Below are 143786 nucleotides of genomic sequence, written 5' to 3' on the forward strand. Positions count from 1 at the left end.
ATTATCTCTTGAAGAGAAAAATAATTTTAAAATCTACATATGTACCATTTAGTGACCATTTCTGATGCTCTTCATTCGTTTTGTAGATCCACGTTTCCATCTGTTACTATTTTTCTTCTGGAGAGGATGTCTTTTAACATTTTTTGCAGTGTGGTTCTGCTGCTGCTAAATTCTTTTGGCTTTTCAGTGTCTGAAATGTCTTTATTTAACCTTTGTTTTCAAAAGGTATTTTCCTTAGGTTGTCAGGGATTTTTTCAGTCTTACTTTTAAAGATGTTGTTCCACTGTCTTCTTGCACACAATGTTTTTACTAAGAAATTTGCTGTCATCCTTAACTTTGTTCTTTTGTAGGAATATCTTTTTTTTCCCCTTCTGGTGATTAAGTTTTCCTCTATCATTGGTTTTGAGCAATTGTTTGTGATGTTCCTTGATTGCACATTTTTAAAAATGTACAATGTACATTTAAAAAATGTAGTTCCCTCCCCCCACCCCCGTGTTTGTTGTGCTTGGGGTTCCCTGACTTTGGATCTGTGGGTTTATAGACTTCATCAACTTTGGAAATTTTTTCAGCCATTATTTCTTCAAAGATTTCCTCTGCCTTTCGTCCCTCTCCTTTGGGGATCATGTCTGTGGCAAGATAAGGATAAGCTTCCTATTGTGAGATGATTTGAGATCAGCCTTGAGAATTGGACAGGATTTGAACTGGTGGAGTTGTGGGTAGAAGACTCGGTAACTTATTGAACATGAGGGGATCAAGAGAGCAAAGGACATCAAGATTTCCTGCCTGTGTGGCTAGGAGAATACTGGTGCCATTGGCAGAAATGAGGGATGAAAGAGAGGAAGTTTATTAAAGAGGAAGGTGTTGAGTCCATTCTTGGATGTGGCTGAGCCTCAGGTGCCTTTGGGACTTTTGAGGAGAGAGTCCCACAGGCAGAATGATTAATGTGGATGTAGTGCCCAGGAGCAGGATTGGGACAGGAGACACAGATTTGGGAATTACCACTAGAGAGGTGGTAGCTGAAACCACACTAGAGACAGAGATGCTATACAAAGGTCCAAAGAAGGCCTAGTCAGACATTCCACTTCTAGCAATTTATTCTAGGGAAAGAATAATAATTTGCAACAATTCATAAATGGAGATTCATTGAAGCACTGTTTATAATTTAAAACAAGTAGAAACTAAATGTCCCACAATAGACAATTAGTTAAATAAATGGAATGTACAATGGAATACAGTATAGCCATTAAAAATGATGTATTAGAAGAATAGTTATAAGAGAAAAATGTTCTCTATACATTGAGTATAGAAAGCAAGTTACAAGACTGCAATGTACAGTGTGATCTCATTTTTAATAAAATGTATATGAATAATCAAGCACAGAAAAAGAGAACACCACATGGCTTATCTTTGGGGTAGTGTTATAGATGGTCTTTGTTTTCCTATTTTTGCTTATCTACATTTTCTAAATCCTCTACAGTAATATTACTTTTACAGTAAGGAAAAATCTATTCTAATTTTTTGAAAGCTGGCCTAGAAAAAAGCCTATGCATTTCCAGACTGTGTGGAGCATGGAAAGTGGAAAAGGAAGTGGCAAAGGAAAACAGCAATTCATGTATAATCAAGATTACACACCAGCCCAGCAGGAAGGGCTGAACCTGGGGCACCTGCCAATAGTGGAGCCGTCTCAACTCTGAGAGAGGCCTTTGGATTTGGTGACCTGAGTTATTAGTGACCCCTCTTGAGAAGTGTGGTGGAGAGAAGGAGCAGAGAGGGCAGTCACTCCTTGGACCAAAAGGTCTCATGACCATGTCCCTCAGCAAGGCCCGTTTTGGACAGGGTCGCGGCCCCATCACGACCTTCCCTGCTGGGCGGCCATTTTCTTGCACCTGCCCTTGCGGTGGGCCCCAGTCTAGGCCTGATGCAGGACATTGCGAGCTCCCTCAGCGTGGCAGTTGCCTCTAGAGATTGTTAAACGCAGATTCCTGGGCCCAGTCCCAAACCATCTGAATTATCTGGGGTGGGGGCCCAGGAACGTGTTGTTTAAAAAGCCCCCCAGGTGATTCTTACCTACCAGTAGGCAGACAACCTCCGCATTAGGGCGCGTGTGCAACGGGCCTCCCTCCCTTAGGTTTCCTTTGCACACAGAGCCAGAGAGGACTGAACCTGCGAGTTTCTGTAAAAGCACTGCTGGTGTTTTGGTCACGAGTCTGTCAGTCCATGATGTGGAGAGAGTATCTCCTGGAATCCAGCTCACCACACGGCCTTGCATGTGTCCTGGGAGCCTTAGGGAGCGGGGCAGCGGTACCCAACCAGTGGCAAGAAAGCGTTCGGCTCCCTAGAGACAGCTTTCAGTCACCGTCCCACCCGGCCTGAGCTGAGAGCTAGTGCACTCCCCGCCTCACGGCGCCACGGCAAGAACAGAGAAATCAGCCTCCGAGGCTCTCCACCTCCGGAGCTGGAAAGCTGTTAGAAAGCGGTTAGGATTAGATCAGCCAGAGCGAGGGGCCTCTTCACGAGAGGCTGATCAGGATTCAGACACCAAAGGTTCTTATTGAATCAAGAGAGGAGACCTCAAGTACCTATCTGTCGCATTATAAAAGATGTATAAATAAATTGCACTCGATCGTATTATGGTTTCCAATGATTTGCTAGTCCTCGCATAGAAGCCTTCTATTCCCCACCCACTGATAATCAGGCTGGGCCATGTGACATGCTTTGGCCAATCACACACAAGTGACTTGGACATAAGCCGCTTCCTTGCAGAAATGTTTAGATCCTTCGTCTGGTTCCGCCATCTCTCTCTTCTTTCCTTTGCTACGAGACCAGCATGTCCCAGATTGGGGCTGCCCGGTAAGTCTGGGTACCAGAATGAAGGACACGTGAGAAGAGTTAACAGCTAACCTATGAAGGACACATGACAGAGGAAGAAATAAATCTTCGTTGTTAAAAGATCCTAAGATTTTGGAGTCATTAGTTATCATAGTGTAATCTAGCCAGAGCTGACTGATAAAGAAATAGTCTTTAGAATTGTAAAAAAAAAAAAAAAGTATTGAAGTTAATTTTAAAAGAAAGCTACCCATAATTTATTCCCTAGCCTAACCAAATAGTTTTAATTTTTACATGTGCCTACATGCCATTGTGCTGAAACAGACCATTGAACGTTATGTGGCTTCTCCTGAACTTCTTCAGAGAAGGAGCCTGGTGAGGGAGGAGGACCAGCTTCCCCACTAGAGGAGGCCAGAGGAAAGGCCTGTCTGCGGAGCCAATGCCCAGCACAGAGCTGTCTGTTGTCAGGCAGTGAAGTGAAACTGAGCAAACCCAGTTCCTCAGCATCATTCAACTCTTGGAAAAAGTAACCCGAAGTTCTTTTCCTACCAACACTCTATCATGCCTGTATGCTATCCTGCCAAGGCAGGACTAAATATCAGTCCTGTTCTATGATCTTCCATTTCCTACGTCTCAGTCCCACCATAGACTGTGAACCTGCACGTGGTAAGGAATTCAGCAGAGAACAATGCAGGCATCAGCTCTGCCCTCCTGAAGCCTGCAGTCTAGTGGGGGTATAGAAATAAATACATTTAAGATACAAAATAATTACAAATTAAATCCCACAAAAGAAACAAACAGGATGCTGAAATAGATCGGAAAGGCAGAGACAGTAGGAAAGAATCTATTTGAAACACGAGTTTTTCAAACTGCTGACTGAGAAACATTAGTGAATCATGAACTCTATTTAGATGTTCATGATCAGATCTTTTTTTTTAAAAATGAAATAGAACTGAATGGAGGTGAATGAACTAGAAGACATTAGCTGCATCACATGTGATAAGTATAAATACTGTTTCATGAAACTATAATTTCTGTTGTCTATATGAATTACATATTTATGTAGCTCCTGGCTCATAATATAAAAAGCAGTTGTTACAGTGGAGAGTGGTAAAAATAAGTTTGAAAAAACTAATTAAGATATGGCCTCAGGAAGGCTGCTCTGAAGAAGACATTACATAGGTGACCAATGAATTGGTTGATTTGATATTTTATCTAGTGAAAAATTTTAACTAGTGAAACTTAATACTCATGCTTAAACCTGTACAACGAAACAATACAAATTAATACCAATCTTTTATTAAAAGAAGTCAAGTTGCTATGAATTGCTCTTTTCAAATATTAATTCTATTATTTTGCATAGAAATACATCTTGAGTTCTAAATGTTAATTAATAGTAGTAGGTCATTAACAGACCTCTTCAGAACTTATTGGCAATAATAAAAATATGCTACCTGTGTTTCAAAAATAGTCCTTTTCTTTTCCAGAGCAGCCAATGTTGCTTTCAACCTCGTCTCATTCTCAAGCAACTTGCATGTAGCTAAGAAGCTGGTTTTAAAAAGTGGCACAGACATTCGAACATACAGTTTAGATTTAGTTCCCACGTTTTCTGCTGATTCTTGAAGATTTAATAGAATCATGACCACTCCACAATCATTACCATGTTAACCCCTACAGCAATTAAAAAATGCAGGCAGCAACACAACTAGCAAGCCATTGAACACATTCATTTTTGTATATTTACTTGAGTTTTACTCAGGTGAATTAGCAAAAAGCCATACAGTAAGTAAGCATCCTATACTTTCCAGAAAAGACTTCCACCTTGGACTTGAGATGTTTTTGGGGGAAAAAAATTGTATTTGTTCTTCAAGTACTTGGTTGCATATTTTCTTTACCAGACTTAAGATGCCTTGGGACATTTTTTGGACAATATTTTCTCCAATCCATCCACAGAATCCAAGACATTTTCATCTTGTTCAGGGGTAGCTCTTTTGAACCCTTGGCCTCTTTGTCTAAAGTTAGAAACATATGTCTCTTTCAATAGAACGCTCAGAGAATATGCATATGTCAACATTTTTAAATATTTAAATGTGCAAGTGCATATATATTCCGGATACTGGGAACAGTGGTACTACTACAGCGGGGACAAGTAGAGTAGGGGTAGTTCTTTTCACTGTATATCTGTGGCAGATACCACAGGTTAGCTCTGAACATCCATTCCAATCCAGTTTTCCTTTGCCTTCCTCATTGTAGACCTAAAAGCTCAAAACTTCCAAGTCTCCCTTGCAGCCAGGGGTGGCCATGTGATGTATTTCTGGCCAATGAGATATTGGCAGAAAATTACATTTTGCCCTTTGCTCTCGGGCTTCCCTCTTCCTTCAGCCCTAAATGGCAACACAATACTCAGAGGTCTAGCAGCCTTTGGGACAAAATCCACACACTAAGGGTGGCAAGGCGGGAGAAAACTGGTACCCTGAACAGCTCACAAGACTTACACTACAGCTGGAATCCTAATTAGATGAGAAAGATAACCCTGCCAACACATTGAATCCTTTGCATATCAGAAGTGATGCAAAGCTCAAAGTATCCTAGCATTTGGTAGATTTTTTTGCCTTTCAGTGTTTGGACCAAGTGCATGCATGACCTAGTCAAAAAATAAGAAAAAATTTAAAAACAATGCAAAGTATATGTAAGTCTTCATTATTTTTATTTCTTTCATTTTCTAATAGCTAAAAAAAATTGTTTGGCTTTTTCACTACCTAAATCTTTAGATTATCAAAAAAATTATTCTAGTTTTTTCCTTGAGCATGGCTAAAACCTGGGCCATACTCAAGACCAGCAGCCAATGAGTTAATGACACACCAGAAGCCCCTGGGGCCACTTGGACCCTTCTGCCAGAAAAGCTACCTTTGTTTTATTTTACAATCATTGGATCTCAGTGGTAAGAGTGTGAACTCTGTTGGGAAGAATTCCAGAGACACCAACTTATCAGACAATTTCCACCTCATTCAACATGGTGTAACACATATATGGGCATCTGGAATCATCTGAATTATTGGCAACTGTGACCAGCAACATTTGCCATGGGCTGAGATTTTTGATTTATTTTGAGCTCTTTGATACAATTCCCCCTAGTGGTACTCAGAGGAAAAAATTATAAAATTAAGGCAGCATTCTTAGTTGCAAACAGAACTCACTCCAGCTAGAATAAGCAGAGAAAGGATATATTAAGGGTATTATCAGCCCCACCACTAGCCCAAAGCACAAATGAAAAAGCCATCCATTCCTCATGATAACTCACTGCCATTTATTGAAATGGATTTCCAATTGTTATAATAAACATATAGTGACTGTGAATGTGAATAATGCACTCCCCAAGTGCAGCTCTGGATATTATGTGGCTCATATAACTTCTGGAATGGGGTGAGAGTCAAGCTTGGAAGCCACACCAGTCATGAAACACTCCCAAACTATATTTCAGGCTCTAGGGACACCCACAGCTACTCCTGCTGGGCACAGACACCACAGCTCACTCTGCTTTCCTGGGCACTGGCGCTCCAGCTGGATCCTCTCTGTGGCTGCTTTGGAAGCTAGATGTCTTCCCGCCCCTGTCAGAATGAAGTCTGCAAAGTGCTTGCTTCTTCTAACCACTAGCTGCTGAAGCAGAATTGCTGAGGCTCCTCTGATTGATGAAGTCTGGGTCACTTGCACATATCCTAGATGCAGGAGATGCTGGGGAAGCAAGTTGCTGGATTCTACTTGGAGAGGTGCTGACTCATGAGGTTGGAAATCCCCAGATTTAGTAAGGGTATTCAAAGACCCTGAGGATCATCCATAAAGCACGACAAGTGTCCCTGAGTGCTGGCAAATATTGTGGTTAGCATTCCCTTCTCTCCTTGGTGTATCTTCTTTCAAACTTCTTAGTGTCCCCTTCCTATTATCATAAAATTGTAGCTTCTTCTAAGATCCTTCTGACTTGGTGAATTCTCTCTGGGAGTTTCGAGGGACATTTTCTTTCACTATGACTATCTCTGCCCTAATAAATCACTCCCACTGATGCTGATGGAGTGTGTTGGTTCTGTGAGATGTGATGGGGTGAGAAAGTGAGAACCACTGCTCTAAGGGGATGAGAGCGGAGTGGGGTGTGGTAGGGTGGGGGAGAAGATGGAGGATGGGAGGTGGGTAGGCTAGGTGCCAGGCCACAAGGCGGGAACAAGCTTGTCCTCCAGGTTAGGGGGAAGGCTAGTGCGGTGGATGCATGGAGAACAGAACACAGTTCCAGGTTTGGTCAGTGTGGTAGACAAAGTGGCCATGAAAAGGAGTTTGAATTTTGCTGGAAGCGAAGTTGCAAGGTTTAAGAAGAGAAGTGATTTTAAGGTGTGGAGCATGGATTTTAAGGGCAATAGTCTGGAAGCAGGAAGACCAGAAAGGATCTGTTGCAAGTGATGTTCATTACCGTGTTTTAAGATCCAGCTCAAATGTCACCTGCTTTTCGAAGCCGGCCTGATTTCCTCCGGCAGAGCCAGTCTCGCTTTCCTAAAGTCACCATGTTCCCTTGGACAGTCCACCATTTATGCTTCTTTCTCTCCCAGTAGGCAGTGAGTTCCTGGAGGGTCCCCTGAGCGCCTCCAGCCCTATGCTGCCATGATGGCTCTTCCGGAGAGGAAATGGGATGTAGGGAGAGCCTTTGAAGCTTCTGCGGGTACATGCTGTCCTTCCCGCTAACAGGGTTCTCTGGGGAATGTATGCTTGGCTTTCTATTCTCAGTAATATAAGTACAAATGTTTGTGGATGTTTGAAGCTCGGCTGACAGCATTTCTATTCATGCTGCTAGAATCTGTGAGGCTTTTCTTTTTTTAACGGAGAGCCCATAGCAAAACTTGGGTTACTTGGCTGGGGAAAGGAATGCAGTGTGACGACCAAGATGAAAGCTCGCGGCAAGCACACCTGGACGAAACGGGATCACAGAGGCCGGGGCCTCCTCAACGGGGATCCCGGGGGTCAGGCCCTGCGGGGGGAGGAGGGAGAATGGAGGAAGAGTAGCGGGTCGGACAGGCTGCGGCCATGGACAGGCCCAGGCCCTGGGTTCGAGAGAAGCAGAGCCGGGCTGGGAGGCGCCAGTGAAGCCCACCCAGACGAGGCCGGACGGGCGCCGCAGACATTCGGTTTCCGCCGCTGGAATGCGCGGACAGCGCTCCTTGTCCGCCCGGGGCGCTAGGGCGGGCTGGGTTTCCGAGTGGGCGTGGCCCAGGGTGGGCGGGGTTCCTGGGTGGGCGGGGCCCGAGGCCGCGGGACCTTTAAATCGGCCGCCGGGGCGCAGCGCACAGGCCCGCGAGCGAGCGACGCCCAGACGACCCCCACGGGAGCCGCCCCGAGCCCGCCATGCTGCGCCCCTTCCCGGGACTGCTCCTGCTGCTCTGGCCGCTGCTGCTGCTGCCGCCGCCCGCTGCTCCCGGCCTCCCGGCGCGCCCCGGCTTCTGGAGGCTGGTGCCCCGCGGCCCATTGGGCAGCCCCGGGCGCCGCTCCGCTCCGGCCGCCCCCTCCGGCGCGCCGACTCTGGGGCCCGGTCAGCCCGGCGGGGCGCGCGGCGCAGGTACGGCCCAGGCGGCGCGGGAGAGGGACTCTAGGACGAGAGGCCGCGAAGGGCACCCAGGAGGGACACCTGGCAGGAGGGAGGGGGAGATCCAGGGCTGGGGCCGGGAGGGAGCTGTAGGTGGGCAGGAGAATCTGGCATCGAATGAGGAGGGGAAACCTCGCTCACCTGCCCAGGGATGTGTTCCCTCCATCCCAGCCTGAGCTAGACCGTGGTGAAGAGAAAGAATCCCTCCTGTTGAATCCCATGGGGAAACTGAGGTCCAGAGAAGGAAGGGAGATGCTCGAGGTCACTCATACTCAGGGCTAGAATTTGGGTCTCCCGAAGCTCCAAACCAGCCACGTCGCTCTGCAATTTGGGCGGGGAGGATAGGGCAGCTGTGGGAGCGCCTGGGCGCCTCCCAGCTCCCTGTCCCAGTCCCTTCCTTTAGGTTAGGAAGAATAAACCCTTCCTGAGATTCTGCTTTTAGTTCTGGAAGTCACTCCATCTCTATCACCCCAGATCGCCGTGTGACCTTCTCTGCCTGACCCCAGCCCTCAGGTTGCCTCAGTCCCATCTAGGATCTAAGCCAGAACTGGAACTGGAAGGTCCAGGGTGGGGGTGTGAGGTCAGGAAAGAAACCTGAGGAGCCTCCCGGATGCCCCAGACCTGTCTTGTAACCATCCGGGTCTCACCCTCTGTTCTCCTGCCCCTGACCAGATGTTCTGCTTGAACTGATGGGCTTCAACTCCAGCCTGTGCTCTCTTCCATCCTCCAACACCCAAGACACTTTGGTCTTTGGTGAACAATTCCATTTCCCTTTTGGGTTAGTAGTTGGTTCCTGCGGTAGAACAAAGCTCCTGGAGCAGCAGAGCTGGAAGATCATCTGACACAATCCCTAACGGCATGCGCAGGGAAACTGAGGCTTATAAAAGTGAAGGAACCCAGCAAATCAGTTTCAGAGCCTGGAGTAAAACTCAGGGTCCTGATAGCCCAAGCAAAGGTCTTTCCGCTGCTCCAAGCTACCAAGCTCTTAATATGGTTTACATAAGATTTTTATCTTAATTACCAAAAAGTCCAGCTTCAGTCTTGCTAAAGAGAGGCTGCACCAAACCATTTTCTTGGTGTCCTGTCTCATCTGGCCAGTGATACTTCATGCCTAAGATTGATTTGTGTTGTCTATCCCTTCCTGCGCCTTTCTGAATAGTGCTGAGAAAGGGTACAAGGGATTCTTTCTTGCCCTAGCCCCTGCAGGCTGGATTTGAAATGATGGCAGCATTGTCATTGAGCTGGGAAGTGCCAGGATTCACGCGGGTTAAATTCTGCTTGTACCCAGCTGGTTGCTCCAGGCCAGGAAAAGGGGTAGGGGAAAGCTTTTCTTCTAAAAGTTAATCTTACCTCTGGTCCTGATGCTCCTCCCTCAGGGAAGGGACTGGGAGAGGGAGGAGAGATTCTGTATGGGGTGGCCATGTTCCCCTGAGCAGCACTGGTCCTTTATTACCTGGCATCGAAACCAATATTGAATGATAATCCTTTAATAAACACCACATTCCACCATTTTCCAAATTCCCTCCTTTTTGCAACCAGACATCACCAAGCTTTGCTGTGGGCTTTTATTTCTAGCAGGACTACCAGAAATTGGCGATATTGTGAGTATGGAAACATTTTAGGAAATTTGGATTCTCACTTTCTTGGTTTCTGAGACTCAGAGTGCTGCCATCTAATAAAGGAGAGTGAGATTCAGAAACAGATGTTGCAAAGGGGTCCGAATCAGGAAGTAACCAGATGCTCACAGAATTTCCTGCCATCCGGGTCAAGCCTCCTGTATTAGTTTTCCGTTCCTGCTGTAATAAATTACCATGAACTTAGTGGCTTAAAACAACGCACATGGACTTGAGAGATCTGTAGATGAGAAGTCTGACATTAGTCTCATTGGGCTACAATTAAGGTGTCAGCAGGGCTGCATGCCTTTTGGAAGGATCTGGGGGAGAATCGGTTTCTTTGCCTTTTTCAGCTTCTAGAGGCTGCCCTCATTCCTTGGCTCATGGCATTTTCCCTCCGTTTGTCAAAGCCACCAAAGGCGGGTTGAGTCCTTCTCACATGTCATCACTCAGATCTCCTTTTCTGCCTCCCTCTTCCACTTTTAGGGGCCTTTGTAATTACATTGGACCCACCTGAATAATCCCGGATAACCTCCCCGTCTCAAGGTCTTTAACTTAATCACATCTGCAAAGTCTCCTTTGTCATGTAAAGTAGCATACTTACAGGTTCCGGGAGTTAGGACATGGACAGCTTTGGTGGGGTGGGGGTGGGGGTGCCCACCACACCCCCGTAGCCCCCCACGGAGGATTCCGTGTGAAAAGCCAACCAGACAAGGAAGGAATCATGCACATTTACTTATAAGACCATAACCTTGATATTGGTAAGGACACCATTTGGGTGTTAGTGAAAGCACTGTCAAATATGGGGTTCCTATTCACCATGCATTTTTTCTTTTACTCCAAATATGCAAAAATACTAGATCCATCTCCAGGAAGGATTTTCAGGATGGTTCTTCCTTGCTCCCGATGCATGGTAATCAGGGATGAAATGAAATTCTAGAGTCGTTGTTTTAAAAAAAAGACAATTCCTTTTTTTTTTTAGATTGGCACCTGAGCTAAAACTGTTGCCAATCTTCTTTTTCTTCTTCTTCTTCTTCTTCCCAAAGCCCCACGTTACCTAGTTGTAGATTCTAGTTGTGAATGTCTCTGGTTGTGCTATGTGGGACGCCACCTCAGCATGGCTTGACGAGTGGTGCCATGTCTGCGCCCAGGATCCGAACCGGCGAAACCCTGGACCACCAAAGCAGAGCACGCAAACCTAACCACTCGGCCCTGGGAGTGGCCCCTAATTCTTTTGACTTAATTAAATACATGACATACAGCATATTTGAGGTTGATGGCTCAAAGTCAACAAGCAAGGTGTTTACCAGGTACATGAGATAATGTTGATTTTGTGGTGTAAAATGTTGCCTCAGAGAGAGGCAACCATGCACTGAAAAGCCCCTTTGGGCTGAGAGTCAGGAAACTCGGAGTCCCATCCATGTTCTACCACTTTCTAGATCTCACGCCTCCCTGAGACTCAGGTTTCTCACTTGTAGAATGGGCGTAAAAACAACCTCTGCACTTCTGACTTCACAGGGCTGTTGTGTTGGTACCCTGTGATCTCTAAAGTGTTATTGAAAGTAAGATTATTTATTTTATGAATTGAATACCTCCAGGAAGCGGGATAAAACCAAGAGGATAATTTCCAGGGTTTTTTTCTTTTCAAAAATTTTTTTCTATTTTATTTTTTATTGAGGTTATGATAGTTTACAACCTTGCGAAATTTCAGTTGTACATTATTATTTGTCAGTCATCTTATAGGTGCACCACTTCTCCCTTTGTGACCACCTCCCCCCTTCCCCTGGCGACCACTGATAATTTTCAGTTTTTTTAAGATTTTATTTTTCCTTTTTCTCCCCAAAGCCCCCTGGTACATAGTTGTATATTTTTAGTTGTGAGTCCTTCCAGCTGTGGCATGTGGGACGCCACCTCAACACAGCCTGATGAGCGGCACCGTGTCCGCGCCCAGGATCCGAACTGGCGAAACCCCCGGCTGCCGAAGCGGAGTGTGCAAACTCAACCACTTGGCCACGGGGCCGGCCCCAGTTTTCAGTTTTTAAAAGAAAACTACAGAGGCATAATTCTTGTTCCACATAGGACTTTTTCTGTTATCAACTACTTAGCCTAGGAATTTATTTTCCATCCATCTTTCTTCACTACTCACTGAGCACATTGCCTTTTTAGAGTAGCATCAACTTCCAGCCCCCTATTAGGAAAGGAAAGAACCCCGATTCACACTTTGTGCTCAGGAATGATCTCATTTCCATTGTACAACGTGTGTGTGCGGCCCCTGCGTGTGCAAGGAGAGAAGGGGGAATGATTTGAAAAAGACGTAATAACTGGCTTCTCTCTTAGCCAGTCCTGACTTTGGGATTTGATTTTGCTGGCGAGGAGAGGGAGGAGTGTAGAATGAGACTGGGGGGAAAAGGATAAGAAGAAGAGATGAAAACAAAAGTTTACTGTGTTACTACAATGTGCCAGGTCCTTTTGTGGAGGAAAGATATGAGTTCCTTGAGGAAGCAGGAAATCTGGCTTATTGGCTTTTGTAGCCCCAGAGCTTAATACATGGTAGACCCTCAAAAACATATTTGGTGAATGACAAAATGAAAGAGAGCTGCCTGAGAGAGTTTGGGGCTGGGGGGGTGGAGGTGGGGTGGGGGGGTGGGGGTGGGGCGGGGCGGGGCAGTAGGATAGATCCAGGTGGAAATCGCTGCTTTTTAAAACAAGGCACACTCACAGAGTTGGAAGTAATCATGGATCTGATTAAGTTGTCGATCCTCTTTCTACTTTACACTAGCTCAGGCTATTTGGGCCCCAAAGTTCACGAAACATGAGTGAGTGACACATGGAGGGAGAATTTAGGGCTGCTCTGGAGCAGTTTTCTTCCCTTTGGAAGTGGAGTAAAAGAAAGAAGCCACCAGAAGAGCACAATTGTGCCTCGCCTCAGACTCAGCCGCTGTCCGAGGGGTCTGGAAGGCCTTGTAGGGGAGTGTGAGTGAGGCTGCCCCAAGTTCACCTTTTACACTGTTCAGGACACTTTGTCCCATTGCCTCAGATGGTCGAGGTGCCCAGGAAAGGTCTGGAGTCCATTCATTCCTGGAAGTCAAGAGGAACCTTGGGGACAAACCCTTAAGCAGAAGGGTGAGGTTCTAAGTGAAATTCCAGGGCTCAGCAGCCTGTAGGTGAGATATTTGAGGAAACTGGGTGCCTCGATGTGAATCCTCACTAGGGAATTCTGAAGGCCTTGGTGTTTTCAACATCCAAGGGCAGGATGGTCTTCAGGAAGATAGCAGACAGTGGGGTATTTGGGGATGCTCCCCTGCCTGGCCTCTAATCCCTGAGCTCTCCAGTGTGAGGATTGCCCCATTTCTGATTGCTGTCTGATCATTGCTTAGTCTTTTCTGTTCCCCACACCCTTCTTTGCAGGTGTTTGCAAGAGCAGGCCGTTGGACTTGGTTTTTATCATCGACAGTTCTCGAAGCGTCAGGCCCCTGGAGTTCACCAAGGTGAAAACATTTGTCTCCCAGATAATCGACACTCTGGACATTGGGCCGGCGGACACGCGAGTGGCAGTGGTGAACTATGCTAGCACCGTGAAGATCGAGTTCCATCTCAACACCCACTCGGATAAGCAGTCCTTGAAACAGGCTGTGGCTCGAATCACACCCTTGTCTACAGGCACCATGTCGGGCCTGGCCATCCAGACAGCGATGGATGAAGCCTTCACAGTGGAGGCGGGAGCTCGGGTGCCCAGCTACAACATCCCGAAGGTGGCCATCATCGTGACAGACGGGAGGCCCCAGGACCAGGTGAATGAGGTGGCGGCTCGGGCCCGGGCGTCCGGTATTGAGCTCTACGCCGTGGGCGTGGACCGGGCAGACATGGAGTCCCTCAAGGTCATTGCCAGTGAACCCCTGGACGAGCACGTCTTCTACGTGGAGACCTATGGGGTCATTGAGAAACTTTCCTCTAGATTCCAGGAAACCTTTTGCGGTAAGTCTTTGCTTCCAGCTGAAAAGGAATGTTATATTCAGACGTTGTGTAGCCCTTAAAAAAAAGAGATTTATTTTTTATTTTTGGTAGAAATTTTATGGAAAATTTAAATATAAGCGATGCTTTTTTGTGTTTTTTACCAACTTAAACACATGTTGTTGGTTTAGAAATATTGAGCTGCCTTATGTATAACTTGGTTTGCTCATAAAATCTTCATGTTTGCATTAGAAATGCGAAGGTCTGGAAATATCCAGGATAAATGATCCTGCTGTTCCTTCATGGGGTCAGAAAAAAATAAAAATAAAAAACGCAAGACACCTCTCTTCTCCCCTCTGCCCACCACTACATTTTTTCCAGATATTTTCTTTAGCTTTACCATCTCTAGATTTAACAGAACTAGGCTTGTTTTCCTGCAGAAGACAGGGAGCTGTGTCTGTCCGTGGAAGGATCAGCTGGCCTGGATGCCAGCGTAACTGTCAGGCCGAGTGTCCATTTAGTGAATACTCTAGTTTTCAGATTTGGCTCTTTCTCTGATTATTCTTTGTGGGGGCACAGCATTAGGAATCAGGGACGTGGGGATTTCAGTTCACTTGAGAACAGGAAGCATGTTTTTTTTTTTTAATCATTCTTTCATCCTTCTGCTTCTTTCTTCCTTTAGGATGGAGTTGGAATATGAACATGCTAATTTAATTAGAATTTTTTTAGCATAAATTAGCCAAATCCATGAATATGAATTCATTCAAGGCTGACGTTTAGTTTTAGTCACTGATCAGAATTATGAATTTGTGGACTCATACTTTATTTTTATTTTTAAATTTTCTTATTTGTAATTTGTATCTGGTTACCTATGTTTATTCATGTTTTAATCTTTTATCATTTGGAGGTAATCTTTCAAAGCCCTCTATGGAATCATCCAAGTCAGTGTGGACAAATTTCTAGTCCTAGAGAGTTTTAAAACATAGGTCCCTTTTGCTGTAGTATATCTATTCCACATTTATTTATTCAACACACATTTATTGATCCCTGATGATACAAAGACAAAGGTAGTCTCTCCCTCCCTTCAAGCAACAGTCTATGGAATGAGACAAACAAGTGAACCGATAATTATAACTGTAAATTTCAAGGAGACTTTATATCTAAATTAATGTGAAACTCAGCAGTCGCGGGTTTGTCAGGAAATGGGAGATGAAGTCTTGGTCTGGAGCAAAGTTTGACCTCATCTCAGCCAGACTTGGCAGGTCCCCTTGTCTTTCCTGTCCCAGAACACTGGGCCTTGACACGCCGTCATTGGCTTTGGTGGTATCTACGTAACATTCATTAGTTTCCCAAAAGAAAATGGCTTTCTTTCTCCCAGGAAACCCCCCTGTGCTTGTGGGTGAGAGCTTTTCCGTAGAGATGGTGGTCTGTGGCAAAGTTGGGTCTCAAAGCTAGCACCTGGGTTGGGCTTGAAGGCCATAAAAGTAACAAGTGGTGAGTGGCAATCTTTTCCTTCTGGTACAAAAGACCTGCTTGTTCTGGGGGGAAAATGTCCTCTCTATGGAAAAAAGACTGAGGGGCAGCTTGTTGTAGTCAACGGGCTGGAAAGATCATTCCATGAAAGGGCCCTTCTTGGGAAAATATTAGCCTTGTCCTGTTGCCAAAGCAGTGGAGGCTGGGTTACCTGACACGGGGGTGCCAGCCTCCTCCAACAGGCCTCCTTGGTTTCTCAGAAATGACTAAATTCATTGATTCTCCTTTCAAAACATGTCATAGGAAAAAAATCCAATGAGATGTAAACAGCTCCAGGAGTAAAAAGATGGGGATGCAGTTTAGCGAACGTAATCTCATCTATTTTGTTCTTCTTTTTCTTTTTATCTGTTTGTATATAGCATATAAGTTTACTCTCCTTGCAGACGTTAAATGCTCTGAAGTTGCATACTATCCATTTGGGCTCCAGAACCCCTGCTGCATATTTAGAAGGCAGCTACCCACGTAGCCCTCCACCATCTGCATGTTCAAATATGTATTGCCGCCCGAGAGTGAGTGAGTTCCAGGCCTAGAGGAACACCTGAGGGTGAATTTTGTTTAGAATTCAAACTACAGAACCCTTGGAAACTGGATTCTGACTGCAGTGGGACAACTAGCTCATAGACCTTCAGGAAGCGCGTTATTCTTCTCCTCATTTCTTAGAGTTGGGAAGCAAAAGTCTTTTTCTTGGGCAGATTGATAAGTTGAATAAAGTGTCAAGTTGCCTGACCCTTGTGAGTGTTTGGCTTCAGGTCCAAATTCAAAATTCCCTTTCTCCTTTGAGAAAGTCAACAACAAGGTCTGTGATTTTAAATTAGTAACATTACTAGTTTAAGAGTGGTGTTTATTATTAATAAGCCAGGGGCAGAAATCAAATAGCCGATTTTTACAGTGAACTAAAGATCGAATCGGAGGGGAACCCGGAGAGCGATGCCTTTTCGACTTGGGAAAAAACTACCTGCAATGCTTCTTTCGTGTCGACACTGACTGTTGTAAACTTCTTGCACAGCTCCGGACCCGTGCATGCTTGGCACACACCAGTGCCAGCATGTATGTGTGAGTGACGGGGAAGGCAAGCACCATTGCGAGTGCAGCCAGGGCTATTCCCTGAATGCCGATGGGAAGACGTGTTCAGGTGAGGCCTCCTCAAGGGATGGTGCTGACTAGAACTTATCTGGGGACTCACTCTCTACGTTTTGGACTCGCCTTATGTTTTTCTCCTAACTGCCTTTTGGCTGGTTTACTGTTGTCTAGCAACAATTTTTCTTGAAAAGAACACGAGGAGAAAAGTGAAATAATACACAAATCAGCTTATTACAAACTTACTACTAGTTTTAGAGAAAAAGGTTAGTAGGAAAAAGTGCTTACTGGCCCTTACTAGCCTTCCTTACTAGGAAGGGGGCCAAAACTCTTGGTCCTTTGGAGGATTTGGAATTTTTCCTGGATTTTATTTAATTAAATTCAAGCTACCCCTTTGTCTGTATGACCATAGATGCTCATGGAATCTGGGAGTGGAAGAAAATTTAGAGAGGTCCTCACTCTTCTGGTATATGAATGCTCACATAAAGTCAATGAAGAATGGAAATTAGATCCACTTTTTTAAATCCTAGAGAAACGTTTTGAGAGGAAGAAATCTTAGAGATCATTTAATTCAACCTACTGATTTTAGAGATAATGAAATTGAGACCCAAAGAAGGAAAAAGACTTACGTATGTCATGAGGTCTGTTAATGAAAGAGTCAAGACCAGGAAGTTGGTTCGCAACCTCTGGTTCAGTAGCCTTCCTCTTGTGCCAAGCTGCCCCATTTCATTAGAAGTGTGTGTGTGGGTGGGTGTGTGGCCTGTATTTATTCACCACATGTTTTCTATGTGTTCACACTGATAGCTATCGATAAGTGTGCTCTGAACACTCATGGATGTGAACACATCTGTGTGAACGAGAGAACTGGCTCCTATCATTGTGAGTGCTACGAGGGTTATACCTTAAATGAAGACAGGAAAACTTGTTCAGGTGAGTTTAACCTGTGGCGGAGGATTTTCTCTTTCTCCCTCCTTCCCTAGCCAGCGTTGGAGGGGGAGGTCACGTTGATGGGGAACTTGGTCTGTTTTCCTCTCTTGCCACCCTTGGACTTTTCCCATTTCTAAGTCTTATTAGAAAAGTTAGAAATGGCAGCATGTGTGTATCATGGCCCACATGTGTAGTGTGTTATTCATTTCCTTCTCTGTACCCAGCTAACAGGCCTTTCCAAATGCTAAAGTCAATTTAGTAAGTTAAGATCAAAGAACATTCCAGAAGATACTTACTACTTACAAAGGGAAAAACAGTAACTTCACAGTGGAGAAATCTGGCAGACACCACTTTAACCAAGTGATCAAAGTTAACATCACCAGTAATGACACATAGTGACATTGTGCGTCTCCTGACATGACACAGTGAAGGCACAACAGCTCCTCTGTGGTATTCTTGCTAAAATTTCAGAATCCTGAGGAAACATTAGACAAACCCAGATTGAAAGACATACTACAAAATAATTTTCCAGTACTTTTCAAAAGTGTCAAAGTCATGAAAGACAAAGACAGACTGAGGAAATGTCCTAGATTGGAGGAGACTAAGGAAATGGGACAAGTTAATGCACTGTGTGATTCTGGATTGGACCCTGGACCAGAACAAGGACGTTAGTAATGGAACAACTGGCAAACTCTGAATGATTAGAGTAGTAGATTTGTAATGAATGAATCTGTGGATTCGTTAATAATATTGTATCAGTGTTAATTTCATTTCCTGGTTTTGATAATTATATGGTTATATAAGATGTTAACATTTGGGAAACTGGGTGAAGTATAGTACTTTGTACTATTTTTGCCTCTTTTATAAGCCTGAAATTATTTCAAAATGAAAAGTTTAAAAATAAAAAATACTTAAAAAATATCATGTCAATGCAGAGAAAAGCTCACTGAATAAAAATTTGAGTCTTGAGTTCTGATGTTGGTCTGAATCAGTTGGTCTCCTTTGGACTCAGTTTCCTGATTTATAACAGGAGAGGGTACAACTATAATTTCTCAAAGCTGTATGTTTTTCTGAATCTTGTGTAATTAGCCTCAGCTCTTAGAATCCCTCTGATTCGGTACAAATACAATAAACCTAAAAGGAATACTTTAGAAAGTATTTACGAGATACTTAGATGATAAAAACTCAATGTAGATGATTTTGAAAAGGAGTTGGAGAAAGTAGAAGAATAATTATTGTGTGCGTAAGATTTTGTTTAACTCAGCTACTTCTAGTAAGAGTAAATATTACTGATGGCTTTGAATGGTTTCTAATAAGCTTTCCTCTTATATATTTCTGTCCGCAAATAAGAAAATATCTATCTATAGGTAATAAAAGACTTCACACTTAATTTCTTTTCTCCTTGACTTTGGTTTGGCAGCTCAAGATCAATGTGCTTTTGGTACACACGGCTGTCAACACATTTGTGTGAATGACAGACCTGGGTCCCATCACTGTGAATGCTATCAGGGCTACACTCTGAATGAAGATAATAAAACGTGTTCAGGTAAGTCTTCACTCAACACATTCTTTCATACTTGGCTCTTTCTATTGCAGTGAAACCAACTTGCAATTCACAAGGCGAGAGATTCTTTTTTTTCTCCTTTTTTTAAAATTGAGGTTATGATAGTTTACAACATTGTGAAATTACTGTTGTATATTATTATTTGTCAGTCATCTTATGGGTGTGCCCCTTCACCCTTTGTTTCCACCCCCCACACCCTTTCCCCCTAGTAACCACTAATCTGTTCTCTTTGTTTATCGTCCACATATGAGTGGAATCTTAGGGAGTTTGTCTTTCTCTATCTGGCTTATTTCACTTAACATAATACCCTCAAGGACCATCCATGTTGTTGTGAATGGGACGATTTTATCATTTTTTATGGCTGAATAGTATTCCATTGTATAAATATACCATGTCTTCTTTATCCAGTCATCAGTTGATGGGCGCTTAGGTTGCTTGCATGTCCTGGCTATTGTGAATAATGCTGCAATGAACATAGGGGTACATGAGTCTCTTTGAATTGCTGATTTTAAGTTCTTTGGATATACCCAGTAGTGGGATGGCTGGGTCATATGGTATTTCTATTTTTAATTTTTTGAGAAATCTCCATACTGTTTTCCATAGTCGCTGCACCAGTTTGCATTCCCACCAGTAGTGGATGAGGGTTCCTTTTTCTCTACAACCTCTCCAACATTTGTTATTTTTTTGTCTTGGTTATTATTGCCATTCTAACGGGCATAAGGTGAAATCTTAGTGTAGTTTTGATTTGTGTTTCCCTGATGATCGGTGATGATGAGCATCTTTTCATGTAAGGCGAGAGATTCTTAAAGGTAATTTAAAGAAATGGGCTTTAGACATTCTATGGTGCTGTCAGACCAAGGCTCACATTTCTCAGAGGGCAATGAGCTCATTAGATTTTGCGAACATCACTCACTTCAGAAAATTGCTGGAAATGGGTAGGGAGTAGGGGATATGAGAAAAGTGAATTGAATGTAGGATCCCTATTCAGGAAAATTTTATAGCTCTGTACACTGGGGACTTGTAAAACAAATAGGAAACTTTGGAGGAAGCAGTTGGAGAGTAACTGGTGTGATAGGCTGAACTGATCTTTTTCCAATTAAAACTTGGCCTGGAACTTCTCTGTAGCGTTAATCTTAAAGCTGGATCGTTTTAGTAAAGGGGACTTTGTAAATGACTGAATTAGATCTTCTAGTGAGTTTGAAGCAAGTCCTTCCTGACAGTTTCTAGATGACCAATCTTCAGTGAATCTGAGCCTACGCCTTGGGTAATAAGCGCATGCCAGTACTGCTAATCCTCATTAATTTGATTTAAACACACTGGCAGAGCAGGGTGATATTTATAATGTAAAAAGACTCCTAAGAGAAATTCCTAGCTTTCCAGGTGGTGTTTAGTTTGGCCTATTGAATATTTTCTAAGATTGTATGTGTATTTTCCTGTCTCTTGAGGAGATATATTATGCGACCTTTTCAAGAGAGATTAAGGGAAATGGCATATCACCAATTCTATTTTTTTAAAAAATGAAATTAATGAAAGAGTACTGAACACCTATTTTGTCCCCAGGACTGTGCTAAGCGCTGTGGAGCATATTTTCTGCCTCTCAGCCACTTATGGCCTGGGTGCAAAGAGAACCAACGCCTTAGGAAAGCAGAGACTAAGTAGCCAGGGGGAAGGACTGCCAGTAACTAAGGGCTGTGGAGGCAGGGCGGGTGGGACTGGAGATGGGCCTCAGGGGATGGGAAGGTTTAGGTGGAGGAGTTTAGATGGGGAAGGTTTAGATGGAGCACAGGCAAGGGGGTGGCTTCTGTTGTTTTGTTCAGGGGGTAAGACTAAATCAACTAGGGTGGGAGGACTCAGGGCTGTGCTACTTAAACTGCTTACAAGGATCCCACTTAGTACTGTAAGCTGCCAAGAATGTTGAAGAGCTTGGGAAAGGAAACGAAAACAAATTTACGTTTAAACTAACAGATACTATGGAACAAATGGAACATTTTATTTAAAAAAAAACATGAAACATCAAAGAAGAATTTCAATTAAGGTGGACTACTCCAGGCAATACCAGATACCAGGCAGGTACCCAACATTCTTCAATGCCTGCTGTATGCCATACACGAGTTTAGAGACAGTCAGACAGCTAATGATCACAGAACCTTATGAAGAAACTGAGGCACAGACAGATTAAGTAACTTGCCCATGGTCACTTGGCTAGTGAGTAGCAGAGCCAGGATTTGAACACAGGCCCTTGCTCTGGTGGTTACGTATGCTGTTAAACGGTAAGCCATACTAAGCTATACTATCTCATGGTGCAAAGCACCACAGAGCTAAGGGAGATAGAAGAGAAATACAAGACAACCCACAGTGTTTATAGACTTTAAAGTAATAATGATTACTGTTCCCAAACTGAAGTATATAACATGGGTCAGAGCCATCTAATGATCTGCTTTCCCCTTGCTGGGTAGTAGGAAGTCTTGTAAATTAAGTGTGGAGCCCCAGATCAGAGGCCAGGGGGTGGACGCATGCCCAGCTGGTAATTCTAGAGTTGCTGCTAAGCTGGGATGAGGGAAAAATGAAACGTTCTGCTCTTAGACGTTTTACTGAGACAATCTGAATTGTAGTGATGAAGGGGGATGTCAGAGTTTAAGTTGGAAAGACACTTCATGGGTAGATTACAGAGGGCTTTGCATTTCACACAAAGCTAGTTTATAGGCAATGGTGAGCCATGGAAGGCTTTTGAGCATGGATGACACTTGAGAGTTAGAGGGGAACAAATAAGCTGGTTTGGGCCCTGCAAAGGCAGAAGAACCTGTGTCTGCCAGGAAGCCTTTCTGGGTTTACTGAAGGAGCGTTGCTGTTTTCAGTTGTCCTGGGCCAGTTGGGTCATGGGACTAGAATGCCACTTTTCTCTGCTCCCCACTCAAATTTGGGCAAACTGTCTTCCTCTGTGAAATGTATTTACTTGTGACAGGTGATAAATACTTCACCATCCAATTGTCCGCATCATCATCATCATCACCATTATTGGTTATTGTTTTTCTCTCTGTCTGCATGCGTGCACATGTGTGCATATGTGTGCGGGTGTGTGTGTGCCCAGGTCACTGTTTTCTGCCCTACTTTGTAAGCTTGCAAAGGCATGCCCTTGGGCCATGTAGTCCTTTTTGTGCAGCATCACACTTGGCTCTGTGTGCAAATAGGTCCCTGATAAGTTATTTATGGTGATGGCAACGCTGATCCACATATAGCTGGAAACGTTGGAGGCACGGATGGTCAAGACTCAGTGCAGCCCCAGTGCTGCAGGTAGGAAAAAAAAGGCACCCCCAGATATCTACAAAAAACAAAAAAGGAAGGAGTGTACACAATACAAGGTGAGGCTAAAGGGATGTGAGATGTGGAGTGGAAAATAGACTTTTTCCTTCTGGAACATGAGAGACTTGTTACTGACAACTGAGAGATTTCTTCTCTGCACTTTTTGGGACCAAAGTGAAGCTTTTTCTCCCAAAAGTCTGCGTTTAGCTTCCTGTTGTGATCTGTGAATATTTTTTCCTTGCGCCCCTCCTGGTTAGTTCGTAACAGGTGCGCTCTGGGCACTCACGGCTGCCAGCACCTGTGTGTGAGTGACGGGGCAGCGTCCTACCACTGCGAATGTTACCCAGGCTTCACCTTGAATGAGGACAAGAAGACGTGTTCAGGTAAAGACTGTCTCTTTAAGCCTATTTTGTTTGGTGGGGAAATCTTCTAGGAGTAGCTTTCCCCTCTCCAAGTCTGAAGCTCAGTTCTGAGGCTTTCTCCGGGTCAGAATCCTTGAGTCATTCCCAGCTGCCTTCAGAAGGAAGCCATTCTACTCCTCCACCAGGCATTCTTCCCTCTGTGATCTGATTCCATCCTCTCTCTGTGTGTTTTTCTTGCTAATTTCGGTCTCTTCTTATCTGAGTCGGGGTTTTTTTGTTGTGGTAATAAAATACACATAACATACAATTTGGCATTGTAACCATTTTAAGTGTACAGTTTGGTGGCATTAAGTACATTCACGTTGTTGTGCAATCATCACCACTATCCATCTCCAGAACTTTTTTATTATCCTAAAGTAAAGCTCTGTGCCCATTAAACAGTAACACTCCATTACCCTCTGTCCCTGTGCCTGGGAGCCACTCTTCTTCAATCTGTCCCTACATTTGCCCCCAGGTTCCCTCCTTCTCCCCAAGTCCTGTGGTCCAGCCACCTGGACTATTTGAATTCCGGGAGCATGCCCTGCAAGCTCCTGTTTCCATCCTTTGCTGTGATCCACTTCCCTCACCACTTTTATTTGTCAAAATCAAGAACCATATCCTTGCCAACGTTTGGTTTTGTTGGATTAAATTTTTGTCAATCTAGTGGATGTAAAGAAGTATCTCCCCATTGTCTTTATTTTTCCATTTCCTGGTTACCAGTGAGGTTAAGCATCTCTTCTTATGTTTATTGGTCATTTGAGTTTCTTATTTGGAAATGCTATTTATTCTGTTTTTGTATTTTCCTATTGGGTTATTTGTATTTTTCTTATGGATTCATAGGAACTCTTCACATTTATGGATATAAATTCTGTGTTGTTCTTATGTGTTACAGATATCTTCTCGTAGATTGTGTTTATCTTTACTTCTTAAATGATGTCTCTGTAACAAAATTCATGATATTTTAATTCTTAAGTAGTGCAGGTTTTTTAAATTTATTTTTATTTTTAGTAGTGTTTATTTTTATTATGCTTTATAACTTACATAAGTGTTCTATAAACTACTTTGCATGAATCAAATATTACCAAATAATGTTTGTTTGTTTGTTTCTTTTCTAATTTCCAGGGCTAGTTCAGCTTTCACCCCCTCTACCAGAGTTCCCCTTATCCTTCTATTGAAACTTATCCTCTCTTTCAGCACCAGACACCTTGTGTGGTGGTGGTTACTTGTGTGTGTTCCTTCAATCATTCCTTCATCCATTCAATATATATAGCACCTACTGTGCTCTAGGCACTAGGTATTCAGTTGTGAACAAAACATGTATGGTCTTTGCTAACGGTATAGGGGAGAAGGACAAGTCAAAAGCAAAGTTATAAGTTAATAAGAGCAATGATAGAAACGAACAGGGTCCTGAGAGAATGGGAGTTGAAGGAACCTACTTCAGGTCGGGAGTGGAAGAAGTGACATTTGAGACTCGTGGATCAGCCGTAGTTAGGTTGAGACTGGAGTGCTGGGAAAAGAGGGAGGGAGAGCCATGCCACGTCCTGTGTGGTGGCTTTAATGGGGAGAGGAAGTGAAAGGCAGCTGGTGTGATGGAAGCACGATCAGCCGGGGGAAGTGTGGTGTAAGATAGTTTGGAGAGTTAGGCAGGGGCCAAACCATGCTGATCTTCTGGCTTAAGGGAAAGGAGTTTATTTTTTATACTTCGGGAAATGGGAAGTCATTGGAGGGTTTTAAGCAGTGGAGTAACATAATTCTGTTTACATTTTTAAAAGTCACTCTAGCTGCTGTATGAAGAGCAGACTGGAGAGGATGAAGAGCAGAATGGGGAGAAGAGTTTGGAGGCTATTGCAGTGGTCCAGGCTTGGGTTAGGATGGTGACAACGGTGATAGAAGTAAACAGATTCAATGAAGGAGGTAGAATGAACAGGGCTTGGTGATATATTGGATGTGGGGGATAAGGCAGGGGAGGAATAAGCATGGCTTTCATATTTCAGACTTGAGCAACGAGGAGGATGGGGTGTCTTTATTGAGGTGAGGAAGACTGAGGGTGGAGCAGATTTGAGGGAGAAAAGTCAGGAGTTGAGTTTTGGACTCATGTTATGCTCCTGCAGATTGCAAACCCCAACCCCCAAGGGCAGTAGGTTTTGTCTGTATTCCCAGCATCTACCATAACACCCCACGGTTACTCAGTGGATATTTCTTCACTCAAAGTAAAGTATGGATCAGTTTCTTGGGGTCTAAGAAGGAGCAGCTTCCTTTTAGAATTTGAATTCGTCTGGCTACCGTCACTCTACCTAAGTGTTCAATCTTCAGAAATATCAGTCTTGGGCATTTTTTCTTCTCCTGGAAGCTGGGGAATCCAGCATGATTATAATGGTTTAGGCTCTGACCTCATTTGTTTAGCCATTCACTTACTGATTTGCTCAGCAAGTATTCATGGAGCTACTGTTCTATGTCGAGTATCCTATTAGGTCCTGAGGAAGGAACGGGAGACAATCAAGGTTTTGTCATTTGCAGGGCACAAGTCTTGCACTTCTTTTGTTAAAATTACTCCTACATATTTTATTCTTTTTGATGCTATTGTGAGTGGATCCATCTCTCAACTTTCAATTGTGCTACATTCCAGTTTTCCAATTTTCTATGTTTTAATTAGAATATCCCACTGAGGCCCCTGCCCTCACAGGGCTTATAGTCTATCAGGCAAGACAGACACTAGAAAAGTCTCTAATGTATCCATTTTATCCTCTGTACAGGGATGCTGGGCATGTCCTTGATATTCAGTAGATACTTTCTGGCATACTGACTGATTGAGATGGGATTTGAGCTGGTTGTCCCCAAAGGTTTGACAGGATTTGGATAGATAGATTATATTCAATCAAGTGAATTTACAGTCTAAGTGCTGTATCATATCTTTATAGAGTATGGGAGAAAATGTAGGTGCAAAGGACCACTTCCTGTCCTCAGGCAACAGTGCCGGAAGATTGTACAGACATTAGTACTACTCAGTTGGAAGATTGTTCCTCAGTCTGCAGACCTGGGAAGTTACTCTTACTTCTGTCGGGCAACTTTCGGGGCTCTGGTATTGAGTAGGAATAACTGCACTGAATTAGAGAAAGCAATGGGAGTCAGCATTATCATTCTCCCAGCTTCTTTGCTTAAATGTCAAGAACACCTAAATTTTTGGTTTCAAAGTATTTATGAGTGAGAACTAGAAATCTCAATTCAAACCATTCAATAGACTAGTAGTCTGTATAGGAAATCAGGGATTATCTAGTTTTAATCCTTGAAATATTTGGCTGCACAAATAGAGGACTGTTTTCCTCATTTTCATTTCTTAGTGAGGACACAGTATCACAAGGTTAATTGATCTAGCTCCACATTCTTGGCTTCCCCCTACACCATCTTTTAAAAATTTACTTCGTATCATGGAACATTTCAATGACAAGAGTAAAGGAAATAATATAATGAACTCTCATATAACCATCACCCAGGTTTGACAACTGTAATCTTTTCCCAACATCTCCTAATACAATTTCTTCTGTGACATTAACATGCCAAAGTATTTTCTCCTCTTTCTGTGTATTCTTATATGCTTTTACCTCTCAGAAAAATGCACTTAGGTAAGTGTCAAAAATGGAAATATTGGGACTGGCCCCGTGGCCGAGTGGTTAAGTTCTCGTGCTCCACTGCTGGCGACCCAGTGTTTCGTTGGTTCGGATCCTGGGCGCAGACATGGCACTGCTCATCAAACCACGCTGAGGCAGCATCCCACATGCCACAACTGGAAGGACCCACAATGAAGAATATACAACTGTGTACTGGGGGGCTTTGGGGAGAAAAAGGAAAAAAATAAAATCTTTAAAAAAAAATTAAAAAAAAAAAAGTGGAAATATTAAGGGCCAGCCCCAGTGACCCAGTGGTTAAGTTCGGTGTGCTCCGCTTTGGTGGCCTGGGTTCAGTTTCTGGGTGCAGACCTACACCACTCTTCCGTCAGTGGCCATGCTGTGGTGGCAGCTTACATACAAAAAGAGGAAGGTTGCAGCAGATGTTAGCTTAGGGCAAATCTTCCTCAGGGGGGGAAAAAAAGGAAAGATCGAATCATAGATTTCCTGATTTGCTATGATGTCTAATTAGCTATCACATTTTGTGTACTGTCATTGTCATCAGCCATTGAAGAAGCGCGAAGACTCATCTCCACAGAAACAGCTTGTGGGTGTGAAGCCACACTGGCATTCCAGGATAAGGTCAGCTCCTATCTGCAGAGGCTGAACACCAAACATATCCTTTCTGGAAGGTTTTCTGCTTCTCCTTGAAGCCAACTAGGTACTATAATTGAGCCAAACATTTTAGGATATTCCACAGGATAAGACCCATGTTAAGTTTTAAGATGAGCAATAGTATTACACAGCTTTTATTTTTCAAATTGAGTTCTTTTAAAATGTTTTAATAGACCATTGCACCCATTTAATACTTACATGTAAAAGCTGCCCAGCTATTTCTTTCTCGTGCTTTTCCATGGCAGTACATGCTCCTAACTGAGCTCTCAGTAACACATGGAGCTATTATGCTGATTCCTCCATGTGGCCTTCTTAGTTCAGAATCTGTACTGTACAGAAGGAGTCAGCTGATTGGTGGGGTGTGACAGCTCAGATGACACATAATTATACACTTTGGCTACCCACGTGGTCAAAAAGCAGATTTCAAAATATAACATGGTACCATCTCAGAAACTTTCAAAATCAGTTCTTTAGTCAAAGGAGTAATTTAGGAAAAGTACTTTTTCTTAGCACAGCTCAAGTTAACAATACTGTTCCTAGGGACTTTAGAAGAGTGCCAAATTGTGATGGGGACACCCTAGGAGTAGCAGAGACTTTCGGGGGGTACACAGAATATTTTAAAGAAATCTGTTTTCAAATCCTTCACTTCCTTAAATTGATCTGCCTAAAATGCTACTTGGGGTCAGCTGGCATTCTTTTCGCATCTCTCACTTCAGGACCACCATTCTCCTAACTTTAAACATGAAAGGCATACCTGCCACATAGCCTGAGTCTTACCAAGGTGAATTTCTTGGAAAAGTACAATCTCCAGAGAGCCAAACAAAGGGACAATTCAACAGTTTTTTTATTCAAGCCTTCATAAACACTGCTCCCCTATTCCGTCCCATTAAGATATACCTTTCCAATTAAATTTTACCTTTTATTTTTAATGATTTTATGTCAAAATTTGTAATTTGTTTGTTGTTTGGATCAATTATGTGTTCATCATAGTTGTAATGGTAACTCAATCCAGACGATTTAAAAAAAAATTTAGGGCCTTCATGGTCAAGAAAAATTAATTTAAAGGTAATTTCAATATAAATGTGTATGTGCTTGTTAATGTATAGTTTACTTCAGAGAAGTACAATGGCGTGCTCAAGAAAAGATTTCCAAGATTCAAATCACAATAAAATTCTGAGGAGAAAGTAGAAAGGAAATACAAATTCATGGAAATACAAATTCCTTTATTTTAAATATTTTATTTTAGAAGAATGATAGTAGGTATCAATTCAGTATGTTATTAATATTACACAGGACATATTTGAAAGACATTTAAATTTTACTTTAAAGATTCAATATTTATAATGTAGCAGAAATTGCACATTTTGTAACTAAAGCTTATGAAAACTAAATATAATTTAAATATGCATGACATCACTTATTTGTCAAAATTATTTTAGAGGATTTATGAGCAAAAATGTTTGAAGACCACTGCTTTATATCGTGCTCTCTAAAGAATAGAATTTCTGGAGTTTTAGATTAAATGAGACTTTTGGGACAAAACAATTTCACTCTTTTTCTTTATTTACAATAGAAAGTAATTATTTTCTTTTATCTTGTTTTGAGGTGTTTGAAAGTATGTTTACGTTTTCTAATGTCTGAAAATAAATGGTGTTGGCCTTAACAACTAGCCACTTGATGACATTTTGGAGAAGCTGCAAGCAAATGAATACGGACAAATACATCGTTAAATTGCTCAATTTTTTCACCTGGAAATATGGAGAGCTTGGTGTATTTAATACTTTTGCATACTCCAATGTTCCTGCTAATAATTTGCCAATACAAATGCTTGAATATTACTGGATAAGTAGTATGAGGATCTTCTGGAGAATCAGCACCATTTTTCTAAGGAAATAAATGTCCAGATCCTTATTAAGAACAAACTTTAGTGTCTCTAAGCTCTGACTGTGAAATGGTTGGTAGAAATAGAATGAGAAGTATAATGTTTCTTTCCTTCTTTACTAATTGAGCCATTTAATTTTTAAATGTTCATATTAGTAAGATAACCCTACTTACAATGGGAACTTTTGATCTATTTTCTTTTGATAGTATTTATAGAATAAACCAGTCTTATTACTGAGAGTGTAAATTATACAAAGTATTTACACATACAAAAATTCATATAATTAAACTGAGATGAATATCATTTAGAAATGTTTGCTTAACATTTTTGTTTTTTTACTAGAGTATTATTGAAGCTGTGATCAGGGGTTGTAATACACATATCTAAAAATAGTGAATACAGATCAAGTGAACATTACATTGCCATTTTTAATTCATTTTGATGTTACAAAGAAAAACACAACTAAAGACTTTAGTTGTGAATTAAGAGTGTTATAACCTTTTACAAAGGACAAAAAAGCCTAAATTGACTTTATTGTTTTACTTTAAGATCCTATCAATAAAATTATATTTATAAATATTGCTGTAACAAGTGACAAAACCTAATGTTGTCTTTTGAAATGTTAGTGATAAGCCTAACCTTTTTTCACTTATATATATGATACACATAATTTTTTTGAGCTTTAAAGCCTATAACTTTTAGAAGAAAATAGTCCTTTAAATTGTGTACTAGTCAATTCTTTTGGTTTGTATGGTCTTTAGTATAATAAAAAAGTTAATATCTTTACATATTATTGTCATGCCTTTTTTTGGTGACATATCAATTTTGTCTATTAACATATTTCCTTAAACTGAATTAACAATTATTCTGAATATATAACAGCTTCTTGTCAAAGGACAAAATGTTGTGACTCTTCCTATAATTTAACCTCATGCTGTTAAGGTTAAAAATGTAAGTTTAGGTTAAATAGAAAGGCTTTAATCAAGAATGTTGTTGGAGAGGGAATAAAACAAAATTATCTAAATTTAGATGAAATAATGATGAGGGTACATTAATATATGCACCTGAGAAGCAAATATAACCTACAGAAGTAAACCCAGAAAACGGTAAAAAGTCTAAAATATAAACTTTAAAAGGAAGAAATGAAAAATACATCAAGGCAGTATATATTATATGAAACATATATTGTTATTTCTTAACATTTTTGAAAAGACATGACATAGAGTAGTATTATTTTCCAAACTTAATTCGAGCACAGAATCAGTCATACACATTAATATATCACAGAGAAATGGTGCTACAGAAGGAATACATGAGAGCTCACGGGCAAGAACTAGGGAGAGGTATTTAAAGAGATGACTTTTTAACAGTGTGACCATCAGTAACTAGCTTCAGCTAATCAGGTCTTAAACCTGACCAGTTGATTGCAATCCCCTGGCTTAGATAATACTGATTTGTTTTATGAATCCAGTATAGGGAGCCCATGAGCAGGTGCCAACATATTTTAGGAATTTACAGTTTGGTGCTGAAAAAACAGATACACATACATTTGAAAAGAAATAAATATATTATCTGAACGGGACGGGGGTTAAGTTTGGAAAGAATTTCTCAGGGAGACCTGATTTGTGTGTTTGGCTAGGCACATTGGCCAAGAGGATATGTAATCATAGGATATGTAGAATAGTCTTGGAATGGTAGGATGCAGAAAGCATATTGTTTTGCCTAGAGTAGGGACACCATAGTAAAGACATTTTAGGGTCGAAGGAACATCTGCTTTTAGCTGGGGTTTAGGTTTCAGAGGAAAGGCACTAGGATCATTTCAATTCTTGAGTGTGTTGGGTGAGGCACATAGACTCAGGTCAAAAGATCTGAACATCTGCCCGGGTTGGAGAAAGAAGCTACCACTGCATAAAGTCTATGCCAGATTATACAAATCAACAGTGGTAGCCACAGAATATGGTAAAAGGAAAAACCAGAGAGAAATAAAAAATCGGTGAGACTAAACAATTTCATGGGAGTTCCTGCCCTGTGCCTAAAATTGTGGTGATTTGTAACTCTCCAAGCTTTCAAAAAGAACAAAGGAAAAATGAAGAAAGAAATATGGTAGTAAAAGAAGAGAATATTCAACAGGCGAGAAAATAACCAACACCCTCAATTAGTATTTAAAAATGGAAGGCTATGCCCCAATGGCAGTTACATGCTGTAATAGCCCAAAGCTCATACATGTTCTTTTTATAAGGACCCTTAGGCTGCAGTAACAGCTTAAACTGTTAAAAAGTTATGAAACAAACATCATAAACACAATCTCCTGTCCCCAAACTGCTCTGAGGGTTCTCCAACTCCCAAAGGCGCATGGGAAGGTTTGTAAGCACTGAAAACGCACGTTTGCTCTTTCATTAGGCCGACGGCGCCAGCTTACCAAATACAGTAAATGACTTTTCCCTTTCAACAATGTTGGGACTTCGGGGCTTCCAAAATACCCAGTATTTGTGACCTCATTTGAATGGGCGCCTGTCCTGAGTTCATACTGACACCGCAGGCAAGTTCCATCTGCATCATTCCAGGTGTGGCGTGTACGCCGAGCCCGCTAGCACTGAGGCGACCCGGCCCCAGGCGAAGGGCAAAAGAGCCCAGAAGCGAAGAGACCACCTCCAGCCACACTTTCGGCCCTGCAACCACCGCTCCTTTAACGTCCCCGACGTCCGCGCAGGCGCACGAAACCCGGAGCCCGTGCGAGGGCGACACCGGAAGTGCCCACGGCGCCCCGGATGCGACCGCGCGGCGGCGGTTGCCTGGGCGACGGGAGCATCTAAGAGCCGCTGATACTCACGGTTGCTGACTGAAAAGAAGTTTCCTGTTGCGGGGCCTTGACGGCTGGGGTCGTCCTCTCGGGGTTCCCAGGATGTTCTTTTACCTGAGCAAGAAAGTGAGTTTCTCTGGGGTCGCCCCCGCTTCTCCTCCGTTCTCGCGTCCTGCGGGCGATGCCCGCATCCTGCCGGGGAAGCCCGGCGCCTGATCGCGGCTTTGCCATCCTGCCTCCAACCAGCCTCGGACCTCTTCCAGCCGATCTCCCAGTCTCACATAGTTCTTGGCGAGAGTGGGGTACCCCTCTCGCACGACTGTCTCCCATTCCTGCCCCAGGCTACGTCGCTTTGGGGGGGCCACCAGGACAGATCACTGCGTCCTTCCGTCTCTTTCCTCCTCCACCTGTTGCTGATCCAAGTGACTTAAATTTTTTGGATCATCACGGGCCGCTGGGCAAGAGAAAAGTAATAACGAAAGGGTAGCCGAAATGTTGTGTGTGGAAAGGCGTGTGGACTGATGGTATGCATTTATTCCTCCCTCCCTCCTTCTCCCCTTGAGAAATTCATCAGGTGACTCCCGCGTTGGGTTCCTCTGCAGTCACTGCCCGTCTCTCCTGTCCGCTTCTTTCTCTCTCCTGTCCGCTTTCTTCCTCCCCAAATGGTAGGGCCCGGCACTTCAGGAAACTGTTGCCATATCATAACAGCTCACACTTCGGTAAGGGTGACCGTTTTTCTTCTTGGGGGATTTTCTTCAGCCTTCATCTCCTGTAGACTCACTTCTGAACTCCTTCGTGAAAAGTTGTGAGAGTGGCTGTGGTTGCTTTGCAGATTGCCATTCCCAATAACGTGAAGCTGAAATGCATATCTTGGAACAAGGACCAAGGATTCATAGCGTGTGGTGGTGAAGATGGATTGCTGAAAGTTTTGAAATTAGAGACACAGACAGGTAAATGAGTGCAAACCCAGATGTTTGAACTTGATGGGAAATTGGCTTGTGTCATTTGTTCAAAGGTGTTTGCTTATGGTATTTGTCATTATGCAATTCTAATTCTTTTAAAAGGAAAAAAGCAAAATCGCCAACATCTTGTGATATTTTTCTAGATTGTTTTTGCAATAAAGTTCAAAGAGTATTGAATGTAAACATCAGATGGCTTTTGCTGAAGTTATGGAAAGGGAAAAAGAATGAAGAATGAAAATTAAGTCACTGTGTTGTGCTCTGTCTCTTTGTTGTGCTGTATTGTTAGGAGTCTAATCCTAATCCTGCCAATCAGTGTGTTAGTAAGGTCACAAAATCTCATATTTTGGCTGATTATTTACAGGCCTAACTCATCCTTTCCACTTAATAGATGTTTTAATGATTATACACCTGATGCCCAGGAACAGAAAACCGGATTAAAAAAAAAATTTTTTTATGAATAAGTCTCCTGTCTTTATAGTTTAATTTCTATTCTTCTAGTTCTCTGGAATCGTAGCAAATAGTTTCACATTTCTTTAGCATCCCTGGTGTTGCTCTGGATTGGAGATCTACATAATCCTCCATCTAAACTGTAGATCTAGATAAGGAGATGGGGGTTGGAATCTCAGCTCTGCCCTAAGACCGCTGAATGGCTTTCAGCAAGTTGCTGAATATCTTTGGGCTTTGGTTCACTCTTGTTAGGTGAGAGGTTCAGCTAAATTACAGTTTGAATTCCTTACAGTATTGCTTCTCAAACTTTATCAGGCATGAAATCATCTGAAGAGATTGTTAAAGTGGACTTCGGGGCTCCAGCCCCAGCGTAGATCTGGGACGGGGTCTGAGAGGTTGCATTTCTAGTGATGCTAGTGTTGCTTGGTTCTCGGGTTCGTAGCACTACTTTACAGTTTTGAATGCGGTACGGATCATAAATATTTACTGAGCATTTTTTTGTAGGGGGTGTTTAACCTTCACTGTCTCATTTGACTTTACAGTAATCTTGAGTGGTCAGTACTCCAGATGAGAAAGCTGAGGCTCTGCTCAGTTAACTTGCCCAAGGTCACACAGCCAGTAAGTGGCAGAGCTGGCGTTTGAAACTAAGTCTGTCTCATTTTTAAGTCTTCGTTTGTAACCATTACACAGAGGGCTCGGTGGACAGCCTAAGCAAAGAGAAAATAATTGTTTTCATGTGCTAGATTAATTATATGAATAAAAGGCAGGTTTGGAAGGTAGATACTTATGTGCCAATTAGAGTTTGGCTTCTGATGTTTATAATTTAATCTTTCACTGCTTTAATTTTCTTAACTGTGTTAAAAGAAAATAATTTTCCTCTCCATTATGTTTCTCAAATATATGTGTATATATTCATGTTTTTTATTTTGCTTAAAATATGTAGCAAGTTTTAGTTACATTAAGACATGCATTCATTATGTAAAACATTGAAGGCTTTTCCAAAAAAATTTGCTTTTTTTCCTGCTTTGCGCTTTTGATGAAGTGTAGGGTATTCTTTGAAATTAGTGAGCAAGATGGAAAATAAATTCTTGAGAGGTTTGGAAAATGGAGTAAATGATTTGTTTGGAACTTATTGAATGTAAGTCATTTGAAAGAGATAAATACGAGAAATATGGCTGGAAGATTCTACAAAAGTGAGTGTATTGTATCTAATAATAATAATGATGTGGCAGATCCCTCCAGTAGCACATTTTTACTATTAAAACAATATCTTGTATCTAAATCTTTGCATGAACCTTTAACTACATTCTAGGATAAATTTCTAGAAATGGGATTCCCTGGCTCAGAGGGAATGTACATTTATAAAGGTTCTTAACATCTCTAGCCAAAGTCCTCCTCTGGAAGTTTGCGCTAATTTGCATTCCCAGGGGCAGCATTCCCAGTTTTCACTCCCTTGCCTTAGAAGGAACGGAACTAGAGCCAGCCTTTGCCCCCATCTTTTTACATCCAGTTAAATGGGGAGGTGGGTAACTCTTCTTCTCCACAGGCCAACTGCCACGTGTTTTGCTGGAGCCCCCTGCTCTCACCTTCTCAGGGACCTGGCTACTAACTTATCCTCTCTCTCTTCTTTCAGCATCTGTCTTCTTCCTCCCTCGTCTCTCTCCCTCACCAGTGACTTTTGTGTTCCACATCTAATGGAAAGCCTCTTTTGGTTCTTATCAGCTTTTGACCTTTGCTTCTGTCTTGAAACATTATTTTTCAAGACAAAAGGAGAATTCTGATGCTTTAAATTCTTGCTGTAAAGCATATTACTCCCGCGCCCCCTTCCTCTCTAGTAAATTCTCAGTCTCTTGACTAGGCTCTCTTTCTCTTCTTTGGAATTTCTAGGAACTTGGTTCTGGGCTCCCTCTCCATTTTACATGCTCTCTAGACATATTCTTTCATTACCATGGCTTTAAATGCCATCTGTGGGGTGATGACTCCTAAACTTATATCTCCAGGCCAGTCCTGATTTTTCAGACTTGGATGTCTCCGCTGGAGTCTTTCACAGGCGTCTCCTACTTGCTGTGTCTAAAGCTAACTCTTAATCTTCTCCCAACTATCTTCTTTCAGTTATCTCCATTTCAGTAAATACCTTAATTTCACCCATTTGCTCAAGCTAGATAACCCCTCTTTCCCTCCCTTAATATCACTGTCATCAATGACCCCATTCTTATCACTCCTGCCTCATCATATGCCATTCTCCCCTAGTTCAACCACATAGGCCTTTTGGTTTGTGAAAGACTTTAAACTTCTACCCCAGGGCTTTTGCACTTGCTGTTTCCTAGCTTGCAATTCTTCCCCCCCTTTCCCTACTTCACTTGGCTATCTCCAGTTTATCCCTCAGTCAGCTTGAATATTATTTCTTCAGAAAGCCTTCCCTGGTTCTCCTTTCTTCCAATTTAAATTAATCCTCCTCTGTTATTATCTCTCATAATGCCTTTACTTCCCCAGTTTATAATTATATATATAAGCATAATATATATTTTTGTGTGTATATATTTAATATATGTCCCTTTCTTAGACTATAAGCTCTCTGAGGGGAGAGGCCTTAACTATTTTGTTCATCATTTTATATCCAGAACCTTCCACAGCGCATAGCACAATGTAGGCATTCAATAAATATTTATTGAATGAATGAATATAAGATTTTGCAAAATCTAGTAAAAACTAGTTTCCAGAGTTTTTGCTTTTTGATCCCTCTTATGCTTCCGAGTTTTTAATCTATGTATCATAAATATTTTTGTGATCTTTTGGGAAGGAATAAGTAGCAGTAATAATTACTAACATATTTAATGTAATGAATGGTGTTCTTTTATACATTTTACTTTATTTTACCAGCATAATATCTTTGCAAGGAGGTATGTATTAATGTCCATGTTTCCATTGTGAGAAAAATGGATGAGATTAAGGCATCTTTGAAAGAAATTGTCTTCCAAGAATAGGAACTTTTTTCAAAAAAGTTCGAAATGTCAAAATCTTATAATCTGTCAGTTTTATATATTTGCCATAGTATTTTTTGTTTTTCTAGATGATGCAAAATTGAGAGGTCTTGCAGCCCCTAGTAACCTTTCTATGAATCAGACTCTTGAAGGTCATAGTGGTGAGTCATGTAATTTTTAAAATCATATTTGAATAGTATTATCTTTAAATATTTAGAAACCATCTACTTAATGCAGAAATGCCAACATTTTAAATAATGGTAATATTTCAAATAATCATTTCTATTGAACCATAATTAATACAGTCTAGAGTCATTCAACAACTTTTACATGATTTAGCAACATTTTCAATATAAAGGACATTTTTTTGACAATTGATGAATATGGACTGTGAGTTAGATGATAACATTGTGTCAGTGTTAAATTTCCTAATTTGTAATATGGTTATCAAAGACAATGCCTTATTCTCAGGAGATAGATACTGAAGTATTTAGGGATTAAAAAAACAAAAAATAAATCAGTTCATATAACCCAGAGGTTTAAGAGAGGCTCAAGAGTGTGTTACTAACAGAATGAAGATCAAGGGGGTGGGGAAGAGAGATTAGGGGACATATCAACCCAAATCAAACAACTCCCTTCTGCCCCCCAAAAATCCTAAGTACTTAGTATGTTGCAGTCCTTTGGGCATTATAATCCTTGGGAGTCAGGCCTGTTGGGTAAATCCTACTTACATTTGTTTCTGTCATCAGCTACATGGCACCTCTTGCAGCTGACCAATAGGTGCCTTTGCTGGCATGAAATGGGAGCAAACTGAAAGATAGTATTATGCATTGTTGTAGAAAACGAATGATAATAGTAACTGGATCCTATGAGTATTTTTGAGTAAGTTAAAGACTGGTTAGTTGCACAGGAACTGTACTGATTTTAACATGCTCTTGGTATTTATTGTAAAAATCTAAATTTGAAGTTAATTGTACCCTTTTTTTAGTTTCTAAATTGTTTTTTTATTTTTTAGGTTCTGTTCAAGTGGTAACATGGAATGAACAATATCAGAAGTTGACTACCAGTGATCAAAATGGGCTTATCATTGTGTGGATGTTATATAAAGGTGCGTTAGGAGAGCTTATTTACTCTTTCACAGATTAGGGTCTGGATTACAGTGTTTGAATAGGGAAATAACATCTTCAAAATAGACCTCTCTTAACCAGCAACAGGAGTTCATCCTAACTGCACAGGGATGATACTTCTGGATTTCTTGCTGCCTCCTTTTCACTTTAACTTCATTTCCTTTGAACTGTGAGCCGTGTTGAGAAAGTGAATTAGGCGACTGCTGCTTATTTCCAAAGGGAACTTAGACTCTTACTAGAGCAGTTTCTGCTTGAGATAGCTCTTTTTATCCGGGTTTCCAAAAAGAAGTGGTTTCCATGTTGTCAGTGGCTGGAGTTAGCTCAGTAGATAACAGCATTTATTAAGAAGTCAAGGCCATGGTTAATTTCCTTTATTGAGTCAGTTCACTTCCTTTTCTTTCATGGATGCAGATTTATCTCAGCTGTGACTCCTGGCTCACAGTTATGCCTTTTGCTCACAAGAGAGAGAAAGTGAGAGAAGCATTAATTTAGATGCATCACTATTACCAGAAAAATAACTCATAGTACATGTTCCCCTGAGGCCTATAGCCATTATCTTCAAATGAAAGGGTACCTTAGTTCATGTGTGTTGTTTTGAAAATATTCAGGGTATACCATTTACAATTCTTCTTCTTTTTCTTTCTTTTTTTTTTTTTTTGTGATGAAGATTGGCCCTGAGCTAACATCTGTTGCCAATCTTCCTCTTTTTGCTTGAGGAAGATTGTCATTGAGCTAACATCTGTGCCAATCTTCCTCTATTTTTTTATGTGGGATGCTGCCACAGCATGGCCCAATGAGTGATGTGTAGGTCTGCGCCCAGGATCTGAACCTGTGGACCCTGGGCTGCCAAAGTGGAGTGCATGAACACAAGTACTACACCACTGGGCCAGCCCCCATTTACAAATTCTTAATTACAAAATATACTGAGCACATGAATTAATTTTTTTAATGTTGATGCGTGTGTGTGTGTGTGTGTGTGTGTGTAGGGAGCAGAATGTGAAGTACAGGAGATGACAGTAAACTTTGTCTTCTTTTTATTTCTTTTTTTAAGGTAGATCTTCTCTGGGCCTCAGTCCTGACTCTGATGATACCCTGCTCTGACTAGTTATTCCAGATATGGTTATTGGTTTAGCTGCAGGCCAGAGATCCCTATATCAGAACGGAGTAAAGCTTTTAAAAACAACCACAAAACAAAATAGCCTTGTGATTTGCTTCACGTCTGTTACACAGTGAGACAGGCCACATCTCACTCCAGCCCTGTGCACAGCAAGAATGGTTTTGTCACTCAGCACTAATGATATGCTGTCATTAATCTGTTATGAAAAGTTTTAAATTTTTTTCAAGTTTTTACTGAATGTGCTTTTATTTAATATGCTTATAATTAATCATTAGTTTATGCATAAATATAAAGTTATTGTGGTGGTTCTGAATTTTCCTTGGTTATTATCTGAAGTGTGTTCAAGTGGGAAAAGTTAAGCTTTAAGAAAAGTTCATTTTAGCCCTCTAAAAGCAAATGAAGTTTTATTTTTTAATTGACAGAAAGAAAGGAAAAAACAGAGAGAGGAGGAGAAAGAGAGAAAAAGAGAGAGAAAAAAAGATGGGCATTTATTGTGTTTTCTGTGATAATCTTTGAAGCAATCATTAGTCGGCCTAAGTTAATTTTTCATTTTGTTTAAGTTGGATTTGAAAGTTATAGAGCTTAATGTCTCAGGTTGTAGAAAACAGCAATTTTTCTCCCACAGTGGAGTTTATGGAATATTTTCAGCTCTTACGTACCATTTAACAGATGTGAAAGTTTTGACTTGTACTTTTTTTTTATTTGTGAAAATAGGCTCTTGGTACGAAGAGATGATCAACAATAGAAATAAATCAGTGGTTCGAAGTATGAGCTGGAATGCTGACGGGCAGAAGATCTGCATTGTGTATGAAGACGGGGCTGTGATAGTCGGTTCGGTGGACGGTAATGCGCTGACTGCACCGCGCTGAGTGCGCAGAACGAAGATCGAGACAGCTGACGTTTTTATCATTAGGAATTTAAATTAATTATATGTTGGCATCCTGACAGAAAAATAAACATAAAAAAAGAAAACTTCTGATATACAATTGGATGACATTCCAGAGCCATTTAAGTCTATTCAAGGAGAAATAACTATTTTTTAAAAATTTCCTACATTGGCACTGAAAAAAAGTGAATTAACTTTTCGGTATTATTTTAAATATGTCCACCTAATTATATAATTTATCTTTATACTTGTTAGCCTGAATAAATATGTAGATTTTAGTTTCAAAAAGTATATAGAGTTATAACAACCTCTGGTCCTTTTTTAATAGAGTTAAGTATGTCATTGTTATTTGTGTTTTGTAGCCTTAAAACCTGTTTTTAAAATTCTAGAACATAGATAAATCTGGGTCTTCTGAGAGCCTGGACCTTTGTTTTAATGAAGACTCTGTATATAGAGAAATAATTTATTTTAAGATCCTTTTCTTTTCTGTTTTTTGATATAACTTTGTGTAATCCATGAATGTTTCTGAGAGCCACAAAGTCACAAGCTGTAGTCCTCGGCAGTGGGTACAGCAATGAAAAGTGTTCCAGACCTAAGTCAGGAGAGATGGATCAGTAACCGAGCAATTACGGTGCCTGGAGCTCAGTGCGTCAATACACGGAGATGTTTGCGAAGCTGGGAGGGGTCAGATCAGAGGGGAGGTGGAGGGCTTGGCCTTCCACGGTGTCTGCTTTTGAATTAGGGGGCAAAGCAGAAAGGAGAAGTGTGCATTCAGTTATGTTCTGCATGTTTGAAAATGGGAATGAGGGACTTCTTTTTTGAAAGCTTTTGTTTTCTTTTCAAAGTGGAAGATGAGTTCATCGGCTAATCGGCAGTGAGGTCCTGGGTCAGAATTTAGAAGAGAAGGGGGAAGGTTTGAAACAGCTGCTGTTTCAAATGTTTAGGAGGGCGTTTGGCACAGAGTAGATGCCTTGCAAATATTTATTGACTGAATGAGGTGAACAAATGCCTGAATGCTGTGAAGAATGTGAGAGCTCTTTAGGGAAACAAAGACTTTTAGAGCAGTTGCTGGAGGATCATGACCTTGAACTTTTAATGGAATAATTATGTTTTATGTTTTGTTTTAGGGAATCGTATTTGGGGAAAAGACCTGAAGGGTATTCAGTTATGCCATGTAGCCTGGTCTGCGGATAGTAAAGTCTTACTCTTCGGAATGGCAAATGGAGAAATACACATTTATGATAATCAAGGAAACTTTATAGTAAGTAGTTATATATATCCATTAGTTTTATTTATATAATTTATATGATAATTTTAAATATCACTCATATCTATACACATTTATTATGATGGTTTGTGTAATCAAGAAAGTCTTCAATTTAGGTTTTTTCCCAATTATCTAAGTTTTTTTCTTAGTTAAAAAAAACTTCTGGGTTGCTTCAAGGTAAATGAATGTAGCATTTAGAGTATAGCTTTTTGTCTGATTTTCTGGAGGCTGGCCTGGACAAGAGTTCAGTGTATGGAAGCTGAGGGATGATGAGTAGGTTGAAGTGCGGTTCAGTCTTTGTGTCTTCTAATCCCAAAGCTGAAGTTTACCTGAGGTAGCAAAGATGTTTGTGTAGCAAGCGACTACAGGTTGTTTGTAAAAAGAAGGGAAGACAAACAGTGAGGGAGAAAAATCAGGTCCTGGAAAGAAGGCCGGCAGAGAAGGCTCAGGTGGCATAATCGCAAGGAAAATGCTGGCTTTGCAAGATTCCCCTATGGGAGATCTCTGATCTTCCTTAGGGGGCAGTTTTGGTTTTAGTGAGAGTTAGGACATTACACAAATCCACCCATTGGCGGAAGTGATAAAAGCCAACTTTTATCTGACATTTGCTATTTTCAAAGTACTTTCATGTATCTCTTGTTATTTGAGTCTCATAAAAACTCTGAGTGTTTCTTTTTATCCTCATTTTGCAAATGGGGAAAACGGAAACTCAGGTGAAGTGGTTTGTTCGGGGTTGGTAAACTAGTGAGTGATGGAGCTTGCGTTGGAAATGAGATTTTTAAAATTCCATTTCAGTGTTCTTTCTACAAAACTCCATTCATACTGATCTATTTATAAATATAAAATATTAACCTAACTAATTTTATTTAGATGAAAATGAAACTGAATTGTTTGGTGAACGTCACCGGAGCCATCAGTATTGCGGGAATTCATTGGTACCATGGCACCGAAGGCTACGTGGAGCCAGATTGTCCTTGCCTTGCTATTTGTTTTGACAATGGGAGATGCCAAATAATGAGACATGAGAATGACCAAAGTATGTAATTTTTCTTTAATGTGGAGAATTTTAAAAAATATTTAAAAATTGTTCTTAAGGTTAGAAAGCTCTCTAGGCTAAGTATTTCACCACAGTTACCTCCTTTTTTCTTCTTGACCAGATCCTGTTCTGATTGATACTGGCATGTATGTGGTGAGTATCCAGTGGAACCACACTGGCAGCGTGCTAGCTGTGGCAGGCTCCCAGAAGGCTGTCACTCAGGATAAAGATGTAAACACTGTGCAATTTTACACTCCATTTGGTGAGGTAAACATATTAAAGATTTTATCTTTCTTTCCATTTAAATATGCAGTGAGTAAGGTAGGGGAAAAAAGTGGAGGAAAAGGTAGAAACTTGTAACTTTTTTTTAAGGGACATTTTGAGTAAAAATGAGGCATCAGGTGCATGTCTTTGAATAACATCTTCATATTATAAGTCTTCGTAGTTGTTTTTTATCATGGAATTTATCTTATAATCTGTACTTTTAGAAAACCAGATGTTTCACATAAGAAATCGCTATGGAGTAGTATTTAGAATATTTTCTCCGTGATCTGAATGTGCATCTCTTTTCACAGCTGGCTTTTGAGTTGTTTTTAAGTGTCATTTGTTGTTTCAGATTAATTTTTATGATTTTTAATGTGATATAGTAAACACATAGATACTAAGTATACATATCTGTCTATCCTTCCCCCAAACTTCCAATGGTTTCAGTTTGTTGTGGAGTAATCAATTATTTTAAGAAAATCTGTCTTAATAATTAATCTAGGTAATGCTACCTTAAAATATAAGCATTGTTTTCATAAATTCATGTATCTTTCTTGATAGTATTAATTTAATTTTTAAGGAATTTTTTTGAGGTGGCATTGGAAAATATCAAGTAGGAGAATTGATATATTGTGATTTCTAAAGATTTTAGAAAATGAGAACTTATTAATAACTAAGCTTAATAAATGTGTGCCTGTTTTATCTTCTTACCCTAGACTATATTCAGTCCCTTTTGGATAATACCCTGTTGGTTTTTATGAACTCACCATAGACTTCAAGAATCTATATTTTTGGCTACACAAAAGCCTTCACCAGTTATTTGAATATTAACATTTTTAATATATTTTACTAATTTCTGTAAGGATAAGAAATGGTGTCAGCTGATGCTTTTGAGTCGATCTCTCAGTTCCCCACTAGAATGTGCTGTAAGGAACAGGTGTTCTGTACATTGTCAGCTAACAATAGTCGGGTAGTTGTAAAAGCTAAGGAAAAGCAAAAGCAGAGTTCTAAAGGTTCCTAAATAGTTAAAAATTTGAATTGTAGTTATTTCGATGTTTATAGCCTCCTCCTTAATTCATGTTCTTCATTGGTTATTTTTGTTTGTTGCCATCGGCTTATTTATCATTATATTGTTTAATCTGTTTATTTTTGTTAGTTCAGCCTTTTCCAAGTAGAAGAACATGGATTCTAAGGCCTATTTGCGTTAGCTTGCAAAGCAATGTGTTATGTGTTAAATTGAAAACTGTAAGTAGTTTTGGTGTGGCTGTAATTTAAAGTATCGAGCTTAGTTTCTCTGAGTATATTCGTCACTTAATATTTTTTGAATGAATATCTGGGGGATTTGTTTTTGGATGTAGGTTATTGTTAAGATAGGGGCGATAACTTGGAAGGAAGTTATCTGAAGATTTAAACCTAGGGATTTGCTTTTGCTCCTGAGGGCTGACATCTTCTGCTTTTACACCGTGCTCTTCGCCGTGGCAGGGGGTTGTGGTCAGGTTGAGCTGTCTTTGGCTTTGAATTCCGTTTCCATAGTGTAGTTGGACTTAGAGAAGCTATTTAATTTCTGAGACTCAGTTACTTATTTTCTGAAATAAAGGTAATACCTCACAGTGCTGTTGTAAAAATTAAAGAAGATAACAATGAGAAAATGCCCGCCACAGTGCTCAGTGCGTGCTTCCTACAAGGCGGTTTTCTCTCCTCGTTGCTGCCACCACCTGGCTGGTTTGCGGCGTTGGGAGGTGGCCTTGTTCTCCCCACAGTGTGGGTTGTCAGTACCAGGAGCGCTGTTGTGAGCTCCAGCTTGTTCCCGCTGGTTGCATACAGGCAGCAAGACAGATAGAACGACCCTCCCAGGTTTGTTTTTTCCCTGTTGATTTCCTTGGAACAATGGAGTTTAATACATTAAATTTGATTTTAGAGCATAGCTGCTTAAGAACAAGGGATACCAGTACAACTTATTAAAATTCTTGGAATTATAGTGTTGTGTCAAATAAGTACAGATTAAAAATGCTTTCCTTTTATGGCCACGTTAAAAAAGTCTTTGCGTTCATTTATTCACTCATGAATTTAGCCATAAAATGTACTACGTTTGTATATAAAGAAATTAATTTGAATGCATGATACGTTTATTTAGTTAATACCTGTTTACCAAGCAATCTATTAAGGGATAGGGAAATAACTGTGAATATAATATACTTAGTGCTCTCAAGTAGCTCACTGTCTAAATTCTCCGGAACCATAGAGGGAGGGAAGATGGCAGGAAGTACTTTCTGAATTGTATCTTGGAGGATGAATAGAAGTACTCCAGGAGAACAAGAAACATAGGCCAGGGGAGGCCAGGGGAAGGGAAAGGAGGATTGCAGGCAGAAAGGATGTTCTGTGGGCCAAAGGTGTGGGGGCCTGGTAGTTCCCTCGTGAATGAGAACACAGTAATTATGGCTAAATAGTTGGGTATTGAGCCAAAGAGTTTAGTTTTGGGTCAGATGGGAAAAGGCATTGATTACTCTGCTAAAGAATGTATTGGTGGGGAGCTCTTGATTTTTTAAAATTATTAAACATTTTTTAAAGTAGGGTAGCATATATGATCGGATTTGTGTTCCAGAAAGCTAATCATGACAGTAGAATGGAGCTGAGTTTGCAGGGTAGAGAGTGGGAATGAGGAAAGAGATGAAGGTAAAGCTTGCAGTTAGGAGGCTATTGCCATAGTTGAGTCAGGGAAGGAGGCAGCCATCGTGGAGGATAGACAGGAGTGGAAGCAGTCGGACTCGGTGGCTGGTTGCTGTGGGGCGAGAAAGGGAGAGGCAAGGCCTGAAGATTCAGGTTACTGCTGCAGTCATTCATTTATTCCAAGAGGCGCAATTTTTACAACTCTAAAATTGGGATGCATTTCCTTATCAAAGTGGTCCTGTTTTAATTAGCAATGTTTTTTTTTTCTTAGTAGTACGTAAAAATAAAGATGCATATTTACGTCTCTGACATCTTAGATTTAATGAAATTCTATACTGAATTTTTTGGCTATAGTTTGTAAATTTCTCCTATCGTGTGTATGTTTTTCATTATAAAAATTCAAGGAAAATGATTTTGAAGTGAGTAGCAACCTTTCACAAAATAATTTTCATACCACTTTTGATCTCTGTGAAGTGGTTGGTGGGAATTTGTATTTTATTTAATTGTGATACTTTAGGTTCAATATAATTGTTTTTTCAGCATCTAGGTACTTTGAAGGTTCCTGGAAAGCATATGTCTGCACTATCTTGGGAAGGAGGTGGACTGAAAATTGCACTAGCTGTTGATTCTTTCATCTATTTTGCAAATATTCGACCTGATTATAAGGTGAGTGATATGAGCAGGTGTGAAGAAGAAAAAAAAGGAAGCTATTTTTTGTGGAATAATTTTGTTATATCTCACAGTATACTATCTGTTCCTCGCATATATTCATGGCTGCTTTGTTTTAGAAACTAGCTGAAAGGAAGCTTTCTTAATGTGAAGACCTTAGGACTAGTAAACTTTTCTAGGATACTATATAAAATTAGTAAAATTACTCCAACAGTCAGGGTCTCAGGAAACAGATGGCCCACTCAAAGGAATAATTGAAGAGGATTGATGACGGGTTTATTACAGAGGTATGGGCAGGATTAAGTGGACCAGCAAGGGATGACAAAGCAAGCACCCAGGGACTAGCAGCAGTGGGCAAGGTAAGGAAATGCTGTTCCTGGACCCCACGAGAGCTGTGGCTGCGCAGGGGGGGCTACCCTGCAGCAGCGCAGCCACTGCCAGCTGGCCGGGCAGAGACAGATGGGGGAATAAATACTTCAGTCCGTCTCTCTACCTGCTGGTGCCTTCCAGTTGGCCAAACCTAACTGGAAACCAGAAGGCAAGGTAGCCCAGGTAATGGAGTTCATAGAGGTCAGCCTGCAGGGCACAGAGCAGGTTAGAGAAGGGCAGAGAATGGATCAGAAGGGGAAAATGAGAATAAGCAGCACAATAACTAATAATATTTTGTCTTAGACTTAATGTTTGATCCAAAACAAGCTCTGAAGTATGAGATTGGTAAACTACTAAGGATATTTGTTATGAAAAACTTCTATATCTAATTTGTAAAGGGCAAAGCACCTTGGAGACATGAGGGGTTCTAGGACCAGGGTGGGGAAAATACGAGATAAGCCTGGAGCATCTTACAGTGCCAGAAAGTAAGGAAGTGCTCAGAAAACAAAAGCATGGGGCCGTGTCAAAGACACAAGGGAGCCCACTTGAAAGAGCTCCCAATGGCCAAAGCTGGAACGGTTTGAGCAACAAAATAAATGATGTTACATTGGATTGTAACCCACATTATAAAATAATTGTCCATGAGTACAAACTGATAGAAATTACTTAAATAAATGAGGAGAAGAAACCAATCTTCCTTAGAGAATTAGGCTAATTTACTTAGACACCACCCTCCCCAGGAGGTGGAGTGTGGTTCCCCTGTTCCCCTAACTGGGTTGTGGGCTGCATTTAGTGACTTGTTTCTAAAGAGTAGCATATGGAATGGGGAAAAAAAGAGAAGAGCACTTCACTTCTTTGGTGGTCTTCCTAAAAACTAATAATCCCAATCTAAGCATGAGAAAAGCAGCAGATAAACCCAAATTGAGGGACAGTCTACGAAATACCTGAGCAATACTCTTCAAAACTGTCAAGGCCATCAAAAACAAGGAAAGACTGAGAAACTGTTACAGCCCGAAAGAGCATAAGGAGACATGACGACTAAATATAACGTAACCAAGTGGGATTCTGGGGTGGAAAAATGACGTTAGGGAAGAACTAATGAAATCCAAGTAAAGGATGGTGCTTAGTTTGTAGTAAGGTAGCAGTGTTGGTTCCTTAATTGTGACAAATGTATGGTGGTAACGAAAGATATTAACAGTGGGGGAAAATGACTAAGAAGTATAGGGAACTCTGTACTCTTTACAGCTTTTATGTAAATCTAAAGTTATTTTAAAGGGAAAAGTTTATTTTAAAAGGTAATCACTGGATAGAAAGTAAACAGGTAATCACGGGATAAAAAGTAAACAAGGCTTACTTTGAATACTAAACACAGTTATAATAATATTGACACAATATTGGTTTATTCAAAATTACTTATAAATATGTTGGGAGAGGGAAAGCTGTAAGTGTTTAACTTCCTAGTCAATACACGTGCGATATGGAGATAAATACCAAAACAGTCAAAACAGTGCAGCTAAAAGAGTTGTCAGTGGCTGCCCCAGGGAAGAAATTAGGCAGCGGGGTCTGCATTTTGTTTTTGATTTAAATAAGCCATGTAGAATTATTTGACCATAAACTATGTGGGTCTGTTACTCTGATAAAAACAAATATAAAAAATGTGGGTGGGGGAGAAAAGGCAAAGCATCTGCTTTTGAATTTTGGCTTGGGGACCCAGAACTCAACTTTGACAGGGGACACTCTTCCTGTGTCCCCCGTGCAGCTATTATTGACTATTGAAAAATCTGAAATTTTCACTGCTGAAGCTTAAATCTTACAAACTGAAATAAGGAAAGTTAAACAAACTAAACTTATTTTTGCAGTGCATTCTTTGTTTTATAACTGTCTGTATTACTCTTAGATTTTTTGTTATTTTAGTGAGAAAAGGTATTAAGCTGAGTGTTTGGTCCTTCTGTCTTCCATTTCTGAAGAATATATTTTCTCAGCACCAATAAACCACACATCTGAAATATTTCTGGAGTAAAAATATAATAATGTGAGTTTTCTTTCCCAATGTAAATGTCCCTTTTCCCTTTCCTTTTCTCTCCCTTCTTCCCTCTTTCTGTTCTCTCCCTTTCCCCCTTCCTTTCTTCCTAGTGGGGTTATTGCTCAAATACTGTAGTTTATGCTTATACCAGACCCGATCGTCCCGAGTACTGTGTTGTCTTTTGGGATACGAAAAACAATGAGAAATATGTTAAGTATGTGAAGAGTCTCATTTCTATTACTACGTGTGGAGATTTCTGCATTTTGGCTACGAAAGCCGATGAAAATCACCCTCAGGTAGGTGTTTGTTGCTATCTTGAAACTTAGATGGATTAGCTACTTGGCAGAATTGGGCTTTTGTTATTATCTTCCAAGCATCGCCCCCATACTGGCAGGTACAGCAAAGTATTGGGTCTTTTGGCCACAGCTGTCTGGGCCTCTGTTTTGGAAAACTATGCGACTCCAGTGGTTCTGTGTCCCCTGGATTTTTTCTCCCATCAGCTAATCGATTGGCAGTTCATATTGACCAGTTCCGTACTAAAGCTTTTTGTCTTCTAAATATACTTAAAATACCAGATTCCTTTTCCAAGTTAAAATTCCAAGCAAAAATGAATATCCAGATGTCTAGTATAAATGCTCAAGAAATTATGTAACAATAACCATTATAACACTGGGTAGCTTTGACATTGAGAAATATACTTTTATTTGGAGTTACATTGCTTTAAAAATCAGTCTTATAGCATAAAATAAATAATATACATAATGCCTTTTTAAAAAAAGTATGCTAATGATTTAAATATTTGCAGAAGCATATAAATTTTTCAAAAAAGGACTACCATTGTCTTTGGCTGTGTTGTAAATTATTTTATTTCATTGAGAAGTATAGAGTTTTGGTTTAAGGCGGCCATTTGAACAGCCACATTTGGCTCTGTTCTCTCCTGAAACTCCCTAAAACAACAGTAAAGGTATTTTTCAAAAAGTCATCAGCCCATAGGGACCAGAGAGGGAGAGGAAATGGCAGCATAGTTTTGAAAGTTAGAGAGGAGGTGGATTATGGTAATTACCATAGCAGACCTCAGAAAGCTGAATCCTAAGTCATCAGTGGAGAAAGCAAAGAAGCAACCAATTTATATCACAGAATCCCAAAGAGACACGAGACTTGATGGTACTTGGGAGAGAAAGAAACAAACAGGAAAGCAATTTGGAAGTACCAGAGATTATGCAGGAAGGAGAAAACATTAAAAGAAAAAAAAAAAAAAAAAAAGTGGGGCTGGCCTGGTGGCATAGTAGTTAAGTTCACGTGCTCCACTTTGGTGGCCCGGGGTTTGCAGGTTCGGAATCCGGGTGCAGACCTACAACACTGCTCATCAAGCCATGCTGTGGTGACGTCCCATGTACCAAATACAGGAAGATTGGTGCAGATGTTAGCTTAGGGCCAGTCTTCCTCACCAAAAAAAAGCATATAAAGAAGCAGGTTCCTAGATCCTCTTCCTTCTACTGAGCCTCTAGGCAACTGCCCTTCTACCACTAGGGGAGACTGGGGTTCACTCTCCAGAGAGGACAAAAAGAGTCTCTGCACTGGTGGGCACCGAGCATATGTAAGGGTAGAGGAAATCTGTGGAAAACAAGGCAGTTCAGTGAAAAGTTGACAACTCAGTGTCCCCCTGTCATCTTTCCCACTTGGTTCCCAGAACACTGGCAGCTGAGCATATAGCTCTCAGGTAGAAGACTGGAAGAGTCCTTTCTGGAGAATCTGACCAGTTCAAGAGAAGAGACCTCTAAAAGCACTCATGTTGGGAGTCCCCAAGGAAGCATCCCCCCGGCCCATTCCTGTGAAAACCAGAGTCAGCGAGGCCCACCCGCAAACACAGAGATTCCAGACAGCTTTGTAGTGGCACACTCAATACGCATGTAGACAAGGGTTTTCAGACAATTGAACAGACACCGAAAATAAACACCAGGAGAAAAGAGCTGGGAGGAAGCAGAGACTATGCAGAAGAACACTGCAGAAGAATCATCATTTCAAATGATCTTCAGAGAGTTAAGAGATATTACATCCATAAAACAAGAACAGGATACTATAGAAAAGGAAGTTTTTGGAAATTACAAATACGATACCGATAAAAGATTTGGCAGAGGGGTCAGCCCCGTGGCCTAGTGGTTAAGTTTGTGTGCTCTGCTTTGGCGGCCCAGGATTTCACCGGTTTTGGATCCTGGGCACGGACTTGGCACCTCTCGTCAGGCCACGTTGAGGTAGCGTCCCACATGCCACAACTAGCAGGACCCACAACTAAAATATACAGCTATGTACTGGGGGGATTTGGGGAGAAAAAGGAAAAATAAAATGTTAAAAGAAAAAAAATTTGGCTGAAGAGTTGGAAGATAAAATGAAGGAAAACTATAAAGTGTAGTAAAAAGACAAGGAAATGGAAAATAGGAATGAAAAGATAAGAAAATTAGAGGAGCAATCCTGGAGGTTGAGCTTTTGAATAATAGTTCTAAAAAGAATAAACAGGCAAAATGGAGGAGAGCAATTCTGAAAGAAAAAAAAATTCAAGAAAATTTCCCTTGAGTTTCTAGATTGAAAGTGACTAGCTCAGTGAATAAAAATATTTCCACATCAAGGCACATCATTGTGAAATTTCAAAACACTGGGGCTGAAAGAAGATCCTGCAAGCTTTCACAGAGGAATACATTCATAGGGTCAGGTCTGTAATGGCATTTGGCTTGTCAACAGCAGCACTTTGAAGAATTGCTTTCAGAATTTTGAAGGAAAATGATTTCCCATCTTGAATTCCATATCTTAAGCAATCTACTAATTAAACTGAAGACAGAATAAAGACATTTTTAGATGTACAAGGTCACCGAAAATTTACCTTCCAAGCTTTCTTATCTTAGAAAGTTACTTCAGGATATGGTCTACCAAAAGGAGGAAGAAACCAAGAAAGAGGAAGAAACAGGATAACCCAACAGCGGTTGTGCACATGCCTAGGGAGTTACCAGATGAGAGCAGGTCACGTGGTTCCAAAAGAAATTCAAGATGAAATTAATAGAATACTTAATATGATTAACATTTGAGGGGAAACATACATAACTGGGGAGTAACTGGGGACTTGAGTTAGTAATAAATACAGAGAAAACTAAGCAAAGAGAAAAAGACAATTGCCAACTACAGGGAAAGCAAAGTGAGCTTGAAAGGAGAATAAATCATGTTATACTTGACTCAGCTGTGAGTAGCATTTACAAAGTCCAAATGATGTACTCATGGGATTTTTTCTTGCTGAGGAAAATTGGCCCTGAGCTAACATCTGTGCCAGTCTCCCTCTATTTTGTATATGGAATGCTGCCACAGCATGGCTTGATGAGCGGTGTGTAGGTCCATGCCCGGGATCCAAACTTGCAAACCCTGGGCTGCTAAAGCAGAACATGCGATCTTAACCACTACGCCACTGGGCCAGCCCTGGATTTTGTTTTTAATTAAAAAAACTTTTAATTGAAGTATAATAAAGTTATTAAACCCTAAATTCTGATCTAAGAAAATTACAAGTGGAAGGATGGAGAGACAGAGGTATATTCCTGTGTGATGGGGGTTGGGGAAAGGGGGATGAAAGAAAGCCACATACTTACCTTTGTTAGTGGGAAGTCGAAAGATAGTGCCCCAAATTGAAACAAAACAAAACAAGAAGTAGCATTATAAACATGTTACTTAGCTTGGTAGAGGTAAGTATCAAAAGGATGAATTAAAGGACCTGAAAGCAATTACTCCAGGAGGCAGGAAATGGGAAGTTAGAGGGGACTTGTGTTCTTAGTAAGAAGTCTTCTGGAACTGTTTGATTCTTTAAACTATGAGCCTGTAAATGATAAGTAGATTTTAAAAATACAAGTCATTTGTGGTGGTCTGTGGCAGTAAATAAGCTTATTTTAAGTAGAAGAGTAAATTATGATATTTTAGTATAATTTTTGTCATTTAGTTTATGAAATTAAGCAAGTTTTACTTGAGATGCTGAAAAGAGAAAAAGTCTATATGTAAGCAGTGCGTAGAGAATTGGTTTATTTGAAATCATTATGCTAATCAGTAAAATGTCTAAGTAAAATAGTTATTTTTAGTACAAGATATAAAAAAGGTGGCAGTAAGAAAAACAAAATTATCACTTTAGGGTAATGTGATGTTAAATGTGCATTATGCTTGATTATTTTTCCTAATGTTAATCATTGATAATTATTTGTGTGTGTGTTAACCAATGGGCATTTTAAGTCATTTTCACTAGGTTGGATTATGTTTTTTCTGAATTAACTGAATTTTTCTGAATTTCTCGTGTCATTTATGTATTGCTTCAAAGGAGGAGAACGAGATGGAATCATTTGGTGCAACGGTAACAAATTGTTAGCTCTTATTTAGCTGGTTATAGGATAAAACTGAGTTTTGAGGTCATCAGGAATTTTAGAAGTATAAATAATGACAAGTAGCCAGTGTGCTTATGTTTCTTAAGTGGCCTCTTGAAAACCACAGTGTTCCATTATGTTGAGAAATCAGCCTTGGTTTAATTTGAATTCATATTTCTTTGTTTTTAATGCTGTAGATTATATTTGCCTACTGTTCTTTGCACTGAACAATTTTATCACTTCTTTCCCAATTAGTGACACTTGAAAAAGCGATAAGCATGATGTGTTAGCATTGTTTCCCTTGTTGTACATAAGCAGGAGTTCTCATGCTTTTTGTCTTATTTGTTCACAGTTTGTGCTAGTTCTTTGTAATTCTATTGGCACACCCTTGGATCCCAAATACATTGATATTGGTAAGGAAATGTTAATATTTATTCCCTCTTTAATCAAGTTTTATTTATAAAACTAATTTAAAAACCTAGCAATGGTATTATTAATTAGAGGTATTCTCTAAAACAACAATGAGCTTACTTCTTGTTTTGCCAGGTTCAGTACCAGTTTATGCCTATTGTCATGATAAAATTATTAATAACTCTCAATTTTTTCAGAAGTATCCTGTTTAATACAATAAATTATAGGGTTACTCTATCTAAAATCCACAATAGTCTCACAACTGCCATACTGCCATCATTCGCTTTAAATGGGAAATATAATTGTACAGGAATTGGTATGCAAAGTAATGATCAGTGTGTAATAAACTGAGGATTATAGAAAGAATTTTGCTCTTAAACCACTTTTATTATTAATAAACTGCTTGTAAATACCTCTCTTCCATAAAAAACACTTTAGCTGCTTGTAAAAGTGAGTTTGCCCTTTCCAGATTTTTCTAATGAAATCAGTCTATTAATAGGGGCAACTTTAAAAAATTCCTGACTTTTTGTTTTCAGAAGACATTTGTTACTTTAGATTTACCATTTCCTCTGTCCAATAGCTATGAAAGTAACATTACAAAATTCCAAACCTTATTCTGTTTTGTTAAAACTCATTATCAAATATTTTGTTGCCATTTCACCATAACTCCCAAAAGTAATAATGGTTTTCTTATAAACCATATGAGTAGTTTATTGAATATGGTATTTGAAAAATTGTTATATTTCAAAAATTGAAAACCCATTGAATTATTTTCTGAATCTGAGAATTAGTCTTTTTTGCCTCAGATTTCACATTCAGCCTTAACAATCAAATGTTAGTGTCTGCCTTCTCGGTATTTGTATTTTGCTAAGCTCTTTGGGTGATACAAGCAAATGTGAGAAAGACTTACTGGCCTCAAAGATTTTATGCTCCAGGGTCTTGGTAACTCACTTCTATTTATTGAAACTTTTCAGCTTCATGTTCATTGTTACATAGGTATGTTTATATGTTACTTTATATTTACATACGTACATACATGTTAGTGTTCCTTTTTAAAAGGCTTTGCTTAAAATTATTACAGATGCTTGTCACATGAATACCTATTTATTAGAAACAGCAGTCTTTAAGGGAGTAATTCTGTCAGTCTTCAGATTATATGCTTTTTCTTTTAATATCAGAAGTTTTAACATAGCATCATAATGATGATAGGGTTAACCTCAGAGTAATTTTGGTCACAGGTAGTCTATGTTTTAGTAAAGCCAGAGGTAAATCCTTCGCCTTTGTAAAATGGCAAATGCTTGAGGGCATGATTATTTGTATTTTGAGTCTTGAAACTTATTTTTGCAGTCTCGCTGACTGAAATTTTAACAAACCGTTCTTTCATTGGTCTGCAGTAAACTCAGCCAAAGACTCAACATTTTTGTTTCATACATATCCTGTAAAATTCCTTTTTTATTTTTCTATGTCAAATTTTCACGAGGACTGGAGGCTAAAGTAAAAAAAGCGCGTAACTGATATTGTTCTGGAAAGTGTAGTTTTTGTTTTGTCATCTACTCTTCCTCCAGACAATCTCTATGGAAACTTTTAAAAAGAACTTTATGCATTATTAGAGAAGTTTAGCTGTGGGACTCTGTCGTATGGGACGTGTAGGAGTTCGGTACCCTTTTTGTGCTCTTCCTTTGAGCCCTCGGAATACCTTTGGTATGCTCCTGTCCAAAGCACTTATCTGCACCGTGGTTATTGATTTTCTTGTCCATCTTCCCCACAAGATTTTGAGCTGCTTAAAGATTGGTGCCTTATTCATTTCTGTATCCCCACTGCCTAACGTTGTCCTTGCCACATAATGAATGTTGATTGAACGTATGAAAATGCTTAATCCATTACTTATGCAAACCATCAGTGAGTATATACTTTTTCAAGTGCTATACTGGGAGTGCCAAGAAATTAATTATGACATTTTTTGTAGGATGTTTAAACAAATAGTTAAAATATAGTTCATCCGTGGAACAATGACTGTGGCTCCCTGGCTGTGTGCTCGGCTTGTGCTGGGTGCTGGATAAGTAGATATTGGTGCAGGGGATTGTTAGGGGCATCTTTTCTGCTTAGAGAAGATTTCATTGGCACTGAGTTTTGAAGGCTAAGTATTTCTTCAGGTGACATCTTAGGGAGATAAAACAGCATTTACAGAGGAGTGAAGGCATGGAAAGTGCCTGAAAAGTGCCGGGGTGGCCGTGCTGCATCCGTCCTGGTGGGCGTGCAGCTTTCTGGTGCCGGCCTGCAACACGTGCACCGAGTCTTCCATACACTCCAGAGAGAGGCGAGGTGATGAAAACATTTCAGAGCAATTTGAGTTTACCAGCTCTTTAAAGGGCTGAGAAATGAATAAGTAGGAAAGTGGGGGAACATTCCAGATGTAGATGTGTATTTCAGGCCTCAACATTAAAATATTACAAGCAGCCTTTACTTATATGTGAATTCCTAGATTGTTTTAAATTATTTGACATCCTTGCTTGGCTAGTAACTACTATGTATTGGCGTTACAAAGTTCAATTAATGAAAGCATAATTACTTTCTTAAAAAATTTTCTAGATATTTTGAATTTTTTCTTTCCAGATATTGATTGAATTGTTGAGAAGGATGTGGAGGGCTTTTGTCCTGGTTGTGTTTTTTCCCTAAAATAGTCTATCTGTTAAAAATTTGGTCTTGTAACTTTTTCCTAGAGGCTTGGTTCTAGGAAACTAAGCACTAATCCACCTGGATGGGATGGATCTTTTAATAAAGATGTAGCATAATTTATGTAGATAGGATTATCTACCCCTGTTTGTATTTGCTTTTTGTATTGACTAGTGGATTTATTTCTGCTTTTATTGTAAAAACCTATGTAGGTAAGAAAAGTAAAAGCAGTAACAGCAACCACACCTAACGCTTATTAACCCTTAATGAGAGGCAGTATGCCTTGGTGGTTAAGAGCACAGATTCTGGAACCAGATTACTGGGTTTGTGTTCCAAGCTTCTACCACTTTCTAGCCGTCAGCTTCAGCAACTTCTTTAACCATTCCATCTTTCAGTGTCTGTATCTGCTGAATGGGGATAATAGTGCCTACCTCACAGGGTGGTTGTGGGTTAATATATGGATTATACAATAATATAATTATATAATTATAATGAATATAACTATTAAAATATATGCCTGACATATTTTTAAAAAATTAAATAAATATTGGCTTTTAAAAGTATTATTATTAAGCATTGATTCTATGCCAGGCACTGTAAGTGCTTTATATTTATTATTTATTTATTTATTATATATTTATTATTTTTTTATCCTTAAAGCGGCTCCATGAGCTTGGTATTATTATTATATTCAATTTGCAGTAAGTGAACTGAGGTTCCGAGAGAATAAGCACGGAGTTTATCTAAGGCCGCAGAGTTAGCAAGTGCCTGTGATTAGCATCCAAGGAGTCTGACTCTTACTGTGAACCATTAGCATTTTAATTTTGAATTAATCAGGCTGACAATAAACTCTTGTGATTGTTTAGTATCTATCAAAAAGGAAGGAACATGAGTATATTTTATAATTGTAGGTAAACAATGGTTATAAAAATGCTTTTATGTAAAAAGGAAAATGATATTTTATTAGAAAGCAGTTAAAGTTGTGAACTTACTTTAATTCACGCTAAGGCCATGGTAGTTACCAGCATCGGAGTATCCATGGTAGAATTAGCTGAATATTTAGCAAGTGTCTTATGATTTAGTAGAGACAGAGTCAGAGAAAGCTGATCGAAGCCTGGGCCTGGCGCTGATTCCTCGGCTCGGGGCTCCCCGGGCTTGGCCGCCCTCCAGGATTGGCTTTCAACCAGTCGTTCCTCACGGGAAAGCCTTCTAGCTCCCTCTAGAGTTCGGTCATAGTACACATTTTGAATAGAAAAATCTTGAAAATTGTAATGAAAAAAAGTTTTTTAGTATGAGTCAACTACTATACTGAGCTATTTAGAATATAAAAATTCTTGAATTTGAATCCCTGAGTTGTTAATCTACTCAATTAACAGCATACCGTCAGTCTAGTTTCTAATTCTTTGTTCAGTCTCTGTCTCTTATTGCCTTAAATGTCCTTTATTTGGACTATGGCAAGAACTCCATAAATGGTAGCTGCTATTAACACCAGTACTTTATTCTGGCCATATTAATGATCCTTTTGCACAATATTTATAAATAGAACAATGACTTTTGCACCGTTTTAATTGTTCATGAATTTAGAAAACAAGTACCAAAATGATCTTTTATGAAGGAGTTCCTTTGTTTTTATGTGCCTCGTGTGGAAGTGTTTATTTTTGTTGTTTATTTTGTGTTCTGTGACCTTGGCAAGTTATTTTACTTCTTTAATCCTCCATTTCTTTGTCTGTAAGATGGATTTGATGAGACTACTTCGTAAAAGAGTACACAGTAGGAGCTTAATTAAGTGTTCCCTAAAAAATGGAACAGATGAAAAAAAGTTATATGTTTAGGAGAATATACTCCTAAATTAGGAAGGAACTTTGGAGAATTTTCTTTTCTACATTAATGAGGAATTATAAGCCATATGGTATCAGAGGAAAGGATAAAGGCCTGAACTGAGCAGTAATAGGAGGAAGGGATGGAATTTTATTTATCCATTCATTAGTTAAAGGATGTTTGTGCTGTTTCTGCTTTTTGGCTATTGTGCATAATGCTGTTATCAACATTTGGTTTGAGTTTTTCAGTGAACATGTGTTATTTTCTCTTGAGTATGTACCTAGGAGTGGAATTGCTGTGGCATATGGCAACTCCATATTTAGCATTTTGAGTAACTGACAAGCTGTTTTTCCAAGTGGATGCACCACTTTACATTCCTACCGTTTCTCCACGTCCTTTCCAGTACTCGCGTGTCTGACTTCTTGAGTCTGGCCATCCTAGTGGGTGTGAAGTGGTATCTCATTGTGGTTTTGATTTGCATTCCCCTGATGGCTAATGATGTTGAACATCTTTTCATTTGCTTCTTGGCCATTTGTATATCTTCACCGGAGAAATGTCTATTTAGATCCTTTGCCCATTTACTATTTGGGTTATTTGTCTTTTTATTATTGAGTTATAAGAGTTCTTTACATATTCTAGTTAGAATTCCTTATCACCTGTATGATTTACAAATATTTTCTCCCATTCTTGGATTGTCTTTTCATTTTTTTTTAAAGATTTTATTTTTTTTCCTTTTTCTCCCCAAAGTCCCCCGGTGCATAGTTGCATATTTTTAATTGTGAGTCCTTCCAGTTGTGGCATGTGGGATGCCGCCTCAGCATGGCTTGATGAGTGGTGCCATGTCCATGCCCAGGATCCAAACCGGTGAAACCTTAGGCTGCCGAAGTGGAGCTCGAGAACTTAACCAGCCACGGGGCTGTCCCCTTTTTCATTTTTTTTGATGATGTCCTTTGAAGCACAAATGTTTTTGATTTTGGTGAAGTCCAACTTATCTACTTTTTCTTTTGTTGCTTATGCTTTTGGTGTCATATCTAAGAAATTATTGCCTAACTCAACGTCGCAAAGATTTACTCCTATCTTCTAAGAGTTCTATAGTTTTAGCTTTTACATTTAGGTTTTTGATCCATTTTGATTTAATATTTTTGTATGATCCTACAAGTTTTTGATTCTTTTCTGATTTCAGAGACTCTGTGTAGTGTGTATTTTCTGTAAAATGAGGGGTTGGACTCAGTGATCATTGAAGTCCTTTGCAGCACAAACATTCTGTGATTCTGTGTAACTGCAACCTAATTGTTTTAATATTCTTTTTAATAGTACCATTATTTGTTGCGATGACCAAAACCCATGTGATAGCAGCTTCAAAAGAAGCGTTTTATACCTGGCAATATCGTGTGGCAAAGAAGCTCACAGCACTGGAAATTAATCAGATCACACGGTCTCGAAAAGAAGGGAGAGAAAGGTATATCTTTTGATGCATATTTTTTAGTAGCACAACCATATCACATTTAAATCAGACATGGTTAATTATAAGTTGCAATGCTTGGGAACCACCAATTGTTTTGATTACTAGAAATATTTTCCCATTTATTTGAGTACCTTTCAAATTTATCTGTTTAAATTTATCAAAACAAAAATGAGGTAGCGTGGTGCAATAAAATAAAGTCCTTAGAGATAAAGACTGGAGAGCTCTGTTTTTATGAGGAAATGGCTATTCTTACTCATCCACCCCCACCATATTAGGGTTATTATGCTGTACTGATATATGATTATTCACCTGAGTTCTGAATGTCTATCCAAAGCTTCCTTCCCCTGGGTTAGTGGTGGAGGTCTTTTCAGGAGGGTGGGATGATTCTAGTATCGATCGCCATAGGAGAAGCAGGTCCTTAGACACAGGTATGGAGGAGGGCTTTAGGTGGGGTGAACTGGCCACTTGGCTTCTTTCTCTTGTCGTAGATTCCAGGGAGTCTGGGGTTGGAATTCTTTCCAGTGAGTGGGGGTAAAGAGGGTTCTACCATCTAGAGAGCTGAGTTGCCAGGATGGAGGGATTCCCTACAGTAAGTCTCAGTGTACATTTGCATTTACTGTGTTGTCTAAGTTATATTGTCTCTGCTAGTGATGTCTATGTTTGTTGTCCTTTTGTTGTTATCCTGAGCCTTTAAGGATTTTGCTCAGTGTTTTAATCTAATGATTCTTAATGAGGGCATAGGCCTGTGTTGGTGGAGGTGGGCAGCGGGAATCGTGTCAGAAATCCCAGGTTCCTTTTCAAATCATCTTCCCTCGTGCATGCTTGAGATCCTAGTGCAATCCACCCTTCCCTTTCAGACTCACTCATCTACTAAGATAAGAGATATGTCTCCAGTAAAAGTATTTTGGATATGTGAATTCCTGTGCAAGCAGAAAAAATAAAACCATTGAAAAGTACTCCATCTTGTCCTCTCAATAGCTCTGTAGGACGAAATGGAAAGAGTCTTTGGCCTCTGTGAGAACAGCATGTGGCACTGGTAGTGCCAATAAGCAAGAGGCCTGCGGTCTGCAGGGGGAAGGTGGCTCTTAGGGCAAAGTTGGGACAGGAAAGTCTAGCCTTTCCATAGAGTGAGTGTCCTCCATGAGCCAGCTAAAGACATTCTGGCTTTTGTTTAAATAAAGAAGTCAGCATTTCCTTATATTTCTACCCGGGATATACTTACTAGTTTTAATGACTTAAGGCAGGGTCTCTCTGGACTTGGGTTTCCTCATCTGTAAAATATGGTGGATAATGGTGGTCACAGCCAACATTGATTGAATGCTTCTTATGTTTCACAGAGAGGAAACTGAGGCACACAAGCTTAAATTATTTGTCAGAGGTCAGCTGCTGATAAGTAGAGATGGGACATAAGGCCAGGTTCATCTGACTCTGAAGCACTTTACTCGCCTTTCTTGTAGTATCCTACTTGTTTTAAGAGAAGGAGGTGGGTCAGATAATCACTTGAGAGGCCTCCTATTCTAACCTTTGACTTGTATTTTGTGGTAACTAAGTAGAACTAGTAATTGGATACACTTAATAGAAATGTATTAAAATACAGAAATGCCGTACCTCTAAATTGGTACACCTTTCTTCATTTAGTACATTCCTAGTGAATTTATTTAATGTTCAATCTCCTTATTACATTGATGAAAGCACATTTATCATTTCAACTTAATGACAAAATTTCATGGTATTATAAGGATAGAAAATGGCGTGATTTTTCTGTGACCATATTGCAGCTACAATTTCTTCAACTTTTATCTATCAGTGTCTGTGCTTACGTGTTTTACAAACATCATTTTGTTTATGCTTCTCAAAAACCCTGCGAAAGGGTATTGTTGTTCTTATTTCACAGATAGACAAATTGTGGCTCAGAGAAGTTCAGTATCTAGCCAAGGGCCTCATTGCTGATCTGTGGTGTATCTTCCCTATTTGCCTCCGTTCATTTTATATTTTTTTCAGCAAACATTATAGATGCCTGTCAATGTGTGGCACTGTGCTAGGCACTGGAGATACAGTCTTTGCCTCCAGGAAACTCATGACCTAGTGGGAGAAAAGAGTAAACTAGCAGTGATACTGTGATGTGAATAAGCATCATGGTAAGGGTATCAGAGACGGCAGAAGTCCAAAAGTGGTACATCATCATAGCACAGTACTCGTAGGGAGGGATCCTTTACTTCAGAAGAAAAATTCTATTAATTAGAGCTTCCCAAATACATTTAGGTTTTACCTTTATGTTTTACATTGATAAAAGGGAAATTATGGAGAAACAGCAAAGAACCTTACTGTATTAGAAGTTACTCCCGGGGCCGGCCCTGTGGCTGAGTGGTTAAGTTTGCGCACTACGCTTCAGTCGCCTGGGGTTTTGCTGGTTTGGATCCTGGGCGCGGACCTAGGACCACCTATCAAGCTGTGCTGAGGTGGCGTCCCACATAGCACAACCAGAAGGACCTACAACTAGAATATGCACTGGGGGGCTTTGGGGAGAAAAAAAAGAAGAAGAAGAAAAAGAAGATTGGCAACAGATGTTAGCTAAGGTACCAATCTTTAAAAAAGAAAAAAGAGGAAGTTATTCCTGACTGATGACTTTGGAGAGTAAGGTAAAATATCTCTTGGGACTTAATGAAATTCATTGGAAATATATGATTGAGTGTTCAAATATATTTTTGGCACAGCCTTCAGGAGCATATTACTTGCATAACTGGTAAACACCTGGTAGTTTCTACCTTTATAAGACTGAACCGTGTCAAGAACTCTTTAAAATAATCAGGATATTTATATTAAGTAAATTAGTTATTCATTGGTCTCATCCAATCCTTTAATTGTTCTAGAGATTATGAAATAGTGTAAACCTTACTTATTCTTTCTTTGAAATTCTGATCTTTTTTTTCAGAATTTTTCATGTTGATGATACTCCTTCTGGATCAGTGGATGGGGTGCTTGATTATAGTAAAGCCATTCAAGTAGGTGACTTTATTTTTGCTAGCATATGTTAATATCTATAGATTTGGAAATACTGTAATTTTATTTTGTGACCTAGAAAAGAATTTGTTTCCAGTGAATAACATGTTATTCTATTAATTAAAATTTTTTTTTCTATTCTGAAAATCTTCTTCTAGATCTGCTGGGTTTTTTTCTTTTGATTTTTAAAAACATTTTATTTTGAAATAATTATAGGCTCAAAGGAAGTTGCAAAAATAGCACATAGAATCTCTACTCAACTTCCCTCAATGGTGACATCTTATGTAACTGTAGTATAATATCAAAATCAGGAAATTGACATTGGTATGATACTGTTAACTAGACTTTGACCTTATTCCTCATTCAGTTTTCACTAGTTTTTACACGTGTGTGTGCATGAGTGGGTGTGTGTAGTTTTATGTAATTTTGTCACCATAAAGGAACTTGCCTCTTGCTACTTCTTCATTTTTGCACCCACTCTCCAACCTCATCCCTGTCTGCTGGCAACCACTAGTTTGTTTCCATTTCTATAGTTTTGTCACTTTGAGAATGTTTTATGAATGGAATTATATAGTATGTAACCTTTTGCGATGGGCTTTTTTTCACTAAGCATAATGCTCTTGAGATCCATCTGGATTGTTGCAGTGCCATCTCCCTTTCCTCCTTTTGGCATGTGCTGCCATCTGTCCATCTTCTGCCATCTGTTCATCTTTTATGACTAAGCTCGGGTTTATGCCTCCTTGCCCATTTTGGTATAAGTTAGATGCTCCTTCCTCTGTGCTCTCGTAACTCCTGTGTGTACCTCTACTGTTATCCTACTGTACTGTATTTAGGGGTTCAGTTTGCTGTCTAACCCCAGTAGACTTCTGAGTAATCCTTGAAAGTAATTTCATCCAAGTATCTCTGGCGCTTAGCTCAGTGTCTGGCATATAGTAGATGCTCAGTAAGGAAATGTTTGTTATGCTAATAACGATATTGAAGTGTTCTTAGTGAATTGCAGACTACCTTATACCAGATTAGTCATTCAATAAGTATTTGTTAAAGAATAACAACTGATTTATTTTAGGGCACAAGGGATCCAATTTGTGCCATAACTGCATCTGATAAGACATTGATTGTGGTAAGTTGTAAAGGAAAAGCTTATTTATGAATAATAATTGTATAAATTATAAAAATAGAGTAAAGCAATATGTTTTGGATTTTAATATCATCTGTGGGCACCTCAGGTTTTCCTAAGCCCAACATAAAAAATAAGAAAGTTTAAAGATTGCCTCACAAATTGTTAAGCATTTGCGAAAACAGCTGTTTATGAAAGCAGTAGATTGGGGACCAACTGAGGAGTTTGACACGGGATTGAATGAGCCCTTTCAAGGGTTGGCAGATGTGGAGCAGATCGGATGGTGGGAGTAGATCTTAGAAAGTTTCCCCCTCTGTTTTCGTATTGGCCTGCTATTTTGTATTGGAGAAAGTGCTTTGGCTCAGCTGCTTTCGTAAGACTTAGAATGAAGAGGTGGTGTGTTTGCTGGCCAGTAAAATAAAGAAGCCCTTGGCAAATTTTTGCTGATCTTTTAAAATGAAATCAATGTTATAGTGTCTTTTCTTGAGCTCTGACATTTGAAAATATTAATATTAGAGATAAATGTTTACTTTAATATAGTAATGCTAGTGGAGTTGTTGGATTTGAATTATGTAAACAGAGCCTTAATAGCATATATTTCCAGTCCTAGTTACATTCTTTAGCCATTAGTTAATTTTATGGGGGAAAGAAACCTTAAGAACATAGTATTCATTTCTCCTCACTGAGTGAATTTGGTATATGTTTTAAGCAGTTTTTCTTAGGTCTATGGAGGTTCTTGTTTTCTTTTTAGAGTCTTTGCTAGGATTTTTTGTTGTGTTAGTTGTGTTTCTGTTATTTGCAGGAAAAAAACACATGAAACTCAGATCAATCACAAAAATTGAGATAATTTCTAGATGACAGAGTCTACCTATAAGAAATACACTCAAATTGTTTTAGTATCAGCCAAAAGTTTTAATGGAGAAGATATCTTCTGCATTTAAAACTGCTTTCCACTGTTGAAATGTAAACAGTTTTTAGAACCATTACTTTTCAATTTTTTTAAGCCACAAGACCCCCTTTTTTTGAAAACAAAATCGTATTTCACACCCGAATATTAAATCTTTTAAAGCCCATACCTCCCTTTTATACATTAAAAAATATCTCCCCCCCCCCATCCTTTCTGGTAGGCCCATCTTGAGACTCATGCTGCAAAAGCAGGGCTGCTCTGATTGAAGGTTAGAGAGGGGAAGCGTGGCTGAGTGAAGCCTTCCACTTCCTCACGTTGCCCGTGTCTGTGGCCTAAGGCACAGAAGACTTTGCACCACAGCTCTCTCCTATCTGTTGTACTAACTGTTGATCTGTCAGCCTTGAGGCTGGCGCAGCGTTGCATAGAAACTTAGATTCTGTTTTATTTTTAAACACATTAATATTTATTGTGTCACTGCTTTCTGGTCATCTCCCTTTGCCACAACTGGTATCAGATAGACGGCTATAGGATAAAAACATAGACATAGACTTTCAGTAACAACTGTTTTGTGTGGTGATCTTATATTGGTTTTTCATATATATGAAATTTAATTCAATAAGTGCTTCATATTATATTTTAGCTTTTAATGTATTCTGAGTATTAACCTAGACAACAGGCGTAAATAACCCTAGATATTTCTTCCTTGTGATGTAAGAATTTGTGTATTATTAAAGAGCTAGGTTTCTGACTTCTCTCTTGAATGTTACATGAAAAAAATTAGATCACCTCCAGCTGCTTTAAAAAGGCTTTAGTTAAATTAGGAGATAAATATGTACTCAGTAACATGATTCAATATCAGAATTGGGAATTTGCCATGACACCATCACTTTGGTTTTGAAACAAATGTATGAACATATAGAGAGACCTGTAGTTATAATTTAGTATTATTATGGTAAATATGTTTTAGTAATCAGAAGTAATTTCCATAGGGTCGTGAATCTGGCGCCATTCAGAGATATAGTCTTCCTAATGTTGGTTTGATTCAAAAATATTCCCTTAACTGTCGAGCCTACCAGTTATCCTTGAATTGCAACTCTAGGTAAGTCTAGAAACTCTCCTTATGTAGATGTTAGATTTTGAAGTTATCAATTGGGGTTTTTGGATTTGTGTAATAAATACAAAAACGTGTGTTTGTTCTACGTTTGTCTTACAGTTCAGTGTGGTTTTACTGTACTATATTTGTATTTAAATATTTGTATTTACCATACTGAATTTAGTGTAAATGTCTTTCTCTAATTGGGCCAAATAGAGTAATTCTAGTATAATGTTTTAAGTTATTTGCATACCAGTTGCTTTAATTCTTTTGGATACTTTTTCCTCACGAGGTCGCAAAATGAAGAGTAGTCCGTGTTATCCATCAAGTTTATGAAAAGTTTTTAAAGCCATTTATTTATTTAAAGCCATTTCTACCTTATTCCCTGGTTCTGATGAACTGATTTTGAAGAAAATGGTTATAGGTACTTATATTCATGATCACTGGTAGTAATTTTACAATTTCTCCCCTCTCCAATGTCATTCTTGGTAGTCGTCTTGCTATCATAGACATCTCGGGGGTCCTCACTTTTTTTGACTTGGATGCCCGAGTAACAGACAGCACAGGACAGCAAGTCATTGGCGAGTTGTTAAAATTGGAGCGAAAAGATGTTTGGGATATGAAGTGGGCCAAAGATAATCCTGATTTGTTTGCAATGATGGAGAAGACAAGAATGTATGTTTTCAGAAACTTGGATCCTGAGGTAAAACCAAGATCATTAACAGTACATAACTAATGAGCCAAATATCAAAACCTGGGTATTTCGCCTTTGTTTCTTCAAGAGGTTTGTTGATGTTGGCTGCATGAATTTCTGAAAATAAACAGAAACATTTCTGTGGAAGTTAAAAATATTTAGTTTTAAGTGGGAAAAATACTCATCCTTTAAATATTCTCTGCTTTCTCTGAAAGGCAATTCCTAAGTGTTTATCTGTTCTTTTTAAAAAATGGAACCGTGGTCACTAACTGTATGGCCTTTTATTTTTTCCCATTGTCAAAGTTAAAAAGAAATGAAAATGAGTGGTCTTATTTACCAGAATTGTGTAAAACAATGTAACCAAAAAAATGTGGTTTTGAAATTGCCTTGTCCTTTCCTTCTCTTCTGCCTGTCTGTTCACCTGATTCTGTGCCTACCTTGTCTTATATTTACATGCACTTGTCAACCTACAAAAACAGGGACGAGTTTAAGAGCAACGCGTTTATTTGGGATCAAAGAATTGCAATTTGGGGAGCACAGATTTAGGCAGAAACCCGAATAGTGTCCTGATTACGGGAGAGGCGCTCACTTCGATATTCTTATGAGTGTGCAGGTCTGGACTGTGATTAATCTACTTTCTCTGGAGTATCAGGAAGTCCCTTTCTCATGAATTTTAAAGTTATATTTTGATTTTCTACTTGTGGCTCACATCAGCTAATTTTAAGAACCTAAATTTTCCTGTCACTTAGTCTGCTCTGGATCAACTGTTAATTGCTGTGTTTAGGAAATTCAAAATAATTTGAGTGGTAGCCTAATCAAAACCTTATTAAGAAGATAAATCTTTTAAACCATTTTTGAATTATTAATGGATTTTGACTTTGGAATTTTCTGAACTCCTGCTATACTCCACTAGTGTATATAATAAGAGAGAAGTTGATAAATGCTTTATGTCATTAATTGATTTTTGTTTGAACCTATAGTTTCCTTCTTGGGAAGAAATTGCATGCTTGGGCCCTTGAGATGCCAAAGATTTTCTGTAGTAATTTATTTAGTGGTAAACTATTTGCCCCTTTAATATGCTAAATTATTTTCACATTTCCCCATTTGAGCCCTACTCAACATCTTTGGGTTGGTCAATGACCTGATGTAAACTGCTCTCAAAGGCTTTGTTAAAGCCTTTAGGCGTCTTAAGGGTCTTTGTAATTCTTAGACCCCGAGTAATGTTCAAAGGAAAGGCATTCATTGAGGGCTGCTGCGTATGACCTGTACGCACAGGCTTCTCTCAAGGGTCCAAGGGAAGTTCGACCCTTGCCACAAAACCAGGGTGGAAATTTGACGGGTAACCGCAGGGTAACCTTGAGGACGGCAGTAGAATACCTTTGGAATGTTAGGGTCCTTTTTCCATCCTTTGGCTGCACGTGCACAAAGTCAGAAATCATGTGGTTGGAGAAGTGAGGGTGCTTGTTATGCCTCCTGCTCACATGTGGGTTGTACACATGGCCCGTCTAGTACCAAGGGAAATCTTTCCTGTGGGAAGGGTTCCTTAAGTAGTTTTAACAGAACAGCCTTCTTTTTTTTATTTGAGTTTGTTTTCTGGCTTGGCAAGTACTTCAATTTCTATTAGATTTAGAGCTAGATGAATTTCTTACAGCCTTACCACTGATTGGGTTTCTTTATAAACCCCGCTGTGCTGACCTTTTTATTCATGAGGTCACTGCTGGCTGTGGTCCCTGCTTGGTTAGTTACTCTGCTATCCATTCCTCTAACTGCTTATTGACTGATCCTCTAAGGACATCCTCTGCAAAACAGAACTTACTGGAGCTCCTTCAAGACATAGTGTTCTGTATTATTATTCAGGAGATAAGCTGTTGTTTGACAGTTAATACTGAATGTATTTTTATCCACTTGAGTGTTATTGTGAATTCTAAATTCATACCTTTAAGTTGTAAACTTTTCTGCAGATCATATGTGAGAAAAGGGTGCCATTTGTGTGCAAAGTTCTAATTCACTGATAAAGCACGTTTTCTGTGAGAATTTGGAAATGATTGTTTAATGTTGATATCCCTTGCTTGATCATTTTCATCTCTAGTGACCCTCTCAAGGTACTGATTTAGCTCTTCTATTCCTTTTCTTGCATCTTCCCTCTCATTGGTACTACTATTTCATATTCCTTTCATAGCTAATATTTTCATCAATCAGCCTCTCATTTTTGTATATTTGCTTCTTTTCCAAACAGAGGATTTCCAAACTTTTGAATATATACCTTCATACATGCATACTTACTTATTTAGATATTATATACATGACCTATCATATTAATCTAAGTCCATTATGAATTATGTCCCTAAAATAGAAATTTTAAAGAAATGAGAAAAAGATGAATTTTAACAGGAATAAATAAATTTTCTTTTAAAATGTCATGCTCATTGTTATGGTTCATGCTGCCATTATCTGGTGTCTCAAGCAGAGCGCGCACTTTAGAGAGAGGAATTGTTAACAGTGAATACAAGTCCCATGGTTCAAATAGTCTACTTGAAATTTTAATTTTTTAACTGGCTTTTTGTCACACTGGTTAGAATGGCACTGTTTTCACTTTGTTCTGTGGCTGACCCAATAATTTGTGCTAGGGGCAGGAGAGGTGATGATTCTGCCTTTTCTTATTTGCTTGGGCTTGCGTTACCAATATTTCCTTTAATTTGCAGATTCTTTGCAGGACGCTTTTTAAACCTCTCATCCAATTTGTGAAGGTTAGGTAAAATTAGATAAGATAATCTCTAAATCCACTTAATTTTGTAGTACCAACTTCAGTATGTCACAATATGCTAAGATTGATTGGCTAAGTTAGGGGCACTTCAGGATACCTGATATGTTGTGTGGGTACTGAGACCTTCTGACTTGTGTACTAGAGGACCAGTGTTTCGTAGGGTAGTATGATTAGTAAAGATTTAAGAACTTTTTTAATAACAGTACATATCTTGCATACTGCTTAGGTGAGTGCACCCTGCTTGTAGACCACTAGTCTAAAACTTCAGATTCAATTGAAATGTGGATTGATATCTAGTGAATTTTGGAAAATAAAGAAATTTAGTTGAGATCATTGAAGAAGAGTTGAATTTTGAAAATCTGAATTACATAAATATTTGTATATTTATTTATATGCCAATAATCATAGATTATTTTGGAAACTCTCAGTTTTGGTCTCTCTCTCCACCTTTCTTTTTCTTCTTTTCTCTTTGTTTTTGGTATTATGTTTTATCTACAGATCATCTTTTATGATTTTTATTTTTTGACTATCTTGCTTTGTTGCGTTATCTAGCCAAAAAAAAAAAAATTTTCTGATAAACATTTTTATACAGGTATACTTTGTTCATGTGTAGTATCAAAGTAATCAAAGTATATGAAAGGCCCCTGTAATTTATAAGAAATATTTTATTATCTATGCTTTCTTTTTGAATTAAATTTTGTTCTGATTCTTTCTGTGTGTTCGTTGCTCATAAAAACATATTATTTATCTTTATGTAATATAACCTTTTTTTGTTGAGGAAAAAAGGGATTTTATAACATTTCCTCATATAATTTCACTATTTTAATCAACAATTTCTACTTTTTAAAAGAAAGTGTATATTTTTAAATGCAAATAAACACATATAATGTGCATACATGAGCCTCCTTCTTAAACTTAGACATAATAAACTCTAAATATGATTCAATTTTTACCTACTATTTTCATCTTTTTGGTATCTTCCAATTTGATATGTTATTTCATTTGGATTTTGGTGATGTCTATTTCATTATGATACACATATACAGACATTTTTAAAAATTGCATCCTAGTATTAGTTCCATTACCACAACACTATCCTATTCTTTTTACAGTATTCTTGGAGGTAATAAGTTTACTGGGAGTTTCTTTCTTTTTGTTTATATAATATGTATACCTGTCTTTTCTACTAAGGATTTAGGGTAGCTACTTTACATTATAATATGCATCTACTATACTTTATTTCTACAAGCCTGTATAACACTAGGATAAGAGACAGACATATAACAGACTCATGTATGTACATATTGGCAAGTTAAATCTTCTTATGTAGGAAATCTGTCAGGCACACCCTTTGGCTAATGTTACAGAGGACGGAGTTCTCGGTGTGGTACAGGACTTCTTTGACATATGTACTTAGATACAAATACAGTGTTTGCCACTTTTATTAAGAATTAAATTTAATGTCGAATGACATGAATAAGAATTATCCAGCTGTATAAGACATTTTGGGATTAATTGGGAAAATTTGGACTGATATTAGATGCTATTAGGGAATTATTTTTGATTAGGTAAAGTATGGTAATAGTAATGTGGCCATGAAAGAGAACTCCTTATCTTTTAGAGATATGTACTGAGATATTTAGGGGCGAAATATCATGATGTCCATAAATTCACTTTATTTACTTTAAAATACTTCAGCCAAAAAAGTTGACTGAAGGATATATAGCAAAATGTTAATAATTATTTAGATGATGGATATATGAGTGTTAATGACATTCTCTATATTATTTGGTTGGTTTGAAAATTTTTATAATAAAATTTAAAATCATGATATATTAAAGGAAGGAAAATTTTGTACAATTAAATATAATATTTGTTTTTGTCCTTAAAGGAACCCATTCAGACGTCTGGATATATTTGTAACTTTGAGGATTTAGAAATTAAATCTGTTCTTTTGGATGAGATATTAAAGGTAATTCTTAAAAAACAATTCTATTTCTCTTCTGGCTTGACGGGGATTCAGTTTTGCACCGACAGGATAGCGTCCCAGCCAGGAGTCAGGTGAACCTGGGTCCAGCCCTGCTCTGTCACTTACTTGTGCAGCCTTTAGACAGGTTCCTTCACCTTTGTGACCTTCATTTTCCTTTCCTGTTTACGAGCCTCAGTTTTTACCTCTATAAAACGTGGGTAATAATAGTACCTGTCAGATAGGGTTGTTATTTTATAAGATAATGTGTGAAAGGCACTTAGCACAGGGCTACGGCCAAGAGCTCGAAGTACGGTAGCTGGTTGTTGTTGTCATTGTTTTTAGATTAATAACAAAGACATAGTGAAGAAATAGTTGATAATTTAGTCTTTTTCTGTTTCTAGGATATTTGAGTAACTTTTTGTTTCGAGGTCCACTTTCCTTTCATTGTTTTTGTTTTAGATTTTATAAAGTAATACATTTCTGGGGCCGGCCCTGTGGCATAGTGGTTAAGTTGGAAGCATTTCACTTTGGTGGCCTGGGTTCACGGGTTTGGATCCTGGGTGTGGATCCCCATAGAAAGTAGAGGAAGACTGGCACAGATGTTAGCTCAGGGCTAGTCTTCCTCAGGAAAAAAAAAGAAAGAAAGAAAAAAAATAATCCATTTCTGATTTCAGATATCTTTTTGAACCCCTACATTGGCCTTCATTGATCATTCTTTGGGAATTTTTTTCTCTAAGAATACATTGAGAGCAATTTTACTTTCATTTTATCTAAAACATTTGCTTTTCCATGTACTATGTTTTTTAGGGGAGGAATTGGGATTTTAAATTTCTAGACATTAGTTGCAGTTTGTAGCACGGTCTGATATGTAAATTGCAGCCTTTTTATTATGAACCAGTTCTTTCCTATGTCATGACCACCCTGCAGTAGCAGGATGGGCCCACACCCAAAATTTGGTTTGGATGTCAAGAGTGATGACCCTACAGACACATCGAAAGGGTGTACAAAAGTTTGTTTCTTACACAATGAGGCTTTTGGGGGAGAAAGGGCAGGCATCTCAAGCTGATCCAGAAATGGTTTGAGAGATAAGGGAAAGGAGGCTGCTTTGGGTTTTTTTGGTAGTTAGAGGGTGGGCTGGGGTGAGGGTTTCCACAGGTAGGGGCTGGTGTAGTTTGAAACTCCTGCTGATGCCAAAGGATGCAGCACCTGGGCTTTCTTGTCAGCTTGCCCAGAGGTGAGGCAGAGGGGAGGGGCAGGCTTAACAGCTGTCAGCAGTCGACCATCCCCAGTGAAGTCTGAGGCTTTACTGCAATCTAGGGTTATATAATCCCCAAATTTGACCACTTGGCTCCTCTCTGTGTGGCTAGCACTTCTGCAAAGAGTAAAGGAGAAGATCTTGTCCTTGTTTAAGGTATAAGAATTAAACTTGTAAAAGAATTAAACTTGTTTCATCGGCAGTTATTGTCCTTTTTGATTTGAATATAGTAACATCAGAGAATACGTCTCTTCCCCTTTTCCTCTCGTATGAATCAAGATAAATCCTTTTGCCCTCCTCTTTCCTAAAAGATTTATGGTTTGGGAATACCTTTAGAAGATGTGCTTTTGTCAATATCTTTTTAAAAAAACAAAGCCATAGGTGGGTAGAGTCAAAATAAAGTAGCTGAAATACCTTGTCTATTTTTATGTATTATTGATTGATAGAGAGTGAGTGTCTTGAAGCCCCAGCATCTACAAGGGTCTGATACACGTAACTGGTTCTCAGAAGGTGTTTGTCAAGTTGATTTTTAAAAAATGAATAGTGACTTTATTGCTTTTAAAAAAGTGATACATTGTTATTATATAGAATTCAAGCAGTACAGAAAAGTGCTGAAAATAAAGTAAAAAAACCCATACCACCCCAAATCCCACAACTCAGATATTTTAATCATTAACATTGGATAAACATGAGAACATCGTTTCATACAGCTGTAAGCTGTATGTGGAAAGATAGATTTGATAGATTAGATAAGTGAACAGAAGTAATTTTATAAAAATGGCATCATTGGACAGTCTGCTTTGTTTTTCCTCCTCCTTTTTTTTTCGGTGAGGAAGATTGACCCTGAGCTAACATCTGTTGTCAGTCTTCCTCGCCTTGCCTGAGGAAGATTGTCCCTGGGCCAACATCAGTGCCAATCTTCCTCTACTTTGTATATGGGATACCACCACAGCACAGCCCAATGAGTGGTGTGTAGGTCCGTGCCCAGGACCTGAACCTGCGAACCCTGGGCTACAGAAGCAGATGACGTGAACTTAAGTACTGTGCCACCAGGCTGGCCCGTACAACCTATGTTTTTAGTATTAAATTTAATTTTAATTTAATAACCTGAAAGTGAATTTAAAGGAATTATAGGACTTTAGATAGCTTTTTTTTTTTCACTGCAAACAATATCATTTTTCTGGGTTAAGAAAAAACTTATGAAAAACTAAGAGGTTATCACTTTAAAACTACATTTTAATTTTTAACAGTATTGATTCTCCACTCTAAAAGGTGACATTCTTACATTTTCTCCCTCTTTCTCTCCTTCTTTTGGCCATATTATTATTTCTACATTGTCAAGATTTAGAATATTTATATTTTGTTTTGTAACCCCAGTTTCTAGTTGAATATCTTATGTTTAAATGAAAACTGTTGCCAGTCTTTCCACTTTTCTCTGTATATGAGGTCTTAATTTTGATTAATCTTTTAGTTGGCTGGATTTCATCATCATAGTTTCTTTCGAAAAAGGCTCATAGATGCTGATTGCCTTAAGTTTTGGAATGCTTGAGAATGCCTGTGGTGTTGTTGCTTTGATGATTGTATTGACTTTTATAAAGTGTTTTAAAATATATATATTTAAATTGGTTAGGTGTACTTTGATATTCTTGGTACCCCGGGCACGTCTTATGGATATGTAATACTGGGATAAAGAGTATCTACAGTACTGTAGCCCAATTTACTGGCAGGGGTTGTTAAACTGTAAGGGAAACCAAGTTCTCCTTGACAGTTTTGTTATCTGACTTACTACGTGCAAAACTGTTAAGAAAAGAATATTGTTGTACCTTGCTTCCCTCTGGGACCTTATTGACCCAGGAAGTATTTAGCTGAACTGTAGATTCCCTTCAGCATACAGTTTTAGGAAATAACGAGTGTCGTACGCTAAAACTAATACAATGTTATATGCCAACTATATTTCAATAAAAAGGGGAAAAAAAGAAAGAACTTGAGACATTTCCTGGAGGACTAGAGAAGAAGGAATGCAAAAGGAAAAGGAAGGGAATTAACATTTACTAAGTCACCTTCATGAGAGGCATCAATGTGTCATTTGTCGTTACGTATTATTGTTCGTTTGTTCTTACAACTGTGCCTGGTAGATAGTACACGGACCTCACTTAGATAAGAAGCCTCTTAGTGGGTGAAATGATTTATCCAAAGTTCATGTGTTCATTGACTCAGCAAATGTTTATTGAGAACCCATAAAACACAGTTCCTGGCCTGAAGTGGAGTTGTTGGGGAGATAGACGAGAAATTCAGCAACCAGAAAAGGGCTGGGGGTGCTGTGGTTCTGGGTGTATTTCTTCCAAGGTCGGAAGCGAGAGAGCATTGGGTCGCTTCTGAGACTGAATAACTGAATCGCACAGCTACGCCTTGTGCTAAATGTTTGATATGTGTTATCATGTTTAGTCCTCACAACTCTAGGAAGTAAGCTGGATTATTACCTCCATTTTTTCAGATGGAGAATCTGAAGCCCGGAGAGATAAGCTAAATTGCCAGGGACACCCAGTTAGCAGTAGGCAAAGGCGTGATTTGACTGGCTGGCTTCGAAGCTGGTGTGTGTAATTGGTAGCACTGGCAGAAATGAGGGAGGGGCTCAGGTTACAAGGGGCCTTGTATGTCTGGCTGTGGAGTTTGGACTGCATCCTAGAATTAGTGCAGAGTGAAGCAGGAAAGTGACATGATTGAGTTTACATTTTGGGAAGATGTCCCTGGCTGCTTGGGTGGGCAGGTTCTAGAAAGAGTTGTCACATAGGCAGCAAGCCATGGAATTAGGATTTGAGTTTAGATCTGTTTGAATCCAGACCTCACGCTCTTTCCATATTACTGCCTCCTTTGTACCCGGGAGTAGCCTAAGAACTTTTCAGTTTGTAGAAACAGTGGTTTAGTTGCAAGGTGAGGAGAAGATGCATGCAGCTCAGTTCACCCTTTTGGAGAACTTTGTTCTCTGGGAGCCATTTCCCTCTTACACACTGGGGCTCTAGATTTCTTGTATGCTTCATTTTTCCAATATGTAGGATATCTGTGAGTTCATTATAACTGCTTCTTTCCTTTCTTTGGTCATTGGCTAGCTCTTTCCTGCAAGACTGGCCTCCAATTTTTGGGGGTTTTTTTTGCCAGCCTGCTAAATTACAAAAGGGAAGCAGTGATGACAACTAGCCCTTTTTCTTTTCTTTTACCTGTTTGTCTGCTGCCCAACAGCATATGGAGCAACAGTTTCATTGGCCCTGGCAGGGAAAGAGGAGATTAAGGAGTGAGTGGATAGAGGCCCTGCCCATGAGTTTTCTGCTCCAGTGGAGGCCGGAAGGGAGTAGCGCCTGGGGAACAGGCCATTTGAGCTGAGGGAAACAAGGCCACATTCCTGTAAGGGACCTCTGCCACCACTGTCCCCTTTCCCATAGGCAGCCCGAGAGCCTCAGGAGGGACTTCACTTGTGGGTGTTTGCTGGTAACTCAAGAGACCCGCACATGGAAATTTCTCTTCTTCCCACTTTTGCTTACGATATGATGCAGTAGTTTTTGTCTTGTTTCACTGTAAAAAAAATAAACACATACTCTAAAGGCAACTATTAGAATTTCTTTCTTTCCATCTTTACTTTTAGAATCCAGAACATCCAAATAAGGATTATATAATTAACTTTGAGATTCGGTCCCTGCGAGATAGTCGAGCATTGATTGAGAAGGTTGGAATTGAAGATGCATCTCAATTCATAGAGGACAATCCACATCCCCGACTCTGGTATTTAAAAAAAATCCTCTCAAAACGTCTGGTGTATGCTTGTAACATCTCGGCTCTGTCGCTCCCGCTCTCGTACTGGCCTCCTGATGGGATTAGACCTCTGGTCATGCACTTCTTTTTAAAATATAGAAATTCATTTTAGATTTGGAAGTACTCAACGTAAGCATACTATTATATGAAAAATGCTTAAATGTGTGAAAATAATCACTTCCCACCATGTTTCACTAGAAACAATGGGTATAATAATTGAATTCTGATTCAAGCCTTGTTCAAGCCATTTGCAATAGGCTTTTCCATTTCTGTATTTAATAAAGGCGCCTACTGGCTGAAGCAGCTCTTCAGAAGCTAGATTTGCACACTGCGGAGCAAGCATTTGTGCGCTGCAAAGATTACCAAGGCATTAAGTTTGTGAAGCGCCTGGGCAATCTACAGAGTGAGTCCATGAAGCAGGCTGAAGTGGCTGCTTACTTTGGCAGATTCGAAGAGGCTGAGAGAATGTATCTTGATATGGACAGAAGGTGAGAAAAGAGGGTGCAGTCATCTGGAGCACCTCCAGAGCTTGTGATTTGGTTACAAGTGAGGAATGTAAAATAGACGAAATACATTTCTTTTAGAAAATAATTTCAGTTTGGATTACAACCTAGATATTCTACATGATTCTCGTTAATTTATGTTTTGTCAATTGGGGGCAGCTTTCTTCTCCATGGCTGGCCATGAGAGATTTTTTTTCATTTGGTAGGAAAAAATCATACGACTACAGAGAATGGGGGCTCTTATTTATTACACAGATCATTATTTGGGTTCTCTTTTTTGGTTTAGGCTGTTATTTAATGTTGAGTTCTCAAGGAGCATGAAAAAAATCAAAGGTATTTAGGGGTTGAGTTTTATTCTTTACATTTCATTTTTATTTGCATAAAATAATGCATGAACTTCATTTCAGCTCTAAACATTATGTCTCATTTTCATTAATATTATTTGTAATTCCAGGAGATCCCTGGTACAACTTAAACCCCGAAAAGAAAAATAAAATCAAACCTGTGTTTATAGGTTTGGTTTTGAAATAAACCTGATCATGTCTAACAAATTGATGAAATAGTTATTGTTTAAATCATTATTTTACTAAGTGAATTGCAAGTCCAGGAAAATAAAAGGCAGGAAACTGTTCCTTTTCCCTATTCCAGGTTCTCCCCATCGCCTCTTCCCTGCTCAGGCTAAGTTTCTAAAATGTTTGGAGAGTTACCGTGTCTGTCTTTTCACTGCTGAGTATTCTCGGTACCCTAGAATTGAACCTAGCACATAGTAGGTGCTTGATAAATATTTGTTAGATGAATGAATGGATGAACAAATGAATGAATGAATGCTGTTATTTGTAGAGATCTTGCTATTGGCCTCCGGCTGAAATTGGGAGATTGGTTTAGAGTACTCCAACTCCTGAAAACTGGATCTGGTGATGCGGATGACAGTCTCCTTGAACAAGCTCACAATGCCATTGGAGACTACTTCGCTGATCGACAAAAGTGGTAGGTTACCTATCTGGACCACCTCTTCCATTCCTCGAGCACGTGCTTAAAATGTTGCTGCCTGAGTACTTCCCTGTGAAATAATGCTAGAGAAATGAGGACCGTCCTCCTCGATCCTAAAATTCAAATAGCTCTAGATTCACACTGGAGAGCAAGAGATCCTTCAAGTGGTTAGATGAGCATTGTAAAACCGTGGAGTTTCCAAATGCACGAAACTTGCACTTCACTCTGGGCAGCTTTCTACCGTTTGAGACTACACTGTGCAATTCTAAGACATTAGATGATTTATTTCTGAAGAATGTAAAAAAAGTATTTTATATTTGCTTGTTTTGTTGTTATAGATTATTTTCAGAAATCATTGGTTTTATTCTTAAGTTTTCATTTTGATCAATATACTTATGTCAGTGTTTGGAAGAACGACTGCAGGTCAGATTAAAGCTATTTCTTAAGAATAGTCAAAGAATGTTGCAACTAAAATATGCTACACATTCTTTAGATCTTTTTTTCAATTTAAATGCTTCAAAGAGATTCTGTAACTGAAGATGATGACTAGAGTATACTAGTACTGGTAATTCTGATGAAGGAACATTTTTGGTGAAAGCGCTCATTTATCAGGAGATTCACATTAGTGTTTGAAAGTTTTCATTCTTTCTCTCCATAGGTTGAATGCTGTACAATATTATGTACAAGGCCGGAACCAGGAGCGCTTAGCGGAATGTTACTACATGTTAGAAGATTATGAGGGGTTGGAGAATCTTGCCAATTCACTTCCAGAACACCACAAGTTGCTTCCAGTAGGTATTGCACATTTTAGTTTTTGGAGTTGTTAGGTTACTTTATAAGGTATTTTAATGTTATGATCAGGAAATGTCCTCTGCAACAAAGAAAGTTAAAAATTACTCTACAATCTTACAGTTCCTTAGACATGGAATGATGCTTTTAATTATTAAAACAATCTGTCAGTATTACAGAGCGCTTGAAAGTGGAAGGGAGACTCAGTCCCGTTCCGACTGCTTTAACATGATCACAGTCTTGTGCAGTCTCATCAGTTTTATAAAATCGCTTTTAAAGGTTAGCTGAGGGCCAGGCCGGTGACGTAGTGGTGAAGTTTGCACGCTCTGCGTGGGCGGGCCGGGGTTCGTGGGGCCAGGGTTCCCAGGAGTGGACTATCCACCACTCATCAAGCCATGCTGTGGTGGCATCCCATATATAAAATAGAGGAAGATTGGCACAGATTTTAGCTCAGGGACAATCTTCCTCAGGAAAAAAAAAGTTAACTGAACACATGAGATATTTACAGATGAAATGATATGTTGTCAGAGATTTGCTTCAGAATAATCCAGGGTGGGTCTGGGGAGTGGTGTGTGTATGTGTACATTTGAAATTTACTATAAAAAAAGTTTTAAGAGATAGCTTGACTTTTATTAGGTTATATTACCAGTAAAGTATTTAATGTTAAGAAAGAAATGAAAAGCAGAGTTCTCTGTAGTTCCTTTTGAATGTTCTTTTAAAGCCTTTTTAAATTAATTGTCGAATAATGTATGAGTTTGTATTTTATTTATCTGAAGTGTAAATCACTGAGCTGTCCAATACCTATAGAGTCAGCAGCTGTCAACTGCAGGGTCTGGACATATATCAGTGGTGAGTTCTGCCACAAAAATTTTGTCTATTAAGTATAGAATTCTGATAATTCCGTTTTCTCTGTCATGAATTACAGCAGTTATCCCCGTAACAATGGCATGTTCATGCACCGTGTTCTCAGTCCTGTGTGTTTTCTTGAGTAGGAAGGAAATTAAAATTACTTATATACTAGTAATTATGAAATTACTTATAACCCTGGGTGTGGGGACAGTGTATCACACGTACATATATATTCATAGGACAAAGATGTTAGGAAATTACACCAGAATATTGAGAGAGGTTTCTTATGGGCAGTAAGATTATGAGTAGCTTTACTTTTTCATATTTTCCAATTTTTTTCCCATAATAATGTATTACTTTATAATCAGAAAAATAAAAGCATTGCTTTCTAAAAGGATAACAATATACAAAATGTACTTTTATGCTAGTTTCCCAAAATCTTTTAGAAGTCGGGGTGGGGAGAAAAACTCTGGCCAATTCGATATCCAGAAAGAAAAAAAATTGATTTTCTGAAAATGGAGAATACCACCAAACGAGTATGATTGGGTTTTGTTGGCTCCCTCTCCCTGCCGCCACCCTCCAAGGCGGCTCTGTTTTGTGTCTAGCTTCCTGAACTAATGAATGGCCAGCTTGTCTGGGGCATTTCTTTATAGAAGTATTTGAGCTCTGTGAATGCGAGGTTTCCTTAAGCCTCTAATTGATGACTGAATATTCTGTCAATTGCCTTAAAGGTTTTTCCACCCGCTAGTGGGGGCTTTGTTTTGGAGCTTGCTATTTCTATAAACTAGCAACTGAACTGAAAGAAGAAAAGAGGGCAGTATCTTCAGGATCAGGTTAAAAATCAGATGAGTGGTGTGAGCCAGTGAAGCCCTAGTTTTATAGATGGTGATACCTCAGCATCCTTTCTGGTTTGTAGCCTCTGCCCCTATGTCCATTGAAAAGGACAATCACAGTAACCACCAGTAAATTTAATATCCATATGTCCCTATGGAGTTTTGTAAATTAAAATATAAGTGATTTCCTTGGTCTGTGAAATCTGATAGTATTGTTTTGTACTTACAGGAAATAGCACAAATGTTTGTGAGAGTTGGAATGTGTGAACAAGCAGTGACTGCATTTTTGAAATGTAATCAGCCAAAGGCAGCAGTAGATACCTGTGTGCATCTCAACCAAGTAAGGAACTGGAAATTAGAGTCACCATGGTCATCCTTTAAAGATTGTTGCCAATATAAGGGTTGGACGGCTTGAGACGAAGTTTGTGAAAGGAGCCAGATATTCTTTTACTTAGTTGAGGACAAGAAAATGGAGTTTGCACTTACCTCTTGAAGTGCTACCATTAAGCGTGACCCACTAACTCAATATGGGAACATGAAGAAACCTGTGCCTTTAGTCTGGCAAGTTTTTGTGTGGAAGTAATTTCATAATTTTCTGCATTTTATTAGGGTTGGGTTTTATTTCCAAAGAAGGACCAGTTAATGGTCATTGCAAGAGGAAGGAATTGAGTTACTTTTATCACTATTTATTTTGGCAAATCTATTTTCCTTTCCCTTTATAGAAAATGAATATTTGATATTTTTAAGAGCTGAGATTTAACTAAAAGTATAGAATTGTTGACAATCATTGTATTCTTTTAAGTGTTTTCTTAAAGTATTTTGTAAAGCTCCATTTGCTTTATAAAAATAACTTTTAAATGTTAAATCTGATAGGACATTTTATTAACTGAAATTATGTATTTTGTATTACTATAAACAAATGTATCTTTTTCTCATTCATAGTTTGTACAAAATTAGAATTATAAGATGAATGTGATTATAAACTTTGAAGCTTTCCTTTTCAGATGTACTTCTTAAGCAAATCAAAGTCTTAGATCATTTAATCATTTAGACACATATTTAACTTAGAAAACTTATAATTGCTCTGATTTTAATTTAAGTGATTTTTAAAAACATATCGGTTTTTAATTTTGGCACAGTGTTATCTATTATTGTAAAGTGTTATCTATTATTGTAAGTTTTATTTTGTGAATTTTATGACATGTGACTGTAAATGCCTGGGTAACTGAATGGTATTATTTTTTCCCCAGTGGAACAAAGCTGTTGAATTGGCTAAAAATCATAGTATGAAAGAAATTGGATCCCTTTTAGCGAGGTATGCATCTCATTTATTGGAAAAGAATAAAACTCTTGATGCCATAGAACTCTACCGGAAAGCCAATTACTTTTATGATGCTGCTAAACTGATGTTTAAGGTAACGTAATAATCTTGGTGAGTATTTAGTTTGTTCTAGTTACTAGTGTTTTCTTATATACTAAAGAATACATTTTCCATTTTCTTTGGAAACAAATATTTATTATAGCAAAATCCCTCTGGTTTTATTACTACTATAACTATGCATTGTCTTAGTATTATTACCTTTTACAAACAGGGCTATTTATTAATAGTAGCACCTTATTGATAGCTAAACAGTTGTATATTTGCTTAACACTGAAATTAACAAAGAATTATAGAATTTTCAGGGACCATAAAATACAAATTCTCTTACCTGGGAATTAAATCTTGTTGATAATAGAATTTTGAGTTCTTTAAATGTATGTTTTAAAGACATTACACTTCTCATAATATGCATTTGGAGGGAAAATGACCAGTATAGTATTAATGTATTCCAATTTTACATTCTATTCTATTCTTTTCCCATTTGATTTAATGAAAAAGGAAAAATTTCCCTCAGAATCATCTAAATACATTAAAATTTCTGAAGGATGTACCATGTTAAAGCAGTCTTATTGTTGTGTACTTGGAACATTAGTTTTAAAATCTCTGTTACGGAAAATACTGCCCATTCTGTGAAAGTTTTCTTTATTCTGACTTGGTTATTTAACTGTATCTGTTATTTTCTATGATTGTTAAGAGTTCTAACTCCAAGAGCTAAATACTAAGGAAAAAACTACGTACCTATCAATACTAAGGAAAAGAAATGGGTTTTAAAATTTTTATCATAAGTAGGTGGTTTTTGTATTCCATCCTGACTTTACTCCTTTTTTTAGAGACTCAAATTTCAGAAATGATTATATTTATACAAATGTAGATTAATAAATATCTTCCCCCAAATCTTCAAATGTTTACAGATTGCAGATGAAGAGGCAAAGAAAAGAACTAAACCTTTACGTGTGAAGAAGCTGTATGTCCTGTCAGCGTTACTAATAGAGCAATACCACGAACAGATGAAGAATGCCCAGCGAGGGAAAGTTAAAGGGAAGGGTTCAGAGGTAAACGACATTAAATCATCTGAAGTATTTAAGAAAAAAGCCTATCAAGCTTATCTTTATGGATAGGTCATTTAATTTGCTTGTTTGCATTTATTTTCTTAAATGATATGAGGAAAAGGAATGACTGTTTTGGAATTAGTGCTCAAATTTAGAAATCTCTACTTGGAAATACTGAAAATTATGCTTTCTGCAAGACTAATCTGTAGTCTTTGTTTTAATTATTTCCTTCTTAGTAAATCCTTTCTAATCAGTGAGTTTTAAAAACTTTCCTAGAATATGTATATTATTTGGTGTATAAATGAATTATTCTCTTACTAACTTAAAGTTTAATCAATTCATTTTAAAATTTGATCATACCACGGGGAGAATCCTTTCACAATGCGTATGTATATCAAATCGCCACGATGTATGCTTTAAATATCTTATAATTTTATTTGTCAGTTATACCTCAATAAAGCTGAAGAAAAAAATGTCATCATAGCAGTTTAACAAAATATGAATTATATTGGAGTAATTAAGTCTGTAGTGACAGACTTGTGACGATAAAATCTATTAATCTGGATATTTCAATGTATAACAGTTTCAGGAGCTCTCTTCACTGGAAGGACCATTGTTAGAGTCGTGCTGACAGAAAGTGTGGGTCTGCTTTCCTTGTAGGCCACTTCCGCTTTGGCTGGTTTGCTGGAAGAGGAAGTTCTGTCCACAGCGAGTCGCTTCACAGACAATGCTTGGAGAGGGGCTGAGGCTTACCACTTCTTCATCCTGGCCCAGAGGCAGCTCTACGAGGGCTACGTGGACACTGCGCTGAAGACAGGTGGGCTGTTCCCTGACGCGGAGAATTGACTCAAAATTACAGGCGGAAATGAAGGGCCAGCTCCCTCTATATGCTCTTACGTTAATTTCAAGAACACTTTTTTCTATGGATTTATTTTTATATGTTTGAGATTTGCTATCTATAATTTGTTTTGTGCATTCCCCTTTTTGAAGTTCTTATTTTTTAATACATAGAAAGCAATACATATGGTTCACAGAAAAACCAGGAATTTGAAATAAGCAAAAAGAACATTTATAGCGTTCACTATTCTATCCATTCAAAGTCAAAAAACTTAATAGCCAAGTCCATATCCTTTTGAGTGTGGGTATATAAATAATTTGTTTTTTTTTACAGTATTGGGAATATAGCAGGTCATACTTTTGGGTACTTTTTAAAAAACATAATATGTTGCAAAATATTTCCGTATCAGTAGATAGATTTCTATAGCATGTAACTTGTTTTTTTATAAAAATGATACTTATATAACCATTTTAACCGAAACAGAAAAAAAATACAAAGAAAAAAGTAAAATAATCTAATAATTTGGAAAATAATCTTAAAAATTTGGAGGTAGTCATTGCTAACATTTGGGTGAACTTCTTTTTAGACTTTATCCACGTGTATAAAATTGTATACAGTTTGACTTAATGTAGCATCATACGATATACGTTGTTCAGGAGCTTGCTTTTTACCCTCAACAGTTATCTTTGCAGTTATCTTTCCAAGTTGGTAAACATAGATCTGTGTCATCATTTTTATTGCTACATAATATGCCATTGTATTTATATACTATAATTTATAGAAGCTTATTTACATGCAGTATCAGGATCTTCATTTCTGGATTAATGATATTCTAGAGTTTAGATATATTAACTCCAAAAGAGCATAATTATGAGAATTATGTTTTAAACCAAAGCATATGAAGGACAAAACCATTATAGTGCTTTCAGATGGGCATAACAGCAGTGCAGGTGCTGTCACCCTCCATCCCAGCCTTCCCGTGTCACAGTGGTTGGGCCACTGTGAAATCACCAATCAGTTGCTTGTGTCATCACCAACATACATCACACCCTAATATATCCTCAATCTATATCATAATGGCATGATCTTTAAGAGAAATCTTTTAGAGAAATTCTTTTATTTGAGTGTTTCTGGCATTCTATAGCGATGGTTTTTCTTTTTTCATTATTTTTGTAAGAGTTCTTTAGAGATTATAACCTCAGCCAATGTATTGATTTTCCTTAGAATTTATAAGTTATAATTATTTATCCTCTCTAAGCTTCAGTTTCTTTTTGTGAAAAGTGGGGATGATAGTATCGCCTTCACAGGGTTGTTTTAAGGATTAAGTGAGAAATTCATGAAAAGAAAATTCACTTATTACAGTGCCTGACATTGTGAGCCCTCAAGAAGTGGTAGCCACGATGATAATAGTAATAGTGGTTTTCTACAGTCCTATAAATCCGTCTTTTGCTTTATATATTTCACATAGGGGTCCTGCTCAGGAAGTTCTTCACTGGAAGGTTATTAGATGTTATGTTTTATTATAACTTCTTAGTTAGCCTAAAAACATTTATTAAAACCTTAGTCTTTCCCCACAGATTTGAAATTCTACCTCCATGAAACTAAATTTACGCATATTCTTAATCTCTTCTTAGACTGTTATTTTCTAGTCACGAGTTTCTGTGTCAGTACTGCCGTCTTACTTACCTTACTTTTACATTTTAATATTTTGACTTTCACCTCCTTCATTACTCTTCTTTTTGAAAAAAATTTGGGGTATTCTCTTGCATTTCTTCATCCAGATTAACTTTAGAATCTTTTTTTAGTCCGGAAGGTGTTTCAATGAAGTCCCATTGGGTTTTGAATTGGGATTGCATTAATTTAATGTGTTATTAATGGGATCATTGATATGTTTACAATATTGAGTTTTCTCATCCAGAAACATCAATTTTTTAAAACTATATATTTGTCTTCTCTCTAGAGTTCTGTAGTTTTCTTCTTGTATACTCTGAATATTTCTTTTGCAGTTTCTTTCTATTTTTGTTGTCATTAGCAATGGGACTATAAATTTGTTTTTCGAATTGTTTATTAGTTATACATAGGAATCATTTTTATTTTTATGTGTTTACTTTATAACTGACCATTTAATTTTAACTGATTTATATACAAATTATTCACTGTTTAAAATTGTTGTATTTTATATAATTTATGCACAATTTCTAGACTTATAAGATAAAATTAGACCTTTAACTTGAGATTCTTCACCTACTGGGTGAAGATATCCACATACTTCAATATTCTTGTCAGTGATAAAATGATCTGAAACAATGTATGCCCTGTAAATTATTGCCTATGAACCTATAAAATTAGAGGGTATTATTTATTGTAAGTGAATGAATGAATTTTTGGTAAATTTCTTCCATTGAACTTTGTTGTAAATACTTGACCCGGTTTACAGGAATCTAATTGTAAAATACATGAATATATTGTCTTAAATTACTTTATGAAATGCCCAATATACTGTAACAAGATATTTTTAAGATTGTAAGGTCTAGAGAAGGAAAAAGATACAATTTGGTTACCGATCTGATATTAATTCTACAGTGCATTTTTAGGAAAGAGATTATATCTCCAGTATAGAAAAATTAAAAATAAGATGTGGTTAGCTGTCAAAATAAATTGTCTGAACTGACAACTTAGAGGCTCATTTTCACTTCTTTTTTCTCAACATTCTATTGTTTCAATAAGACAAACAGAAAAGCAATAATCTGTTCAAAGAAACACAAATAGAAAACATATGATTTTATACTTTTTTTTTTTTACAAAAGGGAGCATGATATTGTCTTGAGAATTATGACTAACACAGTATAATATTAATTTACTTTTTCTGGAATGCCACAGAAATTTCTAACATGTTTATATGGAACAAAAGAGGCATGTTTTGACATCAGATTTCTTTGTCTGTGTGTATGTGCATGATGCGGTGGTGGTGATTTTTGTAGGACCTGAGCTGTTGGCTGGCATTACAGAACCCTGGAAATCACGTAGCCTGCTTCCTCCCACTAGTGCTGCCATCTCCCGTGGTGGTTTGCTTTCAGTGTGCTAAGGTTCACGTGGGTTAAACTACCGCAGCTGGCATGGATTCTCTTCCATGCATGTTCATGGTATCATGATTACTTTTCAAAATCCACTTTGTCTTCTCTTTCCCAGCTCTTCACCTGAGAGACTATGAAGACATCATCCCTGCCGTTGAGATCTACTCTCTGTTAGCACTCTGTGCGTGTGCCAGCAGAGCTTTTGGTACTTGTTCAAAAGCTTTTATTAAACTCGAATCTTTAGAGACCCTCAGTTCAGAACAGAAACAGCAATATGAAGATCTTGCTCTAGAAATCTTCACCAAACATACTCCAAAAGATAACAGAAAATCGGAGCTGGACAACCTTCTTGAAGGGTATGCTAATTTTAATTAGTAGATGTCACTCTACCTTATTAGAAGCTTGGATTTCTATATGTATAATAGTGCATAGTAATTATTAAAGCGCTAAATTTTGAAGTAATTTACCTTAACATTTTACCCTATTTTATTTAGTCTTACAAGCGTATTAATGCTTTATTTTCTCATTGTAAGAAAAGTTTTAATTTGGAGTTTACCTTGAAATCTTTTTCATTCTTCAGTTTTTAAAGTGTAATAAATAAAGTTTTAAGTCATTAGAAGTTTCAAAGTATAATTAAATTGTTTTTCCTCTTATTTTTACAGAGGGGAAGGGAAACTGCCAACATGTGTTGCCACAGGAAGCCCAATCACCGAATATCAGTTCTGGATGTGCAGTGTATGCAAGCACTGTGTGCTGGCTCAGGAGATCAGTAACTACAGCTTCTGTCCCTTATGCCATAGTTCAGTGGGATAAAGAAGTGACAAACTGCGTAAAATTGTGAAATATATGTAGCAAATATATATAGGTGTAACTGTATATATAATAAGGTTGACTTCCATATGTTTTTATAAATATGTATTGACTTCCACATGTTTTTATATATATATAATTTTGTGTAAAAATACAACTGTGAAATAATGATGCTGGTTTTCAATAAAACGTGGAAATCAACCTTATTTTCTGTCTGTCTGTCTATCTATCTGTCTATCTTGTGGTTGGTTACATGATACTATGGAAATATTCCGAATGGGAAATTTTTTCTCATACTGTCAAGGTTACTAATTCCTTAAAATATCTTGGCGGGGGTGGGGGGACGGGGAAGTCTAAGAGTGGGGCAAAGTTGAGTTTAGGGAATTGATATAACCTGTATTAGAAGGAGGTTAAACAACTATAAGACTGAAATGAGCTCTAACTCTTGCTGTATTTAATTAAATAAGTTGTGGAATGTCTTCTCTATTTCATTTTCAGAAGTGAAGAGAAGGCATTTTGAGACATTTTCTACATTGTTTCTAATAGCCTTATTTTTTATAGCTTTTCCTTTTTTATCTACCCTTTTAGACTCATCTAAGAGATGGCATTTGGCATTTACTCTTCGTCTTATTGTGCAGAAAACTTGGCTCTATATCAATTTATACAAAACATCCATTTTCTAGTTACAGTTTCAGTTGAAACATTGTCCCCAAGCTGGACCCTTGAATAAGCAGCTCTCGGGCTGTACGGAGTGATTCTTTCTTGATATGCATCTGTTTTGACTTATTATCATTATTTAAAAAAGAACAAATTGTAATCAGTAATTGGTAATTTCTTACCTGTTTTATGTAGCTAATAATGTTCTCCATTTATTTCTAATGAACTTACATCTTCTCATTTTGTGGCTGCAGACCAGACTCTAGCACAATTTCATCAAGATTATTTGCTGAAGTTTGGCTCATGTTTAGTGGAGGCAATAAATAAAGAGAAATATGCAACATTGTTATTGCAGCTGCAATACTTAGGTCAGTTAACTCTCTCAATGTGATATGTTTTTGGTCTTTTAGAAACAAATTAAGCCTGTTGCAGACTGAGAATAGTGAGCTATGAGAAGAGGTTTAGAGCCTACATGAGTTTATGACAGCGGGCTCATGTGCGTAAATAAAATGAGATCAGAAGTCTTAGAAGTCTCTGTCCGTGTTTGTGTGCCTTGTTGGAAGTTACCTTCATATAATAGCAGCCTCACTACCAAGCAAGCCATTCTAGAGGTCGTGGAACAGAAAGGGTTATAAACCAAATGAGGATGCTCAAACTGCATTGTTTATTGAATCAATTTGAAACATGCAGTGAGGAACAAGGAGAAAGTGAACACTATTAGGATAAGGTGCCAGTGGGGTAGAAAGATTACAGTATCTGAATCCTCAGTTATATATTTTTCTTATCTCCTGGTTGTCTACCTCATCAGCTTCCCCCTGATAGTGTGATTATGAGGAGGACCAGAGTTGAGGTTGGAGCCAGGGGACCCAATCAGATGGAATGTATCACAGGCCAGTGATGCACACTTGCTCTGTAGTAGAAGCTCTGGGGCAAGTACACCTGGCCACAGCTTTAGGTTGCTGAATTAGCCTGCTCAGCAGTCATGGATTCGATTGTGTTTCCTGGGCAGAGGACGGGTCAGAGTAAGTGTCACAATGGGTAACTGAATCAAGACCTCATACATATTGAGTGCTTTATCAGTTGCATTATATTTAGTGTGTCATGAATATTTACTTCCTTGGTTGCCTTCTGTATTTTCAGTGCCTCATCAATATTAGGTATGGTCACACATATATGCTCTATTTACTTTGTCTAACATGTCTCATAAGTTTCGTATCTAAGTTTAACACAGTGAATTTCATCTATCTCATTTGTCTTTTTCTATGCCAGAATAGAATATTTCCCTGAATCAGAAATAATATCCTAGCAAAGAGATCAGTCCTAGGGAATATATCTCCTGTTTCAGGTCTTAATTTCAAGTCTTTGGTCCATTTTGAGTCTATTTTTGTGTATGGAGAAAGATAAAGGTCAATTTTCATTCTTTTGCATGTGGCTGCCCAGTTTTCCCAACACCACTTATTGAAAAGGCTTTCCTTTCTCCATTGTATGTTCTTGGCTCCTTTGTTGAAGATTAGCTCTCCGTAGATGTGTGGTTTTATTTCTGGGCTTTCAATTCTGTTCCATTGATCTGTGTGCCTGTTTTTGTACCAGTACCCTGTTGTTTTGATTACTATAGCTTTGGAGCATATTTTGAAGTCTGGGATTGTGATACTACCAGCTTTGTTCTTGTTTCTCAGGATTGCTCTGGCTATTTGGGGTCTTTTGTTGCCCCATATAAATTTTAAGATTTTTTGTTCTATTTCTGTGAAGAATGTCATTGGGATTCTGATTGGGATTGCATTGAATCTGTAGATAGCTTTAGGTAGTATGGACATTTCAACTATGTTTATTCTTCTGATCCATCTGCATGGAATATCTTTCCATTTCTTTATGTCATTATCTATTTCTTTCACTAATGTCATATAGTTTTCCTTGTATAGGTCTTTTGCCTCCTTGGATAAGTTTATTCTTAGATATTTTATTCTTTTTGTTGCAATTGTAAATGGGATTGTATTCTTGAGTTCTCATTCTGTTAGTTCGTTATTGGAGTATATAAATTCCACTGATTTTTGCAGTTGACTTTATATCCTGTGACTTTGCTGTAGTTGTTGATTATTCTAATAGTTTTCTGATGGATTCTTTAGGGTTTTCCATATGTAAAATCATGTCATCTGCAAACAGTGGGAGTTTCACTTCTTCATTGCCTATTTGGATTCCTTTTATTTCTTTTTCTTGCCTAATTGCTCTGGCCAATACCTCTAGTACTATGTTGGATATGACAAATAAAAATGGCAAGTAATAGGATATATTGGAGTATACGAGGAAGCCATTTTGTGTAAACCTAATTCAGCCTGACCTTGTCTTTCCAAAAGGGCCTGACCGTGGCTGTTGAGCATGCTTTAGAGATTCCCCATGGCAAGAACAAAGGCCCTTGAGATTAAGGTGCAACTTCTCTTCCCCTCCCAACATTGGCATTTCTTTAAGGATTAAGCATCTTTCTTTGGGCTAGGAACTGATTGCTTGCGGCACCCGCCTGTGACCACCCAGCTCAAGACAATAGACTTGCCTCATGGTATGCCCACCGCCTGTAACCACCCAGCTCAAGACAATAGATTTGCCTCCTGCTACGCCCTCCGAGATAGCAGACCACTACCTGCTGTGCCCATCAAGTGCGGTGCCCACAGGGCAGTCTTGTGACTATTGTGGGAGGGACATTTCAATCATATGTGAAACACCCTCTTTGAGGGTGTATAACCACCATGTGTACCCCCACTTCTTTGGAGTGCTCTGTTCCTTTGTGGAAAGACTCTCCTGGGTTATAATCCTCAGATTTCAGCTCAGAATAAACTCACTCAAATTTTCATTTATAGATTGGTTATGGATTATTTTCATTGACAGATACGAGTGGTAAGAGTGGGCACCCTTGTCTTGTTCCTGTTCTCATAGGTATGGCTTTCAGTTTATCTCCATTGTGCATGATGTTGGCTGTGGGTTTGTCATATACAGCCTTTATTATGTTGAGGTACTTTCCTTCTTTACTCATTTTATTGAGAGTTTTTATCATGAATGGACGTTGGATCTTGTCAAATGCTTTCTCTGCATCTATTGAGATTATCATGTGGTTTTTGTTCCTCATTTTGTTAATGTGGTGTATCACACTGATTGATTCGCCAATGTTGAACCATCCCTGTGTCCCTGGTATGAATCCCACTTGATCATGGTGTATGATCTTTTTAATGTATCGCTGTATTTGATTTGCCAATATTTTGTTGAGGATTTTTGCATCTATGTTCATCTGCAATATTAGCCTGGAATTTTCCTTCTTTGTGTTGTCCTTTTCTGGCTTTGGTATCAGGGTGATGTTGGCCTTGTAGAATGTATTAGGAATTTTTCCATCTTCCTCAATTTTTTGGAATAGTTTGAGAAGGCTAGGTAATAAATCTTCTTTGAATGTTTGGTAGAATTTTCCAGAGAAGCCATCTTGTCCTAGACTTTTATCTTTTGGGATGTTTTTGATTACTATTTCAATCTCTTTACTTGTGATTGGTCTATTCAGGTTCTCTATTTCTTCTTGATTCAGTTTTGGGAGGTTGTAAGAGTCTAAGAATTTATCCATTTCTTCAAGATTGTCCAGTTTGTTGACATATAGTTTTTCATATATTCTCTTATAATCTTTTGTATTTCTGTGGTACCTGTTGTAAGTTCTCCTCTTTCATTTCTAATTTTATTTATTTGAGCCTTCTCTGTTTTTTTCTTAGTGAGTCTGGCTAAGAGTTTGTCAATTTTGTTTATCTTCTCAAAGAACCAGCTCCTTGTTTCATTGATCCTTTCTACAGTCTTTTTTGTTTCAATTTCATTTATTTCTGCTCTAATTTTTATTATTTCCCTCCTTCTGCTGAGTTTGGGCTTTGTGTTTTCTTCTTTTTCTAATTCTGTTAGGTGTGGTTTAAGATTGATTATTTGAGCTTTTTCTTGTTTGTTAATGTGGGCCTGTATTGCTATAAATTTCCCCCTTAGGACTGCTTTTGCTGCATCCCATATGAGTTGGTATGGAGTGTTCTTATTCTCATTTGTGTCCAGATATTTTTTGATTTCTCCCTTTATTTCTTTGATGATCCATTGGTTGTTCAGTAGCATGTTGTTTAGTCTCCACATTTTTATTCCTTTCCCAGCTTTTTTCTTGTTATTGATTTCTAGTTTCATAGCAGTATGGTCATAAAAGATACTTTATATGATTTCAATCTTCTTAAATTTATTGAGGTTTGCCTTGTTTCCCAATTTATGGTCTATCCTTGAGAATGTCCCATGTGCACTTGGGAAGAATTTATATTCTGCTGGTTTTGGATGGAGAGTTCTGTATCTATCTATTAAGTCCATCTGGTCTAATTTTTCATTTAATTCCATTATTTCCTTGTTGACTTTTTGTTTGGATGATCTATCCAGATTATCCAGATGTATGTAGGGTATTGAGGTCCTCTCCTATTATTGTGTTGTCATTGGTATCTCCTTTTAGGTTTGTTAGTAGTTGCTTTATGTACTTCGGTGCTCCTGTGTTGGGTGCATATGTATTTATAAGTGTTATATCTTATTGGTGGAGTGTCCCTTTTATCAGTATATACTGCCTCTTTGTCCCTCTTTACTTGTTTTGTCTTGAGGTTTACTTTGTCTGATATAAGTATGGCAATACCTGCTTTCTTTTGTCTGCTGTTAGCTTAGAATATTGTCTTCCATCCCTTCACTCTAAGCCTGTGTTTGTCTTTGGAGCTGAGCTGTGTTTGTTGGAGGCAGCATATTGTTTGGTCTTATTCTTTAATCCATCCTGCCACTCTGTGTCTTTTGATTGGAGAACTCAGTCCATTAACATTTAGAGTGATTATTGATATATGAGGGCTTCATACTGCCATCTTATTGCTCATTTTCCAGTTCTTCTGCATTTCCTTTGTTTCTCATCCCATGTGTATTTCGAACTACCAGTTTGATTAGGTAGTTTTCTATGGTGGTTTTCTTCATTTTCTCCTTGCTTATCATATATGTCTCTGTTCTAATTGTTTAGTGGTTACCATTAGGTTTGTATAAAAAATCTCGTGGATGAGGTAGAGCATTTTCTGATAACTTTTATTTCCTTAGACTATGCTGATTCTGTCCCTTTCCTCTTCCCCTTTTAAGTTATTTATGTCATATCTTATTCCATCTCGTGTTGTGAATTTGTGGTTAAAATGATGAGATTATTTTTATTTTGTTGTTTTCCTTTTCTTCATCATTAATGTTAAAGTTGAGTGTTGACTAACCTGATCTGATACAGAGCTGCCATTTTCTGATTACTGCCTTCCTATTCATCAACTTGCTCAGGGCTTTGTAGCCCTTTTCCTATTTTTTTTTTTCAGGTATGAGGGCCTTCTTGAGGATTTCTTATGGGGGTGTCTTGTGGTGATGAACTCCCTTAGCTTTTGTTTGTCTGGGAAAGTTTTTATTTCTCTGTCATATCTGAAGGATATTTTCGCTGGATAGAGTATTCTTGGCTGAAAGTTTTTGTCTTTCAGAATTTTGAATATATCATTCCACTGTCTCCTAGCCTGTAAGGTTTCTGCTGAGAAATCTGCTGAAAGCCCGATAGGGGTTCCTTTGTAAGTTATTTTCTTCTGCCTTGCTGCCCTTAGTATTTTTCCTTTGTCATTGACTTTTGCCAGCTTTACTACTATATGCCTTGCAGTATATAGTACGTCTTTTTTACATTGATGAAATTAGGAGATCTACTGGCTTCATTCTCTTCTATTTCTAGGTCTTTTCCCAGGTTTGGGAAGTTCTCAGCTGTTATTTCTTTGAACAAGCTTTCTGCTCCATTCTCCTTCTCTCCCCTCTCTTGAATACATATAATCTTTATGTTGCATTTCCTAATTGAGTCAGATATTTCTCTGAGAGTTTCTTCATTTCTTTTTAGTCTTAGTTCTCTCTTCTCCTCCATCTGAAACATTTCTATATTACTGTCTTCTAAATAGCTAATTCTGTCCTTTATATTGTCAACTCTGTTGTTTAGGGAATCCAGATTTTTCTTAATCTCATCCATTGTGTTTTTAATCTCCCACAATTCTGATTCGTTCTTCTTTATAGTTTCATTCTCTTGTAAAGAAGCTCCTGAATTTATTGATTTGTCTGTGTTTTCTTGTAACTCATTGAATTTTTTTATGATAGCTATTTTGAATTCTTTGTCATTTAGATTATGAATTTCTGTGTCTTCAGGATTGGTTTCTGGGTACTTGTCACTTTCCTGCTGGTCTGGAGATTTAATATGCTTTTTCATACTGCTTGGTGGCTTGGATTTTTGCCTCCACGTAGTTATTATCTGGTCACAGCTTCCACCTGCCGCCACTGGGTGGGGATCAGGCACTGTGTATTCTGGGCCCAGCACCATCCAGGGCTCTTTAGCTCCAGCTGCTGACTTCTTTTCTCTCTGTGTGATGCTCTGACTGATGGCAGATCTGGGGTGCTGGGCGGGCAAGGGTGCTTTTGTTCACTTGCACTTCCCCCTGCCTCTGTTATTCTCTCTGTGTGGAGCTCTGAGCGATTGTAGAACTAGAGTGCTTGCGAGGGACGGGGAGCCTTCTTACATCTGCACACCTTTCCTGGCCCCCATCGCTATCTCTGCTTGGCACTCTGGGTGATCCCAGAGACCTGTGTGCCTTTCCCAGATGCTGCCTCCATCTCTGTGGCGTGCTCTGGGCAATTGTAGGACTAGAGTCTGGGCATGGGAAGGGGTGCCTTCTTACACCTGCGCACCTTTCCCAGCCCCTGCCTCTCTCTCTGCTCAGCACCCTGGGTGATCCTGGAGACCTGCACACTTTTCCTAGCTGCCGCCTCTCTCTCCCCACTGCGCTCTGGGCAATCATGGAGCTGGAGTGCTGGGTGGGGGAAGGGGCACCTTCTTTCACCTGTGCACCCTTCCCAGCCGCCACCTCTCTCCCACCTTGGCACTCTGGGTGATCATGGAGACCTGTGCGCCTTTCCCAGATGCCACTTCTCTCTCTGCTCGGCACTCTGGGTGATCAGAGGGCTGGAGTGCTGGGTGGGGGAGGGGCACCCTCTTTCTTCTGCGCAATCCCAGCATTCTCCCTGTGCCCTCACCAACTGCTCTCCTGGAGTGCTAGTTTGATGGAGACACCCCCACAAGAGCTCAGTCTCCTCTATGTGTAGGGCTTTCTCTTGGGCTGTGAGGGAACTTGGAGAGCAATGGTGTTCCTGCAGAGGGCCACCCCTCCCCCCTTTCCTCTCACAGCTGGGCACTGTCCTGAGGTCCCTGGCTGCCATTGGGAAGAGAAGAGTCCCCCTTACCAGATTCCACTTCCTCCAGAGACTCCAGCCCAACCACCTTCAGACATATGGCTGCGTGGGTCTCTCAGATGTCTTTTGTGTTGTGTGAATCTCCTCTGTTGGTGTATGAATGTCTTTTTGGTTGTACTTTAGAAGGGGGAGTTCAAGTGGAGAGCTCACTCTGCCATGATGCTGACATCTGGAATATATCTCCTGTTGAATTTAACTACAAATTTCTATAAGACTTTCTATTTTCAGGAATGAAACTGTTCTCTGCTTCATTAAGGAAAGAGAAATTTTCAGGGATGTAGGGTGCAGGGTTCCTGCAGGACTGCATATTCAGAGTTGTGATTCTTGGTCCCTGGTCTAATGCCTGAACATCTCTTCTTTCTCTTTCCCTTTCCCATCTCAGGAATCAGCTGAGAACATAAAGCTAAATTGTCATTCCTCCAGCCCTTACTCTGACTTGTTGATTACACTCCCATTTGCTTCAATTCCAAAATCAGCTGTTGACTCCTCAGGCCTTTCCTAACATTTTTTGTGAACTCTCGTGGAGCTTTCTCATTTGGCACTGATTCCATGCTGCCTGAGCCCTTGAATTTTTCCATAAACTAGTTATTTCAGATAGATTCTGAATTGCTGTCACTACTTCTTGTTCGGTTTAATCCAGAAACCAAAATCTCTAAAAACAACCTCTCATCTCTTGTAGACCTAATTATCACATACATATATGTGTGTGTGTATATGTGTATATACATGTATGTATATGTGTGTGTATATATACACACACATGTATATATATGCACACACACAAATACATTATACATACATGTATATACATATATATATTCACAGACATATCTTTTCTACTATTGTAAAAGCTTATGACTGTTTGGGATTTATATCTGTGAAAGTTTTAGTGATCTGCCATAATGTCTTGGGGACCTTGGTCTTGCTTGAAAATGGTACTAGAGAAAGATCCACAGTATGAATTTACCCTATTTGTTTTATTTAATATGAAGGGAATTTCAGGATAACACCACCAACAAACTCTTCCCTGATGAAAGGGGCAAAGAGAAGCAAAATGGTCTATATATAACAAATACTTGGAGAGAAGTTGGATGGACAGAATGAGGTAGTATATTGAAGACAGTATAATGAAACAGTTATGTTGTTTTCTTCTTGTAATAAACATGAACTGCCTCCCTTTAGGTAATGCTGAGTTGTTCTTTATCATAAAACTTGGCCTGAATTATGTTTCAAAGGAGCATGGTAGGCCAAAGTCTTGAGTTGAGAGAACCGGCTGATAAAGCTATCCTGATAAGCAGTGTGCCTCACAAGCAACATAGCATGACTGACCTGCTGTCATGCACAAATGCTAAGTTCATTATACATTTTCTTTTTTTTGCTAAAGTACACATTGAGATTATCTTTTGGTATTCCAATAGCTGAGATCATAGGTTTTATGCGGCATTAAGTAAAAAAATATATATATGAAAATAATAAATATTGTAAATAAAATGTAAATATTGTAAGTAAAAATGACTTGTGTCTAACCTGTTTCATTTACCTGCAACTTATGGATAACGTGGTATTTTGTTTTGACTTAAATATTTTGGTGGGGGTTGGTTAGGAGGGTGTTGGGCTTCACAGTGGATAAGGGGAGAAAGGGACAGGAGATACAAGAGATGTACAATAGCATTTTTGCTACCAAACAGGAAAAACAACTACTTATAAAGGTATTAGGCAAATGTCAGATGACTGGAGGTTGCAGTGAATTATTCCTTAGAGGTCACACAGAGTTCTCATGTAGAAATGGGGAAAATTATGTTACCATGTCTTTTTTTTTTTTTTTGAGGAAGATTGGCCCTGAGCTAACTACTGCCAATCTTGCTCTTTTTGCTGAAGAAGACTGGCCCTGAGCTAACATCCATGCCCATCGTCCTCTACTTTATATGTGGGATGCCTACCACAGCATGGCTTTTGCCAAGTGGTGCCATACCTGCACCTGGGATCCAAACCGGTAAACCCTGGGCCGCCGAGAAGTGGAACGTGCGAACTTAACCGCTGTGCCACTGGGCCGGCCCCTGTGTTACCACACTTTTAAGAGAAAATCAAGAGTACTTATTTGATGATTTTATAGCTCTAAGGTATTGCTCCTAAGTTTCCAAAATGAAAATAGCAATATTATATTGCCCCCTACTGTCTATTCCTATGATTATTTTCTCATTTCATTTTTTTCTTCTTTAAGAAATTAATTTATTGTTCTTTGAATATAAAAGTAACATGTTCATGGTAGAAAATTTAAAAAATATGTACAGATGAGAAAATAAAAAGTCTTAATAACCTTTTTTTAAAAAAAGGCATTAATTTATATTTTAGTTGAATTTAGGAGAAGAAAAAACAGGTGAAACTGAAGAAATTCTAGTACTGTAAGTGTTCTTCATAACAAGACCTATTCTTAAGAGATTTCTCTAAAATTAAAAAGAAAAAGTGGACATTAAGAGGCTTGGAGTTATTATTTTATTTAACTATTCATTTCTTCCTTGGCATAGTTTAAATTTCTAGTTAGAAAAATTTAGCAGAATTTAGAGAAAAATGAGATACTTCTACACACCCACTATAAAAGCTAAATTAAAACTGACAAGTGAAGGGGCCAGCCCCATGGCTGAGTGGTTAAGTTCATGCATTCTGCTCTGGCAGCCTGGGGTTTGCCAGTTTGGATCCTGGGCATGGACCTACACACCATTCATCAAGCCACGCTTTGGTAGCATCATACATAAAAGAGCTAGAATGACCTACAACTAGAATATACAACAATGTACTGGGGCTTTGGGGAGGAAAAAAAAAGAGGAAGAGTGGCAATTGATGTTAGCTCGTGGCCCATCTTCCTCACCAAAACAAACAAACCTGACAAGTATTGGTGAGGATATGGAGCAACTGAAATCCTTATTCATTACTGGTGGGACTGTAAAATAGTACACCCACTCTGGAAAAGCTGAGTTTTAGAAGTTCTCTCTATATTCTGGAATTCTCTCTCTATATAAAAATGTGTGTGTGTGTATACATATATAATTTTTTTTAAACTGCTCCAGTCAACAAAAGGGAAGCTTTACTGAGGCCTCAGGGCCATGGGGCTCAGGCAGGAGGCTGCCCTGTTGGGGGAGAAGGAGCCTGTGGAGGGACCTTATTTGACTTTCTTCTTGGGGTGCAGATTGTTGGTGTGGCAGTTGACAGCATGGGGTTGCAATTGAGCATAACACTTTTAGCAGATCACCTTGTTGCGGTTGTATTTCTGGGTGGGCTGGTGGAGGGAAGGCTTGGTGATGCCATCCCACAGGGGGAGCACCAAGTGCAGATGGAGTTCATGGAAGATGGCATGAGAGTTGGAGAGGGGCAGCAGCTGAGCCTGGCCCCAGCACCTCAGTTTCAGGGCAGGGCCCTCCAGTGTCCTACAGACCAGAGCTTCTCAAGAGATGGAGACACCATGTCAGAATCCCCTGTGTGTTCTCTGAGTAGGTGGACACGCTAGGCCAGCCTGCCTCACAGAAGTTCCATCTCTGCATTGCCCGCCCTTATCAGATACGTGATTTGCAGGCATTTTCTCCCATTCTCTGGGCTGTCCTTTTACTCTGTTGATACTCTTTTGATGCACAAAAGTTTTTAATTTTCATGAAGTCCAGTTTATTTAGTTTTCTGTGCCTTTGGTGTCATATCCCAGAAACTGCCAAATCCAATGTCATGAAGCTTTTGTCTTAAGTTTCTCTTTGAAGAATTTTACATTTTTAGCTCGTATGCTTAGGTCTTTAATCCATTTTGAGTTAATGTTTTTATATATTTAGGTCTAACTTCATTCTTTTACATGTGGATATCCTGTTTTCCTAGCACTGTTTATTGAAAAGACTGTCTTTATGTTGATACCACACTGTTTTGATTACTGTAGCTTTGTAGTAAGTTTTGAAAGCAGGAAGTGTGAGTCCTCCAACGTTGTCCTTTTTCAAGATTGTTTTGGCTATTTGGGATTCCCTGAAATTCCATACGAATTTTAAGATGGATTTTTTTATTTCTGTAAAAACATCATTGGGATTTTGATAGGGATTCTACTGAATGTGTAGATTGCGTTGGCATGAACAAAGGACGCTTTTTTTATGTCTAATTTCAGCAATGTTTTGTAGTTTTCATTGTACAAGTCTTTCACCTCCTTGGTTAATTCCTAAGTATTTTATTCTTTTTGATGCTCTTGTAAATAGAATTGTTTTCCTAATCTCCTCTCTGGATTGTTCATTTTACATAATTTTTTGTTGAATTAAACATATTGTAGTTAATAAATTTCTATCTGGATTTCTTTTTGGCATAAACAGCCAAAGAATGTAAACTAACATCATAGATCACAGATTGCCAACAATTAAAATCCGGTTTAATTAACCCGTACATTATTTCAGACGTTCCAAAATGAGAAGTTGGCAATCTAGGGGTTTTGGAGTAAATAAATAGTAGGGTTTGAATTCCGACTCAGGACCGTGGGACAAGTAAGCTCATGGGATTTCAACACAAACTGTCTCAGAGTAACCACAGCCTACACAAAACATCCTCTGCTGGGTATTTTGCTGAGGGCGGACACTAGAACTGCAGTGAGTCCCCAGGCTAAGCGGCCATTCGTAAACAAACCAAGGCTTCTTCCGCTTCCGGCACAGCCAGCCGCTCCCCGCCTCCCGTATCTGTAACAAAGGACAAGCTCCTCGTAACATGAGACCACGGACCTGGAAACCACTTTACGACCATCGATCTACTGCTTTCTTGGGGAACGGAGCAGGCGGGACCAGCCGTAGTAACAAAACTGCGCTTCCTAAGAGCGTGTCCAAGCTTTCCAGGACCGCAGGATATCTTCGCCGGCAGCGTAGTATTGATCTCGCGAGACGACGGGTCCTCCGAAGGCACAAACTTCTCCCTGCACTAGCGCCGAGGTTTCTCTGTCAAGTTAAATTCCGGGGTGCGGAAGTGGGTCTGTTGTGCCGCCTCTAATCTATCAGAAGTCAATCCTCTTTCTACATGTCAGGGTAGGCCTCCGGCTGCTATGGAAGGGCAGCAAGGACAACAGAGCCACGCAACCCTAGCACTCGCCCAGGCTCATTTCGAGAAGGGCGAGTATGCGGAAGCCGAGGCGCTGTACTCCGCTTACATTCGCCGGTGCCTCTCTGCGGGTTCGGTAGGAGCGGCGCCCGGGAAGTAAGTATCGCGAGAAATAGGGGCGGCGGCGTCTCCCCAAGGGGGGAGGCGGGGGTCCTCCAGCCTCTCTGCTCGCCGCTGGGAGTTCACGGGCGCCGAGGACGGAGCGGGCAGGTGTCTTCCCAGGAAGGCGGTGACGGGCGCTTCCCTCCGGGACGCCGGCTGGCCCCACCCCGGTGTCCTCCTCCTCTGTTACTCCCTCTCGGATCCTGAGACTTAGAGCGGATAGGGCTTCTCCACCTGTGCTTTTTGCATGTGGGATCTGGGGACCCGGTGAGGCGAGGGGACGCGAGTGGTGCCACGCGGGCACGCGGTGCCGCGATTCCAGCCACAGCATCGCAACGGTGTTTTGGTTTGTTTTTCACTTATGAAAAAAAAAGTAAATATATGGAAAATAGTGTAATGAACCCCCGGGTAACCGTCACGCGCCCTGAGTATTATCTCCTCCAGACTATTACTCATCCATGGAAGTCTCAGAGAGCATTGCTAAATAGTAAGGAGTCTTAAAAAGACATAACCATTATTATCATATAATTTCTTCATATCAAATACCTAGTCAGTGTTGGAACTTTCCTGATTAATCAATAAAGTTTATTTTGTTTGTTTGTTTGGTTTTTAGCAGTTGGTTCAAGGCAGAATGCACAGCAGGTCTCAATCTATCAGGCTCCCCTTGTTTTTTTTTCCCTTGCAGTTTCTTTGTTGAGGAAACCGAGTGGTGTGTCCTGAGAACTCCCCATATTTGGATTTGCTGAATTCATCTCCCTGACGTCATTTAATATGGTCCCCTGTGCCCTACATTGCTTGTGAGTTGGTAGTTAAATCTTGAGGTTTGCTCCAAGTCAGATCCAGTGTTATGGCAAGAATACTTCATGTGTGGTGGTGTGTACTTCCACCAGGAGGCACGTGATGTCTTTTTGTGTTGTTAGCATCCTCACCTCTAGGACCTGCTCGTCCAAACTATCTTGAGTTTATGCCTGGATGTGTAGCATTTGTTGTTACTCCAAGTTTTGCCTTCGTTGTTCTTGTTGATGGTGTGGACTGGACCAGGATGAGACACGAAAGAACAGACCAGGGTTAAATGAACAGCTTTTCTGACAGTTTCGAGTTGTCTGCACCATCACCCTCTCCCCTCAAAGATTTGGTTTCTTTGACAGGATGCCAGCTTGTCTTTTGTATGAGGCTTAAGATTCCTATCCTGTTTGTTAAACTCATGTGGAATTAAACTAGGAAAATAAAATTGTTTTCTCATTTCAATAATACACCAGAATAATAGTTAATTGAAATTTCTGAACAGGCAATAAGATGCCCCACCATCCCCCCCCCCCCCCCCCCCGCCGCCACCCCCTGGCCAAAAAAAGTAGTCAGTATAGAATGTGTAGTTTTCCATCCTTGTTTCAAGCTCGAAGAATAGTCTTATCTAGTAGATTTCAAAAAGTATTCATTGGCAACAGGTGTATTGATGCCATCTAGTTTTGTTACTCCTCCTTTGTGCATCTCGGTGTCCCAGCACAAATGTGTGTCTGTAGCAAATGTAGTTTCTCCCCCTTAGCAGCACAGAAGAGATCTCGATGATTTCGTAGAAGGGAGCTCTGTATGCCCGAATGGACCTTTTTATTCCCTTACAGTTCTGAAATTCTTCTAGGAACTCATGGATTGAAACCGAATTCTGTCATTTCAAACTTTTTCCTTAAATGTATCTTTTGGAGTTTAAATTTAATTTTTGAAATATTGGGTCACTGAATCATTTTGAAACAGTATTTGCAATCTTTGAATGCCTGCCACTCTGAATGGTTTATAACATTTTCTTTTAATATCCAAAAGTACAGCCTAGCCATAAACCTAATTTCCAAATTTTTTTTTGCTAAAGTTTGAAAATGCTAAAAATACACATTTGGATTAGGTTAAATTCCATTATGATAAATACTATCATTACAAAATCTCACTATTACAAAAAAATAATTTTGGCTTCAACTTTTAGCCCATGCCTTTAAAATAGGAAACAATTTCCACATGAAAAATAGGCTTTCAGAATTTGTTGTAATGAGATCTAAATCAAACATTCTACGATCCTCTGAATATAAGAAATTTCTAAGAAGTTTAGAAACTTAATGACTAAAACCTTACTGGAGTCCTGAGGCTGCATTTTTTCTTAAAACTCCTTGCTGGGAGTGGTTCACCTACTGTCATAACAGAGAGAGATGAATGGAGCGTGCCCTCCTGTTCTGTAGGTTCTGACACTGGTGCCAGTGGCATTCAGAAGCGTCCTGTACCCAGTCTCTCTCAGTCGTAGCTCGCAGAAACAGAATTTTCTAAAGCTGCAGTGGCTTCTCTCCATTGTAAGCAAACTTAGACTTCAAGGAGACCTCTAGGCTCTGAGTAGCTCCTATGGCAGCAGTAGTTACAGTCACTGTTGGAGATCTCAAGGATCAAGATGTTAAGAGAAGTAATTTTAGTCACACTCACGGCAGTCACACTATACTTTGCACTATGGGGTATAACAAAGAAATGACAGATGAGTTTAACGTGCATCTTCCCTGTTTGGCTCCAATTTGAGAGTCCCTTTAGAAAAAAAGAAAAGAAAACAGAATCATCTCTGACAAGAGCAGAGCCCATTAAAGTTCTCTGTGCAAATGATTCCCCAAGCAGGGGCTGGGGAGAGGGCTTGACCTGTTGAGCTCATGGCCCGTCGGAGCTGCCTGGGAGTCCAACCCGGCACAGGAAAGTCCACTCCCTTAAAGCTCCTGGGGCAGCCTCTGGAGCCCTCAGGTGCGGGGCCGATTCTGCACACAGGACCACCAGAGTGGACCGGAGCCTTGACAGCCTCGAGCAGGCAGTCAGTCTGGCCTTGGGGAGCATCCCAGCCACGGCTGGAGGGAGGGCATCTGTCTCCAGAGAGCACTCGCTGGGGATCAGCCTGTTGAATTTTCACTTAGGGTTAACTTGTGTTTCTTTATTGTTGGAAAATGATTTCAGATCTCATTGTTCTGAGCTCACTTAACAAATGTAAGAATAAACTTGATGACTCACTTTGTGACCTGTCCGTAGAGAACTTGGACTTTGGGCTGGCTTTCTCTCCTTGGTCGATATGGATCTGATCTGTCTTCTTTGCCCTCCTGGCATGTGCTTAGAAAATGAACGATCATTTTAATATTATATTGAGCTAACAAGTTGGCAGTGAACTTGGGCTTTGAACAAGCTGTAAAATGAATGTGCTTTCCGGGTTGACGCTGTAGGGCTACAGAATCCTACAAAAGTACGTAATGGGATTAAACAAAAATTGATTCCACAGCTTTGTTTCTCTGCATTTTGTTTCTTCCACTTGATTTTTCAGTGTCAATACTGCATGTTATCGGCTGTGAAGTTTGACAACACCCAAAAGAGAATGAAAGTGGAAATGAGAATTTGGTAACAGGGTGTTTTTTAATGTGAACTTTTTGTTTACAGTAAATGCAGCCCTGAGGATTTGGCTACTGCATATAACAACAGGGGGCAAATCAAATACTTCAGGGTTGATTTTGATGAAGCCATGGATGACTACACATCTGCCATAGAAGTCCAACCCGATTTTGAGGTTCCATATTACAACAGAGGGTTGATATTGTATAGGCTAGGTAAGATTTTTTTTTTCTTTTGTCCTTGACGATGTTCTGTTAATTCAGAGCTCTCAAATGTTGTAAAACTAATGTAGCCATCATCAAGTCGTGAAGTTATGTGAAATTTAGGTTTAGAGCCTGGGACAAAGGAAGTGTCCCTGTGTTTATTTTAGGCTTTCGACAGGCATTACAGACCACAACGGAGCACGGGTGGGCATTGCACCCACCCCATGAGGGTGACCCCGTTACTTTGAGCCCGTGCGTTCCCAGCTTCAAAATGAGGCTCATGCTGGTGCTCACCTGTGGAACTTTTCTGAGTTAAAATCTTTGAAGGGTCACAAGACAATACAAAGTGAAGAGGCTTGAGATCCTTTGATTAAAGAGGCTGTAGATACTGTTTCACATTTAAAGTGTTAAAAAGAAAATGAATTTCCTGTTTCTTACTTTTACTGTAATTATGTAAAACAGATGATATCATTTTGTTGGTATTTTCTGTTTCTATGCTATTTACCTTTTAAATCTCAATAGATAAACTCGTAGCTAATTTTATGTATTATTCTGTAAAGGTACACGAAATTACTTTGATATACACATCTCTGTATCATTATAAAGAGAAAAAAAATTCCTTTACTAGGAGTGATTGAAAGCTTGTAAATATAGAAGCAGAAGTATAGATCCAAACTTTGCTATGAATAACATATAGAAATATTCAGCTTTTTTCCTCTTTTCCATTTTTTGGGTTCTGGTACAGGATACTTTGATGATGCTTTGGAAGATTTCAAGAAGGTATTAGGCTTAAATCCTGGATTTCAAGATGCTACTTTGAGCTTAAAACAGACTCTTTTGGACAAAGAAGAAAAACAAAGAAGAAATTACTAAAAAAAAAAAATTATTGAAAATTTTAACTTAATTGAAATATTAACTCAAGATCTTTACACCTGGTATTTAATTGTCTCTAATTTAGGTGTTGAGCTGTTTTGATTTATATTTATGAAAAAGAGATTCATGCATTAACACTGAAAGTTAAATAATGTATATAGGAAGCGAATTTCAGATTGAGAAACTATGTTGTATAGGTGTGCTTTTATAAACTGTAAATAAGTAATAGCAATGTATAATTGTGTATTATTACAGTAAAATATTTAAAGAAATGTGTGGCATTTTCTTCAGTAAAACTATTCTTTTGCTATTTTTTTATTCCCAACTTTTTATTTAAATATTTTACATCCACAGAAGAATTGAAGTATAATATAATAAACACATAAACTTTTCACTTAGAGTCACCAGTTGTTAATATTGTACCACATTTGCTTTTTCTTTATATTTAAATATAACTTTTTTCCTGAACCACTTGAAAATAAGTTGCAGATACCACAATATTTCATCCCTAAATATTTCAGCCTACATCTTCTAAGAACAGAGACATCCTCCTTTATAACCACAATACCATTATAATAACTAATAAAACATGTAATTCTATAATATCATCCACATTCAGCCCATATTCAAATTTCCCCAACTGTTTCCAAAATGTCTTGTGTAGATTTTTATTTCTGGTTCTGGAGGCAATCAAGTTACATTGCATTTTGTTGTTATGTCTCTTTGCATTCTTTTAATCTAGAATAGTCCCTTGCCCATTTTCTCCCCATGGCATTCGCTTTGAGAGCAAAGTTATTTTCTATAGCTAGGCTAGAGAGACATAACATGGGGGCTTAAAAAGGAACACGTGTCCCACAGGAGAGCAATTTGAAAGAATTCAGCTTACATTTGATTTTCTCTAGTAATCCTCGATAAGATAGATTAAGATTTAAATACTGAACATAGTCTTCTGCCTCTGGATAATGACAATAATTATTGTCATCATCAACATTTGCTGACAATTTACTATAAGCCAGGCACTGCTAATCTTTAATAAGTTGGGAATGGGATGGGGTGGATAGAGAGGTGAGGCACTGAAGGAAAGTGCTTAGTAAATATAAAGGTTTTAAGAAATCTATTTTATTTAAAGGTGTTAAAAAATCTGTTTTATTTTGGTGCTGCCAACAAATGAGTTAGGCTATGATGAAGCGATCAAGAACTGGGGAAGAATTTGAAGGGAAGACAAGCCCAAGCCAGCCATGTCTCATCTACAGTTTTTTGTTTTTATTGTTGAGGTTTGGCCTTCAAAGATACAGATCCTGCATCTCAGGATCTGTCCAACTAGTTTGTTATTGCTGTGGAAAAACTGTTCTGGGGTGGAAGTTACCCTAATCGGGAGAAAGGAGAGTGAGTTTGCCCAGAGTCTCCAGAGGTAGGCGCAGAGTGACTTCTATGGCCTCAGATGCCGTCACCATCATCAGCCTGATGGGTTTTTTTAAGTGATGTCATGAATTCGAAGAAGTAATTGCCGTGTGTGTAGTTCATAAATAGTATCTGGCAGAACACATGGAGAATTTGGGCTGCAGGTGAATTAATATTAAAAGGAAATGAAGTCTGGAAGGAAACTGAAAGTCTATATTTCTGGGATTATTCACATTTTCCTGTATGACTTATCTTTCCATTTGTTGGACATGTCTTTAAAAGAATTTATAAAACTGCATTAAAATGTAGAAAAATCCCTCTTAAGAAAACTGTTTTTTTTTAGAAAAGCAGGGTCCCTAGACCTTGGGAAAGCTTAAAGCCGTTCTACCCAGAAAACGAAATACTTAAAAAATGCTTCAATAACTTTACTTTCTTTTAGCTCATATTCTTTTCTCTTTATTCTTGACTGGGATCAGGTGTAATGTGAAAAAAAAAGTCAAAAAATTTCATTTGGTTGGTTGGGTTTTATTCAACGTTTTTTCTTCCTTTGTCAGAAAAAAAAAGTCGCTGAAGTTCAGAATCGGCACTTGCTGATTTGGAACCAGGCACGTGTTTTTCTCAAGTTACTGGAAATAACTAAAGAATAATATATTTTCCTCATTTATCTTCTTCAAAACTTAGACATTACACATTCAGATTCTAAATTTCTGGTTGACTAAATAGTTCCTTTGCTGTGTGCCTTAGAGAGAGTATTTTGTGTTTGCTGTCGTTCACATTTCCCACATTTCAGTATTTGTTGAGCTCTCTCCTTTTTCCCAAATGATACTGTTTTCCAGTTTTTCTCTCTGCAAAAACAAGGCAGAAAATTGTGGTTTGTTACAAGGTTTGTCCTCCACAAAGTAAGGTAAGAGATAAATGGATTTAAGTTATTTTTGAGCTTAGAAAATTACTCAAGCATGGAGCTCTTTTTTTTTTTTCTGAAATCTGTGACTGAATGAAGCCTATGGATTGACTTTATGATAGCAAACTACAGTCCAGCTGGTAGATTAGCAAACTAAATTTCCAAGTCAGCTTTTAATCATCTGTTTGCCCTTTTCTAGATTTTTCCTGGTTTTTCTGCCTTTCACTGGCTCTCTACCCTCCCAACGCTCTGCATAGTTTGGCCCCCTGCCGTTTTGCGGGTCTGAAGTCTTTCTCAGTGGGCGTGATATATTTCAACCCTGCCGCTCAGGGCAAATCATTTCAGCATTTACTCTGATCCTCCTCTCAGCATCGCCATCTCTGCCAAGTCTATAATCTCCTTAGAAATTTAACTCTAAGTTTCAAATAATTAAACCTATATCTTGCTTAACAGCTTTAATTTGTCCCTTAAAATGCTTCTGAGACGTGAAAAGCCATTAAGTGAAAAAAATTTACATTAATTTTGATCGGAAAAATTATGAATTGCATTTTAGCCTAAGCTGCCCAAATACTTTTCACAGACAGAAAAATATATCAATTGAGCAATGAAAACAAATTTATGTAATAATTTGAAATTACGTAATTACATATACAACAATTACATAAATTGGAATGGCATGAACGCTTACCATACATAGTAATGTTTTTCTTCTTTCTGCACCACTAAAAAAACCCCAGCTTTATTGAGATACAATTCACGTATCATACAATTTAATCATTTAAAGTGTACAATGCAATTGTTTTTAAGTATTTTCAATTTCTGTACCATTTTTAAAACCAATTTTTGAAACTTTTTGGGTCTCATGGTCCTCTTGCATGCAAACTACACTGAATGAAGTTATAACACAGAAAAACACTTTTGGGCATAGTACGCATGAGAATGCTCCAGAACACCGCCGCACACGCATAGCCGCTGGACGGTCCTGAGACGCTGCCGCCTCCCGTCCCGTCCCGGCGAGCGCACGGGTCTAGTTCGGTTCACGTGCTGGTCTCCGGCTGTAGACTCGTGTCGAGTAAGGGGGAGAGTCCGGCTCTGCCTGAGGCTGACGTTGAAATTTGACTTCTTACAGCGTATTTACTGGATGCGTTTGAGTGAACAGGTTGTTATTTAAAAAAACGAATTGTTGACAAACATGCCATAACTTTTCAAGAGCCTAGTGAGGAGCTAACTGAGCAGCTGCTACATGAGCTCAGTGTGCAATTTTCACGGCTGCTAGATAAATTCACGTGGTGTTTTCTGTATTTCTCAAAAATGTGACAATAAATTATAGGAGAGGGATTCCAATTTAAAATGGCATTTGGTCAGAAAGAGAGAGAGATTTGTTAAATTTCACATCTAATGTTAGGAGACTTCAAAAAACACCCTTTCATTCTTTACAAAAAAGAAAGATGGATGAGAAATACAATTTAATTTTTTTTTGAAAAACGAAGCAATTGATAACATTAAAAAACATAGTTTACACTTTTAAAAATCACAAGAAGATAAAAGGACACATCCATGTAGCAAAAGGCAAATGGTGAGAAACCCCAAACCTACAAGGAAGCCCAACAAGCAGAAATTGACCTGTGAATGTGTATATAACACTGAAGAAGAGCACAGCAGTATAAGCCCAGTTTCTATCTGTCAGCATGCAATTATGCATACAACAGTACAGTGAAGAAAGTCTTATTTTTTCACAGAGGAGGAAGCTGAGGCTAAGAAATTCAGTAACTTGCCCAAAGTTATCTCTAAAATTCATATAAACATTCGAAACGGCAGTTAGTATCAATTGATTTTTTGTTGCTGAATCAATGCAAAGCAGATATGTGATTTTTTTTTTTTTTTGTCTGGATACAAAGTTTAAATTGCTCATAAAATTTTTAGTACCCATCAAGGGAGAGTACCAAAACAATACAAAAATATATTTAGTTGTTATAAGGGAACATTATTGCAATTCTAGAATTGCTTGTTGGTAATTTTCCTGCCTGATTGAAAACAGACACAAAAGATGGTGAAAAGTAGATTAATGTTAAGAGCAAACTCCATTTGGAAAATTGAAAGCTGCAGCTGCCAATATGTAAATTCGTATCTTATGTTAAGAAAACGCATCCAACATTTATAAATAAGACAAAAGGAGGATTGCATGTCCTTTCAACATCGTGCTAGCACAGCCCGGCAGATCCGCCCGGGGACCGTTTCATTCTCTAGGGGCTGCATCTTCTTTTGGTTTTCTCTTCGCTCTCGCTTAGGGCCCAGACTCTGTGAGATTACATGTAACCTGCAGATTTCTGTCCAGAGAAGAGGCAAATGATTTCTGTCTGGTAGAAATGATAATCCCAAAGTTTATGGTTTGATTGCCCTGGAGGATATCAACTGGTTTTGATTCTAAACTAGTAACTTTATCCCCAAATTCCTTCCTCATTGACCATAAATGCTCAGTTCGTCCCCTGCTGTTTTACCGTCCTGGTTGTTCTCTCATTGATGAGTTAGATAAACACTTGCCATGTGTTCACTCTGTATTTTATGAGTCAAGCTTAACTTTTAAAAATTGATATTGTGACACTTCTATTGAAAAAACAAAAACAACTTGAATAGAGTTTATCATTTTATAGTCACTTATTTCTTGTAGGAGTAAGAGAGAAGGGAGACTGAAAATTTCCTATGGCCTGTTTATTTAAAATATTCAATAATTCTTCTTCAGATGATGTGGAGGTTTAATTGAGTGAAACAAAGTATAGGGAAGACCTTCACCTTGAATTCAAACACATCTAAGTACTCCTTTTAAAAGTAGACACCAACTGCAGAAGAGAATATTGTAAAAAGTGAGAGTTCCCTGGTTAAGGACCTTCTCCATTCTCACTCTGCATGGGTAGCCACTGTTAACTTTATATCCATCCTTGCAGACTTTTTTCTATGTACAAATACATAGACACATGTATGTCCAGTCGGCTCTTGGTATCCCCAGTTCCACATCTGCTGATTCAACCAACCAATGGAAAGGCCCATGATGGTTGCGTCTGTAATGAATATGTACAGACTTTTTTCCACGTCTTTATTCCCTAGGCAATACAGCCTAACAACTGTTTACATAGCATTAGGCGTTGTAAGTTATCTAGAGATGATTTAAAGTATACAGAAAGATGTGTGTAGGTTATATGCATTTTATATAAAGGACTTGAGTATGTGTGAACTTTGGTATATGTGGGGCTCCTGGAACCAATCCCCCACAGATACCCAGGGACGACAGTATATGCATAGAATTACAGTATACCTGTCATTATTCAGTAACAAGTCATTTATTATCTTGAACACTCTTGTGAGAACATAGAATCTACCTCATTCTGCTTAGACCCATGATTTTAAAAACCACATTAAAAATGCTTGCCAATTTTTTGTTATAAAATTAATACATACATATGGTAATAAAAATTAAAACCGTGCAGGAGGTATACATAAAGAGTAAGATCCCTTTCTCCTCCACATTCCCCTCCAGAGGCAACCACTTTTAACCAGAACAACTAGAAACAAAGGGCCTCACTTTTCCTATACCCCGCAGTCTCATGTGTAAAAATTGTTTTAGTTCTTTCCACCACCTTTGTGGCTTTATGCCTTCGCAGTTTTGACTGGTTTGTAGTGAGAATACTTCCCACCATATCCTTTTGGCACCACATTTGTTTGAATCTATTTCCACTTCGTTAGAGCGCTCTTTTTAAGTTTAAGGAGTTGCAAGAGCGCACACTTAACACGTCCCAACTGAGCCTGTGTCCCCCACGCGGCTGTGGTGTCTGCCAGACTCCTTGCATCCCAGGGCCCCTGGCCACCGACAGCGGGGTTCTAACCTCCGCACAGACCCAGAGTCCAGCAATGTCCACGTCCTTCTCCTCTGCGACACCGCAGGCCAGGATGGCGCCCCCTCTGTTTTGCAGCTCTCTCGACTAGTCTCCCACGTTGGCCCTCACCCCCAAAGTCAGCTTCAGCCCAGCCATGGAGTGAGGGTTTGAAAGCGTGCGATGGCTGCTCTCATGGCTGAGTGGAAGCAGAGTTCTCATGATGGCCGAGGACTTGGCACTTGCTGCTCCCTCCCTGCACCCCTCACCCCATGACCTGAACTCCTCCTTCAGGCCTTTGCTTGTCTGTCACCTTATGATGGCCATCCTCTGACCACCCCATTTAAATGCAAATCCCAGTCATACTCCTCATCTCACTTTTCCTCTATCAGCCCACACCTTGTGCTTATTCCTTTTGCCTGCCTGGCTCCCCCACCACACCCCTCCCCACTCCCCCCTCACCAAGCATCTGCAGGGCAGGGATTTTGGTCTGTTTTGTTCACTGCTGGATCATGGGTACCCAGAACAGTGCCTGGCATGTAGAAGGGAGTCAAATATGGCATGGATAAATGACTTAGTTATCATAATCTGCCAATTAACTTGCTATTTAGATCCTGCAGAGTCATCACTGGCTGTTAGGGTGGGGTGGACAAGTGTTTGATCCCTTGATTCTCAGCTGATCTGGAAAAAGGGCCCCTATTTATAGTTGTTTTTGTTTTATTTAAAATAGCTCACCGTTCTAGTTTAATTGAGAGGAAGAAAGCCCTCTAAAAGGCAAGGTCAGATTCAGCAGGACTTTATGTTTTATTATGGTTTCATAACAGGTACCTTTTATGGGTTGAATGGTGTCCCCCAAAAAGATATGTTGAAGTCTTAACCACCACGACCTCAGAATGTGGCCCTATTAGGGAATGGGGTTGTTGCAGATGTAATTAGTTAAGAGGAGGTCATACTGGAATGGAGCGGGCCCTTAATCCAGTATGGCTGCTGTCCTTATAAGAAGGAAATTTGGATGCACACAGATACAGGGGAGAAGCCATGTGAAGATGGAGGCAGAGATTGGAGTGATGCCACCACAAGCCAAGGGATGCCTGGGGCCACCAGAAGCTGGTAGAGGCCAGGAAGGATCCTCCCCTAGAGTCTTCAGAGGGAAGGTGTCCCTGCTGACACCTTGATTTCAGACTTCTAGTTTCTAGAATTGTGAGACAATAAATTTCTGTTCTTATAAGCCACCCAGGTTGTGTACTTTGTTATGACAGCCTTGGGAAACTAAGACAGTACCCAATAAATATTAGCTCAGTTTCCAAATGACAGGCCTTTGCACATATGACTTCCTGTTCTTGCACCCACAAAGGCCGCTCTGTGGAAAAAGGGGTGAACATTTTGTTAGAACAAGCCTATCAACTAAAGATGTCCAAGGGAGAGGGGTGGGAGAGCTGTTATTTCCCTGCTTAGTCATGACCCTGACTCCATCAAGAGAGGGCCCCATGACTGTGCACTCTACAAAACACGCTGGTTTGCCCTGACTGCCTGTTGAGAAGCTCATAACCACCCCGTGTGCCTTCAAGACACTCAATTCTTGGAGGACCGAGGCTCCTCTGGCTTGAGACTGGAAAAGAAAAGTGGGAGTCCCTGCAGACTGCCAAACGACAAGCCATTACAAGCCAGGTGAGACGCCATCCAAGTTGGCTGAGCCGGCAGGATTGGGAGCTGTCAGTGGGGCTCGCAGAACAATAATCATTTCCATCATGAAGACCAGTGCCAGTAGACTTATTGGAATTGGAACAGCTTCTTGAATGGGGAGGGTGGAGTGGAGGGCGAATGGAGTGGGGTACCTGCACGTGGAGCCCCAAGCCTCAATCTGTCACTGACGCCAGCATGTGACAATGGCCAGTGTCTGCCTCTCTACCCTTGTTATTCTCACTCCCACCTCCCTGCTGCTGCTCACGGTGTTCTCTCCCAGAATACCCTCTTTCCCTCATTTATTTAAGTCCTGCCCAATCTTCAACTTCCAACAATTACCATTAACCCTGCCCTGCCAATATCAGGCCAAACTCATCTCCTTATTCCCCAATTTTCCATTATGGTCTAGATGGAGCACCTTTGCTACTGAATGTGGTCCACAGCTCAGCAGCACTGGCATCACCTGGAAGTTTGTCAGAAATGCAGACTGTCGGCCCTGCACTAGACCTGCTGAATCAGAAGTTACATTTTCATGAGCTCCCCTTGCGGTTCATCTGCACCCTCAGGTGTGGGCAGCACTGGTCTGTGTCGCTGGTGCTCAGAGTGTGGTCTCTGAACCAGCAGCACCAGCATCACCCGGAACTTGTCGGAATGCAACATTTGGGCCCCACCCCAGACCCACTGACCCTGACGCCCTGGAGGAGGGCCCAGTCTTCTGTGTCTAAGGAGCCCTCCAGGAGACTGATATACACTGAAGTTTGAGAACAACTTGTCCATATCATTCAGCCCAGCATCTAATTATGCTGTTTCATTTCCTGTGTGTGTCTCCCCTTCAAGCTGGGGACCCTAAGGACAGGAGCCATGTTTTTGTCTGTCTCCCTGGCGCTTAGCCCAGGTCTAAGCATACAGTGATTGATGTCAAGGGTAACTGATCAGTGTCTCCTCCCCCATCGGTTCTACTCAAGAGTGTGGGGGCCCAGGAGAAGGGGAGAGGAGGAAAGAGAGACGCAGGGAGACTTCCCTTTGTTTTCCTGAGTCTCTCAAGGGTTTGAGGTTTTTATGAGGGGTGTTATGTTTCCTTTCTCAAATTGGAGACCAAATTGGTACCATGTAATTTTGCACAATGGGTAATATCGAGTTATCACGTCGGGGGTCGACTTGATTCAGAATTTTGCTTCCAATAGTTTTATGTGGGTTTTCCTCCCTGGAAAATATCATTGCTATTGAGTAAATAAAGCAATGCTGGCTAACTGTTCCTTTTTCTGAATCAATAAGTCCGTCATCTGGGCAAGTGGTGGTGGCTAGCTCTTCTGGCTTACAATATCAGCGAGAAGGGTTTTCAGACATGACTAATGTATAGCCTCCTCAGGCTTCCTACCCATGGACTCTCATAAAACACTGCTGTGTTCCATCATCATCAATCACCACCCCAGCCAGCAGCCCCTGGCTGGGGAGCAGAATGTCCCCGCCTCAAGTGCTCTTCCTCCTTGGGCTGGCTGCTAGCTTTCAAATTTCTAGACATAATTCCTTTTGAATTGCTTAATGGGCATATAATTTTAATCAGAGTCATATGACACTTGAGCTGGAAGGAACTTGAGAAATCATCTACTTCTTTATTTTTATTTCATTTTATTTATTTAAAAGACTATTTTTTAGACAAGTTTTAGGTTTACAGCAAAATTGAGAGGAAGGTACAGAGATTTCCCATTTACTTTCTACCTCTACACATGTATAACCTCCCCCATGATCACTATCACTCACCAGAATGGGACATTTTTACCAAAGATGAACCTATGTTGACACATCATAATCACCCAAAGTCCATAGTTTATCTTAGGGTTCACTCTTCATAGTGTACATTCTATGGGTTTGGACAAATGTATGATGACATACAGATCTTCCTTGACTTATGGTGGGGTTCTGTCCCAATGAACCCATCGTAAGTTGAAAATATCATAAGTCAAAAATGCATTCGATACACCTAACCTGCTGGACATCATAGCTTAGCCCAGCCTACCTTAAACATGCTCAGAACACTTAGATAAGCATACAGTTGGGCAAAATCATCTAACACAAAGCCTATTTTATAATAAAGTGTTGACTGTCTTGTGTAACGTATTGAATACTGTACTGAAAGTGAACAACAGAATGGTTGGATCTGTACAGAACGGTGGTAAGTGTGTCGGTTGTTTACCCTTGTGATGCTGTGGTTGACTGGGAGCTGCGGCTGCCGCCACTGCCCAGCATCCCGAGAGAGGATCATATCTCATATTGCTAGGCTGGGAAAAGATCAAAATTCAAAAGTCGAAGTATGGTTTCTACTGAAGGTGTATCGCTTTTGCACCATCAGAAAATTGAAAAATTGTAAGTCAAACCATTGCAAGTTGAGGACTGCCTGTATATCCATTGTTCTAACATCATACAGAGTATTTTCACTGCCCTAAAAAATCTGTGCTCTGCCTGTTCACCTCCCTCAACACTCCCACTCCATACTCCTTACTTGTAGACAGACTGGAGAAGGTTCTGGTCTAAAGGTTATGCAGTTGGTTAACAACAGAACTATGACTGGATCAGCCCTTCTGAACTCTCGGCTGAAGAGTAACAGTGATTTCCAGTTAGTGAAGTGCCTCCGTTTATACTTATTCCCGTTAATCCTGACACCAAACCTCTACCTGCTTTAAGATCCAATTCTTTGCCCAGGACCATCCTCCAGAACGGGAGCCCCCAGGCCAAGCCCTGAGGGAGAGAGGACACCCCAAGGCACAGGTAAGTTGTGGGGCCCTAGTTGAGAGCTTCAGGAAAGGGAGCTGGTATAAAGAACTTGGGAGAAGAGAGGGGAAGGGGGCATATACGGTGTTTCCACCCACTTAAAAGCTGGTTATAATTTGACTTGAGAGTATGGGAAGGAAAACAGTAAATTCACATGAAACCAGAGGTACAAAGGAAGGCAACCTAGTGAGAGTAAGGTTGGGGACTAGTTAGAGAGTCTTCCAATAGGGCAAATGCCCACCATCTTCCATGTGTTCTCATTTAAGCCTCATGCTATCCCTTCAAGACTGACATTATTTTTATTTTACCAAAGGGACGAGTCTAGTCTGTGCTCAGTCAGTCTAGGCTTAAATTAGGCTGGAGTCAAAGTTTCTAGAGAGTCCCAGATTATTCTTTTCCTCACACCTAAGCTCCCTCTAGGGTGACCAACTTGTCCCACTTTGCTCAGGACTTTCTGGGTTTTGAGATTGGAAGTCCAGCATCCGGGGAACCGCTTCAGTCTGGGGTGAACCTAGCTCCTCCCTCTTTTTGCCTCTAGAGGACAGATGTTCTTGACTGAAGCACCCCTGGCCCCCACAGGTCCCGGTCAGGCCTGCTTTGCTCAGCTGATTGTGCTTGGCTCCAGGGTAGGCGGCTGGCTCCCTGGTTCTGGGGTAGAGGTGGGATAGGGTCCACAGCCCCAAGCTGGCTCTGCTCGGCCAGCTCCCATCACACTTCATTTCACTGTGGAATGCTGGTCACCACCAGGAGAGTGCTGTCTGCCTGCTTCTCCTTTACCCCAGACTAAGAGGTTGACAAACAAGAAGGCAAGTGACTCAGCCATCGGAGAAGCCAATCCCTGCTGTTTCCACTTTGGGACAAATTTAGGTGCAAGGATCAAAAGCTTATTCAGAATCAGCTCAAGTCAAGAGGGACATTATGTTAAGGATACGAGTTTCATGGGATCCAAGAACGAGCTGTGGGAGCAGGCTCGGGGACAGGGAGAGTGTGGGAGTGGCAGTTCCCTGCCAGTCCTCCCCAGCCCAGCCTCACTGGTGTCTTGAGGGGTCCAGTAAATAGCACTGGGGTTTGAACCAACTGCTAATGCAGACAGGTGGATTTAGAGAGAACACTGGGCTTCTTTGGGAGAAGGACTGGGTTGGAGGATACAGCTTAGAGAGAGTGAAATGCTTCCCCAACAACAGAGCCTTAGAATGAGGACAACTTACCTACCCACCACCACACCGCCACGTATGGGGAGGGCGGGAGTGGCTGCAGCACCCAGGTAAGGCCTTGGTGAGGATGAAAGGAGAAGCATAGACCCTGAAAGAGGCTACTCCCAGGGAAGTCAGGGAAGAGAGGAAGTGGCCTGGCTCTGCAGCGTGGTTCTTTATCCCACTAACCAGGGAAGTCACTCTCCCGTGGGTGGGGGAGAGAGCTAGATAAAGGGGTGGAGAGGTGGGGTGATGCTGCTAGTAGAGCTCCATCCATTTGGAAGGAGGGACCAGGATTGGAGGGGCTAAGCCCTTCTCTCTCCCAGGAGTCCAGCTCCGATAGCCTTGGTTCTCAGCCTCCATCCACACTGAGGCAGGTTCTCAAGCTTAGAGACCCCTTCCCTTTTCAGGAAGGCTCTGGATGGCTCCTTCCTTGCTAAAGCCTTTCTCACTCTCCTCAGAGCTATTTTCCCTTCTCTGAGGACTTAATACCAATCAGTTTATACCCACTACTTAGGGCCTTTTGCTTTTTAAAGGAGTTCAAGTTTTAGTCGGTGATTACGTGCAAATCCCACGTTCTTAGGGGCCTTTTAAGGGTCTCCTTTAGGTAGGTCAATACTTGCACTTAAACTGTGTTCTTTCTTTTCTTCGATGCTCTTGGTGTTTCTAAAATCCTGATAGTGAACAGGAGGCCTGAGGTCCACAATGGGCAGAAGCCAGCATCTTAAAGCCTTTGTGGCCCAGCTGGGGTCCCTGCCCCAGTAGGGACTTCTGAGGCCAGGGCTCTTTATCACCAAAGCCAAGAGCTACACCTCCACCCACCCGACCCTGGCCCTTACAGCTAACCAACTCATGATGCTCAACTAGGTTAACAAGATGGACCACCCATTTTTATAGTGAGAAACATTGCCCTTCTGAGATGCTTACATGGGCCAGGAAAGAGTGTGGTCTGAGTTGAGGGCTCTGTCCATTACAGCATTATCTGGAAAGGAGACAAGCTCCATAACTGGGCCTGAGGGGAATGTTCTTACCACCCTCCTCCAAGACGGCTTCAGGACTGGCCAGGAAGGGCCCCACAACAATAGGCCTCCATCGAAGGCCATTAGGTCCCATGTGCAGGAGGAAGGAGCCGTGCCAAAGATAATCTCTAGAGTCAGGGTGTGTTCTGGGAACTCCCAGAGTTGAGTTAAATATTGACCCCTGGGGGTGAAGATGGTCACGTGGGCATCACTGGAAAACCCTTGTATGTGGAGAAGTGGGAAATGGGGCTTAGCAAATAGTGCCATGGAGAACATGGCTGTGTTCCTAACGGGTTAGGCAGATTCTCAAGAAAGTGGTGACAGACTGACTGGAGCCGTTGGAAGTGCTCATCGAGAACTGAGAGTTTCTGGGCAGCTTTCTCCTGCGCTAACGGACTCTGGGATGCGATAACTATCCTTGTCCCTCTGTTTCTTCCTTGCTAATAGGAAACCAGACAACATGGCTGAGGTCATTCATCTCCTTTTATAAAACAAATTCTAAGGCAACAAGCCTGGTGGGTCTCTGCTGTGGAGTGCTGAGAATTCTCCCTTGTTTAAGGAAAGGAGCAAATCCCTGAAATGGAACACTATTGGCAGGACAGCAGCTTGATTAAGTGCATTCATTGTATTTGAAATCAGTTGTCATTCATGGAATGACATACAGGTCATCTTGGATAGTGCTGGCGCAGTGGCCACCACTGTGACGAGGAAGCAGTTAGCCCAGTCAGGACCACAGCCAGGAGCTTCGGCTGCTGCTCTCTGAGGAGGAGAAAGGCAGGGTCTCAGGGTTGGCAGGGGTCTCAAGTGCCACGCTTTCTGAAATTCCCCCTCAGATCTCGACCTTCATGCCAGCAGGCACATCACCCCCATAGTCACTGAATCCAGGCCATATGGTAAAGTGTACTTTCCTGGCCTGAGTTCAAGGTGGATGTGGGCTGGGGGAGTCACTGAGGCAGGAAGACTAAGATTTCTTGGCTCATATGGACTTTCGTTTAGGACTTCCTTCTTCTAGAAGGAAAACTAGCCTTGTTAAATGTTTCATAAAATGCCTGAAAATTAGCATAGCCAGACAGTAGACAAGCTTGATGGGTGAGAGCCAGGTGGTTTTGGCCAAAGAGCCTTTATAAATCACCCAGATCTGCATGCAAGGCCTCTTCAAGCAAGAGTTCCCTGGGCTGAGATAACAAAATGGGACCAGCCTAGGTGTAGCTGTGATACACAGAGTGCTGGTCAGAGAGCTCTGCAGAAAGGTCAGTTTGCAGTTTGGTCAGGACTTGAGGCAGCTCCCAGAAAACTGGGTTCATTTGGAGTGCCAAAGGGGAGAGGTGGAGATGTTTATGGCAGGACTGTTGGGCAGAGCTTCTCGGTGTCACTACTATACAGTGTGGTGAGGGTTGGCTCTCGTCTCCTCCTCTCTCTTCCTCAGGAGAGCACTGGCCTGGACAATGCCCATTAGGGTCAATAGGCACTATTTGTAAGCAGACTTGGGTCAGGCAGTGTACATACACTTGAGAACAGAAGTGGGGAGTGGTGGAGACTCCCTAATAGGAAGTTAACACATTGGATGCTTTATCAACATTTTGAAAATCTTCAGTGACCTTAATGAGGTTCAAGCCCCCATCTTGCAGAAAAGGTAGTGAGGTTCAAAAAAGAGAAATGATTGGTCCAGGCCATACAGCTAGTAACTGGTTAACCAGAGGATCAGCTAGAGGTCCAACTTACACCAGGATGCCTCCTGCCATACTTAATCTGAGTTATTAGTTACCACATGTTGGACATGACCTCTGGACATTGATGCCAAGTCGCCAAGCAGCATGTGTGAGCCAAATCTCTTCCCCCAAACCTAGGAAAACCAGGTTATCCCAAAAACTTGGGGCCTGGGGCTCACAGGGACTTCACTTAGTGTCCCCAAACTGTCCGTATTTGGGACTCTGGGAGTCTAGATTCCTCTTCGGTCTCTCTGGTCCTCCGAGAGCTCACCTCTTAGGGTCCAGATGCCACATGCTTCACCACCAGCCTCTTGACCAAGGAAGGGTACAGGATTCTCTCACTTAGGAGACAGAACAGGATAAAAGTCTATCTCCAACAGGTTACTCTCTTTCTTGCAGCTGCCAGGAAGAACTTGGAGACAAACAAGCTGTGAGGCATTCTGCAGAAATCTTGCGTCCATGAGCACCTGCCTTCAGTCCATTCTGGCCCCTTCTTACACATGAGGAAGCCTGCACAGAGCCGGAGACAATGCCAGCGCTGCAGCCATGTCTTGAGACTGCTGGAAAGTCAGGGGAAGATCCTGATTGAGACACTCCAAAGAAGGGGTGAAAAACTCTTTCAGTAGGCTCAGGTGACACTAAGATCCACTGGGACACTGGGTTCCCCACTTTAGGGGTCTCGCTCTACCATATGAGATGTCCTTATAGAATCTTGGACTATTATATCGGGTAGGATTGGGGTTCTGGTTCTGCCCTCTCAGCTTCTAGTTGAGGGTACTTGCCCATTTACAGTGATGTTCCACTGGGACCTGCCATCAAATTCTGGTGACACTGACACCCAACACTTGTCCAGGAGTAATTCTGCTGTGGCATCCTCATAGCTTCTCAGTTCCACCTCAAAGACCATGCTCTGATGGCTGACTCATGGTGGTCATTTCTCTGTTGTAGAACTCAGTGAAGGACTCATCTTAGGAAGGGAATTATTTGGTGTACTCATGGAGAAGTTTCTTCTTCTGCCCTCCTGCCCCCAGAATACACCTCACAATACCCTTACCTTTAGCTACCCTTGTCTGGATCTCTAGTGTCTGAGTGCCCCTCCTAGAGCCTGCTGAATGAGAATGTCAAGCCTTGGGAATAGGTAGAAATGCTCAAGGAAAGTTCTCTCTCAGCCCACCAGCCGTCCACTGACATCTGATCTAGGACTGCAGCACCAATGAGCCATCTCCTGGTGGTAGAACAGCTTGCTTCCTTGGCCTGCCCACTTGGGTTAGTGTTTCTTTAACCGAGTAGCAGCAGAATAGTACTAGCTTAGGACGCGAGCGGAGGCTAGAGCAGGCCCTTTGGTTTGTGGAGTTGCAGAGCAAAAGAGGACTCAAGGGAACTCTTTGCTTCATGGACAAGGGGGCCTGAAGACCAGCGAGGGGAAGGGACTTCACCAAGGTCTCATCTGCTGAATGGCAGAACCAAGAAAGTTGGGTTTTGAGTCCAGTACAGACAGCCTACTGCAGAGATTTATTCTATTAGCCTTTTCCGTTGGTTGGTGGGCTATATTCTTGATGGACCATGATCTAGTCATGTGATCATTTGTTTTTAGCAACATCATTTAGTCTTCTAAAGAAGAGGGTCTGTCAATATAACTCCAATTTATATTATACCTCCAATATGGATAAGTATCTGCTAAGGAATAAGATAAAATATAGTTCAAAAAGAAAAAAAAGCCAAACTGTGGAAATTGAAGCATTCTGATGTTGTAAGGCCCTTCCACAAACTGTTCTTCAGTGTCTCCTTCCATAGTCAGATTGGATCCCCTGTGGATGGGGGTGTTGTTAATAGTGGGGCTACGCTCAGGGACACAGCTGACCTTCATTCAGAGACTGGCCATCTTACCTGTAGTCAGGATTTCTTGTGATTGTGGGCCAGCCCTTCACAGTAAGGGTCTCCTTCTCATAAATGACATCATTTTCATATACAACATAATCACCTTCAAACTAAATAACCCAAGATTTTAGAGTGTACTGAGAACATGGGGCTGAGGAAGAATACCATCTAAGCTGTTCTAAGAACTGGAAGGAACAGCTGGCCCTTTTGCCTTACTTACCCTCAAGGAGGTACCACAGCTGGTGATGCTAAACTGGAAGAAGGCTTGGTTCCTGCTAGACATTCTTAGTTGGCAAGTGTGATTCTTCAGCATGGCCTTGCTCATGTCAGTGGAAGGGTCAGTGGCCATCATGGTGGAGATGGCCACAGTCCCACTGGGGAAGCACACCAGGACACAACTACAGTTTTCACAACCATTCTTGCTCCCAACCATACTTACAGCAAGGCCTGTCCCCGACTTTATCTGGAAGTCTGTGACTGGACTTGGACTGAGTGTCTATGCTTCTGCAAGGTAGTATTGGCTCGCTACCTCAGGTCTTCTCACTGGTGACCTCAGATAGATTTGGGTTATACTTAGGCCCATGAGTAGGTGATTGACAAATACTGGACTTTACTCATTTTGACATACTTTGAGTTGTTGAATGCCAAGACTGAGTGCTACCAGAGGCAAAGATCATGGGCCCAGCCTTCAAGGAAATCATTGAGAAGGGAAAATAAGGACAAACAATTAAGGACAAATAAGCAATCTAAGGTAGAATATGGTTGTGACTCTCTGATTATGAGAGTCTAATGGAAGAAGAGGGAAGGAAGAATCAGAAAGTCTTTGTAGAAGAGGCAGCATTTGAAACAGGCTCTGAAGACTGAGATTTCACACAGGAAGAGGTGGGATAATTTTCATGAGGAAGGTATGGAAGGGATATGAGGAGAATTCGAGCTGTGACAGTCTGGTTCATCTTCCCCGGAGGGGTAGAGAGATCAGTGAGTCTGGAAAGGGATTCCTCCAAGACAGACACTCAAGGCCTTCTTTACTCAGGATGGGAGCAGATGCTGTAGATTTAGAGGAGAGCCAGCAGTGGGCCTGAATACAGGGCTGAAAGAGGAAATGAGGCAGCGTGGAGATCATGGGTCAAATAGGACACAAGGCTGTTGGAGGCCAAGGAGACCTCAACAAGCAGGTGATCACATGAGTGGAGAGCCCAGAGGCCTGTTTACTCACCAATGAAGTCTGAGGAGGGATAAATACACCCCGTGGAGAAGGTTTCTAAAGTATCTGCCTTCTTTGGAGCCACCTCAAACTAGGCTCATATCATCTGGAGGGAAAGATCCTGAGACCCACCCCACAGCCGGGTTCAGCTTCCTCGCCAGAAGCTAAGGCCCAACAGTCTTCACCACAAGAGGCGGATTTGGCAATTCCTGCCTTTTGGGCCCAGGACCTCCAAGAGTTGCCTGCTTGCCTAGGGAGCTGGCATCTTCAAGCTACTTCTTTCTACTTCTAGGGGTTAGAACGGCATACTACACACCAAAACACAGGCACTCCTCAGGAACCCTGCTATCGACTTGTTTTAGACACACAGGACATTGTCTCCATGACAGCACTCAGATGGGGATTGCCTAAGCCTGCACCTCACTGCCTTGAAGCAACCTTCAGATTCTGGCTACTTCCTTGTCTCTGACACGACAATGTACCTTCTTGTGATTGATGGCCCCAGGACAGTACCCATACAGCTTCTCCTTGTCCTCCTTGGCTCATCAGCTTAACTGCTCTCAGGACCCACCTCAGAGAACACCCCTGGGAAAAGAGCTGTGCTGTCAACAGCAAACAGGTGGAGGTATGTGTTAGGAGGACGCCACCAAGGGGTCCTGCCCCAGGACTCAGGTGCTGGTGTCTCAGGTAGAGCTCACAACAGGAGAACAAGCCAGTCACCGGGATGGCCAAGCACAGGTTCTCACTGTCGCAGGTGCCAGTGGCCTGTGGAAGTTCTGTGGAGTGGGCAGAACGGGTAGATCGGACTGAGGTTGGGGTAAGATTCTCCTTGTTCATTACCTAGCCCTGGCCCAGTGACACTGAAGAAGCCTTGTTGGGGTCCTGTTCCTTCCCAAGCATCTATTTGTCATCATGCTCTTTGGTCCTTTTACTTCTCCCCAGAAGTCTAGTGAGAAGGCCCTTAAGTGAGAAAGTTTGGTCTTAACCAAAAGGACTAATTTTGTGGGAAATCAGGAGGAGAGCTGGATTTGGGGGAAGTAGCAGTGGCACTATTCTCAAGTCACATCTTGCTTTCCATCTGGGAGGGGAGTTTCCCAAATCTTATACCCGTGTTCTACTTCTGCAATGGGATAGGGCACAGTTCCCATCCCTAATTTCACCAACCATTCATCAGGGAAGAGAGCTCCAAATGTGACAGTGAAGAGTCTTGTCTCAGGAACTATATGTGTTGGGAAGTTCTCATCTATTGCAGATCTGTGGTTGACTGGCAACCTCCCTCAGTTGAGTCCTCAGAGCTATGAGGGTCTCATTTTCTCTTTTTATGAGAGGAGTAGAAAGGACTAGGGTATCTATGTCCTTCTATAATCTCCTCTCTCATCTGAAACCTGCTCTTGTTTCTTGGAGGTTAATCAGTCAGTCCTTTTTCAGCCAGTGACTCAAGATCGAGGCAGAATGGGGATAAAGGAGGGACGGCATCAGTGAGAGCCTGTTTGGGAGGATAAGCTCATTCAGAGTGCTTGAAGGCAGTCTGGTATCACTGTTCAAGTCTCCGCCATTCTTGATACACATGACCAGGAAAATACTAGTCTTCCCATTCCAGGTAAGAGTTAACCTGAATTTACCTAACCCTGTCCCTTTGCATATTGGCTTAAGTAACAGCTGAAGATAAAAATACTCAGATGTGGGGACCAGCTGCCATCTGCCCCTTTCTGTGTGTTTGAGTTTGAGACTTGGATTCTTGTTTCTTGGGGCAGTTGACCAAGTGCCCCTCAGAAGCATCCTCACCTGGTTGACCACATGACAGCCCAGCACAGAGGCCTGGAACACAGGCTTTCCCCAGAAGTCTGCAGACAGCACAGCACCACAGTGGGAGGCCGGCTTCCCGCCCTCGGCATCCCTCCCACCGGGATGACTAGGGGCAATGCTCAGGGCTGACTCCAGGGGAACAGACCAGGGGCTTCCTCATGGGGGCAGGGGAGGGCAGGGAGATGGATGGAAGGATAGGCATTGCCCAGCTGGAAGGCAGGCTGTGGTGAGAGGCCCCTCCATTCACTATTACCCCGCCCCCCCTTGCCAGGCCAGTCTTGCCTGGTTGGTCAGGGTGGGTGGAGTAGGGGACAGGAGCTTGCTCTGGGACATGGAGCCATAAGAACCCAAACAAGTTTTGTGTCCCCTCTCATCAAGTTCTAGGCGGAAGGCCTTGTCGTTCAGAAAGGTCCAGGACAGCCTCATCCAGAAGATCCTTGGAGACGACTGCTCTCCACGAAGCCTGGGAGGACTCCGTGGAGGGTCAGTTAGGGAATGCGGGGCCCGTCCCTGCTAGCCGTGTGGGAACTCCACTTGGGCACTTCTATCCAATCCTTCACGGACCTGGGCGCAGAGAGAGGCCGGCTTGGGCGCCCCCGAGCCCCCGCCATGGCCAGAACAGGAGCAGCAAGGACGGCTTGCGGTAGAGAAGGCGGTGGGCTGGGCGGCAGAGGAGGAAGGGGCAGGGGAGGCAGAGGGAGCTGGGCCACCTACTGGAGAACATGGTGACCGGGGTGGAGGTGCGAGGGCCGGGCGGGCGAGGGGCGTAAAGGGCTGCGCTCCCTCCAGGCGCTGCAGCCGGCGGCGGGGAGGGCTGCGGGGGTGGGGGGGGGGGGGGGATCGCCGCTGGGAGGTCCGGGGGGCAGGTGGCGCCGCGGGCCGCCGCGCCCTGGGGTGTAGCGCCCCAGGGAGGCGCGGGGCTGCTTGGCGGCGCAGCCACCTCTCTGCTCCCCGCGTCCGGGGAGCCCGGGACAGAGACCGGAGCGGTCAAGCCATTTTTACCTCTAGGGACCTAAGACCTGAGAACTTCCTTCCGTTCAAGCTCATCAGGACTGTGTGTGTCAAGGCCCCTGGACCTAATGGAAGGTCGGGGAAGAAATCCCTGCCTTAACTCCTCCTACGGTTCTGGGAGCCCTTCAAGGCTCTGCCCCAGATGGAGTTCATGGTTCCGGGGGAAGTTTGTGTTCTAAGGATTCTTGGATCCACCTCTTAAGAAAAGAAAAAAGCCTATATCAATCCATTGCAACATATGATTTAGGCACAAAAATACGTAAAACAAATGCACAGCTTAAGAAATAATTATAAAGCCAACACATCGTGCTCTTGATCACTTGCAAGAACACTGTTCGTGTCCCAGAAGCCTCCCAGCCCTCCTCCCCAGGGACCTGATTTAGTCACTTAGCCTGTTTTCCTGGTTTTAACACAGCTTTTGCAAACTGTTCCCATTCTCATGAATGTGTAGGTTGTTTGCAATATCTAGATGTTATACATAATGCTGAGACAAACATTCGTCCTTTAGGATGATGTCCTTAGGATGAATTCCCAGCTGGGGACTTTTCGGCCGACGGACATCTTACAGTTGTGCATGGCTTGACGATGGGGATACATTCTGAGAAATGTGTGGCTAGGTGATTCTGTCATCGTGCAAACATCATAGAGTGTACTTACACAGACCTAGATGGTATAGTCTACCACATACGTAGGCTATGTGGCGCTAATCTCATGGGACCACTGTCATATATGCAGTCCGTCATTGACTGAAATGTCATTATATGGTGTGTGATTGTATTTTCAAAGTTCTTGGAATACATTGCCACATTTTTTCCCCCAACGAGTTTTGCCAATTTACATACCCATCAGCAATTGAATTCGATAAGTCCCTGGGAAGAAAGAGTATGTCCACATGTAAGTCCCAGTTTCAATACATCCTTGCCAGCATTGGGTTTTTAAGAGCTGCACCCCATCCAGGTGCAGACTTAGTCTTAGACTAAACACATCTAAGACTTGTCTCAGTCCGCATCTCTCTGACATTAGGAAGGCACAACATCCCTATCTGTCTGCTTGCTAGTTGGAGCATCTTCCAATTGTCTATACAAATTGTCCATTCACCTCTTGAGAGGTTGATGTTTTTCTTACCAACCTGGATGCATTCTTTATGTAGTAGAGATAGTTGCCCTTTGACATTTTTGTGTCAGAGACTTAGAGCTGAGTGAGACTGGAGTTCATTTGGTCTGGGTGGCTCCCCAAGAGATATGTCCTTGACCTAACCCCCAGAACCTGTGAGTGTGACCTTATTTGGAAAGAGAATCTTTGCAGCTATAATTAAGTTAAGGATTTTGAGATGAAGAGATCATCCTGGATTATCTGGGTGGAACCTAAATCCAGTGACAAGTGTCCTTTTAAGAGAAAAGCAGAGGAAGATTGAGACAGAGGAGAAGGCCATGTGAAGATGGGGGCCAATTTGGAGTGGTGCAGCCATAAGCCAAGGAATGCCAGGAGCCACCAGAAGCTGGAGGATGCAAGGAAGGATCCTCTGCTAGAGCCTCTGAGGGAGTGTGGTCCTTCCAACTCCTGATGTCAGATTTCTGGCCTCCAGGACTATGAGAGGATACATTTCTGTTATTTTGAGCCACAAGTTTGTTACAGCAGCCCTAGGGAACAAACACACCCCTCATTTTACAGATGAGAAGGACATGAGCTGGGGCAGGGCTTGCTGGGCTCTCCCGGGCTAGCGACTGGGTGGGGCATGTCCCCCCAGGTGCTGCTGTGGTGTATGAGTGGGTCTTCCTAGGGAAACCTAAGGTTGTAGGAAATGGAGTATGAGGATCTGGGCTCCAGCTCTGGCTCTGCCACTTACTGATTCTGTGGTCTGGACAAGTTACTCTTCTGTGTGGGCCTCCATTGCCCCACTGCTGTCTGAATTGCATAGAGTGGCAGCTGGATGGCATCTCCTCTGGGGTCCCGTGAGTCTGTGACATGTGCAGACTGGCTTTACCCCACTGATTCTTTACAGGTGTCTTTACCTCTTTGGGGTGGTGGCTACTTGCTCAGAAGTTGCACCGTATTTTTCCTTCTGTCCTATGGATACTTTGACTGTCACGCATGCCTGTGGATCGGCAGGAGGGGTTTGGGACACACAGCCAGCTCTATAAGGTATGAAGTCCGAAGACGCTGAGTTCTTGGCCAGGGCAAGAAGAAAAGACATGGATTTCTAAGGGCTGGGTCTCTGGGTGTGACCTCGTTGAAGAATTACACAAGGATCTAGAGTGACGTTGTCCCATTTGGTAGACACTAACATGTGTGGCTACTGAACGCTTGATGTGGCACTACGGCTGCTGAGAAACTGAACTTTTAATTTTATTTGAATTAATTTAACTTAAAAAATAGTTCAGTTACTGGAAAAGTTTAAAGGGTGTTTGGAACAGCAAATTTACATTTAAAGTATGTGAAGCTATTTTCCCACCTGTAAAGTTTATGAAGTCTAAATACAGATCAAGTATTTTTGATGAAAATTTAGTGTCCAAAGCGAGATGTGCTGTAAGTGTTAAATATATACCAGATTTTGGAGATTTGGTACCAATAAAAGAATGTAAAATATCTCATGAATAATTTTTTATGTTGACTCTGTGTCAAAATGATAGCGTATTTGGATATATTGGATCATATTAAATACGATTAAACTTAATTGCACCTGCTTCTGCCACTTACTGGCTCCGTGGCTCTGGGCATCTCCCCTAAGCCCTCAGGGCCTGATTTCCCTCATCTAAAGTCATTGAGTTGATAGACCCTCTGGGCGTGTCCCAGGCTGCCACCAGCTCTGTGGCTGGAGGGCTGATGGTGACATTTGGAGGGAGGGTGGTCTCCAGCCACACAGGGAGGCTGGGCCTTGGGCAGGGGCGGAGCCCCCAGCCCAACAGGAATGCCCCGATTTCCCCCAGCAGAAGGGTCCAGGGGTCTCACCAGGGCTTGGAACTCAGATTTCCTCAACGCCTGCTGCCTGAGGAAGTGGATGCTTGGCCAGTTTGTTCCCTCCACAGCAGTGACAACCGCATCTTTTAACTTTCGGGAGCCCTCCCTTCCTCTCTGCTGAGTGCTTCTGAGCCTGGCTGTGGCTGGGCCTCCTCCCCTGTTCCCCGTCCCTGGGCTCCAGGGCTCTGCCTTGGGCCAGCCCCACGAGGAGAGAGCAGAGGGGACCTGCCCTGCTCTTCTCTGGGTTTTTCCAGCTTTCTCGGGGCAGCTGGAGGGGTCGGGGATGGGGCAGTGGTGCAGAGAGCCTCTAGGAAGGATAATTGGGGTTCCTGGTGGAATGCAGGGCGGGATCAACGTGGACTTGACCCTGAGGCAGTCAGTGAGTGGCCCCGGCAGCTTATGTGGGGGATGCGTGACCAGGGCTGTGTGAGGTCATGGCCAGGAGGCTCTGCAAAGGGCAGAGGAAGTGGATGCCTTCTCTGATCTTCCATGATGACTGAATTCTGTGTGAAGCTGTCAGACATGTGCAGTAGAACTGAGGCTAAAGTCAGAGCCGCCCACTACCCAGCACCTGCTCCGGGAAAGGCTGGTGTGGGGTGCTTGCCATACACTGTATCTGAGAATCGTCTCGGTAACACTGTGAAGCGGTTCTTTTAAAAACCTATTTTAGATAAGAGGAAACACGTCTATAGGAGTTAAGTGATTTGCCCAAGACCGTAGAGCAGGTTTAGGGCGGAGGCAGGATTTGAACCCAGCCCTGTCTGACGTCAAGGCTCAGGATCTTGAAGGTTGCTCACAATGACCAGAGGGCCTCTGAGCGGTGAATACCCTCAGAAGTGGTTTACTGTAACCCCACGGACCCCCGACTGCAGGGATGGGGCGCGTGAATCCGGGCAGACGCAGGGCCTTCCTTGTCCTGGTGCGGAGCCAGGCCGGGAGCCCAGGTCGCTATCGGGTTCCCTCTGCTCCCCGACGCTGGGCCTGCTGGGGGGCGTCTGGGGGTCCTGCCGCGTGTGTTCCTCCGGGGACGGAACAAAAGGGGCAGCGCGACTGTACAGTCCGCACGAGCGGTGTCAATGTGAGGGCGCAGCCGCCCCACTCTCGTGCATGGCTTTGTTCTTTAAACAGCTGTGCAGGCAGCTGGATGGCCCTGAGAAGCGGAGGAGGCCTTGCTGTCCCTCCTAGGACCTGGGGTCTCCACTTGGAGTCCAGAGGATGTGGGAGTCAAATCTGACACAGCCACGGGCTCATGGGGCATCTTCCTTCTCTCTTGCTCTGCCGCGGGGCGTGAGAGTGCCATTTTCTTGATGACCACTGGGTGTCGCCCTCGCCCCACGAGTGGGCCTACCTTTCTCAGTCGGAGGCTCCTTGAGGGCTGACTGTGTGCTGGCCTGTGATGGGTGCTGGGAAGATACGTCCCCTTGTCTGGCTCTGTTCTGAAGGCGGGGGCCCGGGTGGGCCAGAGATAGCGCTGTTGCTCCCTGAAAGCACAAGCTGTTAGTAGGCAACGCCAGGAATTTATTGGGATTGTTCAACAGAATGCTTTTCTGAGGAGGTCTCGACCGTGTGGTCCCTGGGGCTTACCCATTTACGACGTCTCCAGGGCTCCTGGAGTCAGGCTGGGACTTTTTCACCCTCCCGTGTCCCAGCTCCCTATCCCCGGGGCTTGGGAGTGTTGGCAGCTCTGCCTATGATCTCATTGGAGGGATGGAGTAGCCTCGAAGCTCTAGTCAGGCCAGGGGCTGCTGAGCCGTTGACTGCCCTGGTGCCCGAGGAGCACAAGGCTGTCCTCAGGACCCCCTCCATGTGCTGGGGGCAGTGGGAAGGGACCGCCAGCCCCATGCCATAGACTGAGGGTCAGATGGAGGCGTGCCCTGCTTGGGGTCACTCAGCTCGTCAGGGCCGAGGTCCCCTCTGGTGCAGTTCCATCCCCGAAAGTTGCCTGTAATGGGTTGAATTGTGTCCCTAAATTCACGTGTGGGAGTCCTCACCCCCTGCACTCAGCATGTGACCTTATTTGGAAATACGGCTGCTGCAGATGTCGTCAGTTAAGATGAGGTCATACTGGACTGGAGAGGCCCCCCAATCCAGTATGACGGTGTCCTTATCAAAGGGGGGAATTTGGACGCAGACAAGCACGCGGGGAGAACGCCGTGTGTAGGTGAAGGCAGAGGTCGGGGTGATGCTTCTACAAGCGGGTGATGTCAAAGATGTCAACAAACCCCAGAAGCCGGGGGAGCGGCCTGACCAGATTGTCCCCACAGCCCCCAGAAGGAAGCAACCCTGCTGACGCCTGATCTCGGACTTCTGGCCTCCAGAACTGGGAGACAGTAAACTTCTGTAAAGTTTTTGGTACTTTGTTACAGCACCCTAGCACACGTATACAGTGCCCAAGTCTGGGTGGCTGTTTCGGATCCTCGGTTCGTCCCTCTGGGCCTCTAACTGCGATCGGCTGGCTCTTGTCCTTTGTCTCCTTATTTGCCCCGCTGGCTGAACAAATCTTCTTTCTCTCCCCGTTCTTCCCAGCCTCATATTGGGCCCCTTGTTCCAAAATGACCCACCCTGTATCAGTCCCCCACAGAATCCATTCTTTCAGGAAAGTTGAATTCTACCAGAAGGCAGCAGGAAAGCAATCTGATTAAGCTCATTCATACTAAGGGGTGAGTGACTAACACCTAGGTAGTGTGATTCCCAGGGAAAGGCCTCACTTAGTTCTCCTAGGGGTACTTACGTGTTCAAGAGGAGTTTGTTAATTCCTAAAGAGGACCCTTTGTTGAATGAAGAATAATTTTGTCATGCGAGTGCCCCCAAGTAATTGATTAAATATGTTGTGTGTTTTCCTTATGATGGGGGACAGAGTCCTGGAGCCTGTGTCTGTGCTGCTGACCTGGAGGCCCAGGGCTCCTTCTGGCTTCTTTGCAGGTGGGGTCCTCTGTGCAGGCCCATCCCTCACCCCAGCCAGGAGAGACAAGAGCCAGTCTTCCCACCTCCGTCCTCAGTGGAAGGCCCAAGACCAGAGCTCTGCCCTGCCCTCCTGCCTCTTCTCCCTTCCGCTCCTCTCCGGCCTCGTAAAAGTAGGATTGCTCACAGGGGTAGGGCTGTTTTCAGCCACTCTGACCAGACAAGTTGCCCCTGGGGATGGATGGTGCCGGCAACCAGGCCTAGTTAGCCCACTGGGAGTGGGGCTGGCTGGATGTGATGACGCCCAGAAAGTGTTGGCACCGGGCAGGCCACACTGCCTGGTTTTAGAGAGTGGTCACCTATGGTTTTCAGCTGCGGAGGGCTGGCAAGGTGGGGGAGCTGGGGGTTCTGGGGGGAGGCGCAGAAGGTGGAGCTGCCTTCTAAACTGGGCTCAGAAGCCTTTTTCTCCAGGAGTCTTGAAGAAGGGGCTAAGAAGCTCTGGTTCAGGTGAGCAGAGTCCCTGGTGGGTGGAGAAACGGGAAGGGGCTGGGTGGGCTGGCTGGTCCCCTCCCAGGCCAATCTCCCTCAGGTTTGGCGGGTCCCTCCCCCTGGCCCTGGTGTGTCTGCCCTGGGATGAACCACACTTTGGGGGAAGCCCATGGGGTAAAAGTGGCCTTCTTCCCAAAGAGTGCAGTCCCCTGTGGCGGTACTATGAACCTGTGCGATGCTTGCTCTGCCTGTCACGGCCCTGAGCTGACAGCTGGGCTGGGCAGAACAGACTGCGCAGTAGAAACTGGAGCCGGGAAGGAAGAAGGGCGTTGTGCCCTTTGAGGAGTTCAGGGAAAGCTTCCTGGAGGAGGTGGACCTTGAGCAGGGCTTTGAGGGATGGATGGGTTTGTCTCGGAGAAAGAGGCAGGGAGGCCATCCTGGCTGAGGAAACCCTTGTCCATGCAGGAGCAAGCGTGGGATGTGCGGGCAGCAGGCTGCCCCTCCAGGCCCTCTGGCGCCCTTCCAGAAGGGGAAACACCACCAGGGATCTGTTCATCCTGACTGCTGCTCCCACCTCTAGTCTCCTCTCATCGCCAAAGTCCTCATCTCATTGAACTCCGTGCTTTTCCCTCTGCTCATTCCAGGCCCCGGCCCCTCAGCTTTGCCACCTGGGGTTCCAGCCTCATTGCCGGCTCAGTTTGCTAGACTATCATCTCTAGACACAAGTCCCACCTGGTTTGCCCTTCTTTGCCTCCCTGGAGTCATTTTAAAACCTCCCTCAGTAATCATTCAGCAAACATTGATGGGGCCTCCAACTTGCTGGGCATGTGGGGGGTCTGTGTCCCCAGCCCGCCGAAGGTCAGTCAGGGGACAGGCAGACACACAAACCAGTCCCCCTGCAGTGTGGCCAGGCCTGGTTCAAATCAGGATGCAAACCTGGCTGCCTGAGACACTGGGGTCCCCGCCGAAGCCCTGGCCATCTCTCTTAAGCGTGTGCCCCTTCCTGCCACAACTGGGCAGCCGCAGCGGGTGCCCGGATCCCGGGAGCAGTTAGCAAGTCCCTCTGGCTTGGGTGTGTTCCTGTCACTTCCTGAAGCATTAGCTCACTCGCATCTTAGCAGGGACCTTATTTGGAGAGCCTGGCTTCCTGGTATGAAATGGAAAACCGAGGAGAGTCAGACCTGCCGGTCTCCGTGGCAAGGCCGTCAGAAACAAGATCTCGTTTGTTTCCCCACAGCGCTGGGAATTGAAGTATGTGCGGAAATACAATTCATAAATTGATGGACTTTATTTCCACTGTTCCCAGGCTTTAATTTCCAGAAACAAAATGTCAGTGTTATGGCTGAAATTCTCTTAGTTTTAGGAAACCCATCATAACCCAGAATTGTTTATGCATAGTTCATATATTATATGACAAGAATGGTTTTGAGAGTAACGAAGGGTCGCGGGATTGCGGTTGCACTGAAACAAGATGATCTGAGTGTGGTGATCTGTTATTTATATATTTCGATCCCAAATCCTGCCCTTACACTGGCCCCCCAGGAAAAACTGAGGGAGTCGTGGTTCTTCTGGAAGCCGGGGCTGTGGGTAACCAGCTGCCAGGGCGTGCCAGGGTCTGTCACTCACAGAGAGTCTCATGTATGTGTGTGTGAGGGTGTCTGAGAGTGTGTGAATGAGTGGGTGTGTGAGAGCATGTGAATGAGTGGGTATGTGTTCTCATGCACATGTGGTCGGTGTGAGAAAGAACACAGCTGAGTCGGGAGAAATGCACTCCTGTCCGGCTTCACTGCTTCCTACAAGTGTGACATTTCACCTCCGTGTCCTCATCTGGAACCTGGGGTATACTAACACCACTGCAAAGGTCACCTGAGGATTTCGTGACATATGTGTATAAAGAGCAGAGAAGGGCTCCTAGCATGCCTGGGGATTCTGGAAGTGCTTTCCTGGGAGCTAGATGTGTTAGGCACCAAGTGGGGGTCCTGGGGTCTGTCAAATGGCACTATGGATTCTGGGGTGACTCAGGCACTAGGGGCTCTTTTCCTTCACCCCAGTTTTCTGGGAACTGCTCTGTGCACAGCGGCCAGGCTGGGAGGAAAGTGTGGCTGTCGTCTCTGCTCCCGGCAGGAGACTGACTATTGCAGGAAGACCCTCCAGGGCGCCTTTCACAGCCTCATTCATGTACAAAGCATCAGCTTTGTCCCGTCTTTTTACATGACGCTCCAAAGAACAAGAGGCATTTGCTCAGCTCATTTCAGGAGAGCGCTCAGCCTTGCCAAACGTCCTTTATATGGAAGGAAACAGGCAGTCACTTCTAGAAACAGCTCTGATAATGGCTTCTCAGGAAATCCGGGCCTGTGCAGCCCGAGGTGGGGGCAAGCTTCCCCCCTGAGACTCTGGGCAGGGATCCTGTGTGCTCTGCTGGTAGAACACCTGGGCAGGTGGTAGAGGGGGCTGGGGACACTTGGCCAGGGTCCCCTCAGGGGCAGAGCCCTCAGTTCATTTGCTTCTGCTGGGATCCCCAACTGCCCCTTTTCAGACCCAAAACAAAGTTTTCAAATGGCAGAAACTGAAGCACTGAAGATGATAATTTGGATCATTTTGACTTCGTTTTTGCTCTCACTTAACAGAACCCTGAGTCTACCTTCCTTGGTGGAGCTTTGCCCACGTCTCCGAGACCCGTGCAGGGTACCTTTTGGGGAAGATAGAGCCTGCTGTGCCAGAGGACGGCTTTCTGCTCAGGCTCGTGGCCGTCCCCACTTGCCAGTGAACGCCTGCACCCCCGCCTTTGTTAAAGCTTCTTTATGCTACAGAAACAGCACAGGGGCCTCGACTCGTCAGAAACAGGAGAGGAGACCTTCTAATGGCAAGAACCCACCTGGGCCTCTGGCGAAGGTGCTCTGGATGTGGTTGATTGATACGCCGCTGTTCTGTCCAGAACCGTATCCCACCTCACTTGGATACATGCCCATCCTTTGGAGCCGGACACCTGGCGGGTGTGGCTGGTGCGATGGATGAGGAGAGGGTTCCAGCTCTCTCAGAGACCCGCTCCCTGGTGTCCAGAGCACAACTGGGAAACCAAACAAGTCAAAAGGAATGGGACCTCGAGGCTATTCATCTGTCGCAGCCTGGTGAGAGAAGGGGGAAGAAGAGAAGGGAAATTTCGAAGTCACTGGCTGCTTTTCACCGGCCCTGTGGGCCTCACACTTGGCGATGCATGTGAGTCATGGCTTCGACCAGCAGACCATGAGTTCAATCCTTGCACACACAGTGGGCGTGGAAGGTCTCAGCTCAGTGCTTCCTCATGCACAGGCCCAGCTTTCTCTGAAAAAGAAAAAAAGGCCAAACCCACAGTGAAACTTGCTTCATTTGCCTGGTGAGTAACTGTGAATAGCACTCTGCAAACCACTCAGTCTTGCAGCGAGGGCCTGCTGTGCTGAGGGCTCAGGGGCGCCCAGAGAGCCCTGCTCCTCTCGTCGGAGTAACCCACATGGTGCGATTCAGTGGCACGAGAAACTCGAGAGCCGTTTCTGAAGACAGCAGTCCAGGTTTGGGCTGCTTTCTTGTGCTGCTCATTTGGAGGGTTTGGCTTCTCCTTGACAAACATGGAATGTGCATTTTTTAATAATTGCAACCAAATCTTGCCCTGAGATGGGCTTTCTGGTTCCTTGGGCGTGGGGCAGCGGGAGTTTGGGGTCGGGAGATATTCACTCTGCAAAACATTTTCCCAAATGTTCTTTCAGCTGATTCCCCCAGACTTGTCCGGAGCGGGGTCACCCTGCTTCCCACCACTGGATTCCTTCTCCATCATCTTTAAAGACTTCCTGGGATGTGAAGGAGGGAAACGGGGGCCTGGGGACCTGGCGGGGACAGGGAGCCTCCTGTGACCACAGGACAGTGTTGTAGAGCCTCCCTTCCTGGTGCCGCTCTTAGGTGATTTCCTCTGGTTGGATTGAACAGAGAGAGACCACAGGGAGGTGAGGTCACATCTCTGTTCTATGAGGACTGGCTCAGAGCTCCTCACGCAGCAGGGTCCACCTTCGTGTCCCTCTTGTGGTTGGAATTGATGAAATGGGTTATGGAGTCATCCTCATGACGGGTCCCCACTACTGACACCTGTCCAGGGTCCGAGAGGTGAACTGAGACAAGATGCCCGCTTTCCTGCCTTTGCTTGATCATGTCAACTGGGTGCCGTGTCAATCAGAAGATGTCAGTGTCAGGGGCTGCAGGCTTTCAGGCTGAACTGTTTGGAGGGGTAAAGTGAGACTGAAGAACCAATATTTTTAAAAGTTAATGCTAAGAGAGGAGACGGATGAAGAGAAGATTTTTTTCATGTTGCCTTACAAAGTAATTTGAAAAAAGAAATGACCCTTTGAAATGTTGCCAGCAGTGAATGAGTGAAAACCAGCGCGAGCTCAGAAGTTAAGATCCTACTCTGGTTTCAAATAAGGTACTTAGCCGTCCTTCCCCATCATTCAACATGAATACATAGACCCCAAATTTCTCCAAAATTTGATGTTTTTCTCCATTTCAAAGAAAAAAAGTGTTGTGAACAGTCTGAGCCTGGTTTCCGCGGCCATGACAAATTCTCCTGAAACCGACGCACAGGAACTGGATTTTCAAAGCTGCCTTCACGGGCTGTGTCCCCGTGGTGAGGGTGGGGGCTGCCCCTAATGTGGGCTTCTGGGGGCGCAGGGGGCGTGCGGGGGGAGCTGCGTACAAATTGGATGCGAATATAATTGATATTTAAGTCTCTCTCTGGAAACTTAAACTTTGACGGTTTACATCTCCGCTTAATAGCATATTAAATCATTTTATAACCCTTAACAACTGTTTAATCTTTTCATTGTTGAAAAATGAGGTAATTGATCTAAGCCATGTCAGAATACGCCAGGAAAAACTGATTTCAATGTACCACCCTTCATCGTGGCATTCAGGGGATCTGAGGGACCCATATGTGTTTTAGGGGGCCCTGCCTCTCCCACAATGGGGTCTCACCCTGAACTGGGTCAGAGGCAAGGAATCCTTGGTGGAGGGGGAGGCTGGAGCCTGGCATTTGCCCTGAGGTTGTGGTCTCGCCGCCATCTAGGATTTTGGCTCCTAACTGGGCATCGCTGAAAACAGGCTTTTCTGGCTGACGGCGTGTTCTATGACCTCTCCCTGCGTTCAGCATTGTTTGTGCACCATCACAATTAGAGTGCTCATGGCCGGGAGAGAGAGGGAGAGAACAAGAACAAGAGGGAGAGAGAGAGCGCTCTGTTATTCCAAAAACAAGTATGCCTTCTCCTTGGGAATGACACCAAAGAATACCTTCTCAATGAGGCATGTTTCTCTTCAGAGATTACAGCATCAGTTGATCAAAGTCCCCTGGAAATAGCTTTTGGCAACTCTGAGGTTCTCTGTAACTCTTCTTTGACTCGAACAGGGCGGCTCTGGGCTGGGAGCAGCAGCCGTCCTGCCTTTGGGGGCTGAGGAGCCAGACGTGGGGACAGAGAGGTGTCCCGGGTGTCCGCTGACCGCTCCGCCAGCCCTGCGGCCTCACATTGGTTTGGGGTTGGCTTGGTTGGAAATGATTTTGCTGCTCCAGAAAATTGATTGTGGAGCACAGGCTGGCTCCCTCTGTCCAAGTAATGCAATACAGGCATCTTCTAAACTTAAACAAGCCTCTGGCAACGCTGGTGAAATGTATTGTCGTCGCTCCGTGTCCTGACGGCCTCCGTAGAGTTGAGGAATGTTTGGACCTCGGCCCCTGAGCCCTTTCTGGTTTAAGTTTAATGAGAGTTCGGGCAATCCAAGCGTCTACCTGGCAGTGGGGAAGAGACGCTGCACGTTAATTATTGCTAAGCCGCACTGTCTCCTTCCAGCCCTACGTACAGACCTACACATTTGTATACATTTTATATGGTCTATTTCCATTATAAATTGCCCATAAATTAAATACAGATTTTCTTGGGAACATCTTAAAAAAAGAGGAAAAGATCTGTGTGATACATGTTTCTGGTATTGGAGGTGACGTGGCTGGCGAGGGGGAGGGCGGCCCCGCGCACGGACTCCCCAACATGGAGGTCACGCGTCTGGGTTAAGGCAACCTGAGTTGTGTGTGAACGGATGTGCCGTGTGCCTTTGCTCCATCTTTTGTGTGTGAGCTGCACGTCGCGATTACGAAAGGATGGAGACTGATTGATTGACCTAGACAGGCTGGCGCAGGTCCATGGCAGGACAGGAGGACAGTGAGGGCTGTGAGTGCTCTCTTCTCTTCTCCAAAGAGAAGGCTGAGTTGGTTGTGATGGTCTCCAGGAGAGCCGTCTCAGCCCTGGGTGGCGATGCCCTGGGGAGTGGTCTTCACTGTGAGGCGTGTTGCCACCATAATCTGTTGCTAATAATCAAGTACCAATGTACCTTAAGAAAGAAATTAGAGCAGATTCAAGGTCCATCTCTAAAATGTCCTTCTTATTGTCTTGCATTCCCAGTTCTGCATCGGGTGGAGAGCTAAGGGTGGCGTTTACCTAGACTCTGTAGAATTGTGGCCATCCTGAAGCCCATACCATCTGTGCCCAGCCTTTGCTACCTCAGGGCCTTTGCACCTACTGCTCCCGCTGCATGGCTTGCTTGCTCCCTCTGTGCTTAGGTCTTTACTCAATGAGGCCTTCTCTGACCACTCTATTTAAAAACGTACCCTGAGGACTTCTCCCTCCCTTGCTTGCTTTATTTACTTATTTTTCTACTTATCTCTATTTGACATACTGTGTATTTTACTTATTATTATGAGCAACAATAGGTATAGGGTCTATGAGGCAGGGGCTTTTGTCTCTTTCATGCTCTGCTCTGCACCAGTGCCTGGCACCTGGAGCTCAGTAAATGTGTTGAATGAGTGCATGAGTGGATGCCCCTGGATATGCATTCGGAGGTCATCAGTTACATGTTATAGAGGAAAAAAATGTTGCCAAAAACTGCTTTAAGAGACTAGACTTGAGCCAGTTAGCTGAAATTATAAAAAGGCAGATTCTAGTCTAGTAAAAAAACTTTCAAAGAAATGCAAATTTCAACCAGGGAATGAGCTGACTTCCAGGGCGAGACGCTCCTGGAGGAAGTGTTTAAGACAAGGGAGGATGGCTGCTTGTCAGGGAGGCTGTGGAGAGGACCCATGCCTGGGGTGGGGCGGGGGGAGATTTTATGACCACAGATACCCTTTCGCTTCTCCTCTGCGATTCTGTTCAAGGCCATAAATTGTTCTGTCCTGGGCTCTCCCAAAATTCAGGGCTCTTGACTCTAGGTGTTTTTGGGGTTCAGACGATTCCGGGGCTTGTCCTGGATCGAACAGTGCTGGCTGGGCCAGGCCCCCAGGATACTGTCATCCTGCCACGGCTGGGGTGGCCTCCGGCCCTCCAGCAGGTGGTCTGGCCCTGGTGGTCTCTGGGCTGCCTTTCTCATGGTCTACTGGACCTTTCCCAAGGGTCCAATGGTGCGGCAAGTTAATTTGTTCCCAAATGAGGTAACAGTTTTCGTTTCTTTATTCTCATTCAAGTAACCATTGTGTGTTGTGCCCTCTCCTCGAGTCTGCTCTGGTTGTTAGGGCCCCATCCCCCAGGCACTGGACTCGAAACTCTCCCTCTCCCTTCCCACGTCCCGCCAGCCCTAGCTCAGACCCTCTCAGCTATGTGCAGAAGGGTTGTGTGCAGACTGGGCATTCAGGATGCCCAGTAGGACATCCGGGCCCGGGTTCTGCAGCTTAGAGCTTAGGCGGTAGATGAGAGAGTTTCTAGTAGGGCTTCACTAGGGGGGCTTGAGGGGCTCAGCCAGAGTCATGCATGGGGGCAAGATGAAGCAGGCTCCATGAGGACCTGGGGTTGCCGAGCCGGGAGCTGAGGAGCCTGCTGGTGGATGAGGTGCTGGATGCCAGGCCCCGCAGGTGCACAGGAAGGACCAGAACCACCTCCGCTCCCATGGGAGCCCCTTCAGATCTCCCAGAGCTGGGATGCAAAGTGTAGCAAATGCCATCAGAGGGACCAGTTACTGGGGCACTCCCAGGTCCTGGGCTCCATTCCAGACCAGCTGAGTGACCTTGGACAAGTCGCTTGATCTCTCTTCTTGCAGTTTCCTCATCTTCAGAGTGGGGACCAGCCTCTCCTCATGAGCTGATTCTTTCAATGTTAGATGGGGGACTTTTTCTTTTCATTGTATAACTTTGTGTGCTATTTGATTTTTTAACTCTCTGTAGGCATCATTTTTGTTTTTTTTTTTGGTGAAGAAGATTGTCCCTGAGCTGACAACTGTGCCAATCTTCCTCTATTTTGTATGTGGGATGCAACCACAGCATGACTTTACGAGTAATGTGTAGGTCTGTGCCCGCGACCTGAACCTGTGAATCCTGGGCCACCAAAGCAGAGTCATGAACTTAACCATTATGCCACCGGGCTAACCCCCATTTTTAAATTTTAATAACAAAATAGACATTTGGAAAAAGTATATGAAACGCTATGTGAGTATATCAGTCTTCACTCTACATCCTGGTGATAAATGGCTCTGGGAACCCCGTGTTTCTGGCCAAGTCCTTCTTCTGAGGCCGTGACACCCAGGCCTTCACAGACGTGGAAGAACCCCCTGTGTTGGAGCTTGGAGGAACGTGCATGAGGGGAGCTCCTCCGTTCCAACCCGGGGCCCCTGGGGCAGTTGGAAACAACCAGGAGACCCTTGGCTTCACGGCCCTGGGTGGCGGATGAAGTCTTCCCCACTTGGGTTTCATAAATTATTCTGTGGGGTCCATTAGAGCTGGGCGGGGAGCAGCAGAGTAATTTTATGGGTGATTTACACATGGCCTTTGTCCGAGATTCCACATGTTGCCAGCTGGATGGCGGCTTCTGGCTGCTTCCACAGGGAAGCCCGGGCCTGGAGCAGCCCCGTTGGTGTGAAATCGCACCACAGTGACCTGGGCAAAGGGCTTCGAGACCCTCCACAAGGAGGTCAGCTCCAGAAAAGCCAGAGAGGAGGTAAAGGTGCAGCCCCGTGTCCCCATCTCTTCTTGGAGGACTTGTTCAGTCCCCCAAGGCTGTGGTGACTTGTCCCACTTGGGCAGGGGTCCTCTCAGGAAGAATCATGATTTTGGAGCCAGCAGTGCCTTTGAGATGTTAGAACTCAACTTTGGATTTTACTGTGGAAGAAACAGGCTCCGTGCTAGAGGGGAGCCTTGCGGGCAGTCAGGTAGCAGGTCAGTGGTGGGGCCGAGGCCAGCCCTCTTTCCCCCACCTCATCTTGCCTCTTTGGACCGAGGAGAGGGGGCTAAGATTGGGAGAGATTGGTGTCTCTCTCTGCCCAGCAGGGCAGTCTTCTGGAGACTCTGAGCGTGTGGGGCCCTGCTCCTCCTGCCTGTGGAGGGTGCCTGAGCCATTGGTTGCCTTCCCGCCTGAGACTTCCCTTTCCTCTCCCTCAGCACAGAGCCTGGTGCTGCTGAGACATCTTGCTTGCTCCCCTGAGGCTGCCAGGTGAAGCCCAGGGGTTGGCAGAGAGCTTGGCACTCGTGACCTCTCTCCTTGGCATGGGCGTGTGAGAATGACCCATCCCTCACACATTCTGTGGATGGCAGCAGCTGGGAGGAGGGCGCTGGGTCTGAACCTCATGTCCAGACCTCCTGGGCCACCAGAGGGCTGAGCTCATGGCTTCTGCTCCACTTATGTCCCATCTGACATGGGGTGTGGGGGAGGCCTGGCTTCTGGGGTGCACATGTGCTACTCACTGGCCATATGACCCGCTGGGCTTTTCCAGGAGCTACTGCTTCTCCTGGGAGCATTTTAGGAACAGAGTGACTCAGCCTCGAGGGCACAGAGACCCCATGTGATGCTGTCGCTCCTGCCTAAGCCTCTGTCTTGTTGCCTCCCCACCTTGTGGGTGTCTGTGCTTAGAAGAGGCTCACACTATTGTCATATTGGAACTCTTCATAAGTTTTGAACAAGAGGACCCACATTTTCAATCTGCCCCGGGCCCCTGAATTATGCAGCTGGTCCTGTCCCCACCCCCACCTAGTCTCCCCCACCCTTCACCTAGCTCAGACGGATGACTGGGGAAGACTGAGGAGGGGGCAGAGCAGAGGGCATTTCCTAATGGTGGGGGGTAGTTGTGGCTGGGATGGGACAGGGCAGGATTGACCTTCAGTGACCTTGAATTTGGTAAAGTTCCTTTTGAAACCCCCAGGCCCTGCTTTCTGTGGCTTTTCTCCCTGGTTCTCCATTCAGGCTCTCTATATTCTGCTAATTTCTGACCCCTCCCTGCCAAACTCCTGTTTTCGGCACAGGTTTTATGGGGTTGGCCTTGTAGAGTCAGGATAGGCTGGGTTAGGCAGCAAATTAACCTGAAGTCCCAATGGTTTAATGCAATGTTTTATTTCTTGCTTGTGCTTCCTGTCCATCACAGATCGGGGGCAGAGATTCTGTTCCACGCAGTCACTCAACGTCCTCAGCCAATGGAGTCTCTGTCACTTATAGCTGTGCCATGTGGAGCACATGGTCTGTCTTGATTGCTGTGGTAGAAGAAAGGGGTAAAGGAGGCTCCCCCACCTGCTCTTTATTCTTCAGCTTGGAAGTGACACACGTCACTTCCGCTCATAGCCTGTTGGCCAGAATTAGTTCTGGGACCCCATCTCACTGCAAGGGGGCTGGAACATGGGGTCTTCTACTTCTAGGAAGAAGAAAAGAAACAGATATTGGTGAGCGTGGGGTATATCTGGTAAAGTGGCCCCATAAACTTTTGTTGAATAGATGACCAAAGAGAAGCAAGGAAAAATGCCAAACCCACATCTCTTCATCTAGGGAGAGTTGTGTTTAATCTTTACCTGGGAGTTTTTCAGGTGTTTATTGATGGCTTCCTAAATGCAAAGCCCTCAGCCAGATCCTACAGTTCCCTTGTGGAAGAAAGACTCTACCCATCCCTGGTCGTGGGGTCTGGAATGCAGGTGAGCCAGGGCTTCCCTGGAGGCATACGGGATGTGTCAGGTTGAGCAGAGTCACAGCAGAAGAGATGATAAAAAGTGGGTGCTTGGGATTTGCGGGTGTGGACTGCTGGCAAACTTTCAGTTCGACAAATTTAAAAACAAGTCTAACTAGCGTGAATTTGATCCATGTCATTTGGGTGTACAAAATGTCGCATTTAGTTTTCTAAATCAAATTTGGCTCAGTCTCCTGCCTTCTGACTGCTGGGATGTCCAATCTCCATCATTATTTGTGTCCCTCATTCCTGGCATCCTCCTCCTCTTCTCTTTTCCATCATTTCTGCGGGGATGAACAAGAATGAGCTATAGAAAAGCAGGCTGTGGTCTCCTTTTAGCCATTTCTACTTGCCCAGGACTCTGTGGTCCATTTGGGATGGGAAGTCCTCGGGTAGCAAATGCCCTCTGTGCTGCCCTCAGAATGGGGGCCCCGCTGTAGCTCAGGAGACTGTGACTCTCGGTGCCCGGTGTCGTGAAGCACATCTTGCAGCCTACAGCTAAGGTGGGTCATTTTCCGAGCCCCCTCATCCCAGACCCCTGGTCTGAACCCCATGGTCTGTGAAACGTCCTGGCTCCTGGCCCCAGGGCCACTTAATTGGGGTGCCTGCATGCCTGCCTATCTCTGCCGACACTCAGAGGCATTAGCCATCAGCCACAATATAGCCAGCAGATTTAATTGTGAGTTACCTCATTTCGTTCACATTTACATGGCCAAAGCCCATCGCAGACAAAACACCAATAAAAGCCCAGGCCCAGAGAAACGCAGGGCTGCAGAGCAGAGGAAGCGGGACTGTTCTTATGGTCCAAAACTTGTGTCCTTTTTTTTCCTTTTTTGGCAGAAGAGAAAATGAAATAAATTTAAAAACAATGTACAGTCCACATTTGATTGCTGTAGAATGTGTATGGCCTTCAGCTGCTTCCAGCGAATTATTCATGATCTGTTCGGGCATTAGCTAGACGCTGACACCATGTCTCCTCCTTACACTGACTCAGCTCCCGCTGGGCCCTGCCGGGGCCTTCTGGCTTGAGGCCTTGAAGGATTCCATACCTGAGCCAGGTAACCCCCCTTAGGAGCAACGCTCCGCTCAAGTCCACGGGTGGGCTCAGGTAAGTGAAGCATTTGCACGGCCTCCTGGTGGGCCCCCAAACTGGGCTGGATGACGTGGGGGCCATCAATCTGTCCTGGGAACAGTCTAGCATAGGTACCTGCCCAGCTCCCAGGCACCCTGGCCAGGCCTGGATTGCGTGTGGTTTCCATCCATGGAAAAAGCCCATCAATTTGCATTTCTTATGGCTCGCGACTGTGGCGTGATTGCCCCTCACCTCTCACTTTCAGTGTTCTCATGTAACACCTTTTACCCTAAAGCAGGCCTAAAGCTCGGGTGCACTGGATGGAAAGAACTCTGGCCAGACAGTCAGGAGATCCCACAACCCATTCTGTGGACTTTGCCAATTCCCTCTCTCCTCAGGCCCCGGTTTTACATTCTCTTTTAAAAACCAAAGAGTTTCCAAAAAAAAATTTATTTGAAGATCTATGGGAGCCTTTCTTCAAACAAAAAGCCCCTTATATAGAATAGATGACCTCAGAATCATTCTTTTGGGAAAGAGTGAGGCAGGGAGAATGCTGCTGATGCCCCTGGCCCTTGCTTGTCCCTACAGTCAACTCCTCCAGCACTCCTGTAAGGACTCTGTGAAGCCCCCAGGGTTCCATCAAGCATAGTCTGAAAACCACCAGGGTGGGTCATCTGTAAGGACGAGGCGATATCTGACGTTCTGATTCTTACTCCATCCCCACCTCAACAAAACAAAATAAAACCAAAATAGCTACAGAGCTCCCATAAGACCCAACAATTAAGGCAGGGTGGGGGCCAGTGTCTTCATGAGGGCTTCCTCTTTCTCCTCTTTGGTTTGAGGCACTAATGGTTGACCACTGGACTGCCTCCCCTGTCAGCCAAGCGGGTTTATTCAGGCCTTTGGGGAGCCCACCCTCTTCTGGTCACCCCTCCACTGACCTGGGGGAGGTGGCAGAGCTCCCTGTGACCTGGGGGGGGAGGGCCTCAGTCCTCGAGACACTCGGGATGGAACTCTTTGGGGTGTTCTGTTAAGGTTTCCCACCTCCTCCACCGAGGCTTCTAAACCACTTCCGCAGGAGTGGCTGAAGGGGCGAGGTGAAGGTGGGGGTGCTGGCGGTTGGGGAGTTAGGAAGGTGTAATTGTTCTCTTCAAATTCTAGTTGGGCAGGACCCATCTGCTGAGTTCATAATAGATGATTAATAAATATTTGTGGAGTAATGAAGGCGTGGTGGGGGAAATAGGAAGGCAGATTTCAACACA

General features: G+C 41.7%; 3 protein-coding genes and 1 long non-coding RNA gene across 11 annotated transcripts; all 4 read left to right on the forward strand.

Annotated features, from left to right (window-relative positions):
• The first annotated feature begins 8084 nt into the window (after nt 1-8084).
• MATN3 (matrilin 3) lies at nt 8085-29757 on the forward strand. Its single transcript, XM_001501755.6, has 8 exons — nt 8085-8419; nt 13468-14034; nt 16550-16675; nt 17425-17550; nt 18968-19093; nt 22669-22794; nt 26980-27090; nt 28764-29757. Exons 1-8 carry the CDS (start codon nt 8209-8211, stop codon nt 28817-28819), a joined length of 1449 nt encoding a protein of 482 aa, XP_001501805.3. The 5' UTR covers nt 8085-8208; the 3' UTR covers nt 28820-29757.
• Nucleotides 29758-31519: 1762 nt separating this feature from the next.
• On the forward strand, nt 31520-86260 carry WDR35 (WD repeat domain 35). Of its 8 annotated transcripts, none has more exons than XM_023619470.2 (28): nt 31520-31897; nt 32604-32721; nt 36251-36322; nt 37177-37269; nt 39120-39248; nt 40419-40552; nt 41429-41594; nt 41716-41861; nt 45066-45191; nt 47697-47882; nt 51926-51958; nt 52321-52381; nt 58185-58329; nt 61268-61337; nt 62402-62455; nt 64349-64458; nt 64945-65155; nt 69802-69882; nt 74772-74908; nt 75223-75426; nt 76282-76428; nt 77090-77222; nt 79132-79242; nt 80153-80317; nt 81195-81335; nt 81993-82149; nt 85360-85600; nt 85907-86260. In XM_023619470.2, the coding sequence occupies exons 1-28, from the start codon at nt 31874-31876 to the stop codon at nt 86055-86057; spliced, it is 3546 nt and encodes a 1181-aa protein (XP_023475238.2). In that variant the 5' UTR covers nt 31520-31873; the 3' UTR covers nt 86058-86260. The 8 variants fall into 8 exon arrangements, with proteins under 8 accessions (XP_023475238.2, XP_001503422.3, XP_023475239.2 ...); XM_023619471.2 differs by having other exon boundaries at nt 31730-31897; nt 39120-39492; XM_070236606.1 differs by having other exon boundaries at nt 31744-31897; nt 39120-39476.
• An 11974-nt stretch (nt 86261-98234) lies between these two features.
• On the forward strand, nt 98235-103965 carry TTC32 (tetratricopeptide repeat domain 32). The gene is made up of 3 exons (XM_001503379.6): nt 98235-99221; nt 102666-102832; nt 103566-103965. The coding sequence occupies exons 1-3, from the start codon at nt 99070-99072 to the stop codon at nt 103691-103693; spliced, it is 447 nt and encodes a 148-aa protein (XP_001503429.1). The 5' UTR covers nt 98235-99069; the 3' UTR covers nt 103694-103965.
• A 26245-nt stretch (nt 103966-130210) lies between these two features.
• LOC138917758 (uncharacterized) lies at nt 130211-135305 on the forward strand. The gene is made up of 2 exons (XR_011426205.1): nt 130211-130499; nt 133109-135305. It is a non-coding gene; the product is annotated as an uncharacterized lncRNA (long non-coding RNA).
• Nucleotides 135306-143786: the final 8481 nt, after the last annotated feature.

This window comes from Equus caballus, chromosome 15 (assembly GCF_041296265.1).
Source record: "Equus caballus isolate H_3958 breed thoroughbred chromosome 15, TB-T2T, whole genome shotgun sequence".
Taxonomy (NCBI): Eukaryota; Metazoa; Chordata; class Mammalia; order Perissodactyla; family Equidae; genus Equus; species Equus caballus.

Coding starts and splice junctions, on each gene's coding strand:
- TTC32 (XM_001503379.6), top strand. CDS start 99,070: ATGGAAGGGCAGCAAGGACAACAGAGCCACGCAACCCTAGCACTCGCC. Junction 99,222..102,665: donor GTAGGAGCGGCGCCCGGGAA/GTAAGTATCGCG, acceptor TTTTGTTTACAG/TAAATGCAGCCCTGAGGATT. Junction 102,833..103,565: donor GTTGATATTGTATAGGCTAG/GTAAGATTTTTT, acceptor GTTCTGGTACAG/GATACTTTGATGATGCTTTG.
- WDR35 (XM_023619470.2), top strand. CDS start 31,874: ATGTTCTTTTACCTGAGCAAGAAA. Junction 36,323..37,176: donor GACTCTTGAAGGTCATAGTG/GTGAGTCATGTA, acceptor TTTATTTTTTAG/GTTCTGTTCAAGTGGTAACA. Junction 39,249..40,418: donor GATAGTCGGTTCGGTGGACG/GTAATGCGCTGA, acceptor GTTTTGTTTTAG/GGAATCGTATTTGGGGAAAA.
- MATN3 (XM_001501755.6), top strand. CDS start 8,209: ATGCTGCGCCCCTTCCCGGGACTGCTCCTGCTGCTCTGGCCGCTGCTG. Junction 8,420..13,467: donor CGGCGGGGCGCGCGGCGCAG/GTACGGCCCAGG, acceptor CCTTCTTTGCAG/GTGTTTGCAAGAGCAGGCCG. Junction 17,551..18,967: donor AGACAGGAAAACTTGTTCAG/GTGAGTTTAACC, acceptor TTGGTTTGGCAG/CTCAAGATCAATGTGCTTTT.